The sequence below is a fragment of the Ranitomeya variabilis genome, chromosome 1 (genome assembly GCF_051348905.1).
Source record: "Ranitomeya variabilis isolate aRanVar5 chromosome 1, aRanVar5.hap1, whole genome shotgun sequence".
Taxonomy (NCBI): Eukaryota; Metazoa; Chordata; class Amphibia; order Anura; family Dendrobatidae; genus Ranitomeya; species Ranitomeya variabilis.
Window position 1 is genome coordinate 360,540,711 of NC_135232.1, and position 121,896 is coordinate 360,662,606.

The 121,896-nt window shown below is 44.1% G+C and overlaps 1 protein-coding gene across 4 annotated transcripts; it reads right to left on the bottom strand.

Annotated features, from left to right (window-relative positions):
- Positions 1–20,478: 20,478 nt before the first annotated feature.
- CDC42SE2 (CDC42 small effector 2) lies at positions 20,479–118,908 on the bottom strand. 4 transcript variants are annotated; one of them, XM_077299931.1, is made up of 5 exons: positions 118,597–118,908; positions 45,855–46,099; positions 27,240–27,341; positions 25,925–26,038; positions 20,479–23,752 (listed from the first exon to the last, which is right to left on the bottom strand). In XM_077299931.1, the coding sequence occupies exons 2-4, from the start codon at positions 45,906–45,908 to the stop codon at positions 25,940–25,942; spliced, it is 255 nt and encodes an 84-aa protein (XP_077156046.1). In that variant the 5' UTR covers positions 45,909–46,099; positions 118,597–118,908; the 3' UTR covers positions 20,479–23,752; positions 25,925–25,939. The 4 variants fall into 4 exon arrangements, with proteins under 4 accessions (XP_077156046.1, XP_077156044.1, XP_077156043.1 ...); XM_077299929.1 differs by lacking the exon at positions 118,597–118,908 and adding an exon at positions 116,768–117,062 and having other exon boundaries at positions 25,898–26,038; XM_077299928.1 differs by lacking the exon at positions 118,597–118,908 and adding an exon at positions 116,768–117,047.
- Positions 118,909–121,896: the final 2,988 nt, after the last annotated feature.

Here is a 121,896-nt window from a genome sequence, read left to right on the forward strand (position 1 = left end):
TCTCCTCAGAGCAATAACTTTTTAATTTTTTTAGTCAATATGGCCATGTGAGCGCTTGTTTTTTTTGTGGGACGAGTTGTAATTTTGAATAGCATAATTGATTTTACCATATAATGTACTGGAAAACGGGAAAAAATTCCAAGTGCGGGGAATTTGCAAAAAAAAAAAAAAGGGCAATTCCACAATTATTATTTTTTTTTACCATGTTCAACAAATGCTAAACCTGACCTGCCATAATGATTCTCCAGGTCATTACGAGTTCATAGACACCAAACAATGTCTAGGTTCTTTTTTAAGTGATGAAAAAAAATCCAAAGTTTGTTAAAAAATTTTGGGATAGATACGATGTTTTGATCCCGTTATTGCAATGTTGTGGCGACCAAAAAATGTAATTGTGTCGTAAATTTTTTTTCTCGTTACGTGGTTCACAGATCAGATTAACTTTTTATATTTTGATAAATCGGACGTTTAGGAATGCAGCAATATCAAATAAGTGCATTTTTTTTTATTTTGAATGGGGTAAAAGGGGAGTAATTAGATCTTTATTTATTTTTTTATATTTTTGGAAAAAAATGTCCCCCCACTTTCTACATGCTTCAATAGTCTCCATAGGAGACTTGAAGCTGAGATCTTCTGATCGCTTGTGCTACAAAGTACACAGCGTCCAATCCGCAGCATTTACTGATTGTGTGCACATACCCTTAGGGTATTTTTCCACGGTACGTAAACGCTGCTTGTTTGACGCTGCAGCGTCAAACAAGCAGCGTCCAGATGTTCCAGCATAGTGGAGGGGATTTTATGAAATCCCGTCTCCACTATGCGTGGAAACCCGCACGCGGCGGCCCTGCGACTCCGGACATGCTGCGCGTCTTTTCAGATCGCAGCATGTCCGTACACCTTGCGGGGACGCAGCGTCCCCGCAAGGCATATCACAGGGCTCTATGGGAGAGAGCGATCATCCCGGATGTGAAGAGTTAACACATCCGGCATGATCGCGTCCCAGAAAGGGGGCGGGGCTTAGCGCCGAGCGGCGATACCGCCGCCCCTCCGGACCGTGGAGCCATACCCTTATAGAAAAAAGAATTGTGTAATCGTTCTTATCCAAAGAATAAAACTGCTTTATCAATTTTACCACATTCAAATAGCATAAAAAAAAAACAAAACTATTCCTAAATTGCTGGTTTTGTTCAGTCTGCCTCCCAAAAATCAGAATAGAAAGCTGTAAAAAAAAAAAAAAAAAAGGTCAGGTGCCTGAAACATGTACTAACAAACACATTCACTCGTCCTGCAAAAAACAAGTTGTCACATGACTCTTTATAGGAGAATTATAGCTCTCAAAATATGACAATGCATAAATTAGTTTTTACAAAAATAAAAAGTCTTTCAGTGTGACCCAAAGAATGAAGTCTCTAATCACTTATACAACATGAGGAATGGCGTAAAATAAAAAATAAAAACCTATTCTTCACCTGCTGTTGATCTTTTAATTCTGCATCCCAAAGATCGCAGTAAGGCCGGCGTCACACTGGCGTATTACATCCGATGCGAGAGCATTGGATGCGATATGCTAATGACACTCGGCTCCTGTTCGCAGCAGAGCAGGAGCCGAGTGTCATGCGTCTGTGCTCCGATTCTTTCGCACAGGGAGGATCGGAGCACAGCTGCGGAGGAGGCGGAGAAATGAATTTCTCCATCTCCTCCATTGCTGGGGTCCGCTTATAACGCACATCACTCGGATGATATCCAAGTGATGTGCGTTGTCTCACTCGCACCCATAGGCTTATATGGATGCGAGGGAGCCCAGAGTTTTCCTCGGTCCGAGACAATCGCAGCATGCTGCGATTGTCTCGGACCGAAGAAAACGGCCTACAAAAAGTCAGCTGCTGGGAGCTGCCCCATAGCTGAACATTGGTCCGAGTGCAATGCGATTTTTTATCGCATTGCACTCGGCCGTTTAAAACGCCAGTGTGACGCCGGCCTTAGGCTTCGCTCACATACATCCTGCTCTCTGCGCTTACACCGGGGTTTCCATGTAAATCTCTGAGGTATGTTTCCACCTTCAGGATGGCCGGCGGTTTGGACGGAGCGGCAAACCCGCTCCGCCCCCTTCTGTGATGCGATGATGCCGGATGTGTTCATTGCACACATCCGGCATCATCGCACCCCACACATAGGGCCCTGTGATATACCTTGCGATGGCGCAGCGTTGCCGCAAGGTACACGGACATGCTGCGATCTTAAAAGACGCGCAGCATGTCCGGAATCGCAGGGCCGCCGGGTGCGTGTTACCACGCATAGTGGAGACGGGATTTGATAAAATCCCCTCCACTATGCTGTAACATCTGGACGCTGCGTGTTTGACGCTGCAGCTCTGCGCAGCGTCAAACACGCAGCGTTTCCTGCACGTGGACACATACCCTAAAATAAGTGGTTTATATAAAACCCCCAGCAGAAAATTCCTTATGAGGCAGGAGGCACTGTTGACGCCGGCAGTGTCCATCTTTTTAGGCGTGCATAAAAGTACCGTTGACCACAGTTTTGTGCACTACTGAAAAGAAGGACAACGCTAAACAGAGGCCAGACAGAGTCCAGAGTAAGGCCACGATCTCATTATCAGTATTTGGTCAGTATTTTACATCAGTATTTGTAACCAAAACCAGGAGTGGAAGAATCAGAGGAAAAGTATAATAGAAACACATCACCACTTCTGCATTTATCACCCACTCCTGGTTTTGGCTTACAAATACTGATGTAAAATGCTGGCCAAATACTGAATATGCGAACGTGGCCTAAATCTTCTGCCTCATTATAGTGAAACCCTCAGGGGTTTCATCTGAATCATGTCATTTGGAGATTTAGATGGAAACCTCAATGTAAGTGCCCAGCGTAGAGTGCAGGATAAAAGTGATCCCAAACGTTATGTAAAATGTTCTCAATAAAAGTTTCAACACAATCCACAAAAAAAGCAAGTCCCCACTTAAGTCTGTCAATGGAAATATAGGGTGCTTCCAAGTTAAAGGTAGTATAAAGCTAAAAAAAGCTATGGAAAAGCGCTATGGTTCCTAGACCTCCAAAAGAAATTCAGTAGATTTTGCGCTCCCAAATCCAAAAGCCCCAGTCCTTTCTGAGCCCCACAATGTGCCTAAACTACATTTAGCATCCACATATTTGGCAGGGGTATAATAAGGTCATTTGTGGGGAGTATTCTGCTCTTCTAGTACTTGGGGGCTCTGTATATGGCCGGCCTCACACTCAGCGTATCAAAATACGGTCCGTATTTTATGGCCGTAATACGCAGAAAAGTCCCCAAAATAGTGATCCATATGTCATCCGTAGGCAGGGTGTGTCAGCGTATTTTGCGCATGGCATCCTCCGTATGTAATCCGTATGGCATCCGTACTGCGATATTTTCGCGCAGGCTTGCAAAACCGACATCTAATGGATTTATGTGCTCAAATGCTCGTTAAAACATATATACAGTATATATATATATATGTCATTGAGACACACATATATATATATATATATATCCTGTATTTATATTTAATTCAGCGCGATGTATGTGAAAAGCCGGTAATTCAATTGCCGGCTTTTCATTTCTCCTTCCCAAACCCGACATGATATGAGACATGGTTTACATACAGTAAACCATCTCATATCCCTTTTTTTTTTTGTATATTCCACACTACTAATGTTAGTAGTGTGTATGTGCAAAATTTGGGCGCTGTAGCTGCTAAAATAAAGGGTTAAATGACGGAAAAAATTGGCGTGGGCTCCCGTGCAATTTTCTCCGCCAGAGTGGTAAAGCCAGTGACTCAGTGTCACGGGGATACAAGGAGGGTGAGAGCTAATAACCCGGGCCCCTGCAATTTCCCTCAGACTAGGGAAACCCTGTCTGACCCTCTACCTGAAGTTTACACTGAAGGTGTGCATGTTCAGGCCTCCACCCTCACCCTGACTCCTGATTCAGCCCTAGACTGAACACCATCGCCCACCACCCAGTGAATGCAATACACCAATACCCACAGTTATAACAAACAAGGATAAAGGAAAATATACACCACGCCGCAGTCAATCAGGAATACACTATAAAGGTGCAGGGCAAAATAAATACAAATATAGGAAGGAGTAAATAAGACAAAGGAAAATACACCACCAGCAACGATTCTCCAACAACCAGCTCTCCACTCCGGACCGAGATAACTACGGATAAGACAGAAGCTATAATCGGCGACGCCCAAAGATCAGGAGAACCATTTAAAGGAAATGGGCATGGCCCAGCTTCCAATCCGAGGATCAGATAAATTAACCCCGGAGCAGCCAGACGAAAACTAGCCGACGCCAATGAGCAAACAGTGGTTAAATGCGGAATTACCGCTGTCTGTCAGACGACCTGGTCTGAACAGTGTCCGACATGACAGTACCCCGCCTTCTACGAGGGACCCCAGGGCCCTCACGGCTTATAGGACCCGGCTTCTCCGGATGGCGATGATGAAAACACCTGACCAGCCGATCCGCATGAATGTCCGAGGCTGGTACCCAGGACCTCTCCTCAGGCCCATAACCACGCCAGTGTACCAAATATTGTAAAGTGCGGCGCACCACACGAGAGTCAACCACCCTGGAGACTTCAAATTCTAGGTTACCATCCACCAAGACTGGAGGTGGCATAGGCGCCGCGTCCACAGAACCCACCACCTTCTTAAGAAGAGACCTGTGGAACACGTTGTGTATTTTATACACCGTAGGGAGCTCCAGTCGGTACGCTACTGGGTTAATGATGGCGGTGACCCTAAATGGACCAATAAACCGCGGACCCAATTTAAGGGATGGTATCTTGAGTCTTATGTTTTTTGTGGATAACCACACCCAGTCATCCACCCTCAGGTCCGGACCTGGCACACGCCTGCTGTCAGCCACACGTTTGTACCTAGCACCCACACTCAACAGGCGCTGTTTCACTCTCCTCCAGACTGATGACAATTGTGTTCCTAACTGGTCTTCCACCGGAACGCCGGAAGAGCCTCTTTGACTCAATATACAAAACGGAGGATGTAGCCCGTAAACACAAAAAAACGGAGACTCCCCAGACGACTCCTGGCGGTGATTATTGATGGCAAACTCAGCCAAAGGAAGAAAAGTAGACCACTCCTCCTGGTTATCAGAGACAAAGCAGCGCAAGTACTGCTCCAAATTTTGGTTCATACGCTCGGTCTGACCATTTGACTGGGGATGAAACGCAGACGAATGAGACAACTTGATCCCCAGCCGTGAGCAAAATGCTTTCCAAAATTTTGCTACAAACTGAGTACCCCTATCTGACACGATGTCAGACGGAACTCCATGAAGCCTGACCACCTCCTGCACAAACACCTGAGCAAGAGTCTTAGCGTTAGGTAAATGTTATGGACCTGGTGGTTAGGAGCACCCGAAATGACCTGATGGTTAAAACAGAAAACCTGGGACAAGCTCTGAGGAGGTGGTAACTCTACTGACCGCAATCCCTAATCCTATCACACACACTAGAAATAGCCGTGGAGCGTACCTAACTCTCCCTAGACGCCTCTTCACAGCCTAAGAGCTAACTACCCCTAAAGATAGAAATAGCAGCCTACCTTGCCTCAGAGAAATTCCCCAAAGTAAAGGTAGCCCCCCACAAATATTAACTGTGAGTTAAGAGGGAAGTGACAAACACAGGAATGAAACAGATTTTAGCAAAGGAGGCCGAATCTTCTCTAGATAGACAGAGGATAGGAAAGGGAACTATGCGGTCAGTATTAAAAACTACAAAAACCACGCAGAGTGTGCAAAAAGACCTCCACACCGACTCATGGTGTGGAGGTGCAGCTCTGCACCCCCAGAGCTTCCAGCTAGCAAGGAAATATCATAATAGCAAGCTGGACTAGAAACATAGCATGTACTGAAAAATATATTCAAAAACCGATGAACAGCAAATGACTAGCGAGGACTTAGCTTCTGCTGGAGTAGACAGGTCATCTGAGAAATCCAAGAGAGATCTGAACCAGTACTGAGACATTGACAGCTGGCATGAACTAACGACCTGGGCAGAGTTAAATAGGGAAGCCAGCAGAAGCAATAAACGAGGGCAGCTGAGAAAGCCAACCTCAAAGATCAGCAGTTCCACTCAAAGCCACCAGAGGGTGTCCAAGGACAGAACTCACCAAAGTACCATTCACGACCACAGGAGGGAGCCCGAGAACGGAATTCACAACAGGTAAAGAAGGCAAAGACACAAAGTGCGACATTTTTGAAAACCGATCCACAATCACCAAAATGACCGTGTTCCCAGCTGAGGGAGGAAAATCAGTGATGAAATCCATGGAGATTTCCGTCCATGGCTTACTAGGTACCTCAAGAGGAAGTAGTGTGCCAACAGGACGGGAGCGGGGCGTCTTCGCCCTAGCGCACGTGGTGCAAGCTGACACATATGAGACCACGTCCTGTCGGATCTTGGGCCACCAAAACCGACGTGACACCAACTCCAAAGTACCTATAACCCCTGGGTGGCCAGCCAGGACAGTATCATGATGCTCCGCCAACACCTTTAGGCGGAGATGAAGCAGTACAAAAGATTTGTTGATGGGAAGCTCAGATGGTACCTCCTCCTGAGCCTCGGCAATCTCATCCTCAACCTCGGTAGTGAGGGCTGAAACCACAACACCCTTTTGGAGAATGGGTACTGGGTCTTCCCAAGGTTCTCCCCCCGGAAAACACCTGAACAGAGCATCCGCCTTAGTGTTTTTAGACCCTGGTCTGTAAGTGACAACAAAGTTGAACCGCGTGAAAAACAATGCCCAGCGCGCCTGCCTGGGAGACAGACGCTTGGCAGACTCCAAATACAGCAGATTCTTATGGTCGGTAATAACAGTGACCTGATGTACCGACCCCTCCAAGAAGTGTCGCCATTCCTCAAAGGCCAACTTAATAGCCAACAACTCCCTGTTGCCGATATCGTAGTTACGTTCAGCGGACGACAGTTTTTTGGAGAAATAGGCGCACGGATGCAAACCACTCAAGGATGAGCCTTGAGATAGTACCGCCCCCACACCAACCTCAGACGCATCGACTTCCACGACAAAGGGTTTAGATACGTCTGGCTGCACAAGAATGGGGGCTGAAACAAAACTGTTCTTGAGAAATTCAAATGCGCGAACAGCAGCCTCAGGCCAAACGGAGAAATTGGTACCCTTTTTAGTCATGTCAGTTAGCGGTTTAGCAATGATAGAAAAATCCTTGATAAATTTCCTATAGTAGTTAGAAAACCCAAGGAACCGCTGAAGTGCTTTCAGGTTATCAGGACGTTCCCAATGCAGCACCGCTTGCACCTTAGCGGCGTCCATTTTAAAACCAGAAGCAGACACAATATAACCCAAGAACTACAACTCTTGAGCAAAAAATACACATTTCTCGTTTAGCATACAGCTTATTCTCTCTGAGAAGCTGTAACACCTGCCTGACATGATCTAAATGAGTATCACGGTCGCAAGAATATATGAGGATGTCATCTAGGTACACGATAACGAATTTCCCCAAAACATGCGAGAACACATCATTGATGAAATGTTGGAACACTGCAGGTGCGTTAGTTAACCCAAAAGGCATCACCAAATTTTCAAACTGACCTTCAGGGGTATTAAAAGCCGTCTTCCACTCATCACCTTGACAGACTTTTATGAGGTTGTACGCCCCCCTGAGGTCAAGCTTGGTAAACCACTTAGCACCTCCCACCTGGTTGAACAAGTCAGGTATCAGTGGCATAGGGTATGGATCACAAACCGTAATCTGGTTCAACTCCCTGAAATCCAAACACGGGCGTAATCCGCCATCTTTCTTCTTCGCCATCTTTCTTCTTCACGAAGAAGAACCCTGCTGCCACCGGCGAGGATGGCGGCCTGATGTGCTCTTTGCTCAAGCTTTCAGCAATATAATCTTTTAACGCTTGTCTCTCCGGACCGGAGATGTTAAACATCCTTGATTTAGGCAACTTGGCCCCTGGTTTAAACCTGATAGAACAGTCATAGGGACGATGTGGCGGCAACTCTGAACAACCCTTTTCAGAGAACACATCCGCATAATCCTGAAGTGACTCAGGAACGCTTGAAGTCACAGCGGACACACATGTGGCCAGGCAATTCTCCTGACAGAAATCACTCCACTGGATTATGTCCTGAGTTTTCCAGTCAATCACCGGGTTGTGTGTAGACAACCATGGAAAACCCAGAACCAATTGTGCCGGAAGACTCTTGAGCACCTTACATGTGACCTGCTCGAAATGAAGAACCCCAATGTGGAGTTTAACCTCAGCCACGAACTCAGTAATCTCCCCCTGTGGAAGAGGAGCAGAATTGATGGTGACCACACGGATAGGATGAGGCAGTTTTTCAATCTTAAAACCAGCAGTGCGCGCAAACTCCTCATCAATGAGATTTGTGGCGGAACCACTATCCACAAAAATAGTGATTGGTATCTATCTGCCAGCGACAACAACTTTGGCAGGGAGCATGCACTGAGAAATCATCATGGAGGATATACATAAGCTCAGATTGGACTCCTCCACACCCTCTGAGCTCAGAAGTTTTCCGCCGTTGCGTTTTTCTTTAACAGCAGAGGACAGATATTAATAAAATGACCAGTTTTACCGCAGAAAAAACAGGCTCCCTGCTTCCTGAGTACAGGGGTACGATTCTTAACATGTGACACCCCTGCGATTTGCATAGATTCCGTGGGCTCACCTGCAGCAACCTCACGTGAACCTAAACCTTCACCCACAGGCGGGTCATTCCATATCAAGTGATCCAAATATGAATATTTTTTTTACCTTACGTCTTTAGATGTTTTTTATTTTTTGTTTTTATGAAGTACAACGTTAGTTAATTACAAATTAAAAGTTTAGAATTTTTTTCTTCATCGGTTAATTTTTTACAGATTTTTAAAGTTTTGAAAAAGAGCAGATTTTGGCCTGGTATGGCTTTACATTTTTTATCGTATCTCAGGTTAGAATTAAGATATAAAGGTGGGAGAGGCATCATTTTTCTCAGAACGGTACCGGCTTTCATTTGATATGTCACAAGACTAGGTTTCTTTATATTTTGTTTTGGAGAAATCAAATTAAAAATTTTGATGCGCAATTCTGAAAAAAACGTATGTTTTAAAATTGTGAAAACATGCATGTGTGTTACTTGTGTCCTTGTTTATATTTGTACAGGGATTCAACTTGGGATCTATCAAATTTGTATTTTTTTTTTAAGCCTTGAATCATCTGATTTTATGTTTGTGCGAGTTTCTTCCTTTTTTCTTTTCAAATTACAACTTATTGCATTCAACATTTATATGTAACAATAAAGAAACACAAAAAACAAATACCGAAGTGCCAGAATAAGGCCTCTTTCACACTAGCGTCGTGCACTGCATGTCGCTATGCGTCGTTTTACAGAAAAAACGCATCCTGCAAAATTGCTTGCAGGATACGTTTTTTCTCCATAGACTTTTATTAGCGACGCAGTGCCACACGTCACAACCGTCGTGCGACGGTTGTGTCGGTCCGTCGCCACCAAAAAACATTGCATGTAACGTTTTTTGGTGTGTCTTCTGCAGCATTTCCGACCGCTCATGCGCGACCGGAACTCCGCCCACGCCTCCCCGCACCTCACAATGGGGCAGCGGATGCGTTGAAAAACAGCATCCGCTGCCCCCGTTGTGCGGCGCTTCATTATGCGTCGGTGCGCCGCAACGTCGCATTGCGACGTGCAGTGCACAACCCTAATGTGAAAGTGGCCTAAATACATCTTAATATGAATTCTTTGAACAAGCCAAAAGATAAAAGGTGATAACATCCTCAAGTGTGGTTTTGTAAATTCAGTCTGATCCTAATTATATGTTAAAAACAAGATTAAAAGAACCAATATTTCTACCACCTATTTATACATGGAACAATTTTTTTTCTACTATATCACTAAACGTAATTTCTGAAGTGTTTAAGAAGAATAGTCCAGCAGTTAAATCCTCGTTCTATAAAATATGAACTAATCAAACAATTAATAGTAGGTTTTTACACTGGCCTGTTATCACCAATGTGTCCCTTCTAGTGGGTGAAATGTCATCTTGCCCATAAGCGCTCACTAGCAATGGCCGTTTCCTTCTGTGTCAGAGTATGTGCGGCTGTCATGGTGCTCGGCTCCACCTGAGTTATATCTGATTTTTGTTCACTTTTACAATGTCTGGTTTTCTTGGATACACAAAAGACGGCGCTGGACCAGAAGGTGCAGAAAAGTCACTTCTACGTCTTCATTTTCACAATCTTTGGAGAGTCCAGTAGCCGCCAGCGCCGATCATATTCACAGGTCACATAGCCAGTTGTGTCATCCATGGCCGATCTTGTGCCGCCTTCTACCACGTCATGGACGTCACTGTCTTTATTTCCACTACATGGGATGACAGTCCGGTATTGCTGAGTCCCTGCGATGGGTTCTGCTTCCTGTAACCGATATAACAAACTCTCCTCCTCTTCGTAGTCCTGGTTTGTACAATACATGAACTGGATGTTAAGAGTATTTTTCTCCCTCCATTTGAGGAGTTGCCTCTCCTGGGTGATAAGATTTGGTGTGAATACGGCCTCTGGAGGCAGGAGCTGCCGGCCTGTCATCTGCTCTGTAGTCACCGTCTACCCCTGGTCATCCTCAGCCCTAACAAAGCTTCTCCTCTGTCCTCTCCTGCTTCTATGTGGTAACATAATAAAATAATACAGGAATATCTAACAATCATGGATTATTTGGTAAATATGGACCCCACACTGTTAGACCACAGGCTGAACAGATCTGAAATCAAGTTTTTTGAACTGACACTGTAATAGTTTTATTTTTTAAAATATGATCCCTTCACGATCCCAGCTTGTATTTTGGTACAGAAGTGGCTAGGAGCATAACAGGCACATGTGCAGGTTTTGAAATTTTTAAATTAAATTTTTTTTTCGGAAATGCGTTTTAAAGTTTTGCGCTTGCGTTCGCATAGGTAAAATATTATTAAAGGTACTCTTGTGACATATCTGGTGAAAGCCTGCACAGTTCTGAGTAGAATGGTGTTAATTTGGTTTCTCTATCTCTTTTCTAGCCTGAGTTATGGGGAGAAATGTAAAGGCAGGCAACACCGAAATTCGCACTTTTTACGAACTTTGAAAATCAATAAAAAATAAAACAAAAATTTCTAGAATTTTTTCTTCTTCACATTTTGCATTCTCTGACACACTATTACCAAATAACAAAATCTCAAAAGAATTAAAAATATAGTGGTAAAAATCATTGGTTCACTTGACATGGAATGACCCAGGCAGAGTCTCATGATTCCCCTGACGCAAACGGCGATCAATGCGGACAACAAGACTCATAGCGGAATCTAGTGAAGCAGGAGTCTCGTACATCAGGAGGGCTTTTTTAACCCTATTAGAAACTCCATGAATAAAGTGACTCCGCAATGCTGGCTCATTCCACTGAGTGTCAACCGCCCAGCGGCGAAATTCAGAACAGTAATCCTCTGCAACACGCTCCCCCTGGCAAATAGTGCGTAACTTAGATTCTGCTAGAGCCATTCTGTCTGGATCGTCGTAAATGTGTCCTAGAGCAGAAAAGAAACTCTCCACTGAGTTAAATGCAGCAGAATCAGACGGCAACGAAAATGCCCATGCTTGGGGATCCCCGCTTAATAATGACAACACCAGGCCCACACGTTGAGCCTCATTACCAGAGGAGATCGGGCGCATACGGAAATACAGTTTGCAAGCTTCACGAAAAGAAACAAATTTACTGTGTTCCCCAGCAAATTTTTCAGGCAAAGGAAACTTGGGCTCATTAACTCCTCCTGTCACTCCAGCCTGTATATTATATACTGCTAGTCCCTGTTGCTGCACTGCTCCCCTCAACTCAGTGACCTGTGGGGACAGCGCCTCCAACTGGCGGGTTATGGAAGTCATGGGATCCATGACAAAACACAGAGAATTAAAAAAAAAAAAAAAAAAAAAAAAAAAGGAACCCCTTTTTTTTTTTTTGTTAGGCCGATTATAATGTCACGGGGATACAAGGAGGGTGAGAGCTAATAACCCGGGCCCCTGCAATTTCCCTCAGACTAGGGAAACCCTGTCTGACCCTCTACCTGAAGTTTACACTGAAGGTGTGCATGTTGAGGCCTCCACCCTCACCCTGACTCCTGATTCAGCCCTAGACTGAACACCACCGCCCACCACCCAGTGAATGCAATACACCAATACCCACAGTTATAACAAATAAGGATAAAGGAAAATATACACCACGCCGCAGTCAACAGGAATACACTATAAAGGTGCAGGGCAAAATAAATACAAATATAGGAAGGAGTAAATAAGACAAAGGAAAATACACCACCAGCAACGATTCTCCAACAACCAGCTCTCCACTCCAGACCGAGATAACTACGGATAAGACAGAAGCTATAATCGGCGACGCCCAAAGATCAGGAGAACCATTTAAAGGAAATGGGCATGGCCCAGCTTCCAATCCGAGGATCAGATAAATTAACCCCGGAGCAGCCAGACGAAAACTAGCCGACGCCAATGAGCAGTGGTCAAATGCGGAATTACCGCTGTCTGCCAGACGACCTGGTCTGAACAGTGTCCGACATGACACTGAGGGCAGATATTAATAGCCTAGAGAGGGTCCATGGTTATTGGCCCCCCTGGCTAAAAACATCTGCCCCCAGCCACCCCAGAAAAGGCACATCTGGAAGATGCGCCTATTCTGGCACTTGGCCACTCTCTTCCCACTCCTGTGTAGAGGTGGGATATGGGGTAATGAAGGGTTAATGTCACCTTGCTATTGTAAGGTGACATTAAGCCAGGTTAATAATGGAGAGGCGTCAGTTATGACACCTATCCATTATTAATCCAATAGTACTAAATGGTTAATAAAACACACACACATAATTACAAAGTCCTTTAATGAAATAAAGACACAGGGTGTTGTAATATTTTATTAGACTCTTAATCCACCTGAAGACCATCGTCCTGAAACAAAGTTAACAAAACAAACAATATAATATCACTTAGGCCGGTTTCACACGTCAGTGATTCCGGTACGTGAGGTGTCAGTTTTCTCACGTACCGGAGACACTGACACACCTAGACACATTAAAATCAATGTGTCTCTGCACATGTCAGCGTGTTTTCGCGGACCGTGTGTCCGCGTGCAAAACACAGAGACATGTCAGTGTTCGTGGGAGCGCACGGATCACACGGGCCCATTAAAGTCAATGGGTCCATGTAAAACATGTACTGCACACGGATGCTGTCCGTGTGCCGTGCAGGAGACAGCGCTACAGTAAGCGCTGTCCCCCCAGCATGGTGCTGAAGCCGCCATTCATTTCTTCTCTCCAGCAGCGTGCGCTGGAGAGAAGAAATGAAAAATCATTGTATTTTGTTTTTTTTGCGGTAGAAATAAAGATCTTTGTTCCCCTCCCACCCCCTGTGCGCCCCCCCCGCTGGAAAGAAAATACTCACCCAGCTCCCTCGAAGCGTCCTCTCCGCGCCGCAGCTTCTCCTGTATGAGCGGTCACGTGGTGCCGCCCATTACAGTGATGAATATGCGGCTCCACCCCTTTTTCATTTCTTCTCTCCAGCGAACGCTGCTGGAGAGAAGAAATGAATGGCGGCTTCAGCACCCAAAGCAGGGGACAGCGCTTACTGTAGTGCTGTCTCCTGCACGGTCCGTGTGGTACCCGGGCGGCACACGGCTGCCACACGTGTGCCACACTGATGTGCCACGTGAGCTCACGGACACGGATAACTCCGGTACAGGAATTATCTGGACGTGTGGGACAGGCCTTATAGAGGATTTCTGAACTTCTAGCACCTCAGGGGCTCTGCCAATGTGACATGGCCCCCTCAAACCATTCCATCAATCCGAACTCTAATATGGTTCTTCTTCCCTTCTGAGCCGTACCACATACTGCACATATGGGGTATTGGCACACTCAGGAGAAATTGCAGAACAAATTGTGCATGGCTTTTGCTCATGGTTGTAGCCATTTTTGCATTCTAATAGCAAGCCCTGCCATGAATCCAAATAGTAGTTTCCCCCCCCCCACATATGTGGTATGGGCATACTCAGGAGAAAATGAACTCCAAAATTTGTTGTGCAATTTCTCCTGTAACCCTTGTGAAAAAAAAAATTGGAGCTAAAAAAATATATTTGCGGGACAAATGTTTTTTTTTGTGTTAATTTTCACAGCTCAACTTCATAAACTTCTGTAAAGCACCTTGGGTTCAAGGTGCTCACCACACATTTAGATACAGTAGTTGATGGTTCTGATTTCCAAAGTGGGGTCACTTGTGGGGGGGGGGTGTCACTGTTTAAGAACATTAGTTGCTCTCCAAACGCAAATGGTGTTCTCCATTCCAGCTATTTTTGCGTTCAAAAAGTCAAACTGTGCTCCTTCCCTTCTGAACACTGCTGTGCGCCTAAACAATAGTCTATCTCCACATATGGGGTATCGGCGTACTCAGGAGAAATTGCCCAACAAATTTTGAGCTAAATTCAACTTTGTGGAAAAGTAAAATATAAATTTTTTCCTTCCATATTGCTTTAATTCCTGTGAAGCACTAGAAGGGTTAATACATTTCTTAAGAGTGGATTTGAGGACTTTGAGGGGTGCAGTTTTTAGAATGGTATCACTTTTGGCTATTTTCCATCATAGAAGTCCTCCAAAGTCACTTCAAATGAAATGTGGTCCCTAAAAAAAATGGTTTTGTAAATTTTGTTGGAAAAATGAGAAATCACTGGTCAACTTTTAACCCTTATAACGTCCTAGCAAAAAAAAAAAAAAGTTTCAAAAATTGTTCTGATGTAAAGTAGACATGTGGAAAATGTTTTAACTACTTTGTGTGACATAACTTCCTGGTTTAAGTGTATAAAAATTAGGTTTTGAAAATTGTGACATGTTCTCTAAATTTTTGATATTTTCACAAATAAGCAAGTTATGTCGAATAAATTTTACCACTACCATGAAGTACAACATGTCATGAAAAAAAACCAGTCTCAGAACCACTACGATTTGTTGAAGCGTTCCGAATTATTACCACATAAAGTGACACTGGTCAGATTTAAAAAAATGAGGCCCGATCATTAACTTAAGGTACCGTTACACTAAACGACTTACCAACGATCACGACCAGCGATACGACCTGGTCGTGATCGTTGGTAAGTCGTTGTGTGGTCGCTGGGGAGCTGTCACACAGACAGCTCTCTCCAGCGACCAACGATCAGGGGAACGACTTCGGTATCGTTGAAACGGTCTTCAACGATGCCGAAGTCCCCCTGCAGCACCCGGGTAACCAGGGTAAACATCGGGTTACTAAGCGCAGGGCCGCGCTTAGTAACCCGATATTTACCCTGGTTACCATTGTAAAAGTAAAAAAAAAACACTACTCACCTTCTGATGTCTGTCACGTCCCCCGGCGTCCACAGGGTTACGCGCTGCTGCCGAGAGCTTCCTGCACTGACTGAATGTGTCAGCGCCGGCAGCATCGGTGACGTCACCGCTGTGCTCTGCTTTACGGCCGGCCGGCGCTGACACATTCAGTGCAGGGAAGCCGCCGGCGGGGGACGTGACAGGCATCAGAAGGTGAGTATGTAGTGTTTTTTTTTACTTTTACAATGGTAACCAGGGTAAATATCGGGTTACTAAGCGCGGCCCTGCGCTTAGTAACCCGATATTTACCCTGGTTACAAGTGAACACATCGCTGGATCGGTGTCACACACCGATCTAGCGATGACAGCGGGTGATCAGCGACTAAATAAAGTTCTGGACTTCTAGCTCAGACCGGCGATATCACAGCGGGATCCAGATCGATGCTGCGTGTCAAACACAACGAGATCGCTATCCAGGACGCTGCAACGTCACGGATCGTCGTCGTTCTCGCTGCAAAGTCGCTTAGTGTGACGGTACCTTTTCAAAGTGGTTCAGTCATTGAATGGTTAACTAGGTACACAGGAGTATTTGTTTTACCTGTTTGTTTAACCCCTTAGTGACAGAGCCAATTTGGTACTTAATGACCGAGACAATTTTTACAATTCTGACCACTGTCACTTTATGAGGTTATAACTCTGGAACGCTTTAACGGATCCCGCTGATTCTGAAACTGTTTTTTCGTGACATATTGTACTTCATGTTAGTGGTAACATTTCTTCGATATTACTTGCGATTATTTATGAAAAAAATGGAAATATGGCAAAAAAATTTAAAATTTTGCAATTTTCAAACTTTGTATTTTTATGCCCTTAAATCAGAGAGATATGTCACAAAAAATAGTTAATAAATAACATTTCCCACATGTCTACTTTACATCAGCACAATTTTGGAAACAATTTTTTTTTTTGTTCGGGAGTTACAATGGTTAAAAGTTGACCAGCAATTTCTCATTTTTACAACACCATTTTTTTTTTTCGGGACCACATCACATTTCAAGTCATTTTGAGGGGTCTATATGATAGAAAATAACCAAGTGTGACACCATTCTAAAAACTGCACCCCTCAAGGTGCTCAAAACCACATTCAAGAAGTTTATTAACCCTTTACGTGCTTCACAGGAACTGAAACAATGTGGAAGAAAAAAATGAACATTTAACTTTTTTTTGCAAACATTTTAAATCAGAACCATTTTTTTTTATTTTCAGAAGTGTAAAAACAGAAATTTAACCATAAATTTTGTTGTGCAATTTCTCCTGAATACGCCGATACCCCATATGTGGGGGTAAACCACTGTTTGGGCGCACCGCAGAGCTTGGAAGAGGAGGAGTGCCGTTTTACTTTTTCAATGTAGAATTGGCTGGAATTGAGATCGGACACTATGTCGCATTTGGAGAGCCCCTGATGTGCCTAAACAGTGGAAACCCCCCACAAGTGACCCCATTTTGGAAACTAGACCCCTTAAGGAACTTATCTAGATGTGTGGTGAGCACTTTAAACCCCCAAGTGCTCACGGAAAATTTATAAAGTAGAGCCGTGAAAATTAAAAATCCTTTTTTTTTTACCTCAAAAATGATTTTTTAGCCTGCAATTTTTTATTTTCTCAAGGGTAACAGGAGACATTGGATCAAAAAATCTGTTTACCAGTTTCCTGAGTACGCTGATACCCCATATGTGGGGGGGGCACCCATCGGGGCTCGGAAGGGAAGGAGCGCCGCTTGGAATGCAGACTTTGATGGGATGGTCTGCAGGCGCCATGTTGCATTTGCAGAGCTCCTGATATACCTGAACAGTAGAAACCCCCCACAAGTGACCCCATTTTAGAAACTAGACCCCCCAAAGAGCTTATCTAGATGTGTGGTGAGCACTATGAACCCCCAACTGCTTCACAGAAGTTTATCATGTAGAGCCATGAAAATAAAAAATATTTTTTGTTTCCACAAAAATCTTTTCACCCCCAAATTTTTACTTTCACAAGGGTAACAGAAGAAATTGGACCCCAAACGTTGTTTTCCAATTTGTCCTGAGTACACTGATACCCCATGTGCGGGGGTAAACCACTGTTTGGGTGCACGGCAGAGCTCGGAAGGGAAGGAGCGCCGTTTTGGAATGCAGACTTTGATAGAATGGTCTGTGGGCGTTATGTTGCGTTTGCAGAGACCCTGATGTAACTAAACAGTAGAAACCCCCCACAAGTGACCACATTTTGGAAACTAGACCCCCCAAGGAACTTATCGAGATGTGTTTGAGAACTTTGAATGCCCAAGTGCTTCACAGAAGTTTATAATGCAGAGTTGTGAAAATAAAAAATATTTTTTTTCTTCCACAAAAAAGATTTTTTAGCCCCCAAGTTTTTATTTTCACAAGGGTAACAGGAGAAATTGGACCCCAAAAGTTGCTGTCCAATTTATCCCGAGTACGCTGATGCCCCATATGCGGGTGTAAACCACTGTTTGGGCGGACGGCAGAGCTCAGAAGGGAGGGAGCACCATTTGACTTTTTGAGCGCAAAACTGGCTGTGGCGTTTGGAGACCCCCTGATGTACCTAAACAGTGGAAACCCCCCAATTCTAACTCCACCCCTAACCCTAATCCCAACCCGATCCATAATCCTAATCACAACCTTAACGATAATCACAACCCTAACCCCAAAACAACCCTAATCCCAACCCTAACCATAACCCTAAATCCAACACACCCCTAATCTCAACCCTAACCTCAAACCTAACCCTAATCCCAATACACCCCTAACCCTAATCCCAACCCTAACACTAATCCCAAACCTAACCCTAATGCCAACCCTAATCCAAACCCTAATCCCAACTCTAACCCTAATTTTAGCCGCAACCCTAGCCCTAACTTTAGCCCCAACCCTAGCCCTAACTTTAGCCCCAACCCTAACCCTAACTTTAGCCCCAACTCTAACCCTAAATTTAGTCCCAACCCTAACCCTAATTTTAGCCCCAACTCCTCTAGCTGCCGGCCGGCAGATCATGGCGGGCGCACTGCGCATGCGCCCGCCATTTTCTTCCTGGATGAAGCCAGCAGGCAGGAGGGGACGCAGGAGGACCCAGGGACACCGGTAAGTATAACAGGGTCCCCGAATCCCCCTATTTCTCTGTCCTCTGATGTGCGATCACATCAGAGGACAGAGAATTACACATCGCTTTTTTTTTTTTGCGGTCGCCGGTAAACAGTTAATTACCGGCGATCGCAAAACAGGGGTCGGTAAAAACCGACCCCCATCATGTTCTTTGGGGTCTCGGCTAACCCCGGCAGCCAAGACCCCAAAGACCTTCCGGGTGTCGGCCAGCGGGCGCAGTGCGCCCGCCATTTTTTGGCCGGAACAAGATGGCGGCGCCCATCGGGAGCCACTAGGAGCACCCGGGGAGACAGGTGAGTATCGGGGGGCGATTGGGGACCCCATTTCTCTGTCCTCTGATGTGTGATCACATCGGAGGACAGAGAAATTAAATGGGAAATCGCGTTTTTTTGTTGTTTTTTTTTTGCGACATCCGGTAAACGGTTAATTACCGGCGATCGCAACCCAGGGGTCGGTAAAAAAAAACCCTGAATCATGTTCTCTGGGGTCCCGGCTACCCCCGGTAACCGAGACCCCAGAGAAAATCCGATTCTGGGGGGCGCTATTCACTTTTTCCACAGCGCCGTTAATTAACGGCGCTGTGGTTTAAGTACCCCTAAACGAAATAGGCAAAATAATAAAGCAGGCCGTTAAAAGGCGTATCGGCGGTCGTTAAGGGGTTAAAAAAAAGTTTGCTACCGATTTATTTTGGTGTTCCATTTTTGTGTGTGAATATCTCAAGAACGGTAGGTTCTAGAGAGCTGAAATAAGGTTTAAGACCTTCAGAGACACCCAATTTACCTATCTGCCAAATTTAGGTAAATTATTTGTTGTTGTGATCCTTTTTAGGGAAGTATCTTGACATCGCTTTTGTATTACGTTTTCAGTGAGCAGGTCTTAGACAGCTGAAACTTGGTTTAGTACCTTCTGAAGTGCCCGATTTACCTACATGCGTAATTCAGGGCAGATTGGTCCAGTCATTTGGGAGTAAACTAGTATTTGTTTTTGTGTTCTTTTTTTTTTGGGTGGGGGCGAATATCTCGAGGACAGTAGGTCTGATATAAAATCTGGTGTATACCCTTCAGAAGTGCCCGATTTACCTGTATGCCAAATTTGGGGCAGATTGGTCCAGTCATGTGGCTGTGCATAAAGAACGGACATGAGAAATTCATATTTACCGTATTTTCCGGCGTATAAGACTTTTTAACCCCTGAAATTCATCTCAAAAGTTGGGGGGGTCGTGTTATACGCCGGGTACGGCGTGTGCAGGGAGCGGTCCTGTATAGTTCCCAGGGACTGGAGGAGAGGAGACTCTCCTTCAGGCCCTGGGATCCATATTCATGTAAAAAAAAAGAATAAAAATGAAAAATATGGGATATACTTACCCGACGGCCCCCGGCTCTCAGCGGAGCAAGCGGCGGCCTCCGTTCCTAAGAATGCATTGAGGATCAGAGATGACGTCACGGTCACAAGACCGCGAAATCATCGAAGGTCCTTTGCTCAATGCATCCTTAGGAACGGAGGCCGCCGCTTGCACCGCTGAGAGCCGGGGGCCGTCGGGTAAGTATATCCCATATTTTTATTCTATTTTTTACATGAATATGGATCCCAGGGACTGAAAGTCTCCTCTCCTCCAGACCCTGGGAACCATCCGCACCGCACACGCCGTATAAGATGACTGGGCGTATAAGATGACCCCCGTCTTAGACGGCGAGTATATCCCAAACTCCATATTTTATATGAAAAAGTTGGGGGTCGTCTTATACGTCCAGTTGTCTTATACACCAGAAAATATGGTATATACTATATAGAGAGAGATACGTGACCTACTGTCTTATTGTGGTACCATATACTAAGGGCAATTCCACAAGAAATACACTCACACATCATTCAGTTGCCATTTTTATTTGATAATGTTGAGAAAATGAAAAAATTTCCAACGCAGAGATGAAAGAAAACATTTATTGAATCAATGTCAATACTTCTCTGTAATATCTACAAGCCAACACTGAACTGACTTTATTCAAGAATGAACACAATGTACAAAAAGTATGCTTTGTTATAAAAATATGTCAATTATTTACTTCTTATTCTCTTGTTCAAAGAATGTGAAAATATTTTTTGATAAACCTGCTCTTCAGACAGATTGGTAGTAGGATGATAAAAAGCATGGCGAATAATCCTGGCACAGTCTGATGCCTTTCACAGAACAGTGTGTAATGCCGCACAATACTGAATGTATCACAACAGTTTATTAGGCTTTTGGATGGATCACAACAGTGTGAGCATTTTGGTCCGGTGAGGAGCAGATATCCGCCCATGAATCCCACCACTGCTTGCTCATGAGGAGCTTTGATCTAGCGGGTGTACTGTAATTATTTCTCATTTCCCCCACTCTGATAAGCCATCTGCTGTGACACTGTATGGAGAGGGTATGCTTGTCACACTAGACATTATACAGGACATTTTGGCGTCACGGTTCTTGACAGGCATTCAGTCAGTTACATTTAACATCCCATTTATTCAATACTGTGTTCAATGTGGTGCTGAACCTTGGCTGGCGTGATGGAGTCCTGCCAGCGCCAACACACACCGCTTACATGATCTGAACACGGGACCAAACAACATGTATATCTGTAAACAGTGCAATATCAAAATAGCTATTTTTACAATGTGTAAAAGACATACACGTTTCGGAACCTGAGCAAAAGACATTTTACAGACGCTGTCAATTCACCCTGTATTTTATAAGCCTTTTTACATTTTCCCTTGCCCTGGAATTTTCTCAACCACAGAGTAGCAGCCTACAATCATATACGCCTGTAAGAATGAATATGGTCTCATATAGTCCTAAAGGAGAACTCCCAAAAAGGAAATAAAAACAATATAAAAACTCCATTCAAATTGGAAAATGTGGAAAATCACTGGGACTGGGAAAATCTTGAAAATTCAAGCACCACTTCTCCACTGGTCCCAATGACACCACTTCAGATGCGATGAAAAGAACGGATGTGGCTCACCATCAAGATGCACTGTCCAAATCCGAACTTCTACCATCAGCTAAAATGTGGACCAAGGTCCTTTCCCCATTAGGGTCCCTAATGTAAGATGTGACTGGGGGGCGTAGAACTATTTGTATTGTCACCAGGAGCTAACTTGCCAGGCCACTGATAATGGTTTCAACTTTTTCCCATTTGGAATAAACTTTTAATGACCATTTTCCATTTTGAAAATTCTCCTTTGTAGAACTCCAACTATGTTTCTCTTCTTAAAAAGTAATCACCTTTTTCCCCATAAGAGACAGAAGCAAGTCACTTTTCGGTTCCAACGAGCTCTTACCAATTGCGGTAAGAGACATCCTTGGAAACTGAGCAATTCTACCAGATTATGTGTTCTACATGGATGAATCATAATCACTTCTAGCCACGCTACCCTGCCATCCAAAAGTCTTTAACCTTTTGTACCTTTGAAGGCAAATTTAAATTTGAGCCAAGGTCTGGAGCTAAACTCAACTCAGAAATGGAGACAGATGGCAGGACTTTGGCAAATGGCCATATTGCAGACTATTTCCAATCAGGGGGTCATGAGCTACTGTTTGGGGATCACTACCCTAATCCATAATAAAAGTCAGGGAGGAGCCAGGAGAGGGGACTATACCAGATGTTGTGGCGGCAAGCATTGTTAACCCAATTAAGAATTACTGGTGCCATTTACGGTACTTCTGAGTATTTTGAGTTTCCTAGTAGCCATCTTTTTAGCACAGGAGCTGGGTAAAATTGGCAGGCAAAATGAGTTTCTTGTTTCACTTGGTAGCGTGGGAGAGGGCATGTGCCCCAACTCTCCGAATATCATACTGTGCAATGTAAAACTCTAACCCGGATGGAAATGCTGTTGGCGTAACTCATCTGACCATGTCTCACATTAAGGACTTCTATTTCTGTCTTTTGTGGTTTTCAAAACCTTAAAGAACATTAGTTGGAATCCCTTTCTTCAGGTCATACAGTTGTAAATGATGGACTATGAGATCTATTGTAATCATAAATCTAGAAGTTATATTATATTCTCCTTTAATAAATTTCTCCATTTGAAAATAATTATCCTTATCTTCCATCTATAGCTGTTTGTGCCAATGTAGTGTCGATTATGATGCGTGTGATCACTCCTGGAAGGGCCTAATGTTAATATTGAGAAGCACATCGCAGATTTTCATGGCTAGAGCAAAATGTTTAGAATATCACTGGCTTTATTCAAAGGTCTGAACACTGGCCAGACAACTAATGTACTGTGCCATCAGATGCATAGCACGCCAGGAGTTTCAGCCTAGTCCAGAGGGATGGTTGCCTGTACATCATATGGTGGGATTATTGCAGGTAGTCTGACATGCACTATTGGCCACCTAACTTTAGGCAAGTAAATGGGTAAGAAAGCAGGAATGGTAATCCTAGTATTTCTTTAGAACAGACAAAAGCACCAACACAACACTTCATAAGTTACTACACTGGTTTACAATCTCGAGGTCAGAGCTTCCAAATAAATATAGAGAACATTTACAACAGAATTCCTTATGAGTGGAAGCGTTTTATTATTACGTCGTCTTATTATTATTATCATCCTTAGCAAGATCAGAATGGGGTAGACCTAAAGTGATATAGCTATACTCAGTCTTTACACGCATTTTCTCCTGTTGCTTTAGGAGGATATTTTGGCAGATATAAGTAGCATCATCTTCAGCAACAGGCAGTTTCCCCGTTTCTAGACCCAGCATTGGGCCACTGTACAAAGCAACATTACATAGCATGCAAGTCATCTACTTCACTGGCAGTCCAAATTTCAATAAGCATTGTGCTTGACGGTCCCAGGCCTTCTCAACATCCATGAGCAAAGGCCTGCATATAGCAATTATTAACTAAAGAAAAAAAGGAGTGAAAAATGAGCGGATCTGCAAAATAAGATGAATATGAAGATGTTGCTATTCATTTTGGCATGGACCCTTTGTGCCCTTTTGCGCTGGGTAAGACAGTCGGTACAAGCCATCATCTTTTTTCATGTGGGAGTACAAATGCATCATCTTGCACACAATGAAGAACACAGAAAGCAGTCACCGATGCAAAATGAGGGTGGTAAAGACAAAAGGAAGGAGAAGTAAGAACCATCCAGAGGATCCTAGAAAAAAAGAATGTAATAGATTAGTCATAAACATGGGACCTGACTGCTGGTGGTGTCTCTACTCTGTCACTAAGAGCAGAGCACCATTGCAGGCTGTACAACGGAAGAGCACATTAAAGAGGTCACTATGAGCCAGTGCTTGTGTATACAGATTAGAAAGCGCTGGCGGTGCTTCGTCATCTAGACCCAGTGATTGTTGATGTAGTGTGGACACAGGTGCTGCTGGTTTCTAAAATCTACAGTCAGCTGTACTATGTAGGCAGGAGACTGAATTTCCACTGTAACTGGGGCTAAATACCAGCACCAGTTACAGGGAAAAATCAGCACTAAAGAGAAAATATAAATATGTTATCAGGAACCTGTCACTAGTTTTGTCCCATGTGAGATAAGGCCACCACCTTTCAGCCCTCATATACAGCATTCTAATACGTTGTATATCTGCCCCCAATCCAGCATGCAAGACAAGAGAAAGACCTTTTATTAAACTCACCTGCGGGGCGGTCTGGTCCGATTGGCATTGCTGTCTTAGTCCCAAGTCTCACCTCTTCTTGCGATGTCATCCTACTGTGCTTCGCGTGGATGATGCGTCCCAAGTCATCCACACAGTCTCTCCGGTATAGCGCTCCTGCAAAGACACACTTCTCTGCCCTGGCCAGAGCAGAGTAAAGTACTGCATTGTGTATTCACCAGGGCTCTTTGACCTTTCCTGGCGTATGTGCACTGCAGTACTTTGCTCTGCCCTCGACAGGGTAGACAAAGTACACCTGCCCAGGAGCGCAATGCCGGGGAACAGTGTGGATGATATAGGATGCGTCTTCCACACAAAGAAGAGAAGGAGGACAGCACTGCAAGAAGAAAGGAGGTGCCGGACCAAGGCAGCAACGCCCACCGGACCCGACCGCGCCACAGGTGAGTATAATAAAAGGTGTTTTTCTTGTCTTAAAGGCCAAATTGGGGGCATATATAGACCATATTAGAATGCTGTATACGAGGGCTGAAAAGTGGTGGCCTTACCTCAAGTGGGACAAACCTGAGGACAGGTTCTCTTTAAAATGATTCCCGTCCCCCTAGAGGTGGGAGGGCACAGTGCGCAATACAAATGAAAACAATCATTAAAACAAAAAGGAATAAAATTAAAGTAAGCAAAACAAGACACTTAAAGTCTGAATTGTCCAACAGTCTGAATTGAATCTCCAACATTGGAAAAAAAGGTGTCCGATATATAAAAATAATTTCTACAGAAAAGGGAACGAAGCTAAAATATATATATATATATATATATATATATATATATATATATATATATATATATATATATATATATATATATATATCTATCAAATAAGGCAGTTTTTAATCAAAACCAGAGTGCTCAGTAAAGAAAATGACTCATTGCTGCAATCTTGGTCTCTGCCCCTGCACCATGATACTCTCAGATGGGGTAGAGTAAAACTTAGTGACAGATTCCCTTTAAAAGTGTGTGTACGAAAACGAAGAAGTGTCTGATCAGGAGCGGGATGAAATGGTCATGTCCTGAAGTGGTTAAAAACAGAGAAAAAAACAAAAGGTACTTTAAAAGCCAATCAAGGACCAAGCTGCAAGAGTGACTAGTTGACAAGGCCAGCCCCATCATCTTCTCACTTCCTACTCCCCATGAGTGACAGGTCTCTCCCTGCATGCATGTATAGGTAGAAGCCTTTTCAACTAGTCCCCGGTCGGCTATTAAAGCGCCACAGCATTACAGAGTAAAACCTACATGGCTGAAATCATACAGGCAGTTTTCCAACCCCTATGGTCAGATGCCACACTAATAGGAAGCACGGGCCTTGCTCCCTGATGGCAAATAAGCCATGTTGTTCTCTGAAATGACTCAGCATTCAGGGACATATGGCTGAAATCCTGCAGCCGGTGTCTGATGCATGCTGCTCGTGGATCGGGCAGGTTGTAGCAGCTGTCAGGCTACCTTTTATACTGGCATAATGAGCACCAATCGACGCTCGTTTAAAGAGCTTTTTCCAAAGACCAATAATTGTGATCTTGGGTAAAAAGAGCTTACAAACACTTCCTTGGCCGATTACTGATCCATGTAAAAGCCCTCTAGAGTACATGTTTTAGGATAAGTGGGAGATTATTGAAACTCACATTTACTGATATGCGTCATATACTGACCAGGTAATACTAAGGTTATCCCGCTTTTGTGTCTACCAGCTGCATCTGGACATTCGTAGACATGTTGCCACCATAGCCGCCCTTTGACTGCATTTGGTTTTGGATAGAACTCACCTGCAATATGAGAAAGACAAGCATTACAGAGACCAATAATCTCCGCACTTACTGCAGGATCATTCCCCAGCCCACTGTACAGTCTAATCTACAACCAATTTGAAATGGGTCCTAGCTTCCGACCCGGGAAACACTACCAATGCTGCCATTTTGTGCCGTATGTACACGGAGGATACCGGGTTAGTAAGCACAGGCTTGCACCCATTTGCTAGATCAGTTTTGGATAGTGGAGCCAGGAATTTATGAAGTAGGCAAGTATTATAATGTCAACGGGTTTCAAAATTACACCAAAACTACTACTTCAGGACAAACTACAGAAGTCTGTCCTGAATAAGTCGTTTTGGTGTAACTTCAAAATGCCTTGACAAACTACTTGACTACTTCATCAAGTCCCCAGGCACAGATGTGTCCAGAACCTCTACATCCATTTGATGTCAAATATAGAAGCTCAGTATAAAATTAAAAAAAAGATGCTTTGCACTTACCGTAAATTATTTCACCATCCTAGCTACTAAGTTATGAATGCATTTGTCCCAGTTTTTAATTGGAAATGCTACGTTTTAAAAAATGTGCACAATTTCTGGCATAATCTACTCTTCTTACTCTGCCAACAGAAAAAAGTGGACAAGGGCTCTAAGCAGACATAGTTTAGGCCAACTTTATTACCTGGAGTAAGGAGAAGTGATGCAAATTTATGCAAATTACCCATAAAGTGTCATGATGGTGGTGCTGCTTGTCTGCAGAGTCACCCACCCTGGCTAGTCCCCAACTGAGGCCAGTATACTGCAACCTTTAGCCATATATGTATCGCTAGATGCCAAAAATAAAATCAATGGCTGACAATTTAATGCCAGGTCCACCAGAGCAGGAGCTGGTTTGTAAAGGTGTTTCTCTGATGTATAGGGTGGTCCTAAGCAGAAGGCTTTCCCCCGTAAGACATCCATACATATGACATATGGAAAGGGGTTGTCATTCATCTCTACTAATAGGTGGTGGTCCCAGATGTGTGAACCCACCATAAAGTTCTAAGGTAACTGGAGTGTCATGATGATTAATGATGGACGCTATCCGGTACAGAAATCACACAAGGAGTGGAATGAGTTACAATATCCAAATTTAAAGCCTAGACCCATAATCCAGCTCAGAAAGATCCCGATGTCTACAAAGCACACACACCCTTCTTTTAATGTTTGATACTTACAGAATTCATTCCGCTAAATACATCCCCTGATCCTACATGTGCCGTATGAACGAAGTTTGTGGGTTCGCCTATCATACTTCTGTCGATACGCCGCCTCCTTTTCTGTAAAGAAAGAAAGAAAAATGCAATGATATATTCTGGTCCAGTCACATGGCGCTCCTCGCCTATGAAAAGGAATGGTATCATACAAACGTTACACGCGTTGTAGGCAGCACCGCAGTTTACGGTGACAGCATGGGCGAGTGTGCTCATTACGTGTTATGTTCACCAAGTGGTTTTGTTTATTTTGTTTTTTCTTTTGCAAACTGTCCATCCACAAAACTGGAATTTCTCAGATTCCGTCCCCAAGACTCTACACTCCTGGGATCTTTGCTGGAAGAAGCATTAGTTTGTAATGCTCGGCGCTACTAAGTGCAGATGGGATCCGGAAGCAGATGGGTTTTTTGCGGGTCACAATGCGACCGCATTCATTTGCGCTAGGCTATGATGTAGGAGCGGCATACAGGGATTTTTGGCCATGCAACCTGTGTCGCCAAGTAGCACCAGCCTAAGGCTATATGCACACGTTCAGGATTTCTTGCAGAAATTTCCTGAGCAAAACCGGACATTTTCTGCAAGAAATCCGCATGCGTTTTTTGAGTGTTTTTCTCGCGTTTTTACCGCGTTTTTGGGGCTTTTTTTTGCGGATTTTTACGGAGGTTCTCAATGCAATAATATAGTCGGAAATCCGCACAATTAATGAACATGCTGCGTTTTTTACCGCGATGCGTTTTATTCGCAGAAAAAAACGCATCATGTGCACAAAAATTGCGGAATGCATTCTAAATGATGAGATGCATAATGTATGCGCTTTTTTCACGTTTTTATAACGAAAAAACGCGAAAAATCTGCAACGTGTGCACACAGCCTAAAGGGCTTTTCCAACACTTTGATATTGATGGGTTACCCATTTGGGGAGGTTTCGAACACCGAGGAAAGCAGCAGTAACTGAGAAAAGCCACTACACAGTGTATGGGGTTGTTCTGACTGTGTATACTCAGCCATTACAGGAGCTGCAGACAGCTGAACAAGGGGGTGATGGGCATCAGACTTATCCTTAGGGCTCGTCCACACCTCCGTAGTTTTCGTCCAATTGCGATCTGACAAAACACTGGATCGCACTCAGACCAATGATATTCTATGGGGCTGCGAACAAGAACAATTCTTTCATCAGAGTCTCAGTCCGAGGGGGGGAAAAAAAATAATCACAGCATCTCTAAGTTTGATCCGATTATCGGATTGCACTTAGCCATTAAGTCAATGACTACGTGGAAATCATCAGACTGCACTTGAATAACATCTGAGTGCAGTCAGATTTGTGTGCACTGACAACATAGAAGAAGGAGAAATGTTGCTCTCCATCTTCTCCTCAGTGGGCTCTGATTCTCTCAGCCTGGTGAATTGGATCACGCTATGCTGACATTCTGATCAAAATGCAATTACCCCAATTCACTCAGTTGAGAGAATCTACGGTCATCTGAGCCTAGCCTAAGAATAGGCCATCAATATAAAGTCCAGGGCAACTACTTTAAGGGCAGCATAACTGTTGTCAATCAGGAAAACTCATTTTTATTCTCTTGTACAGAGTACCTCTATTTTATGGACAGTGTCTGCTGTGTAATAAATCCATATTCTGTACCACTCTCTTAAAGCGAATGTTCACTACTAGGACAACCCCTTCTTATTCCCCATGCGATCCGATAGAGGCTACTTCATAGACGACGCCATCTTGGAGGAGACTTTTTTTCCTCTACCAAGAGGCACCTGCGCAGTACCATTTATTGGAGTGCTGACAACTGCTACTGTGGATGCGCGGCCAGCACAGTATCATATATATATATATATATATATATATATATATATATATATATATATATATATATATATATATATATATATATATATATATATACACACACACACACAGTGGGGCAAAAAAGTATTTAGTCATTCAGCAATAGTGCAAGTTCCACCACTTAAAAAGATGAGAGGCGTCTGTAATTTACATCATAGGTAGACCTCAACTATGGGAGACAATCTGAGAAAAAAAAATCCAGAAAAATCACATTGTCTGTTTTTTTAACATTTTATTTGCATATTATGGTGGAAAATAAGTATTTGGTCAGAAACAAAATTTCATCTCAATACTTTGTAATATATCCTTTGTTGGCAATGACAGAGGTCAAACGTTTTCTGTAAGTCTTCACAAGGTTGCCACACACTGTTGTTGGTATGTTGGCCCATTCCTCCATGCAGATCTCCTCTAGAGCAGTGATGTTTTTGGCTTTTCGCTTGGCAACACGGACTTTCAACTCCCTCCAAAGGTTTTCTGTAGGGTTGAGATCTGGAGACTGGCTAGGCCACTCCAGGACCTTGAAATGCTTCTTAGGAAGCCACTCCTTCGTTGCCCTGGCGGTGTGCTTTGGATCGTTGTCATGTTGAAAGACCCAGCCACGTTTCATCTTTAATGCCCTTGCTGATGGAAGGAGGTTTGCACTCAAAATCTCACGATACATGGCCCCATTCATTCTTTCATGTACCCGGATCAGTCGTCCTGGCCCCTTTGCAGAGAAACAGCCCCAAAGCATGATGTTTCCACCACCATGCTTTACAGTAGGTATGATGTTTGATGGATGCAACTCAGTATTCTTTTTCCTCCAAACACGACAAGTTGTGTTTCTACCAAACAGTTCCAGTTTGGTTTCATCAGACCATAAGACATTCTCCCAAAACTCCTCTGGATCATCCAAATGCTCTCTAGCAAACTTCCGACGGGCCCGGACATGTACTGGCTTAAGCAGTGGGACACGTCTGGCACTGCAGGATCTGAGTCCATGGTGGCGTAGTGTGTTACTTATGGTAGGCCTTGTTACATTGGTCCCAGCTCTCTGCAGTTCATTCACTAGGTCCCCCCGCGTGGTTCTGGGATTTTTGCTCACCGTTCTTGTGATCATTCTGACCCCACGGGGTGGGATTTTGCGTGGAGCCCCAGATCGAGGGAGATTATCAGTGGTCTTGAATGTCTTCCATTTTCTAATTATTGCTCCCACTGTTGATTTCTTCACTCCAAGCTGGTTGGCTATTGCAGATTCAGTCTTCCCAGCCTGGTGCAGGGCTACAATTTTGTTTCTGGTGTCCTTTGACAGCTCTTTGGTCTTCACCATAGTGGAGTTTGGAGTCAGACTGTTTGAGGGTGTGCACAGGTGTCTTTTTATACTGATAACAAGTTTAAACAGGTGCCATTACTACAGGTAATGAGTGGAGGAAAGAGGAGACTATTAAAGAAGAAGTTACAGGTCTGTGAGAGCCAGAAATCTTGATTGTTTGTTTCTGACCAAATACTTATTTTCCACCATAATATGCAAATAAAATTATAAAAAAACAGACACTGTGATTTTCTGGATTTTTTTTTCTCAGTTTGTCTCCCATAGTTGAGGTCTACCTATGATGTAAATTAGGCTACGTTCACACTAGCGTTGTGCGCCGCTGCGTCGGCGACGCAACGCACAACGCACGCAAAAACGCGGCAAAACGCACGCAAAAACGCTGCGTTTTGCGACGCATGCGTCGGTTTTTGCCGAAAATCGGACGCAAGAAAAATGCAACTTGTTGCGTTTTCTTGGTCCGACGCTTGCGGCAAAAAAGACGCATGTGTGGCACAACGCAACAAAAAAAAACGCATACGTCCCCCATGTTAAGTATAGGGGGCGCATGACGCATGCGTCGCCGCTGCGTCGCCGACGCAAATCCGACGCACATTAGCTTAACGCTAATGTGAACGTAGCCTTACAGACGCCTCTCATCTTTTTAAGTGGTGGAACTTGCACTATTGCTGACTGACTAAATACTTTTTTGCCCCACTGTATATATACACATATATATATACACACACACATACATATACACATATAAATATTGTGTGTGTGTGTGTGTATATATATTATATATATATATGTATATGTATATATATATATACACACATATATACACACACACACACACAATATTTATATGTATATATATATATATATTATTCATTATGTAAACTAGGGGTCCGGTCAGTGAGGGGTGGTCACTGACCTGTCAGAAGGCATACTGGTGAATACCTAATCAGAGCACCACATGAAGACCCCCCACAGGCCGCTGCGCAGCACGAGCATATCATTAACTAAAAACTGAAAATAAAGGTTACACAACAACCAAAAGACGGATTTCATCAACCAAGGAATCATTGTAATTAGTATAACAGCTCAGACCTGACACTGTCTGTAGGTTACTTAGCACAATCCTGCTGACATGTTCCCTTTAAAGAGTAGGGATCTGATAATAGCAAATGGCTACATACAGTACCATTGCTCTATTCTGTTTCATCAACACTTTCTCACATGACCGGCAATGTGTACACACTAGATAGATTCATGTGATTAAGGAAAGCGAGAATAAGGATGTCCTGTTACATAAGATTAAACAAACTAGCCGAGGTCATGGAAAGATACAGACTCCTGCATGGCAGAAGATAACATAACCATGGTGCAAAGCCGAGAACTGCACCTAAATATAGTGTATACACTTTACACAAAAATGAATGTGGAATTCTTAAGAAAATACTAATGAGAAAAAAAAATCCACTCTGCGATGATCAGAGTAATCAGGAAGGACTGGCTGCTATAGAGGCTACATTGCAGATCTTGTCCGATGCAAGCTGCGCTATTTTTCACATAAAAGCAATATCACAATGATATATGAAAGACCCCTTTATAACTCAATGTGATCTGTAGGGTATAGACACACTTCCACGACTAATCAGTACAACACCGAGCTGGTACTGTCCCTGGAATGAAGTCTAGAACTGACCGGCTACAGCACATTATGTCACCCCAAACCATGATCCCAGGAGGAGGACCAGTGAGCCAATCCCTTGTGAAGGCCACTATATGGTATCATTGCATTTAAGACAAAAGCGGGATTTGTCGTTGAAGAGGACAGACCTCCATTCCAGCCTCCATTACTACATTCGGGCTTCCGGCCTCCATCTGGGAACTACTCTGACAACAAAGAGGCCTTCACATGGGAACGTCACTGCGATCCCACTCCGGAGTTATGGTTTGGGGTTGTATAATATGCGGCATTCAGTTTAGCGGAACACAACCGTTAAGACCCTCATTGGTAGCAGCTAAGATGTGTACGTGTCTCTGCACGTGTTGCTACTGAGCAAATTGAAAGGTTTCCAAAATAGTTTCCATTCCTCCATCAATTGCATATCCGTAACAGGTCTATTGATTTCTAGCATTTTTAGGATTTCTATAATTCCACAATTTGGCCTTGTTGTTGCAATTTCAATGTTGAGGACTGCATATAAGGAGGGCAGTGGTGGTAAAGCTGTTTTTTTTATTAGATTTTACATACTGAAGCCGTGGAGAGAAATGAGGGGCCAGCAGCTTCACCCTTCTATAACCTAACCATGGTCTTCCATGTTTTTGTAATTATGTTATAAAAACAATAAGGACATCTTAGTAAGACTTACCGTATATTTCCAAAAGAAGAAATCCATAGCTTTCAAGTATGACCAATAATAAACATATGTAAATAAAATGCTGTGCCTGTAATAGAATATGACAAGCCCCCCAGGACCGGAGACATCCATAGTAATGTGCTTATGTCATAGCGGCACTTCATACCAGAGCTCAACATCACTCCAGAATAAATCAACTCAACAATAAGAAGTCCAATAAAGAAGTCATCAAAATATGGGGCGCGTTCTCCTGCTACCCCCCACCATATCTCAATCATGGTTTGCACGTAACGGCTTTTATTAGGACATTTAATCTTCTCAGTGGGAGACCACTGTCTAATATATAAGAGTGACAACAGGGGAATAAGTAAAAACAGCATTACTGAGTAAGATATGGAGACGTGGAAAAGTAACATGATGGCTCATGCATTAATGTACAGAATTTACCACTGGGTTATACAAAAGTAATGGCCCTTTCACATGATCCATTCCAGGACATTAAACTGCAATTAATCAGCTATACCAAGCTGTTCATCGGTCATTTCTAGATTTATTAGCCAGTTTAGACTGGCTGACGAACATAGAACTATCTTTAATATGATGGTTCTGTGCCCATAGAACATCATGTTATCAGCAGCACATCACCTATTTACATGGGTAAAACAGCTGACAAGCCCTGTGATATACTCTCTAATAACAAGCAGCATATCGCAGGGCTTGTCAGCTAAAAGGACAGCACTTCTAAGCAGGATTAAGCAGAGAGTGAAGTCTGATCTGAGCATGCATGCCGACTCACCAAAACGTAACCCTATCCCCACCAGTGATGTGATCTACTCTGTTCGTCCGATTCCGGTCCCCAGATCTAAAATAGCAGAGGCAGAATCAAAACAGAAGGATATGTGACCCAGAGAAAGATGGACTCACAGGAGCAGGGCAGGTAATAAAAGTGTGTTAGAGAAGTGTTCATTAAGAAGAGTTAAAACAAATAAAAGGGGAGTTAAATTAGTAGTGGAAAATCTCTAAGGTCATCTGTTTTCACACCATCCCCCAAGGCTACTACCATTTTATATTTTGAGTACAGATCACATAAGGTCACATCAGATGATGATACCAGCCTCCGGGTAACTCTGAATCAATAGTAATAGCTGGCTAATGGATATGTAGTCCAGGCAGAAGGCATACGGTAGTCTACAGAAAGAATTATATAATATCTGTAATGTATCTCTATAGTGGTCCTTTTCTGTTACAGAGCTCCAAGTCCCATACATAGGCATCAACGCAAAATGTGGCTACAACCAGGGGGAGAACGTTGCATACTGGAATACTCTGAAGACAATAATAACACAGGAACTTCAATACCCCCCCAGTTGAGGCGAAATGTTACAGTTTACCCAATTTATCCTGCAGCAGAACAACCCCAAACATACAGCCCAAGTCACAAGAACTAACTTTTTGAGTTAAAAAGAACAAGGAGTCCAGGAATTGATGATTTGGCCCCTGCAGAGTACTCTTCTCAACATCATCCAGTCTGTCTGGGATTACATGAAGAGACTAAGGATTTGCACAAGCTACATCCATAGAAGGTCTGTGGTTAGTTCTCCAAGATGTTTGAAACACTCCATGTCGAGCACCTTCAAGAACTGTGTACACATGTACCTGGAAGAATTGATGCTTTGATGCGGATTTGAAGGAAAAGTGTGGTCACATCAAATATTGGTATGATTTAGATTTCTCTTTTGGATTATTCACTTTGTATTTTGTTCATTACTAAAATTAAAACGGAACAATTACTTTTGAAAGCATCCTTACTTTGCAGCATTTTTCACAACTGTTTAAAACTCTTGCACCGTATAGTATATTATTCAGGTACATGGGAGCTGTGACTCGCCCTGCGGTCCCAACAGGGCCGGACTGGCCATCGGGCAGTTCTGAAAATTGCCAGAAGGGCCAGTGGCAGTAGTGGACCGCTCGAGCGTGTCGCTGTCGGCGCACTCCCCGCCCCGCATTCAACTATACTGGCGTCATAGATGCTGGTACAGTTGAATGCAATGATGGAGGAGAGAGCGTCTGCTGATGCTCCCTCTCCCATCATTCCCCGCTCTGCCTGCCACTGACACTGCGGGTGCGCGATGACGTCATATCATCGTGCACCTGCTGTGTGACCGGGCAGGCAGACTGCGACTGCTGAGACCAGAGCCAGGAGCAGCGCGGGGCACGAGGAGAGGCGAGTAGTGTTTTTGTTATTTTTATTATATACTCGTATATATCAATGATTGATAACTAGATTGTGGGGCTATTGGGGGGGCTGCATTACATTCTATGGGGCTGTGCTGCATTACATTCTATGGGGCTGTGCTGCATTACATTCTATGGGGGCTGTGCTGCATTGCATTCTATGGGGGCTGTGCTGCATTACATTCTATGGGGGCTGGCTGCATTACATTCTATGGGGGCTGGCTGCATTACATTCTATGGGGGCTGTGCTGCATTACATTCTATGGGGCTGTGCTGCATTACATTCTATGGGGGGCTGTGCTGTATTACATTCTATGGGGGGCTGTGCTGCATTACATTCTATGGGGGCTGTGCTGCATTGCATTCTATGGGGGCTGTGCTGCATTACATTCTATGGGGCTGTGCTGCATTACATTCTATGGGGCTGTGCTGTATTACATTCTATGGGGGCTGTGCTGTATTACATTCTATGGGGGCTGTGCTGTATTACATTCTATGGGGGCTGTGCTGCATTACATTCTATGGGGCTGTGCTGCATTACATTCTATGGGGCTGTGATGTATTACATTCTATGGGGGCTGTGCTGTATTACATTCTATGGGGGCTGTGCTGTATTACATTCTATGGGGGCTGTGCTGTATTACATTCTATCGGGGCTGTGCTGTATTACATTCTATGGGGGACTGTGCTGTATTACATTTTATGGGGGCTGTGCTGTATTACATTCTATGGGGGCTGTGCTGCATTTCCTTCTATGGGGGCTGTGCTGTATTACATTCTATGGGGGCTGTGCTGTATTACATTCTATGGGGGCTGTGCTATATTACACTCTATGGGGGCTGGCTGTATTACATTCTATGGGGGCTGTGCTGCATTACATTCTATGGGGGCTGGCTGCATTACATTCTATGGAGCTGTGCTGTATTACATTCTATGGGGGCTGGCAGCATTACATTCTATGGGGGCTGGCTGCATTACATTCTATGGGGGCTGTGCTGCATTACATTCTATAGGGGTGTGCTGTATTACATTCTATGGAGGCTGGCTGCATTACATTCTATGGGGGCTGTGCTGTATTACATTCTATGGGGGCTGTGCTGCATTTCCTTCTATGGGGGCTGTGCTGTATTACACTCTATGGGGGCTGGCTGTATTACATTCTATGGGGGCTGTGCTGTATTACATTCTATGGGGACTGAGCTGTAATGCTGGATACAGCTGTAATTATATGTTATATAGTCGTGTTGCACTCCCCTCACTTCTTGTACCCTACAAGTGTACAAAGATATTATACAGTCACCATGTGACAAGTGGGCCTGTGTAACTTCAAATGCCAGGGCTGACCCAACTTTTATAAAAAAAAAAAAAAAAAAAAAAAAACAGCCACAAACCTTGCTCAGGTGCCGCCCCCTGCATTGTCCCCACCCTAGGCACGTAGTGCGGGACAACTAATGTCCCGCCCGGGATCGCGGGGCTGACTGTCAAAATCAGGACAGTCCCGCGGGATCCGGGACGGTTTGGGAGGTCTGGTTTTATCAGCAGGAGATTATCACTACAAGACAAGCTGTCCTTGTGCCTCCTAGTCCAACCATGCCCCTCTCACTGATCAGCAGCTTTCTCTCAATAAACAGTGTAGACAAATCAGTGGTGTGGGCGGGATTATACAGGGATCAGCATTCTGAGCTCTGCAGCAGAAAAAAACTGTGATTCTCTCACAACTGCTGCACCCACTAATCTAAGTGATACATCTGCATACCTCCCAACTTTTGAGGAAGGGAAAGAGGGATAGAGTCAATATGCGCGCCGCGGCAAATTTTAGGCCACACCTCTGACCACACCCATTTCACAACTAGCCACGCCCCAACCAAACCCATTTAGCACTTCTGATCACAATGTTTCGTAAACAATAATTATGAACAAAAAAATATGGCCACACACGACGCTCCATACTGTACAATGGCCACACACGACGCTCCATACTGTACAATGGCCCCACACGACGCTCCATAGTGTACAATGGCCACACACGGCGCTCCATACTGTACAGTGGCCACACACGGCGCTCCATACTGTACAATGGCCACACGGCGCTCTATACTGTACAATGGCCACACACGACGCTCCATACTGTACAATGGCCACACACGATGCTCCATACTGTACAATGGCCACACACGACGCTCCACAGTGTACAATGGCCACACACGACGAACCATACTGTACAATGGCCACACACGACGCTCCATACTGTACAATAGCCACACATGACGCTCCATACTGTACAATGGCCACATGACGCTCCATACTGTATAATAGCCACACATGACGCTCCATACTGTACAATGGCCATTGGCCACATTATGCTCCATACTGTATAATGGCCCCACATGATGCTGCGTACAGTATACTTGCCCCACGTGATGGTCCATACAGTATAATGGCGCCACATGATGCTTTGTACAGTATAATGGCCCCACACGATGCTGGGTATAGTATAATGGCCACACAATGCTGGGTACAGTATAATGGCTCCTCACGATGCTCCATACAGTATAATGGCCCCACACAATGCTGGGTGCAGTATAATGGCCACACATGGTTACCCCACCCCCATCATTGCCTTCTCCATCACTACACACAGACACCTTTCACCGCGCTCCCTCGCAGCAGCCGGCAGATTCCACTCCCACGGCGCTGAATGGTGTCATCCAGCTGCGCCGCTGACTGCTCAGGTCGCTGCAGCTGTGATACGCCACTGATAAAGACCTCCGTGTCTCCTGTGCCAGTCAGTGTCAGAGCGAGGAGCAATATCTGCTCCGATCTGACACAGCCAGTCTCCGCTCCATACACCTCGTACACACACGACTCCGCTCCATACACTTTGCACTTGCAGCTCGGCTCCGTAAACACACGGCTCCGCTCCGTACACCTCATACACACACGGCTCCTCCCCATACACCTTGTACACACACGGCTCCACTCCATACACTTCGTACACACACGGCTCCGCTCCATACACCTTATACACACACACGACTCCGCTCAGTACACCTCGTACACACACGGCTCCTCTCCATACATCTCGTACACACACGGCTCCACTCCGTACACCTCGTACACACATGGCTCCGCTCCATACACGTCGTACACATACGACTGCGCTCCATACACCTTGCACATGCGGCTCCGCTTCGTACACCTCGTACACACAGCTCCGCTCCGTACACCTCGTACACACACGACTGCGCTCCATACACCTCGTACACACACGACTGTGCTCCATACACCTAGCACATGCGGCTCTGCTCCGTACACCTCATACACACACGGCTCCATTCTGTACACCTCATACACACACGGCTCCACTCCGTACACCTTGCACACACACGGCTCCACTCCGTACACCTCGTACACATTGCACACGCTGCTCCATATACCTTGCACACACACGGCTCCGCTCCGTACACCTCTATACACATACGGCTCCTCTCCATACACCTTGTACACACACGGCTCCACTCCGTACACACACGGCTCCACTCCGTACACCTCGTACACACAAGACTCCGCTCCATACACCTTGCACATGCGGCTCTGCTCCGTACACCTCATACACACATGGCTCCTCCCCATAACCTCGTACACATACGGCTCCACTCCGTACACACACGGCTCTGCTCCATACACCTTATACACACACGGCTCTGCTCCGTACACCTCATACACACAAGGCTCCGCTCTATACACATTGCACACGCTGCTCCACTCCGTATACCTTGTACACACGGCTCTGCTCGCACACCTCGTACACACGGCTCCGTACACGTCTTACACACATGACTCTGCTCCATACACCTTTCACACGCTGCTCCGATCCATACACCTTGTACACACACGGCTCTGCTACATCCACACTGTAAACACCTCCTGACCTCACACATATGCTTACCTTCCAGCGTCATGACAACCAGCAGAGTCCTGTACATGGAGGTCCTCCCGATCATGTGACCCCCTGACTCCTCCCATCCTGTGACTTCATCACAGGTCCTGAGCCTGTGCGCACAGAGCAGCCAATATGCTGCAGTTGTCTGCGGGACGGGTGCAGGGGCTCAGGGAGCTGCCCAGGTGATACACACCTCCCATCCAGTGCGGGACAACTAATGTCCCGCTGGGATCGCGGGGCTGACTGTCAAAATCGGGACAGTCCCGCTGGATCTGGGATGGTTGGGAGGTATGCATCTGTCCCTACGTCATGGTGCTGTCAGATTACAGAGCAAAGACCTGCTGACAGATTCCCTTTAAATGACTATATATGAAAAGTTCTACAAAAAGTAGAGCTACACTTCAATATATGCTGGAAAAAAGCGAGTTCACAGCAGAATGAGGCCTGAAAAATGTGCCAGGAGCAAGCTGTCTGCACACTTGTAAATGCTCCCTGGTATTTTATAAAATGACAGGTTTTGGCACTTTCACTAGATCTGTTGGCGTTCAGTATTGCACAGCCCTATACTTAAAGGAAACTCGCTGACAGAAGCCCGTTGTATGAAGAGGCTGATGCTTTTCCATTTCTGGTACTTGTCATTTCAGAGCCAACGCCAAAATACAACATCCCCTTCCTTTATATTACAGTGCTGGTCTATACAGCTGACCATGTAACTGGTCCAAACCAAGCAATGGCATCTCCAGCAGGTACGTATACATACCCTGCTACACGACATGAAATTAGAGGTAAGAAGAATGCTGTATCCATCAGGTGGACAGCATGGAGCAGGACCGTTACTGTCTGACTCCAGGAGAGGTAGTCACATATTCTTGCCAGGCACAGAGGGAATAAAGCAGGATGTCTCGATGTCCAGGCCTCTGGCACAGATCTCTCGGTGGAGGCTTCCTGCAGCAGCCACTAACAGGCTTCTCTCATGGGCTTCCTGTTAGCGGAAGACACACCACAAGACTGCACAGGCAGCAAGCACCTTGAACCAGGTGGGCCAGGTGTGTCTGCTGCGGGACAGGGGGTTGCTAATGTGACTACTGAAGGGCAGAATGGAGTCAAGTATAGGGAGGCAATGTACTGGCTAGTAAGCAAAGGGGGTGAATTGAAACTACGAGAGAAGGTGCTGCTGTGACTACTGGAAAATGTATGGGGCTATGCTGTGACTACAGGGGGAGACAGCCTGAGAGATGGTGCTGCTGTGACTACTGCAAAAAAAAAGTATACGGCTATGCTGTGACTACAGGGGGAGACAGCCTGAGAGATGGTGCTGCTGTGACTACTGGAATAAATATGGGGCTATGCTGTCACTACAGGGGGAGACAGCCTGAGAGATGGTGCTGCTGTTACTAGTGGAATAAATATGGGGCTATGCTGTGACTAAAAGGAGACATCCTGAGAGAAAGTGCTGCTGTGACTACTGGAAAATGTATGGGGCTATGTTGTGACTACAGGGAGACATCCGGAGATAAAGTGTTGCGGTCACTACTGGAATAAATATGAGGCTACGCTGTGACTACAGGGGGAGACAGCCTGAGAGATGATGCTGCTGTGACTACTAGAATAAATATGGAGCTATGCTGTGACTACAGGGGGAGACAGTCTGAGAGATGGTGCTGCTGTTACTAGTGGAATAAATATGGGGCTATGCTGTGACTAAAAGGAGACATCCTGAGAGAAAGTGCTGCTGTGACTACTGGAAAATGTATGGTGCTATGCTGTAACTACAGGGAGACTTCCTGAGAGAAGGTGCTGCTGTGACTACAGGAAAATGTATGGGGATATGCTGTGACTACGGGGAGACACCCTGACAGATGGTGCTGCTGTGACTACTGGAAAACCTATGGGGCTACGCTGTGTCTACAGGGAGACACAACTAGAGAGAAAGTGCTGTTGTGACTACTGGAAAATGTATGGGGCTATGCTGTAACTACAGAGAGACACGGCCCAAGAGAAATTGCTGCTGTGATTACTGGAATAAATTTGAGGCTATGCTGTGACTACAGGGGTAGACAGCCTGAGAGATGGTGAAGTTGTGACTACTGGAATAAATATGGGGCTATACTGTGACTACAGGGAAACATCTTGAGAGAATGTGCTGATATGACTACTAAAATAAATATGGGGCTATGCTGTAACTACAGTGAGACCCACCTGAGAGAAAGTGCTGCTGTGACTACTGGAAAAAGTATGGGGCTACGTTGTGGCTATTATTGGGCAGACACTGCTGCGACTACTGCCTAATGGTCTGAAAATAGTGCACTTTATTCAGATTTTGTTTTCAGCCATGTTTCAGCTGGGAATTAAATAAATCTGTAGTGAGAAACCATATTTTAGACCAAGATGCCGTTTTAAAAGCACAATTAGCAGGAAAAAGAGGCACATCTTTTAGGCTAGGTGCACAAGATCTAGAACTGCAACCAGCATATGTTTGCTGCGTCCAAAGAGCTGCCAGCTACTGAAACCAGGTGAATCCCCATGTATTCACTGAACCAAGCGGATTTACCGCATCCAATACATTCTATTGATGAAATTTCTCTTTTGGAGGCTAGCGTCTCCGCAAGATAGCCATGCTGCAGTCTGGAAAGATGCACCGCATGTTCGTCTCCGCAGGTGATCCACGGGCGCCTGTGGACACATAGTGGATGGGATTTCTAGAAATCTTATCCACTATGCTGGAATATCTGGACGCTGCATATTTATGTTATATATAGTTTCTGATCATGGAAACGTACCCTTAATGTTTTATACCTGAAAACCAATGTAATTCTTTTGAAAAAGACATCCTGCCAGATGAAGTCAGGTGAATGAAAGATGAGGCCATTGGAATTTTACAATCCTTCTGTTTTCAGAGAAGCAGTGGCTTTCTCCTCTTTCCCCATTGAAAACACACAGATACGTGACCACCAATTATCTCACATGTATGGTCAGAGAATAAGAATGATAACACCAAAACTTTTTCACCACTCATGATCAGTGGTTGGGTGAAGCCATTCATTGTCAAACTACTGTGTTTTCTCTTTTTAAATCATAAAGACAACCCAAAATATCCAAATGACCCTGATCAAAACTTTACATACACTGGTGATTTTGGCCTGATAACATCCACAGAAGTTGACACAAATGGGTTTGAATGGGTAGTAAAGGTAACATCCTCACCTGTAACCTGTTTGCTTGTAATCAGTGTATGTGCATATAAGCTGAGTGAGTTTCTGGGATCCAGACAGACTCTTGCATCTTGCATCCAGCCACTGATGTTTCTGGATTGTGAGTCATGGGGAAAGCAAAAGAATTGACAACGGATCTACAGGAAAAGATAGTTGAACTGTGTAAAACAGGAAAGGGATACAAAAAGATATCCAAGGAATTGATAATGCCAGTCAGCAGCGTTCAAACTGTGATTAACAAGTGGAAAATCAGGGTCGCTGTAAAAACAAAACCACGGTCAGGCAGACCAACAGAAATGTCGCCCACAACTGCCAGGAAAATTGTTCAGGATGAAGAAAAACCCACATATAACATCAGCTGAAACACAGGACTCTCTGAAAACTAGTGGTGTGGCTGTTTCAAGATGCACAATAAGGAGGCACTTGAAGAAAAATTGGGTGCATGGTCGAGTCGCCAGAAGAAAGCCATTACTGTGCAAATGCCACAAAGTATCTCGCCTACAATATGAAAAACAGCATAGAGACAAGCCTCAAAGGTAATTTGGAGTGATGAGACCAAAATTGAACTTTTTGGCCACAACCATGAATGTTACATTTGGAGAGAGGTCAATAAGGCCTTTGATGAAAGGAACACCATTCCTACTGTGAAGCACAGAGGTGGATCGCTAATGTTTTGGGATGTGTGAGCTACAAAAGGCACAGGAAACTTGGTCAAAGTTGAAGGAAAGATGAATGCAGCACGTTATCAGCAAATACTGGAGGCAAATTTGCACTCATCAGCCTGGAAGCTGCGCATCGGACATACTTAAATGTTCCAACATGACAACGATCTATAACACAAGGCCAAGTCGACCTGACATTGGCTACAGCAGAACAAAGTGAAGGTTCTGGAGTGGCCATCTCAGTCTCCTGATCTCAATATCATTGAAGCCACTCTGGGGAGATCTCAAGCACGCAGTTCATGCTAGACAGCCCAGGAAATTTCAGGAACTGGAGGCTTTTTGCCAAGAAGAGTGGGCAGCTTTACCATCTGAGAAAATGAAGAATCTCATCCACAACTACCACAAAAGACTTCAAGCTGTCATTGATGTTAGAGGGGGCAATACACGGTATTAACAAATGGGGTATGTGAACTTTTGATCAGGGTCATTTGGATGTTTTGAGTTGTCATGATGATTTAAAAAGCGAAAACACAGTAGTTTGACAATAAATGGCGTCACTCATCCACTAACCATGAGTGGAGAAAAAGTTTTGGTGTTATCATTCATTCTCTCTGAAAAAAGGCCAAGAAAGCAAAAATTCTGCCAGGGTATGTATACTTTTAAGCACAACTGTACATATTAAACCAACATCGGCCGAACCAACCAGTATCGGCAGGATAGACCAACAGTAATGTGTGTGTGTGGGCCTCCTGATTCTCCCCTGACAGATGATGTTGGAAAAGTTAAGGATCTGACATGTCAGATTTTGAACTTGCGATCTGATTGTTCTCAGTGAGACCAGTCAGGAGTCTGACAACTCTCATAACACCCCTGTATATGGAGGAGTCAGGAGAAATCACTGCTGGATGAACGATTTGCTGAACATAGCTCAACCTAAAGCCACCTATTGTGTATGGAGGGCTTAAAGGGAACCTGTCACCTGAATTTGGCGGGACCAGTTTTGGGTCATATGGGCGGGGTTTTCGGGTGTTTGATTCACCCTTTCCTTACCCGCTGGCTGCATGCTGGCCGCAATATTGGATTGAAGTTCATTCTCTGTCCTCCGGAGTACACGCCAGCGCAATCCAATATTGCGGCCAGCATGCAGCCAGCGGGTAAGGAAAGGGTGAATCAAACACCCGAAAACCCCGCCCATATGACCCAAAACCGGTCCCGCCAAATTCAGGTGACAGGTTCCCTTTAAGACCCCATGGCAGTAGTTAAATTAACAACAGTAAGCCAATAGCAGTTTCTTTATATTTTTTACACACAAAGTCCTACTGCAAAACACTGATACTGCTTTACTGATTAATTTATCTACAAATGAATATCTCTGTAGCAATAAGAAGTCAGCAACAGGGAAGCACTGTCTGTTCAGCGCAGAAGAGAGGAATATGGCCGCTCAGTAGGTGAACAACCCAGACCTGCTCAGCCATCTGCTATGGGTATCATGCCAGAACAATGCCATCATCCTCGACAAAACCATGTAGAATAGTCAGAAGGTGACAGCACAATTGTTCCCCTGAATTATCAGAGGGTGCAGTTGTGGACCAAAACAAAACAATACAAATCTAAAGTACCTACGGTATATGTTCCCAGTCAGGCTAATGCTTTATGGCACAGATATACCGTAATCAGGGCTACGTTGCATTAGTCGTCTATGGTAACAGTACTTTCTGGCTAATCACAGGCGCAGGGTAACAATAATGCTCAGCTTCATTTGGTATCTTGTACAAAGCGCAGCAAAGGCAAGGAAAATGGATGAGAGTACAGATACATGGCTGCTGGCCCATGGACAATAGCCACTGCTTCTCACAGGTTCCCATTCTAATACATTAGCAACATAGAAGTTACTGCCACAGGAAAGGATGGGCATTGAAGATCAGCATGCCCCGTCCTCATCCCCCCCCATCTGCTATTGAGGGACAGTTGGGAGGAATTTATCATGAGGGAAATATTGGGACATTTTAGCAGCGGGGTGTTTAACCTTAATTTGTTCCAAATTCATCAAGGTTTTGCACAAGTGTTGATAAATTTAGCTCATGTTTAGCTCCATCCCTTATATTTGTTCCTTCCAGTTATACTTTTCTGTGTTGTTTTTGATTTTGAGTGTCCCAGTCATAATTCTGGTGTAGACTTTTTTACATGCCCACTTTCCAAATCACATTCGAAAAGTAGTAAGAGGGGCAAGAAATTGCAAACAAAATGAGGAAAAAACAGTGCAACAAGGTTTATGACTTGATTAATTGCCTTCAATGTCCAGTACTAAGGCCAATGATATGGGCAGAATTAGAAGAATCCAATGCACACCATTATTTGATGGCCTGGTATGGGGAGTAAAGTTCCCAAGCTCCCTAATACCTTTTGCCGCATGTTCCTTCTATCATTTCTGCCCAGACCATGTCTCCATACCACTCATCGCTCAGAGCATGCTGCAGCCAGGTCATCAGCCACCACTTGTAGGACTGCAAACATTTTGCCGGAGGTTCACCCGTTGGCCTTTATATGCCACCGGTCAGGGATGTCCAGGAGACATGATACAGAACGTGCGCATAGGATGTTCTTTCGTACACTGAAAAACATGGAATGGGCCAGCAGATACAACGTGAGAAAAGGAGATGTGTCAATGACCTTGTGCAGAGGTGTTTCCTCCTACAGAGGTTTTCCTAGAAGAGACCACTGCTGCCAAAGATAAGAGGATATACTTCTGCAGAGGCATTTCTATTACCAAATGACACTGTTTTTCCAAGATAAATAGCAGAACATAACTGACCATGCGTTGCCAGACAGCTGTCACATGGAGGCCGAGAACCACATGGACGGCGTTATTTCCTCCAGCTGTGGTATACTGTTGGCATAGCCTTACGAAATCTACCGTAAATGTATTCTGTCCAAGGCATACATTGTGTACAATTAGAAACTAGGAAATGCGTCTGCCGCTATCCTGAGAAATACAAGGTGGTAACTACTTACAGGTTGCGGTTGTTCTGCAATGCAGCAGTTGAAACACAACCAGAATTCACTCATTGCTAAAAGTCCAAAAGTTACAGTGCAGGGAAATGGCGAGAGTCACGCTCCAGAACCCAGCGGCCAGGACAGCAAAAAGGAGTCCGGGAGGTAAATATCCAAACGAAACGTCAAGTGCTCAGCAAAGCTGTATCCTCAGCGAGTTGCGCCTGCATCGAGGAGAGTCCACTGTTCACGGCGTAGATGGAAACCTAAGAAAAAGAGAGATATTATTATTATAGCGCCATTTATTCCATGGTGCTTTACATGTGAAAAGAGGTACACATAATAATATATAATTTTCGTGAATACCATTTTTTATTTGGAGATGTAATTAGATAAATAAGCAAAGTGGCCAGCTCAAAAGCTCAGAAACCTAAGAAAAATATATTATTATTATTTATTATTATAGCGCCATTTATTCCATGGCTCTTTACATGTCAAAAGGGGTGTACATAATAATATACCGGTATATAATTTTCGCCAATCACATTTTTTATTTGGAAATATAATCGAGATGAATAAGCAATGTGGCCAGCTCAAAAGCTCGAAAAAATGCAAAGGCAAAATTGATAATAGTACCTAATGGGACACACAATCCAATCAAGTATTGGTCATAATTAGGTATTTATGAGGGATTATAAAGCAGATTAAGCAAGACCTCGTAAAGTACTAGTACTCAAAAATAATCCTTGCATCGAGCAATGGTGGGCCTCTACACATCTGGGACACCACATGCCCATGTGGGCCACCGTGCTGGATCAGAAGACCGAGTAGATACAACTATTAACCCAGTTGCAGTACTGATATCTAAAGTAATGCTTGTAGAAATTATTCTTTAGAGTCTAGAGGATTTCCTAATGTAAAAACGGACATCTTCTCGAGGTGGCGCAGTTTTAGAATAGAAGCCAATAGTCTTACCATACAATGCAGTGTCTTCTCATTACTGCAGGACTGATTGCCGGCTGACGGACTCCTAGCGGGCGGCATGGCTCCGCTATAAAGGAGCTGCGGTGACCTGATCTAACCTCACTTCTGCAGCCAACGTTTTATGTAATAACAGCCGAATGTGCTCAGAAATACCAAGGTGAAAATCAATTGATTGTTCCCAAGGACAAATCATCTTTCATTCTTACACTTGTCGCTCCTGTGCACATAATAACCCTTCAGATTCCAGGGGGCAAACTAGACAGTCAAGCCAAGGCCAAGCCAACGGAGGTATTCGGCGGAGGAGCTGGACATATTCACGGCTGGAGTTCCCTGCACTAAACAACTTCTGTGCAGACATTCATCCCGCAAGGAAATGTGGGAGAACGCAGCTATGGACAGAAGCCATCATTAAAAAAAGTATACAGAGAAGCGAAATGTATCCATTTCTAGGGTTTATACATATGGTACATGTATATGGATTCCTGCTCCACTCAGGAGAGCTTTCCTTTGTGGAGGGGGCTGGCTGAATGGCTCATTTCAGTAACTGAGACAGCTCCTTATTCTGTCACAGCAGAGGAGTAGACAAAAGAGAATGGGCTTAGCTACTGAGATAAACCAGTCAGGCCTCCTTCACTTACATCACTGGCCACATCCAGATGTAGCAAGAATTCTCCTGTGTCCTGCGCAAACCAGCCCCCTTCTCTGTCACAACAGAGGAGTCGAGAAAGGAGAGTTTGCTTTGCTAACAAAATATGCTAGTCAGCCAGTCCCCCTTCAGTAACATTACTGGCCGCATTCTTATATGCCGTGCTCAAGCCAGCCCCCTTCACATACATCATTGGTCACATCCAGACACAGGAAACATTCTCACAACCCAGAAGTGAAGCTATCGGAATTGGTGGCAATATCTGGAGATGGGGTGGACAACCGCTTTGACATGTTAGAAGGCTAACCTTGTTCTGCACAATTCCACGATGGGAGGCGAGCGGAGCAGGTGACCTCACGTCTATGTGCGGTGAGTGAGCTGCAGGTGTTGTGCCATGCACACCTGTCCTGTTAGGATACCTGCTTCTCGCACACGAGCTGACAAATATTGGTAGACGTGATGTCACCTAATGTTGGGAAAGTGAGCGGACCAAGGTTACCACTGTAGGACTAGAAGCCTATATACCGTCACATTTCAGCAATGTGCGTGGCCTATACTCAGAAGTGGTAATCCTATGGGACAAACCATTGCCCTGGAAGCTAAAGTGGGAACTGTTCATAAAAGGAAGCACAAGGGAATCTGTCTGCAAGAGAAAAACCATATGTAGGTTTTTGTAAAAGAAAATCCATCTATACCTTTAAATGCATTATCTGCTGCTACATTACCAAGTAATTAGCATTTTCATCCATACGCAAGTTAGGCATGCTTCAACGAGCCATCGTCTATGCTGTATCAGCCTCAGTTGCACCATGCTCACCCCCATCATGTGCCGCTCACAGCTGATGGAGGAGCCTGGCTAGGCACTAAGCTACAATTTCCCTCTTAGCGGTGAGAGGAGGTCAGCTACCAACCAGTTCTCTTTGCTGAAAAAAAGATACTGCAGGTGCAACTTCTTCCAGCGGTTAGAAAAGGTAGATAATAGTGCAATACCAAGCTGCCCAACCTGTTTTCACTGCCGCTGTCATTGCACCGGTGTTCAGAGCTCAGAGTGAAGTCATCATGCTGCAGCTCTCTGAACACTGAGCTCTGCTATCAGTGTAAAGATTCATTCTGACGTCCATGATACCCAGACATCTGAATAAGGGATCTGCTGCAGCCTGTCCAAAGTCAATCAGAGAAGATGAATGTCCCTGGCACAGCGCCCCGCAGATTCAATAGCAACGTACAGAGCCCTGAAACCAGTGGAAGTCATCCCTTCTGGTGCGCTATGCATAGGCAGCAGCAAAGCCTCATTCAGAGGTCTGTGGATCAAGAATATCTGAATGAGGCTTTACACAGAGCAAGGCACAGTGTTCAGAGTTCAGCAGCTGTTTAGATTTGGCTAGGAATAAAAAAAAATAAATGTAAAAAAAAAAAAAATTGAATCACACCCACCTCCTCCCTCCATTGAAAATTAAAAAAAACAAAAACGGTGAGGTGCGTCGTTCCAACTTTCTCCTCTCGCAGCAGGGAAGCTGCAGTCGGCTCTGCCAGAGGAGACCCGTCACACCGCCCACAGGTCAGTGTCACTCAAGTTGTAGGTGTGGAAAGTAGGCTTTAATGCAAGTATTACTGTGCAGCTGTTACAGACGTTTCGCTCCACAAGGACCTTCATCAGAGTACTAAAAATACATTTTAAGACAAGGAAAGTGTAAGAAAAACAGAAGTATATACAGCCATTATCATAAGAAATACGCGTTCTATTCCTGGAATAGGACCAAGAGTCACCGTGACATTATGTATAGGTCCATCAAACCCAAGGGTGGGAGTAGATTGATAGAAGGTACATAGTATAGAATATAGATAAAAGGACTATTTAATGTGCACTGTTAGGATGAATTACCGCATGAAGATTGCCTTCTTTGTAACCATGCCTCCACAGGTGTCTTTTGTTTATTACGTCATATATCTAATAGCTTCTTTCTTTCCTTATAGATTACCAGTCTCCAATCCCACTTTTCACCTATGCCCTCTACCATTGCATTTGCACTCTTAGCCATGGCAGATCCTTACCAGGTACTGCACTCTTCCTACTGAAATACGCGGTGGAACGCATCCTGTACATGCTGACACGCAAACACCGCAATCTGGTAACTACACAGCCGCACAGGACCTCGCGACATCACTTACGGTCATGTGCTCACGTTCTGAATGGTCGAAATGAAGTCTTTTTAGTCTAGGTTGTCACTGCCATTCACTAGCGTGCCTCAGAAAAAGCGGTGGACTCCGCATTAATGCCACTAGCACTGCACTGTGCTCTCCAGGATCACCAATCTTACGGGTAATAACCTCTATTATATAGAAAGAGGTCTCCTTATTCCTAGTGACTTCTTTCCATAGCTTTCGCTTCTTTGGACACTGTGCGCCTCATCCAAAATTACTGCAGGGTAGTATGAGATTCTATACTATCTAACTTCTATCAATCTACTCCTACCCTTGTGTTTGATGGACCTATACATAATGTCACGGTGACTCTTGGTCCTATTCCAGGAATAGAACGCGTATTTCTTATGATAATGGCTGTATATACTTCTGTTTTTCTTATACTTTCCTTGTCTTAATTTTTTTTTTTAGTACTCTGATGAAGGTCCTTGTGGAGCGAAACGTCTGTAACACCTGCACTGTAATACTTGCATTAAAGCATACTTTTCACATCTACAACTTGAGTGCCAAGTTCATCTTGACGGTATGTGTACACGTTGCGGATTTGGCTGCGGATCCGCAGCAGTTTTCCATGCGTTGTACAGTACCAGCTCCAGCATGTGAGAAATGATGGCAAGAACACACCATGGATCTTCTTGTCTGGTTAGTACATTAACAGAGAAAGAATAAATCATTCAGGATCTTGTTAGGTTCGACCCTAAATATTAATATTGAGACCTGAAGGCCCCCCCCCCCCAAAAAAAAAAAAAACCTCTTGAAACACTCTCTCCAGGTCGATTGTAAAACCACTTTTCTGTTAATATGTTCAGTCTTTTGAGTGTTTTTTGCTCCAAGTTTTGAGAAACAATAAGGCTATATGCACACGTCCGGAAATCCGCAACTGTGCCGCGGGTAAAATGCATGCGGAATTGGCATGAGTTTTCCCGCTAAACATTAGCGTTTTACAAGTGTAATTAGCTTGCAGAATGCTAGAGTTTTCCAAGCGATCTGTAGCATCGCTTGGAAAACTGATTGACAGGTTGGTCACACTTGTCAAACATAGTGTTTGACAAGTGTGACCAACTTTTTACTATGGATGCTGCCTATGCAGCATCAATAGTTAAAGATAGAATGTTAAAAATAATAATAAAAATAATAATAATTTTAAAAAAAATTGTGATATTCTCACTTTCCGGGGGCCCTCACAGCGTTCCCGCTCCTCGCGATGCTACGGTCCCAATAATGCCTCGTGGCAATGACCCCAGATGACGTAGTGGTCTCGCGAGACCGCTACATCATCACAGGTCATTGTCGCCATGCATTACTTTGAACGGAACCATCGCAAGGAGCGGGAAGGCTGCAGGGGACGCCGGAAAGTGAGTGTATCATGATTTTTTATTTATTTATTTTTTTTTATTTTTTAACAATTATATAGCTCCCAGGGCCTGGAGGAGAGACTGTGTACCAACCGAACATGATCCGCTTACTTCCCGCATGGTGAGCATAGCCACATGCGGAAAGTAAGCGGATCAATGCATTCCTATGTGTGCGGAATCCCCACGATTCCGCACAAAGAATGAACATGCTGCGGTTTTTTTTCGAAATGCGATTCCACCGCGGAAAAAAATGCAACATGTGCACAAAAATTGCAGATTGCACTCTAATAATAGGATGCTTAATGTATGCGTTTTTTTCGCAGTTTTATAGCGAAAAACAGCGAAAAATCCTGAACGTGTGCACACAGCCTTAATGAGAAAAAAGAAAGGGCTTGTCACTACTTTGAAGCAGGTCTTCGAATGGAAAGCCCTCCACACTATGCAGTGTTCAATCAGAAAGCTGCAAAAAAAACTTTTTCGGAAAAGAAAACTCTAAAAGAAGCTTCAAAAACGCTCCAAAGCTGCTTCAGGTTAGGTGACACAATAGATTTCTCAGGCGGATTCTGCCTGGAATCCACCCAATAAAATGGGCATAATGCACACCAATGTCAAAGTGACACTGCTATGCACATGTTCCGTCTCCTGTCACGTCTTTTAAAGGGAACCTGCCGTGTCCTTTGCAGCATGTAAACTGTCCCCAGTGCATTGTTAGTGATGCAATGTGCATCGCCAACACGTTTTATTCTTTAAAAATGACGTCTAATCACGTGGATAAAGCACTTTATATACAAGTGCTTCTCACTAAATTAGAATATCATGAAAAAGTTAATTGATTTCAGTTCTTCAATAGAAAAAGTGAAGCTCATACATTACATAGAGTCATTACAAACAGAGTGATGTATTTCAAGTGTTTATTTCTGTTAATGTTGATGATTATGGCTTACAGCCAATGAAAAAAATCCCAAAAGTCATTATCTCAGTAAATTAGAATACTTTATAACACCAGCTTGAAAAAGGATTTTAAAATCTGACAAGTTGGCCTACTGAAATGTATGTTCAGTAAATCCACTCAATACTTTGTCGGGGCTCCTTTGGCATCAATTACTGTGTGGCATAGAGGTGATCAGTCTGTGGCACTGCTGAGGTGTTATGGAAGCCCAGGTTGCTTTGATAGCAGCCTTCAGCTCATCTGCATTGTTGGGTCTGGTGTCTCATCGTCCTCTTGACAATAACCCACAGATGCAAAACAAATAACAACCCTATCCTTTGTAAATCTGCCCAAATATTTTGGCATGTGACATATTTTAAGTATAGAGAAGATTGGACATTTCACAAGATTGTTTGACACCAAACAAAATCAACCATTTTACATCTTTAAAAAGAAAAGCATATTCTCCTCCGGCAGCTGAAAACAAACAGAGAATATATACAGAGTGATGCACACACCCTGGACACTACAAGGCTCCTCACTACTGCATCACCCAGGGCCACGTTAGTGAGAACCGGCCCAACCAGAGACTGAAGAGCAGATCTAAGGTCTGTACCCCAAACTGGAGAAACACAAAGGAAAAGCAACTAAATGAAACTTCCCGTAGAGTGAAAAGTCCCTAGATTTACCCTTCAGGGGCTTCTCGGAAGCGTGAGGAGCTCCTGGGATTTCACCTTGTCTGCAGGTTATTTCTTGTTAAGAATTCTCAGCCACTTACAATTAACAAGACGGAGATGAATGACCCTGAATACATAGTTACATAGTTACATAGTTATTAAGGTTGAAGGAAGACTGTAAGTCCATCTAGTTCAACCCATAGCCTAACCTAACATGCCCTAACATGTTGATCCAGGGGAAGGCAAAAAAACCCCATGTGGTAAGAGTAAGCTCCACCATGGGGAAAAAAATTCCTTCCCGACTCCACATACGGCAATCAGACTAGTTCCCTGGATCAACGCCTTATCAAGGAATCTAGTGTATATACCCTGTAACATTATACTTTTCCAGAAAGGTATCCAGTCCCCTCTTAAATTTAATTAATGAATCACTCATTACAACATCATACGGCAGAGAGTTCCATAGTCTCACTGCTCTTACAGTAAAGAATCCGCGTCTGTTATTATGCTTAAACCTTCTTTCCTCCAGACGTAGAGGATGCCCCCTTGTCCCTGTCTCAGGTCTATGATTAAAAAGATCATCAGAAAGGTCTTTGTACTGTCCCCTCATATATTTATACATTAACATAAGATCACCCCTTAGTCTTCGTTTTTCCAAACTAAATAGCCCCAAGTGTAATAGCCTATCTTGGTATTGCAGACCCCTCAGTCCTCTAATAACCTTGGTCGCTCTTCTCTGCACCCGCTCCAGTTCAGCTATGTCTTTCTTATACACCGGAGACCAGAACTGTGCACAGTATTCTAAGTGTGGTCGAACTAGTGACTTGTATAGAGGTAAAATTATGTTCTCCTCATGAGCATCTATGCCTCTTTTAATACATCCCATTATTTTATTTGCCTTTGTAGCAGCTGCCTGACACTGGCCACTGAATATGAGTTTGTCATCCACCCATACACCCAGGTCTTTTTCATTGACGGTTTTGCCCAGAGTTTTAGAATTAAGCACATAGTTATACATCTTATTACTTCTACCCAAGTGCATGACCTTACCTTTATCCCCATTAAAGCTCATTTGCCATTTATCAGCCCAAGCTTCTAGTTTACATAAATCATCCTGTAATATAAAATTGTCCTCCCCTGTATTGATTACCCTGCAGAGTTTAGTGTCATCTGCAAATATTGAAATTCTACTCTGAATGCCCCCTACAAGGTCATTAATAAATATGTTAAAAAGAAGAGGGCCCAATACTGACCCCTGTGGTACCCCACTGCTAACCGTGACCCAGTCCGAGTGTGCTCCATTAATAACCACCCTTTGTTTCCTATCCCTGAGCCAGCTCTCAACCCACTTACACATATTTTCCCCTATCCCCATTACTCTCATTTTATGTAACAACCTTTTGTGTGGCACCGTATCAAAAGCTTTGGAAAAGTCCATATATACTATGTCCACTGGGTTCCCTTGGTCCAGTCCGGAACTTACCTCTTCATAGAAGCTGATCAAATTAGTCTGACATGAACGGTCCCTAGTAAACCCGTGCTGATACTGGGTCATGAGGTTATTCCTCTTCAGATACTCCAGCATAGCATCCCTTAGAATGCCCTCCAGGATTTTACCCACAGTAGAGGTTAAACTTACTGGCCTATAATTACCGAGTTCAGTTTTTGCCCCTTTTTTGAATATTGGCACCACATTTGCTATACGCCAGTCCTGTGGTACAGACCCTGTTATTATGGAGTCTTTAAAGATTAAAAATAATGGTCTATCAATGACTGTACTTAGTTCCTGCAGTACTCGGGGGTGTATCCCATCCGGGCCCGGAGATTTGTCAATTTTAGTTATTTTTAGACGCCGCTGTACTTCCTGCTGGGTTAAGCAGGTGACATTTAATGGGGAATTATTATCACTAGTCATATTGGCTGCCATGGGATTTTCTTTTGTAAATACTGATGAAAAAAAGTCATTTAGCATATTGGCTTTTTCCTCATCCTCATCCACCATTTCACCCAGACTATTTTTAAGGGGGCCAACACTGTCATTTTTTAGTTTCTTACTATTTATATAGTTAAAGAATATTTTGGGATTATTTTTACTCTCTCTGGCAATGAGTCTCTCTGTCTCAATCTTTGCTGCCTTGATTTGCTTTTTACAGAATGTATTTAATTTTCTGTATTTATTTAATGCCTCCTCACTACCTACTTCCTTTAATTCTCTAAATGCTTTCTTTTTGTCCCTTATTGCGCCCCTTACAGCTCTATTTAGCCATATTGGTTTCCTCCTATTTCTAGTATGTTTATTCCCATACGGTATATACTGTGCACAGGTCCTATCCAGGATGCTAATAAATGTCTCCCATTTTCTTTGTGTATTTTTGTGTCTCAGGATATCGTCCCAGTTAATTGCACCAAGATCCTCTCTCATCCGTTGGAAATTTGCCCTCCTGAAGTTTAGTGTCCTTGTCACCCCCCTACTACCCATCTTATTAAAGGTTACATGAAAACTTATTATTTTGTGATCACTATTCCCCAAGTGACCCCCAACCCTTATATTTGATATGCGGTCTGGACTTCTGGTTAATATTAGGTCTAGCAGTGCCCCCCTCCTTGTTGGGTCCTGAACCAGTTGTGAAAGGTAATTGTCTCTCATAGTTGTCAAAAACCGATTACCTTTGCTGGAACTGCAGGTTTCTGTTCCCCAATCTATTTCAGGATAGTTGAAGTCCCCCATAATAATGACTTCTCCTTGAGTCGCAGCTTCATCTATTTGCTTTACGAGGATATTCTCCATTGCTTCCATTAGTTTTGGAGATTTATAACAAACCCCTATCAGTAATTTATTATTTTTTCCCCCTCCCCTTATCTCCACCCACAGAGACTCTACATTTTCATTAGATTCACCTATATTATCACGCAGGATGGGTTTTAAGGAAGATTTTACATACAGACACACCCCACCCCCTCGCTTATCTGTACGGTCATTTCTGAACAGGCTATAGCCCTGCAAGTTAACAGCCCAGTCATGGCTCTCATCCAGCCACGTCTCAGATATCCCCACCATGTCATAATTATGCTCCAACAACATTAGTTCTAATTCATCCATTTTGTTGGCGAGGCTTCTGGCATTAGTATACATGCACTTGATGTTACTCTCTGTACCTCTATTCTTTCTTAAATTACTAACTGTTCTAACCCCACCCCCCATGCCACCACCACCCCCAACTTCCTTATTTGTGCCCAGGTCTCTATCTGCACTATCTTCCCCTCCTATAAAATGAATACCCTCCCCCCCAATCCCTAGTTTAAACACTCCTCCAACCTTCTAACCATTTTCTCCCCCAGCACAGCTGCCCCTTCCCCATTGAGGTGCAGCCCGTCCCTAGCGTAGAGCCTGTAGCCAACTGAGAAGTCGGCCCAGTTCTGCAGGAACCCAAACCCCTCCTTCCTACACCAATTCTTGAGCCACTTATTAACCTCCCTACAGCATAGTATACACGTGCATACACGGGACACTAACGGGGCGAGAGGTTCCTGGGCATGGGTGCCAGTCAGACTGCGATGCAGACCATAGGAAGAAATGTAGAAAATAGGATAATGTCTGCCTGATGTGCCTCTATGTTGTGCACTGACCTGGCAGCATTATGCAGTATTTAGTAAGGCCTCATTCACACCTCATCGATGTGATTCTAAGCAGAACAAGTGGTCTGTCCAAAATCACGTAGACATGTGCTATCATTGATGTGCTATCAATTTTTCACTGACAGATAGGAGAAGCTGGAGAAACTTTTTTTCTCATCAGTGAAAAAATTGACGAAAACTGACAAAAATCACAGATGAAACTCCGTTTATGTACGAGAAAACCAGACACATGTCTGAATGAGGCCTAAGGCGTTATGTACCACTATTAGACAACACCTCGCAAATGTCGCAGTGTGCTCAACAGGAGATAAGTACTTTTCTATCATCAGGACCAGCACCGCTCATCCACGCCCAGCCCTGTGCCCCCGGCGATCTGTAACATTGTTTGTCATGTGACCGCTGCAGTCCATCAAAGCCTTCATCATTGCAGAAAAGTAGTTTTTTATTATTATTATTCCGCAGCACCTGAATTTGTCCCTGATTTGTCCTCTGGAACAGACAATTCAGCATTTCGGATTTCTGTCTGTAGCTGGGTGACAACGCATAGGACCACCAGATTGGAGGGAGGAACAGCACGGCATAAATATGTAGGGAGACAAGCTTGGTAATGGCTGTATTGGCAGTCATCCCCGATATAAGAAATCACAAAATGGAATCTTTAATGACTCCACTGAAGAGGACAACTCAAAGACTGTCCATTTTATGAGAAAATTATTTATAAGAAGTATCTCAATGCATGTTACAGCACTACTATTGCTTCTATGCATCAGCCCAAAGTTGGGGGTAGACAGGAAATTCATCAACTTCGTACACGAGGTGAATATCAGACGCTGACGCCTCGAGCTCTGTGTAATGAATATGCGCTTATGGAAAGTGCTGACATGTAGGTTCACATCACTGAAATGTTGGAGAACCTATGCGGGCGAATTGCTTATACTGGAAAATATAGGTCTTCTCGGCAAAGGAAGAGAAGACCTGCAGGATCTTATAAGGTCTATGATCTTCTCGTTATGAAGTAGCACCTCCTAAAGTAGGCGACAGCCCAGATAGAGCAGACATCCTCCAAACCCACACACTTGAAAACCTGTGACAGGGCATAACCGCAACCTAAGTTGTCTGCAGAACTATAGTCCTGCAGAGCAGCAGCTCCTAAAGCCTCATCATTGCAGACCAGGCGCAGATCTAGGGAAAATGGTGTAATACAAAGGCCTAAGTGATAGTGAGAGGGGCTTACATAGAACGTAGACACCAAAATATAATATTACATATATATTTATTTAAAGAGTTCTATATAAGCTATGGCTGCAATAACAGTGTATATCTGTAATAAATCCCGTCTCACAATTAGCTGTGCAGGTAGTACCAATCTACCAATATCAGGTGGTGACAGTACAGAAACATGAGCGCTCCTATTACAAGCCACCTAAGCTTACCACTGTCCAGTTCTGGGAACCTCTGGGTTGTGCAGAGCACACAAGTGCTTTATTAAACGATTACTATAATTTCAACAAACTGCGGAAATCAATAGTTCAAGTGACTATAAGAAACTTAGTAATCTATCTTATCGGGAAACTATGCCTTGTTCTGTACTTCTTCCCCTCCCCCTGCCTCCTGAATTCACCATCCTCAATGATTTGCCAGCTCACTGAGGATCAGATTACAGCTGCCTTAATGGTAGTCTGTCACTTCCAAAATGCAATATAAACTACCTATAGAGTCCTATAGGGGAACCTAGGCCCTAGAAAATCGTAGCTCCATGGATTAGCATCCTGCATATTTCTTCTTAGCCTGAGAGTCAGAGCAAGTGCTGCCTGAGCTGAATTCCTAGTCCTGCAGGTACACACTGACACTGGAGGAGCCCAGCGAGCGCACGCACAGCGTCAGTGCGATAAGGCTCTCATTAGCGGGCAATATGATCCAGTGTGCAGCGAGCGGCTGCTGCAGATAGGGGAGACCGCGAGTGCACCGACACTACATGAATGCACTCGCTTCTGCAGTATCGGTGTAGAGCCAATAATTCAGTTCAGGCAGTGCTCGCTCCGGGCAAGTGAGTGATGTGACCATACCGGCAGTAAGTGAGGGGGCGGAATGGGCACTGAGCCCTTCGGCACATCAAGAATGCACCTAGGAACCCTCGATTGCATGTGAAATCTATCTATACTGCAGGTAAGCTTTTTCATATAGTTTGCAAGCCCCCAATAGGACTGTATAAGTGGTTAAAGCGAACCTGTCAGCAGGATTGTGCACAGTAAACCTACAGACAGTGTCAGGTCAGCGCCTGTTATGATCCGGTGACCTTGGAGCCACATGAGACTTTCTCTGGAGTAGGTGGTATCTGTACTGACCGCAAACCCTAAACTGACACCACAACTAGAAGTAGCCGTGGGGTGTACCTAACACGTCCTAGACACCTCGACACAGCCGGAGGACTAAATACCCCTATAGATGGAAAGGGGAATTTCTATCTTGCCTCAGAGCAGAACCCCAAAGGATAGGCAGCCCCCCACAAATATTGACTGTGAGTATAAGAGGAAAGACACACGCAGGCAGAAAACAGGATTTAGCAAAAGAGGCACTTCTAGCTAAATAGAAAAGGATAGGACAGAATTCTAAGCGGTCAGTATTAAAACCCTAAAAATATCCACAGCAGATAATACAAATATTCTACATCTAACTAAAGACATAGAATGTATATCTGCATCTCCAGAGAATCCAGCATGACTGAAAAATCCAAACAAAGTCTAAGCTGGACAAAACACAATGAATTGCACTGAAATGTAAAGCACACTGCATGTGTGCTGCAGAGACAAAAACCAGACACTTATCTTAGTTGAATTGACAGCAGGGCATGAGGAGCCAGACAGAGATGCAATCCCTCCAAGAACAATGGACAACTGGCAAGGACTAATGGATCCTGCACACCTAAATACCTAGTAGAGCTGCAATCAGCAGAAACACCTGCCCTGGATTACAACCCAGAGACAACTGCACTACCACCAACAACCACCGGAGGGAGCCCAAGAGCAGAATTCACAACAAGCGCCGTTATACTGAATAAAATGATACCTGGGGTGCTGAAATCCGTCTTGTGGTTGTTGTTTAATCTGTATTTGTAGTTTTTGAGTTAATCAGATTCTCATGCCTGTGGGGGGTCTTCATGTGGTGCACTGCTGACATATACATCCTTATGGGCTTATGACAGGTCACTGCGAGACAGGCCATGGAGGAGATGGAGAAATTACTTTGCCTCCTCCGCTCCTGTGCTGCGACTCTCTGATGTGAGAGGCTCGGAGCACTGACACTCGGATCACACTGGCAGCAGAGCAGGAGCCGCGTGTCATTAGCATATAGCATCCAATGTTATACACTCGTGTGTGTCCGGCCTAAAAGTCACACACAGACAAAGCTGCTGCTTTCTATTAAGTTTTTTATCTCACCCCCATTGCTGTTTTTACATCTATACAATGCTAGATACAGCTTTATGGTGTCTTCCATGCTACTATTGCTTGTGACCATGTGCTACTTAGAAACAGGAGAGCAGAAATCCATCTCTCTGTGCATGTATGGGAGACACCCTAGCAGCTAATCTCTACCCACTAGCTCAGAGAGAACTGAGCATAGAAGCCATTTATTGTAGTGTTATCCCTCATGTACACATGACAGCTTATTCGGAAAAGTTACCTAGTATTAAGAGTAGACTTTAAAAACGGAAAAATAGAAGTAAAAGTACAAAATATCAGTAATACTATGAATTCAAGAAACATGAAAAATGATTATGAGTGTTCCAGGCAAGAAACAGGAGATTGAATATTAGTGGCGAGGGTAGAAAGGAAAAGTGGAAACAACCTGGCACAAAATCCTGCCGTTCATTCAGCCTTAACGAGCCCAGCAGATGGTCAGGTTGTAATGTAAATGTATATACGTATTACACATACAGGCGGTAGAATGTAACAGGCTGGGTGCAGGAGTTTCGCTCTATTCTTACCATGTACTGTTCCCCTGCTAGTTTCCTCTGTAAAGGAAGCAGATTATGAAATGTTGATGGTATCAGGTATATCACCCCAAGCTCAAGACGTCAGTACCACAAGTAACAGCTCGCCGGGGAATCTGTTACAGCGAGCCGCGCTCTGACGCTGCAGACACTTGCCTCATTTATTCTAGGACCATAGAAGAGAAAACACTAGAGTTCTTTATGTCCTCTCTCCATGAGATGAGGGGACAAGGTACGTGTGGTGTCAGGGCAGCTACAACCAGCACATGTAATGGCCAAGGTGCAGTATCTCAGCGGTCAGCGCAACGTCCATCTCATCTTCTACTGTACAAGGCAATGCAATCTGTTATCAGTCGCTGCACTGTGGGGAGATCCCAACAGCAGCTCTCCCTCCATGGCATTACTAAAAGCCTGTCCACAATGACAAGTTACAGTCACATTTCATTCATTCCTGAGTGATGGTAACGACAATCATCCTCATCAGCGGCCACATCTAAATGCCACTTGGGCACAGCGCTGTGAAGAATGATGGCAGGAACAAGAATGTTATCAAGTTTAGGACTGCAATCTAGCTGCAATTTAGCTGCATCAAACAACATAAGCCCCGATTCACCAGTGTTTGGTATAAAACACTGTGATAAGTTGCAAAAATGTGTAACTTTTGGCATCTTCATGCCAGTTTTGTCCAGCTCCACCAAAGTGGGCATAGCTGGGGTGGGACGGGGGTGTGACGAAACTTCTCATCTAACGATTGACGAGGCGTAACGTACCTTACGCCAGAAATCTTACTGCTGTCCCTCACTGGAGTAGGATTTGTGGTGAGCTGCACGGAGGTATCCGCCACTTTTCAGACTTCTGATTCATTAAAGGGAACAGAAAAAACACTATAGATATGCAGTTAGTTTGCAGATTAATAGTGTTATTAACCTGCCCGGCGCCCACACTTAGCCAAAGACTGCGGGCTGAAATTGAACATTATTCCCCCCCAGCAGCGTTCCAGTTTCAGTCACGGGGGTGGCGCTGGTTCAGTCACCGCTCTGAGTATAGAGAGGCGGCTGTAACCGTGCCCCCAGTGCAGAGCCAGTGTCAGTCAGTGCTGGGGAGCGGTTACAGCTGCTGCACTCTATACTCAGATCGGTGACTGAACCCGGAACACTACTGGGGAAAAGAAGATCATTTTCTCCCCACAGCGTTTGGCGGGGGCCGGGCAGGTAATAACACTACTAACCTGCTGATTAATAGCATATTTTCTGGTAACAGGTTCCCTTTAAGAGGTGTGTGTCTAACTCCAACATGCCCTCTCATCAAGACTGGTGTGAACAACGCTGCTCTTGATGAATTGGGGCCCTTAGTATGCCTTGAGGGCTTCACAAAATAAAGGATAATAACTAGATCAGTGTTTCTTTGTGATTTGTTTAAACATTGAAGTCTATGGGAAACGGATCAATAACGAACGGTCATCTGTTAGGTCATCTGTTGATGGTTCTTTTTTTTTTTTTTTTTTAAACACATTGCCTCCACAGCCAACTTTTGTTTTTATACTTTAGGGGAGTAAAAAAATTATTTTTTCAGTATTAATCTACAAAAAAAAACACAAAAAAAACCATGGACTGTAAATCCAAAAATCAAACAACGATCTACTATGGTGGAGCAAAAATTCACAAAGCTAAAAAGGAGGATGAGCTTCACAGGAGAATAAAGCTAGCAGTGACAGGGTCTTCAGTTGGCACCGGGCGGCCATGCAAACCTATTGTGGGAGGGGAGGTAGGGTGATGGGAACTGGCACATGCTACATTAAATATTGCGGTCAGATTGACAGTGGCATTTAAAGGGTTACTGACAGTGATCTGAGCTCAGCTCCGACTGCTGCCGTTAGGTAATATAGCCGGCATCTGTTGCATGCGGACAGCGCTCATCTCCTGAGATCCCCACAATTATGCACAGGTACATCAAATAGCGTTAAGGCTTGTGCATGCCCCAAAGGCTGGAGGTGTTCAGAGACCTCTAGTAACACCGGATCTGGTATCAAATGAACCCAAAACAAATGCACAACAGAAACCAAAGCGTGTATTCATTTTTGCTCCATTTGCAAAGAATCTTTTTTCTTCCTTATATTGGATCCGTTACAAAAGGATGACAACTGGACATGTGAACAAAGCTCAAAAAAACAACAACGGACGATCATAAACCACTAAAGAAATGCTTCTCGCATTCTGATGAGATAGGGCTCATTCAGACATCAATCATTTTGACGTATGCATTTTCATTAGAGTTTCATCAGTTTTTTTTTTAAAAAAAGAAAAAGTTTCTCCACCTTCTATCTATCAGTGAAAAACAAACTCCACAGATGGCATCAGAATGCTGCAGGTTTTTTCACTGACCCATAGCATTGCTGATTTTGATCCAGGCTCAGTTGTAGGGCAAAAAACAAAACACAACAGTGCACCGAGCTGCGCGGTGCTGACTCCAAACCTTCTTTACATTTGTCCACCGCCAGAGCTGCAAACAGGAGTGGTGGGGATGTCGACCCCCCACCAATCTGATACTGATGGCCTACTCTAACAACTGCTATGACAAAATCCATTCCTGGTTTCTATCAGTGTTTTTTCCCCTCTGAAGTCAATGGGGACAAACCACTACTAATCTGCAACAGATGCGGAACGCTGCAGTTTAACTATTAAAATAAACAAATACGTTTTTATTGCATTATTTTATACTTGTGAGCGGGCTTCACACAAACACTAAGTAAGATCAAAACAACTATATTGGACTATGAAAGAAATAAAATCCCTAATGAATAGTCACAATTTCCCCTTAAGAAAGGCTCTAGAAATAATTGGAATTTGGGAAGTACACGGAGACCTGAGGATTCTCCTAAGACTCACCAAGTCCTTGCAAACCACAAATCTTCATGTGATCGAAGAGAAGAAAGAAGCGTCTGTTCCTTTGATATTTCACTGACACAAGGGCCCGTCCTCCTGTGACGTAGCTCTGCTTTTATCATGGAATACCTCAATATTAAGACACTTGGTTTATTACACTATTACAAAATAAAGGAATGTGATAACACTTCGCAAAGACCTAGTAACTGGAAGTGACCCACAATAGAGTAGGAACCGCCAGGATATTTCTGGACCAACACAGGTGAGTCACGAAATGCAGCAGCCAAGAAGGGTTCAGAAGTTCCCACTGTTCTCCACAGGACTGTAAGCACAGCATTACTCAGCCTTCCCGACACTGGGGTACTGAGGCTGAACACAAATCCTCACTGATAACTGGCTTCATAGGATAGAGATTGTTATCTATCCCAAAGGCCCCATCAAGAACACTCATCCTTCTGCTCTAAAGACCCATTTACCTGGGCCGATGATTAACCCCACACATGCTTAAGTGAGAAATGGGGCTCGAGTCACTAGAAGCTGCTACTTTTGTCCATTAGCTTTGCCCCACTACACTCTCAGTAGACTTCTATATGCAGCAGGTGTAACTTGATCCCTCAGTGAAGACAGATTTGAGCTGTAGTGCAGAAGACAGGATGAAGTGAAGGGGTAGTGACTGATAAGTGGGAAAGGAGGCATATTTTTAACAATCTTTTTTCTGGGCATTTGAATCAATGTGGCCACCGGGACATCCAGCTATGTAAACAGTTACGTGCTGCCGACCATAACAGAATCTATATGGAGATGAACGGCTTCTCCTGCACGTTCTGCAGATGATCGCTCCATGTCTACAAACGCAAATGTGCCCTGATCAACTTGTTACATTATCTGATCGTGATGAGAGGCGATCGACAATCTGCCGTGTAACGGGATCTTAGATTTGATGGATTTCACTAACACCACAGAAATCACTGCATGAACGATGGAGCCCAAAAAGATCCCCATATGGAAGGACAACATTTGTCAAGTCTTTCAAAAGTCTGAAACCATGCGGGGTACATAATCAGGGCAATTATTTAATTTATGAGCTGAGAACATGACAATAGTGTGGAGGCATTTCTGCTTGTAACAGAATTGTATTACATCTCTGGTAAAAGGGGCTTTTCTCCAGAAGGAAGAGGTTTGGACCAAATACGTCATGGTGGCAACTTTTTGTCTAGTCAGGTCCAGCTCCAACTATACGTCCTGCTCACTGTAATCCAGAATAGCTTGGGGGAGGAAATGTAGGACTTTGTAAATTGGTGGATGAGGTTGTACAAAAATGGATTTTAACTCTAATTTTTCAGTATACTTTGCAGCTCTTTAAATAAAAGTATCATTCATATTACTGGACATACAGTATGCAACTGCATCAAATTATGATAACTCTGTAAGACAATCTGTCCAAGTTCCTTATGTTGGAGCAGGTCTCTTATAATGCCACATCTACAAGAGAAGACAAATCAAGACCTAGAATGACACTTTTGAGTTGTACTTTTAATATACAACTCAAAGTGAAACATTCAGTGCCCCAAAGTGTTCATACGACTGCTGCAAAGACTACACACAAACAATAGGCCCCGTCCTGTGCTTCTGGAAGTTGAGAGAGCAACAGGCTGGAAACCGCCAATATAAAAGAGAATAACACAACTGTCCCCATAGAGAAATACTAAATTTTTTACAGGTAACTATAGGTTTTATGCTTACACATGGCACCTCCGCTAGGACCATGACTTGTTTAAGAGTCTATAAATGGCTCCTCCGCTAGAACCGTGGCTTGTTTAAGAGTCTATAAATGGCTCCTCCGCTAGACCCGTGACTTGTTTAGGAGTCTATAAATGGCTAATCCACCAGAACCGTGACTTGTTTAGGAGTCTATAAATGGCTCCTCTGCCAGAACCGTGACTTGCTTAGGAGTCTATAAATGGCTCCTCCGCTAGGCCCGTGACTTGTTTAGGAGTCTATAAATGGCTCCTCCGCTAGACCCGTGACTTGTTTAGGAGTCTATAAATGGCTAATCCACCAGAACCGTGACTTGTTTAGGAGTCTATAAATGGCTCCTCTGCCAGAACCGTGACTTGTTTAGGAGTCTATAAATGGCTCCTCTGCCAGAACCGTGACTTGTTTAAGAGTCTATAAATGGCTCCTCCGCTAGAACCGTGGCTTGTTTAGGAGTCTATAAATGGCTCCTCTGCTAAGCCCGTGACTTGTTTAGGAGTCTAAAAATGGTACCTCTGCTAGGCCCATCATCATAAATTGACATTTTCCTTTAAAGGGAATCTGTCATCCCCAAAATCGTATATGAGCTGCGGCCACCGGCATCAGGGGCTTATCTACAGCATTCTGGAATGCTGTAGATAAGCCCCCGATGTATCCTGAAAGATGAGAAATAAAGGTTATATTATACTCCCCCGGGGGCGGTCCCGGTGCGGTCCGGGTCCAGTGGGCGTCGGGGTCCGGTCCGAGGCCTCCTATCTTCATACAATGACGTCCTCTTCTTGTCGCAGCTCCGGCGCAGGCGTACTTTGTATACCCTGTTGAGGGCAGAGCAAAGTACTGCAGTGCGCAGGCGCCAGGCCTCTCTGACCTTTCCCGACGCCTGCGCACTGCAGTACTTTGCTCTGCCCTCAACAGGGCAGACAAAGTATGCCTGCGCAGGAGCCACGGCAAGAAGACAAGAAGAAGACGTCATCTATGAAGATAGGAGGCCCCGGACCGCGACATCCATCGGACCCGGACCTCAGCGGGACCACCCCGGGTGAGTATAATATAACCTTTATTTCTCATCTTTCAGGTTACATCGGGGGGCTTATCTACAGCATTACAGGATGCTGTAGATAAGCCCCTGATGCCGGTGGCCGCAGCTCATATACGATTTTGGGGGTGACAGACTCCCTTTAAGAAAACAAACCTAAAACGCTGGTGTAAATGCGTTATCCCAGATACCCAGTTTCGTTCTCACATGATTGTCTATATTAAAGAAGGTGACAATAGATACTGCGACCAAAGTTCAACCAGATGGTTGTGTTTATTGCAGGAAGGTAAGGCTGCGGCTGGTAAATATGCAAGTAGTAATGAATAATTCCCGTAACAGAACTGAAGCAAAACATTAATCTCTCTGTATCTGTTAAGTTAGTAAATGTCAGTTACTAATTAGTAAATCTCACTCATTTTGTCTAGGGAGGTAACTAGTATAGTCACTATATGTTATACTGACACTGTGCAGTAGGGGCTACACCGCCGTGACCTGGGGATAACCAATAACACATACAGGTATAGCAGGAAAGTTGATGCCAGGTTGCTCATCCTGAATTATGCAAGATTAGGCTTAAAGGGAATCTATCAGAAGGAGTTCACACACCAAACTATGCAAGTAACTCTTTCAAAGACAAGACCAGCAATACCGTTAACATGGCCAGTCCGTTCCTCTGTTACTGAGAAATCAGCGATTGAATTGATAAGCAAATGGTTACTGTAGATCTGAGGCCTCTGTCACTCCAGCTCTATTCCCTACCCAGTGCCGCCTCCTCCAGCTTGACTGACAACTCCTTTGCCTTAAGTTACACAGGATAAAGGCCGTCAGTCAAGCAGGAGGCAGCAGTGCAGTGCCGGAAAGGGAATAGAGCTGGAGTTACAGAGTAGAATCTGTCAATTTATGGCACTAAATTATGGCTAATTTGCTACCTGCCCTTGTCCATGCCCCGGCTGCAAAAATCTTCTCAAATAGTAAGTGGAGCTGGCTGAATTTACTCAAAAATAATGCAATATTTCAAGTCTATTTCATGTCTTTTTTTCCCCGGAAATCTTGTGAAAACATTTAATGCATCAGGATCCAACTTTTTTCAGGGATTCAGAAGGACATCCAGGACACATGGGATAACACTAATACAAGTAGGAATTGGGTGCATAATGTAAATGTTATGCTCTTAGGATCTCTAATTAAATTTTTTGACTTTTTATTGGGGGGAGGCTAATTTGTGCCTAATTTTTAATTTAATTTGCACCTTTTTTTAAAACCTATTTGATGTGTTCACTTATATAAATTTATTTTTTACGTTCACAGTTATAGGCAAAGTTTTTACGTTTTGCAAAATATGTGCAAAAGTACTCCCGCCCCAAGGTGATACTATGCATGGCAGTTATTTTGCACGATTTAGTGGCACTTTTTGACTTAATGACTTGCAAAACATGCCAACTACACATATAAAGATCATTTTGTTGTGTAAAATTCATAAACTATGTCCATCATTTTGAAGAGAGGCAATGAAAATCACAAGGCAAAAAAAAAAAAAAAGGAAAGTGACAAAAAATATTCTAAATTGGGGCTTATATCACTGATTTATCTGTCCTTGTATAAAGAATAGGTTTATATAAAATATAGAAATGAACGCCATGTATTGATTATTACCCGGAATATGGGGTAGATACCATCCAATGCTCTAACATAAGCTATGCACTGAAGGAAGAGGCATGCGTTTGAGCATCTCCTCTCTATCTTTTAGCTGCAAGCAGGGTCTGGCATGTCATTGTCACGATGTGTCCCCTGAATTAATCTGACGGATTAATGTGCCTGTTTGTAGGCGGGGCCATGCTTTGTGTTGGGAAGCGTGCCCTACTTCTTTCTCCCATGGTCTTGTTGCCAGGGATGCAGCTGCACGGTCACCATCTACTAGAATGCACGTTGTGATTGGCACAAAGACACTCATTATGTGCGTGCACACAACACACTGCGGACGCCATGGCATCCCCCCCCATCTCTGTGCTACACGTAACTCTGCCAGAGGTTGTGAAAAATGCTCACATTACAGCAATACATAAAACCTGCTGTCTTGTTAGCTACTTATTGACACCATTTCTTTACTCAGCGGTAGGACACATTACGTAACAAAGGGAAGGGTAGCCATTCTTTACATAAGATGGCTAGTAACATTTTCACTTCGCAATTGATATCACAGGATGACAAGATTAGTTTGTCATAATCCTGTCAGAAGGAAGTTCTAAATATGACAACTTCCACAGCAGACCTTCTTGGTGACACATTAAAAAAAAATGGCGGTCAAAATGTTATTAAACTTATGGTGTGTTTAGAAAAGTAAATAAATGCTAGTTGCCAATTATCCGCCAGTGAAACAAGCGTGCCGGCATTCGTCTGATGATCGAGTGACGTTTATAGTCTTTCTGCCTGTATAAGAAAGCAAATGAATGAGCACCAAACAACCTGTGTATAGTCTAATGGCGCTCGTTAATGGTATGTTCATTGATGGGCAAGTCTAAATGCACCACTAGGCCACGCTCAGTATTTGGTCAGTATTTTACCTCAGTATCTGTAAGCCAAAACCAGGAGTGGGTGATAATACAGAAGTGGTGACATGTTTCTATTATACTTTTCCTCTGATTGTTCCACTCCTGGTTTTCTTTAAGGGTATGTGCACACGTTGCGGATTCTCTGCAGATCCGCAGCGTTTTTTGCAGTGCAGAAATGCTGCAGATCCGCAATTGATTTACAGTACAATGTAAATCAATGAGAAAAAAAAATGCTGTGCACACTTTGCGGAAAATCCGCTGCGGAAACGCTGCGGTTTAAAAGAAGTAGCATGTCACTTCTTTTTTGTGAATCTGCAGCGTTTTTGTACCCATTCCATTATAGAAAACCGCAGGGGTAAAAAACACAGCAAACACGCAAGAAAACCGCAGCAAAAACGCACAAAAAAACGCTGCGGAACCGCACAAAAAACCGCAGGTGCGTTTTCTGCCAGGAGAGGCAGAATCCGCACCAGAAATTCCTAAGCCTAATCCGCAACGTGTGCACATAGCCTTACAGATACTGAGGTAAAATACTGACCAAATACTGATTGTGTGAGCGTAGCCTTAGGCCACAGGCACACGTTCAGTATTTGGTGAATTTTTTACCTCAGTATTTGTAAGCCAAAACCAGGAATGGGTGATAAATGCAAAGGTGGTGACGTGTTTCTAGTATACTTTTCCTCTGATTGTCCCAGTCATGGTTTTGGCACGTGGCCTTAGGCTACTGCTATTCCATAATATAAGCAGAGGTCCTCTTTAACCTGATCAGTGATCTCAATTAATCTGTATTAACTGGTTTTAATGAACGCCAGAGGTTCTGTGTTATGGCCTTTTATTAGCTAATCCTCTTTACGCAATAAATCTTACGAAAATTTAACGAAAAGGAAGAAAACTTCCTAAATGAGACTGATCTTACAATGTGAATACAGGTTGTCTCGTTTGTTGAAAAACATTATTTTCTTCAATGCTTCATATAATAATGAAAAAAAAAATCACATCAGTGTTAAATACTTGCCTAAGGATGGCTATAGCTAGCCATACGGACAACTATCCTCCAGTGATGAGCGAACGTTCTCGGATAAGGTGCTATCCGACCATGCTCGTGTGCTAACCGAGTGTCTTCGACATGCTCGAACACTACAGTATGTTCGGGTCCCTGCGGCTGATGTCTCACATCACCTTATCCAAGCACGTTTGCTCTTCAATACTATCCTCCAAAACAAGTTCATGATCGGCTCTTCCAAGCAGGCTTGTGTTGGCCTTGAGTGTACTTGGGCCGAGCACTCCGATTCCCATGTAAACATGGCAGTAATGAGCTGATCACATTGCTTACGTGGGCCTAAATATCATTGTTGTGAGCTAGAGGATTGAATAATTATAGGTCTCCTTGTGGAGAGTGACATACCAGCTCTGGCATGCCAAGGTAAGGAGGCTTATTCGCCGTGCAATGCTCTAGGCAAATTCCCTATTCAGAGAGGAAGAGGATTTGAACTCCATAGCGCCACCTGTTGGAAGTAGCAATCCTACAAGTCACTATTGACCCTTTAACAAGCCTTAAAATGTGACTTGGGATAAAAGCCAAATCAGAATCATATCTATCTATATAATGGTCTAAGGGGTACTTCCGTCTGTTTGTCTGTTACGGAAATCCCACGTCGCTGATTGGTTGCGGCCGGCCGCGACCAATCAGCGACGGGCACAGTCCGGCCGCGAATTCGCCCTTCCCTACTCCCCAGTTAGTGTCCCTATAGCAGTTTAGCAGTCCGTTAAATGGACTGCGTTATACCGCGGCATATCGCAGTCTGTTAACGCTGCTATTAACCCTGTGTGACCAACTTTTTACTATTGATGCTGCCTATGCAGCAATGGTAAAAAGATCAAATATTAAAAAAATAAAAAATCATTATATTCTCACCTTCCGGTGCCATTCCCGCTCCTCACCACGCTCCAGGTCCCAAGAATGCATTGCGGCAATGACCGGAAATGACATAGCGGTCTCACGAGATGATGACGCAGTGGTCTCGCGAGACCGCTACATCACGTTATTGCCGCAATGCATTCTTGGGAGTGTCGCGAGGAGCATCGCTAAACACCTGGGCTGGATACGGGGGCCGCCGGAAGGGGAGTATATAACTTTTTTATTTTCATTCTTTTTTTTAACAGGGATATGGTGCCCACATTGCTATATACTACGTGGCCTGTGTTATATACTGCGTGGCCTGTTATATACTGCGTGGTGTGTGCTATATACTGTGTGGGCTGTGTTATATACTGCATGGGCTGTGTTATATACAGGTCCTTCTCAAAAAATTAGCATATAGTGTTAAATTTCATTATTTACCATAATGTAATGATTACAATTAAACTTTCATATATTATAGATTCATTATCCACCAACTGAAATTTGTCAGGTCTTTTATTGTTTTAATACTGATGATTTTGGCATACAACTCCTGATAACCCAAAAAACCTGTCTCAATAAATTAGCATATTTCACCCGTCCAATCAAATAAAAGTGTTTTTTAATAACAAACAAAAAAACCATCAAATAATAATGTTCAGTTATGCACTCAATACTTGGTCGGGAATCCTTTGGCAGAAATGACTGCTTCAATGCGGCGTGGCATGGAGGCAATCAGCCTGTGACACTGCTGAGATGTTATGGAGGCCCAGGATGCTTCAATAGCGGCCTTAAGCTCATCCAGAGTGTTGGGTCTTGCGTCTCTCAACTTTCTCTTCACAATATCCCACAGATTCTCTATGGGGTTCAGGTCAGGAGAGTTGGCAGGCCAATTGAGCACAGTAATACCATGGTCAGTAAACCATTTACCAGTGGTTTTGGCACTGTGAGCAGGTGCCAGGTCGTGCTGAAAAATTAAATCTTCATCTCCATAAAGCATTTCAGCCGATGGAAGCATGAAGTGCTCCAAAATCTCCTGATAGCTAGCTGCATTGACCCTGCCCTTGATGAAACACAGTGGACCAACACCAGCAGCTGACATGGCACCCCACACCATCACTGACTGTGGGTACTTGACACTGGACTTCAGGCATTTTGGCATTTCCTTCTCCCCAGTCTTCCTCCAGACTCTGGCACCTTGATTTCCGAATGACATGCAAAATTTGCTTTCATCAGAAAAAAGTACTTGGGACCACTTAGCAACAGTCCAGTGCTGCTTCTCTGTAGCCCAGGTGAGGCGCTTCTGCCGCTGTTTATGGTTCAAAAGTGGCTTTACCTGGGGAATGCGGCACCTGTAGCCCATTTCCTCCACACCAGACTCAGTCCACTGCTTCCTCAGGTTCCCCAAGGTCTGGAATCGGTCCTTCTCCACAATCTTCCTCAGGGTCCGGTCACCTCTTCTTGTTGTACAGCGTTTTCTGCCACATTGTTTCCTTCCAACAGACTTACCATTGAGGTGCCTTGATACAGCACTCTGGGAACAGCCTATTTGTTGAGAAATTTCTTTCTGGGTCTTACCCTCTTGCTTGAGGGTGTCAATGATGGCCTTCTTGACATCTGTCAGGTCGCTAGTCTTACCCATGATGGGGGTTTTGAGTAATGAACCAGGCAGGGAGTTTTTAAAAGCCTCAGGTATCTTTTGCATGTGTTTAGAGTTAATTAGTTGATTCAGAAGATTAGGGTAATAGGTCGTTTAGAGAACCTTTTCTTGATATGCTAATTTATTGAGACAGGTTTTTTGGGTTATCAGGAGTTGTATGCCAAAATCATCAGTATTAAAACAATAAAAGACCTGACAAATTTCAGTTGGTGGATAATGAATCTATAATATATGAAAGTTTAATTGTAATCATTACATTATGGTAAATAATGAAATTTAACACTATATGCTAATTCTTTGAGAAGGACCTGTACTGCGTGGGCTGTGTTATATACTACGTGGCTGTGGAATATACTACGTGGCTGGGCAATATTCTACGTGTGCTGTGCTTTATACTACGTGGCTGTGCTATATACTACGTGGCTGTGTTATATACTACGTGGGCTGTGCTATATACTGCGTGGGTTGTGCTATATACAACGTGGCTGTGCAATATACTACGTGGCTGTGCAATATACTACGTGGCTGTGCAATATACTACGTGGCTGTGCAATATACTACGTGGCTGTGGAATATACTACGTGGCTGGGCAATATTCTACGTGTGCTGTGCTTTATACTACGTGGCTGTGCTATATACTACGTGGCTGTGTTATATACTACGTGGGCTGTGCTATATACTGCGTGGGTTGTGCTATATACAACGTGGCTGTGCAATATACTACGTGGCTGTGCAATATACTACGTGGCTGTGCAATATACTACGTGGCTGTGCAATATACTACGTGGCTATGCAATATACTACGTGGGCAGTGTTATATACTACGTGCCTGTGTTATATACTACGTGGGCTGTGCTATATACTACTATACATATTCTAGAATACCCGATGCGTTAGAATCAGGCCACCATCTAGTTAATGAATATTCGTCTCCATACAGTTGGCATCAGTACATGTAAAAAGGGCCTTCAACTGAGCGAAATCAACTGGTTATTGTGTATAAAAAAAAAAGAAATGTGCCCATGAGAACCTGCTGATTCACCTGTGGCAGCAGCTCACCTTCCCTGAGAAAAGAAGGATTGGGCATGTTGAAAGCCTACATGCCCAATCCTCACCCCCAACAGAGGCCAAGCAAACATCTGCTAATCTTCTCATGTAAATTAAATGACAGTCTGGTCCTGCTGCTTTCGCTGGATTTGGCTGACCTAAATCTAATGTTCACAGCCACCATAAAGAGTGATCGTTTGCTGACAATTCTGCCAGTCAAACACATACAACAGTATTATCCAAGGAATGTTGTGGGGGGAGTTGTGAGATAGAGGACTGGAGATTGACAGCTCTCATGTGTACAACAGTTTTCGCCACATCTGAGAAAAATGGTGATCAGACTGGCATCAGTTTTTCTCTGATGTGGAAAGAAAAAACAACATTTTCTCTACATTCTCCATTCTGTCAGTCCGTGAATATTGGACCGCACTCAGATGCTATGTAACTTTTTTTTCCCTGACCCATACACTTGCATAGCTAATTTTGATCCGCTAAGGCGGCTCTGTCTATCCTCCAGCAGTGTATTCACGGCTATCTGCATCCTGAAGAAGCAGATAGTGATGATACCGGGACGCGGGCATGATGCGGCCTGTGGGCCACTGCTTTCAGGCCCTTGGCTGTCTTGGTCCATGGGCTAGGCTGAAACACCCAGTGGGCCGGAAGTGGCTCGAGGGCTGCACTTTGCCCAGGTCTGATATAGGCTATGCTACCTATACTACAGTAGTACATAGCATCTGTCTGGTTAGGCTGGGATACCACTTCACAGGTCTTTGCTATCCATTTCCTTTATGCGTATTAATTCCCATAATGACACTGCCCTACTGCTGAAAGCTTCACCTTTCTCACAAGGAAACACTATACTTTCTAAATGCAAAGGGATCAGTGAAACAATGAAAATATAACTTCTCTTCAAAGCTCTTAAATCGCATTTATCTTCTTTCAGCCCTGTATTTTCCCTACCTTCCAGCCATTCCTATTGGGTGATATTTGAGTGTCCATTTACAGCATTTTACATTGCCAGTTAACGACCTTTGTGCTGATGAGGCATAAAAGGCCTAAACAGGTCATGGAGCAGATGTGCTCAACATTTTTTGGTCCGAGTGCCACATTTTTATTATTTTGTGATTGTACCACTCCTGAAGGTTGCATAAAATTTGAAGCAGTATTCTGATCCGAGGTATACGGTATCTTTATTTTTTTATATAGCGCTAACATATTCCGCAGCGCTTTACAGTTTGCACACATTATCATCACTGTCCCCGATGGGGCCCACAATCTAGATTCCCTATCAGTATGTTTTTGGAATGTGGGAGGAAACTGGAGAACCCGGAGGAAACCCACGCAAACACAGAGAGAACATACAAACTCCTTGCAGATGTTGTCCAAGGTGGGGTTTGAACCCAGGACTTCAGCGCAAGGCTGCAGTGCTATATCGACAGTACCATAATTCAATAAGTGGGGTTCCATTTCGGGAACTTTCACTATAGCAGACAAAAATGGTCCTCTGCATCTCTATTTAGGATTTCAGAAAAAAGGAGTGAAGATGACCGTACAATGAGCACAGCTATCCCCATACTTTATGAGTGGTACTGAACAAAGAGGAGTCAGAGATTAATGGAGGCCAAACAGGCCAGGACACAGGTTGTGTACTTCTGATCTAGAGCGCCACAATGAAGGCAATCTACGTATTCTGTTTAGGGAACTGAAGACCTCTCAAGGAGAATCAATGTGTGCAACTTTACATATTCACCAGTGATCTTTTTTGTTTTATCAATACCAAAAAAAAAATTACAAGATTTGCCGGATATCTGAGATCTCGGGCAGAACGTGGACACATACATTGTTCCACCTCAATACACAGATGAAAGTCATTTAGGTAAGGAACGTGTCAGAGATGCTAAGCTTCATTTCCAGTCTACTGCCTCTCAGCATTTCACACGTTTGTGTCACAGATGCAATTTCTCCAGCCCTATGAGCCTGACACAAGGGGCCAATCACTCCATTGATACTGACAGCTCTATCTCAGGTGCCAGGGAGGTAGCAGAACCAGGCGGCCTCATCAGTGACACCTGCTATTCTTGTGACTGCCATATACACATCACACATGCTGGAACCATACACAGTAATAAATACATGTGTCCTTCTGATCTATAAAAATAACAATGCTATAGCTCATCTAATATTCATGTAGGCTTTATATGACACGGTTAGTAAGAACACTTGGAGAGCCTGTATATAGGTCTTATAAAGTATTCTTTACTAGCTAGACAGAATATCATAGGAAACAAATGATGCGCTTCCACGTCTACTAATCACAATTGGATTGAAACTGCTCAGACCTTGGAATATTATTAAGGAGAATATGCGTCCAGAACGCTAGTGTTAATAATCGTGGGCACGCAGCCTTAAAGTTTCACACTTTACTCCCATTGGGAGGTTCTATTCCTCCTGCTCCCAAGATGGCCACCTCAGTGGCATGGGGGAGTAGTGTTAAACGAACGTGCTCGGATAAGGTCTCATCCAAGCAGAATATCTTTGGCGTGCTCCAATACTATGTTGGAGTCGCCGCGGCTGCATGTCCCGCAGCTGTTCAACAGCCGCAACACATGCAGAGTGCCTAACGAACAAGCAATCCTTGAGTGTAGCAGTTGTCGCACAGCTGCGGGACATGGAGTGGCGGCAACTCAACCAGAGTATCTTCGGCGTGCTCCAATACAGCATGCTCGGATTGTACCTTATCCGAGCACATTCGCTCATCATTAATGGGGAGTCACAACCACGTCTTCCCTGCGTTTCCACAGCACACAGAAGACATGGGTTAAGCTTGCCACTTCACTCCCCACATCAAAAAGGCAGCGATCCTGAAAGCGGAAGAAAGGGAACCCTGATCTAGGTAGAGGAGTGCCTAGACATGACAAATGCTGTCTGTGAAGTGTCCTCAGTGTGAACATGGTCTTTCACTCTGCATGTATACCAGCTTATAGTTCGGCTATCTTGTGTGGTTTTGCAGCAATTTCTAGCAATTCCTATGGACGGATGTCTCAATCTGGCCCTGACCTGCTCTTCTAGAAAATGGATCCATCTGTCCTGCTTGAATACAAATGCAATCAAATGTTACTCCCCCAAAATAAAACAAGATAACTTCATGACAACTTGGTGTCCAACCACTGGGACTAATGCGGTGAACAAAAAACGTGAGCACTGCTACGGGGGTGCACGGGTAGGTTCCCACACCTTAGTACCATAAATATAATGAACCCGGCACTCAACTTGAATGCAATTTGAGATTTATTGCGTAGTACATACGCAATAAATCTCAAGTTGCATTGAAGTTGAGTGCCGGGTTCATCAACCACTGGGACTGTCAGTGATCGACAGATTGGGACTCTCTTACCCTGAGAACCGGGCTCTGCAGCCCCTTCTGCATTGAGCAGAGGTGAGCTCAGTATCCCCCATTCATTGTCTAAGGAACTGCCAGATATTCCCATAGACAATGATGGTTGTAGGCAAAACCATGGTCTGGCAGCTATCTCGCTCATACACAGGAGCATATGCAGCCATGCATGGCTACAGATTAACTCAGGATCAACAATCCAAAATCAAACATAACCAGATCCATAGCTTCCCCCACAATTACCTGTCCTGGGCCCTTATACATATTGGACTGTAAGCCAAACATGTTAATATTGTATAAACATGCAAGTCAGACCGATCCAAACATCCATGTATATAGTGAAGCTGGCCAACAGCTATCCGATAACGAGATAGGAATGGATATCAGAACAAAAGGGGAAGCAAAGCTTTCCCACACATTAAAAGAAATTATCCACTTCTGGACAATCCCTTATAAATGGCTGCAGCTGATCAATGACTGCTGATGGCCTGCCCAGGTCACGTGACATTGTGCGAGTCATGAGACAGACGGCGGACACAGGGCTCAGAGCAGAGCATCAGTGACAGTCCTAGAGATTGTGCACCAGTCCGGGCATACAGAATGGGTAGACCAGCAGAGGACAATCCCCTTTAAGACATAGTAACTGCTCCCCCCATAAGAGGGTAAACCAAGCAACAGCATAGGCTGCAGCTCCAAAATCTGCCAGAAATACTAATATTAATGCTAAGAAAAAGCACATTGCCAACATCCCTGCTACCAAATGAATGAAGAGACCCTTCTATTAGGCCTAGGAGGTGAAATGTATAGAGTTCCCTCATTTATCTAGTAGGAGTCAAAACCTCCGTACAGATGGAAAAGTAAATATCACCCTGGAAGCACATTCATTTTACACATTTTCCAAAGACAAGAAATCCAGTTATTTTTTTTACCTTCTCCTCGTCCACAGTAACATTGCTTGTGTTCATGTCGCATGTGTGTGCCATTTACATTTGTAGGTTTTCAGTCCAAGAGAGGCATGTTTGCTAAAAATTTGGTTTAGGGTCCCATCAAAGAAAGATATCCCTTCTCATGACTGGTGGGCGCACATAAATTGGCCAATTTAAATGCCTTTATTTTATAATTATCTGTATAGCAATAATGTGGCTGAAAATATACGGTATATATCAGGTAGGGCTGTGGAGTCGGAGTCATGGAAATTGATGAGTCGGAGGTTTGGCTTTCCGACCCCACAGCCCTAGTGTCAGAGACACCCCTATTGACAAGGGTGAGAGTAGCGCCCAGTTGTCATTTTAAATATACAGTTCCAGAGAAATGTTATTGTGCAAAATTTTCTTATGGAAAAACAAGAATCTACTAAATCTGATACATCCATAGTGGTGCAGAAAAAAGCTGGGGAACACAAAGCACAATAGGGTCTTATCTGATACAGGAAGCAAGAATAAAACATGGAGTTGCTCACCTGGTACAGTAAATGAGGCGTGAGTCATCACCTGCCGCAGATCCACAGCTTGTAACACCATAGACAGACAGAAATACAAAGAATATACCGGTATGTGGTTTATCCTGATGAAGTTGGATGACTTTGAGAAGTGTTGATAATATAACCGCACCAAGTTTATCATGTCTCCTGGATTTCGCTTTTGGATCATAATCAGCAGCGCAGAGGAACCACATATTCTTTATATTTCTGTATATCTATAATGGTGACAAGTGATCCCCTATGGCCGGGGATTGGCTGCAGTGGTCATGTCATGTCACTGCAGCGGACCAGTAAAAATAATGTTTAGATTACTCATTTAATGATCTGCACTGTCACCTATAATAGTGAGACTATTACAAGTGCACATTAGAGTGACTGGGAGCAGCTCTGCATTTACTCCATTTCCTCAGCACTAGTAATGCAGGGAGCCAGCTTGTTGGACGGCAGCATTATCTGCACTACTACCCTACAATCAGACGGTTCCAGGGTGACATTTGTTGCATAAGCGGATGTACCTTGCGATGCGGTAAGCTGCAGGCTGATTTACAGCAGGTAATGCCGGCAGGAACATTAGGCCATTGATATCGGGCTTTGGGATTAGGCAGAACATTACAGCAATCACAACACGTGGCTTATGGAATGGTTTACTCTCGCACTGGTTGTGCCCATCTACACATTATATGCATTTTGGAGGAAATTTTAATGTTTCACTACTAAAAAAAAAATATCTAAAAGGATAAAAAAATAATTTTTCAAAGGGGTTTAAAAAGAAACAAATACCATCACAATCCATTCACAGTTACATTCCAGATTTTACCGGCTCATAGCTCAACATGGTAGAAAATGCCTGCTCAGCCAGTTACTGGCCAAAGTTGTTCCCTGGCTTTCTCTTCATGTTCAGTTTGTCCAAGGGCGGAGACAGTGGTGCCAGTACTGATTGGGCGCCGGGCATCACGTGTCACAACAACACAACCCCGGGACCACGAGTGCTGACACCACGGGAACGGCGCCGGCACAGGAGGAGTATAGGCTTTATTATTGTATCGGGGCTGAACATTTGGTTTCAGAAGGGTTTGTCCTAGTAGTGGATAACCCCTTTAAATAAAATTCTACTTCTGTAATAATGGCCAGTTCTTTTAAGAAACTCTGCCATTAGTCTCAAGTAAAAATGTAACATTTTTTCTGGACCTCCTAAAGAAACCTATGTATCTCCATGGTAACAGACCACAAACAAACTAGGTTTCATCCGGCAGTAATACTTCCATCTGTCCCACTTCTTGCTTGGATTCATACAGGGGGATACAAAATAAAGGGACAAATAAAAGAGTAAGGCTGCGGTCACACTAGCAGTATTTTACATCAGTATTTCTCATCAGTATTTGTAAGCCAAAACCAGGAGTGGAACATTCAGAGGAAAAGTATAATAGAAACACGTCACCACTTCTGTATTATCACCCACTCCTGGTTTTGGCTTACAGATACTGATGAGAAATACTGACCAAATACTGATAGTGTGACTGTAGCCTGAGGGTTCACACACGGCGTTTTTGCTGCTTTTTTAATGCTAATTTTCAGCTGCTTTTTACAGTACCAGCAAAGTCTATGAGATTTCAGAAATCTCATGCACACACATTGGTTTTTTGTTTGATCAGGATTTTGTGCTTAGCTGCGTTTTTTTTGACAAAGAGCATTTCACTTCTTTCAGCGTTTTTGCTGCGTTTTTTCACCCATTGACTTGAATGGGTGTTGAAAAAAACGCAGCAAAAACGCAGGTATCATTATTTGCTGCGTTTTTGCTGCTGAAAATCCAAGGACATTAGCATGGACAAATAAAAAAAACATACCAAAAACGCACCTAAACCTGCGTTTTTGACGCAGCTTCTTTACTGCCAAGATGATCGGGTTTTGCTGCAGAAAAAAAAGCAGAAAAAACGCCCTGTGTGAACTTACCCTTAGACTGCAAAATGATACTACATGGAGTATTTGTGATCCGCAGCCATAGTGGCACAAGCAGGAGGTCGGCATAAGAGCTGCACATACATTATGGTAGGTCCTTTTTCCCTAAAGTAAGATTTATTGAACAGCCACCTAATTTTCCCCATAAGTTGCCCTGATTCATTGAAGAAATGTTGGTAGAATTCTGGTATAAATTGCTCTGAGAAGTTGCAAGTTTTTGGCGTGACTTTTGACGTTTTCACACCAATTTCACTCAGCTGTGCCAAAAGGCGGAACTTGGGGGAGAAGGTGGTGCAAAGGGGGTGATACAAAAGCTCATCTTATTCATAAGCTAGAAATCTTACTCCAGCCAGGGACTAAAGTGAGAGTTCTGACATTTCTAGTGTCACACCTCTTCATGAATCAGGAGCATCAGAGGCCACCATGCCACCACACCAAGTTTGGCCTCAAATTCCCCGGTCTTGATGAATCGAGGCCCATGTTTTTGACAGTATAACATTAATAGTAGTGAAAAGTGCTTTAAACATACATAAAAAATGCGAGGAGAAAAAAAAGATATAGTAAAATAAGGCAGGATGTACTTCAGTTTTTGGCACAAATTATTGAGGTATATGCACGTTGGCCATGAGAAAGGCTTGCTTCGAGAGTTGTACCATTTGCACCATCAATCACTGAATACATCCTGTAAAGGACCCAAATGTATAATACTAAATGAAAGCATGATTGTGGATTCAGCCTCTCCCTCCTAATGCCGGGTATACAGAAACGGCTTGAAGGTCGCATGTATAAGTTTGCATTAAACTATCAATCTTTATTTCCATGAAATAAAAAAACCCTTTAAAAAAGCAATTCGAGGAAATCTATGCAGATCGTCTCTGGTGGAACCAGGTTCTGTGCCAATCACTGATGGTCAGATACTGATGCAGCGGAAGACATCTGTTCCAGCATCTTTGGTTCAAAGGCATAAAGTGGCTTTTTTCCCTCTTATAAATGCAGAAAACTAATACAAAACAGGACAATTTAGAGAAAAAGAAGCAGACGCCTAGCAGATGGCTATACTAGAAAAGAGATAGCGAAGGGCGGTGGGAATCGAGCAGAGAGGAAAACAGCTCCTCCTGATGAGAGGAAAATAAAAATACACCAAAATCAATGTTTTGTCATTATGGGACAATTACTGCTCCTCAAGTGCGTGACAGTGTCTCTACAAGAGCAATTTCAGCGGCTGCAAGAAGAGACAACCTGCTCCAAAAGTACAATCCGATTCTGTGTGACAATCCCGTGGTGGGACATCTCACAAGAACACATATACAAACAAACAGAGCCTTGTCTGTCCCTGGAAACAGCTAAAGGCCTAAACGTTGTACAAATGTTTTCTGGGTCAATGTCCTGGCCATGAGTACACACACAACTGTAGATATTGGCAGAACACATCACTTGTGGAGAACCCCAGTTTGGTTGATTATCGAGTCATCTGGACCTCTGAATTGCATCCAGGATGTAAAGTAGTGTTGCCCAACTCCAATCCTTAAAGCCCCCAACAGAGTTTTCAGAATTTAGTATTGGATGGTAGTACCACCTGTGCGATACCAAGGAAATCCTGAAACATGACCTATTGGTGGGCTTTGTGGATTGTAGTTGGGCAACACTGCTATAAAGCCCGCCTATGTTGGATAAAGGTGGGACATTAATGGAGTTGTCCATGAACAAAGAATGGTTTTGCAAAAGCGCTTGAAGGACACAAATGGAACTTGTGGTTGTTGGAAATAAATGATAACAAGGCAAGGATGTAAGGTCGCTTTCACAAGAACATATTTTCTTTAGTATTCCATTTGTTTTTTTGTCCATAGTATACAGCTAATGATGCACCACTTTTATTCACTTTAGGAAAGAAAAATGCCCATTGAAGTCTATGTAGAGTGACTTAATTTCAATCTGTCATTAAGGTTAACACCCCAAACTATTTATATGGGCATGTAGCTCTTTTAAAGGCCAGCAATACCTTTACATGGCCGGTCTGTTCAGTTTCTGAGAAATCAATGTTTGAATTGATATGTAAATCAGGCTGTAGATCTGAAGCTCTATTCACTGGTCAGGGCTACCTCCTCCTGCTTGACTGACTACTCCTTTGCGTAAAGTCACACAGTATAGAGGCAATCAGTTGGGAAGGAAAATCAGGGAACAGACCTAGAGTGACAGAAGCTTAAAATCTACCATAGTCATTTATATATATACTAGATGGTAGCCCGATTCCAACGCATCGGGTATTCTAGAATATGTATGTAGTTTATTTATGAAGATTTTAGAATAATACATTGAATACACAGGACTGCGCCTGTCGCTGATTGTTCGCGGCCGGCCACGTAGTATATAGCACAGCCACGTAGTATATTGCCCAGCTACGTAGTATATTGCCCAGCCACGTAGTATAGTGCACAGCCCGCATAGTATATTGCACAGCCCGCGTAGTATATTGCACCGCCCGCTTAGTATATTGCACAGCCCGCGTAGTATATTGCACCGCCCGCGTAGTATATTGCACCGCCCGCGTAGTATATTGCACCGCCCGCGTAGTATATTGCACCGCCCGCGTAGTATATTGCACAGCCCACGTAGTATATAGCACAGCCCACGTAGGATATAGCACAGCAGGATATAGCACAGCCACGTAGTATATTGCCCAACCCATGTAGTATATTGCACAGTCCACGTAGTATATTGCCCAGCCCACGTAGTATATTGCCCAGCCCACGTAGTATATTGCCCAGCCCACGTAGTATATTGCCCAGCCCACGTAGTATATTGCACAGCTCACGTAGTATATTGCACAGCTCACGTAGTATATTGCACAGCCCACGTAGTATATTGCACAGCCCACGTAGTATATTGCACAGCCCACGTAGTATATTGCACAGCCCACGTAGTATATTGCACAGCCCACGTAGTATATTGCACAGCCCATGTAGTATATAGCACAGCCACGCAGTATATTGCACAGCCCATGTAGTATATAGCAATGTGGGCATCATATCCCTGTTAGAAAAAAAAAATTAAAATAAAAAATAGTTCTATACTCACCCTCCGACGTCCCCCCGGATCCAAGCGAGGCCTTTACCGATGCTCCTCGTGACGCTCCGGTCTCGCGAGATGATGACATAGCGGTCTCGCAAGACCGCTACGTCATCATCTTGCGAGATCGCAATGCATGGAGAGGTCACCAGAGCGTCGCGAGGAGCGGGAAAGGCCTGGGCTGGATCCAGGGGGCCGACGGACGGTGAGTATATAACTATTTTTATTTTTTTAAAATTATTTTTAACATTAGATCTTTTTACTACTGATGCTGCATAGGCAGCATCAATAGTAAAAAGTTGGTCACAGAGGGTTAATTGCAGCGTTAACGGAGTGCGTTACACCACGGCCCGTTAACGCTGCCATTAACCCTGTGTGAGCGCTGACTGGAGGGGAGTATGGAGCGGGCACTGACTGCGGGGAGTAGGGAGGGACTAATTCTCGGCCGGACTGTGCCCGTCGCTGATTGGTCAGCGAGCGGGATTTCCGGGACAGACTGACGGAAGTGACCCTTAGACAATTATATAGTAGATAGAGATATATATATATATATATATATTTTTTTTTTTTTTTTTTTTTTTTTTTTCAAAAGCCGATTTCTCAGTAACAGAGGAAGCGACTGGCCATACGACGGTATTGTTAGACTTGTCTTTGAAAAAACTACATGCACATATAAATAATTCTTGGATCAGGACACAATTAGTATTTCATCTTTATCACACCCATATTCCCAAGATGGCTGTCTCATGTAGTAAAAGAAAACAAGTCATATCCCCAAACGCTATTAACCTGTTAATAACAGTCCACTGCTGTCCGGCCTACTTACTGGAAGAGTGGCTACTGGGAGAAAATGAACTTTAATCTTCAGAGGAAATACCAGCTATCATTCATAGAGGCATGGCAGTGCAGCTACAGTCATAGCTTAGTACTTATTAAGCAGCGGCTGTAATCACACCCAGCCCTTTGACTGATGGCTCGCTCTGCAGCACATCTGTGCAGCATAAGCTGTTAAAGTGGCAGGGCATGCTTATAACCAATAATCACTGTAGCCACACCAGCAAGCATGCATGACTGAAAGCCGGCAGCTCCTGGGAAGAATAAAGTACATTTTCTCCCAGTTGCCGCACTTTCAGTAAGTTGGCTGGAAAGTACTGTAGCAATATTAACCTTATATCTATAGGTTTATTGCATTTGTGGACATGAAGATTCCCTTTAAATGTTCCTACCTAGAAGATAAAGCTACGTTCACATTTGCGTTGTGCGCCGCAGCGTCGGGCGCCGCAGCGTCGCTGCATGCGTCATGCGCCCCTATATTTAACATGGGGGCGCATGGACATGCGTTGCGTTTTGGGACGCATGCATCCTGTTTGGCGCAAGCGTCATGGCGCAGAGGACGCAGCATGATGCATTTTTTTTGCGTTAAAAAATAGAACGCATGCGTCGCAAAACGCAGCTTTGTGCATGCGTTGTGCATGCATTGTTCCTGCGTTGTGCGTTGTGTCGCCGACGCTGCGGCGCACAACGCAAATGTGAACGTTGCTTAACCCTTCAGTATTACGGATTTCATTCACAATCTGTCTGCATGCTTACTCTTACACAAGCGTATTCTTAGTTTTAGAAATTTCAAAAGGAAATATAAATAACCAAATCACATATTTTCAGATTTCCTTTATAAAATAACTCATATTATGACCTCTATAAAAGTCTGCAGATATTCTTCAGCTGGAGATTACAGAAGGCTCAGCTCAGAGTGGCTTTAATACATGTGCGGAACAGACATGGAGTATGATTACCATTCTGACAATAAGCCATGAATGCAAAAATACAAAATACATTTTTATCAGTCCCCATTTGTACAATCTGCAGCAAAAGTGGCATTGCTCAAGAGAAATGACTCATGTAAACCAACCTCGAAGCGCTAATGAAAAATTAAACTTGGAATCTTGGTTGTTGCAGGCACTTTTGGACTCTTGCGCTATCTCAGTAATGGAAGTTTAGAGAGCTTCTGATCTAGCGCTATCTGTTATACCGGATGTCATGGAGAGTGATGTCGGCTAATGCAGGTCAGCTTATTAGAAAAGTCTACCCATCTGTGTGTTGTGTGACAACCTTCATGTATCCTCCTCTCTGAAGCAGGCTGGACTGGAAATAACGGACTGCTGGGTGGAAAGGTGTGCAGTGCCTTCATTAGTAGCCAAGGGTCTTACTCCTGAAGAACCCAGTTTTACAATCCAAATGGTTGTCTAGAAGCTTTATAATCAGGGCCTTTATTTCTACTTTGGGCCTAAGCATTAAGCAGGAGGTAGTTGCCAACACTTCTGCCATGTGCCAATCTCTCAAATTTCCCATTTCCTGTGACGGGACGGTAACACAGCAGCTCCTTCTCTTCCGCTCTGCTGCAAACATGGCTACTTGGACTGCAGATGTCATGTTGATTGGCAGCAGCTCATGCAATGTAAGGCGTGCGGAGTTAGGCAGCATGGAGCTAGCTATCAATCAACATAGTGATGTGCCATCAACTAAGCAGGGCAGAAGAGAAGAAACTGCTGTGCTAACGTGACACTGCAGGAAGTGGGAGAATCGCCGCCAGGAGGACTCGGAACGAACAGGTAGCTATCGATATGAGCTTAGCCCCAGAAGAAAAAAATAGTAGGCTGATATGTAGATATATTGGGGTATCGTAGGAGGTACATGCTCACTAAATATAGACTGAAGAAGCACATTGTGCTGGTCCTTCACTTTGGCCACCTACACCTAAATCTAGGCAATATACTGCAAGTCAATACAGTCACATACACAGTGTCAAAGTCGAAGGCTATTCATATGGAAGACTATGAAAGAAGCATTATATATGTCACTGACAACGACGGCTCTGTTCTGTTCCTGGCAATAAAAGACAATTCATGTAGTAGGCAAAAGCGAGACAGAAGAATCTTATTACATGTCAGTGACATCATGAAGGCTGTTTATAATATGTAAATAGATTCTCTTGTTGTATTACCAAATTTTTTTCAGTATTATTATTTTTAGATGAATCAGGTTTTATACCTTGATTGGTTCTGACACAAACTGTATCAGATCAGCATACATCTCTCATAAAAAGGCTACAAACTGCACCGCCAAGCAAAAATCTGTCAAGTAGTGGAGCTATACACAACACTACAAAGAAATTCACTGACCACAGCGTATCTCAGGGGCCCCTTCTGGAGACAAGCAGGTTCCATTTGTGGGACCCCGATCTCCTAAATGTGTGGATATGCCATAAATGTTTGAGATGGGAATATTCCTTTAATTTTCTAAAGGACATTATAAAAAAGTCCAGCCAATGTATTTGATCACTTTGATGTCAGTGGCACAGCTTGCTCCTGGACACATGTGATACACATGAAGAATGGCATGACTGTAGTGCGGGCTAGTAATGTGGCCCCTCACATTACATATTGCTATGGATACATGACGTCCTGCTGATCTGAATTCAGAGCGCTATCTGGGCTCCTCATTTCTCTGACATGATGAGTGTAAAAATAGAACAATACTCCTAGTGCAATTCAGCTAATGCAAGCATACTAACTAGTGATGAGCCAGCGAAGAGCTGGGCCGCCGCGTGCAGCCTGCTTCTCACACCGGGCCGATATTAGGCCGCCGTACACATTAGCCTCTAGACTGTACAGCTCCATACCAATGTCAGTCTATTATCAGCCCCGCATCGGTCGTCTTCTACAGGCTGTGACCTGTCGGTTCGCTCCAGTGTTTGCTGGGTGAGCTGGAAGTCACTCCTCAATGTAAGTCTATGAGATGTAGACTGAGGCCAGAACAAGGCTTCATAGACTCACATACACAGAGCTTGTGACCTTTGCCTTTGACTTCTAATAAGTCCAAAATTATGTTACAAGATGGCACCGGGAAGAGCTGAAGACGGCAGGTGGCGAGTATAATATTAGGAGGAGGGACCCTACCGTTAGTAGCACCACTCCAGCACTGAAATAATAAAATTTAAAAAAAAAATCACTGGAGTGGTGCTTGAAATAAAACCGCCAGTAAGAACATAGGGTTATGTGCACAAAATGCTGAAAAAAGAGCATATATTGATCTAATGCCGCTTGGCAAAAATATATAACTGAACATGAGGTTCTTAGGTTAACATTCTGATCAGACTGTATGAAGCTCACTGCCACGTCACGGTGAACCTCTCAGTGAGTCCTAACTTTTATTACCTTAAAGAAGAGGTGTTGTGCGCTCACCACCGCCGCAGAGACAATGCACCAACAGGGCAGCCGGCCTGGTGCTTCACAACGCCCATGTGCAAGAATGAGTCCCCATGACTCCAGGCCGCACCGCCCCACAAGCACAAAACCACAGCAACAGTGGCCGCCACACAGCACCAACACCAAGGGAGACATGAACTCACCTTTCTCAAGCTCTCAAATGTGAGCAAAAATAAGCTTGACACCCTTTGCAGTCTCCTGCTAATTTAAAATCGCCTGTGCCAAAAGGGAGAAGTGCACGTCCGAAAAGACAGATCATGCAATATGCTGAAAAAGAATAGACAGTACCTCCAAAAATCATACACTGATCTAATGCCGCTAGGCATAAATATATATAACGGAACATGAGGTTCTTAGTTTAACATTCTGATCAGACTGTATGAAGCTCACTGCCACGTCACGGTGAACCTCTCAGTGAGTCCTAACTTTTATTACCTTAAAGAAGAGGTGTTGTGCGCTCACCACCGCCGCAGAGACAATGCACCAACAGGGCAGCCGGCCTGGTGCTTCACAACGCCCATGTGCAAGAATGAGTCCCCATGACTCCAGGCCGCACCGCCCCACAAGCACAAAACCACAGCAACAGTGGCCGCCACACAGCACCAACACCAAGGGAGACATGAACTCACCTTTCTCAAGCTCTCAAATGTGAGCAAAAATAAGCTTGACACCCTTTGCAGTCTCCTGCTAATTTAAAATCGCCTGTGCCAAAAGGGAGAAGTGCACGTCCGAAAAGACAGATCATGCAATATGCTGAAAAAGAATAGACAGTACCTCCAAAAATCATACACTGATCTAATGCCGCTAGGCATAAATATATATAACGGAACATGAGGTTCTTAGTTCAACATTCTGATCAGACTGTATGAAGCTCACTGCCACATCACGGTGAACCTCTAGATCAATGTATGATTTTTAGAGGTGTGGTCCATGCTCTTTTCAGCATATTGAACGATCTGTCCCCTTTCTTGGACTAGCACTCCTCCCACTTGGCACAAGTGATTTTAACCCCTTTCTGACCTCGGACGGGATAGTACGTCCGAGATCAGAAGCCCCGGTCAGAAGCCGGGACATGTCAGCTGTTTTGAACAGCTGACATGTGCCCGTAATAGGCACGGGCAGAATCGCGATCTGCCCGTGCCTATTAACTAGTTAAATGCCGCTGTCAAACGCAGACAGCGGCATTTAACTACCGCTTCCGGCCAGGCGGCAGGAAATGATTGCATCGCCGACCCCCGTCACATGATTGGAGGTCGGCGATGCTTCAGAATAGTAACCATAGAGGTCCTTGAGACCTCTATGGTTACTGTTCCCTGGCAGCTGTGAGCGCCACCCTGTGGTCGGCGCTCACAGCACACCTGCAATTCTGCTACATAGCAGTGAACATCAGATCGTTGCTATGTAGCAGAGTTGATCGCGTTGTGCCTGCTTCTAGCCTCCCATGGAGGCTATTGAAGCATGGCAAAAGTAAAAAAAAAAAAAAAAAACTTAAAAAAAAGTGAAAAAAATAAAAAAATATAAAAGTTTAAATCACCCCCCTTTCGCCCCAATCAAAATAAATCAATAAAAAAAAAAAAATCAAACCTACACATATTTGGTATCGCCGCGTTCAGAATCGCCCGATCTATCAATAAAAAAAAGCATTAACCTGATCGCTAAACGGCGTAGCGGGAAAAAAATTTGAAACGCCAGAATTACATTTTTTTGGTCGCCGCGACATTGCATTAAAATGCAATAACGGGCGATCAAAAGAACGTATCTGCACCAAAATGCTATCATTAAAAACGCCAGCTCGGCACGCAAAAAATAAGCCCTCAACCGACCCCAGATCATGAAAAATGGAGACGCTACGAGTATCGGAAAATGGCGCAATTTTTTTTTTTTTTTTATATAGCAAAGTTTGGAATTTTTTTTCACCACTTAGATAAAAAATAACCTAGTCATGTTAGGTGTCTATGAACTCGTACTGACCTGAAGAATCATAATGGCAGGTGAGTTTTAGCATTTATTGAACCTAGCAAAAAAGCCAAGCAAAAAACCAGTGTGGGATTGCACTTTGTTTGCAATTTCACCGCACTTGGAATTTTTTCCCTTTTTCTAGACACGACATGCTAAAACCAATGATGTCGTTCAAAAGTACAACTCGTCCCGCAAAATATAAGCCCTCACATGGCCAAATTGACGGAAAAATAAAAAAAGTTATGGCTCTGGGAAGGAGGGGAGCGAAAATCAAACATGGAAAAACGGAAAATCCCAGGGTCATGAAGGGGTTAAATTAGGGGACTGCAAAGGGGGTCCAGACTATTTTTCCTCTCATTTGAGAGCTTGAGGAAGCGGAATTTAATGTCTCCTTTCACTTTGTGTGGGTGCTGTGTGGCGGCTATTGTTGCTGTGGCTTTGTGCTTGTGTGGCAGTGCGTCCTGGAGTCATGGGGAGTCAGTCTTGCACATGGTCGCTGTGAGGCACCAGGCTGCCCACCCGCTGGTGCATTGCCGCTGTGACGGTGAATAGCGCACGATGCCACCCCTCTAAGGTAGTAACAGTTGTGACCCACTGAGAGGTTTGCCGTGACAGTGGGCATCTGATCAGAACGCTAAAGCAAGAACCTCATGTTCAGTAATATATATTTTTGCCTGGCAGCATTAGATCAATGTATGATTATTTGGAGGTGCAGTCCATGCTCCTCCTTTAGCGTATGTGCACAAAATGTCTTGTCAGACAGGTAAACCCACCAAGTCTTCAAAGGGAAGATACTTTAGGAAAAGCCAATGTTTTCTTTTCTTGAAGCATTTTTTGAGCACTTCTTCAACTATTTTGACCGCCAACATTTTTTTTTATTTTTTTTTTAATTCTTTTTATTTTTTTTACTCCATTCAACAATGAAGAAGAAGCAGCTAGAAGTTTTTGAAGCAAAAATACTGGTAAGACACTCAAAAAGATGCCCTTTTGAGTCTTCCCATTGACTTCTATTATAAAGTATAGAGGATCTTCAGAGCTGAAAAACGCTGAAGAATTGTCAGCTAACTAACAGCTTGGCATCGTTTGAAATCTGAAATGATTTTGCGCTCAAAAGACTGAACAGATGCACAGAAAGTCATTTCTACATACAAATGCTTTTGCTTTTGTTCATTCTTTTCAGCGTTCGTGCTTTTTCAGATGTTCAGAGAGGAGCCGCCTGAAAAAGACAACGTGTGCACATACCATACTTTATATATTTTCTTTTTAAAAACACAGCAGAAACCAGTCTTCTAGCCAAAACCAATTGCTGACCCAAACGGCGGAGGAATATCATTCATCCCTATATGAATTTCCTCCCTCAAGTATCAAATATGGCTCCTTCATTGAAAAACCAAGTGTATATAGTAAAGTGTTGGGTTCTTTTTTTGGAGTGGTTTAGATAGTAAATGTATGAAGTAAAAAACAAATTGTGAAAGTAAGAGTTTACAAGGATAATGTTAAGAAAATCCAAACCTGAATCATTACAAAGCTGGGCCCACACAACATGTGTCTACATTGACCAGTCTCATATATGGCTAGACTGACGCAACAGTATGCTTGTGCCGCCCTGCAAAGTCACAAATGTCTGTGAACTCTGATGGTGCGAGAAGCCAGCCCTTCAGCCATTTTTTCACACACACACACACACACACACACACACACACACACACACACACACACACACACACACTCAGTATAACGGCTATTGTGAAGTCTGGTGGGTGGCAGCCCCCACAGGAGAACTATCAAGCCCAGGAGAAGCAATCCTCCTCTCCTGGGATTGAGTGATGCTGGAGATTAAGGAGGCCAGCCAGTGCCTTTGCTGTGGTCGCTGTTGGGACTTTAGTGAAATCTGCGCAGCCCTGTAGTACATGGTGTCCTGCGCGGTTCAAGAAGTGTCCAACTGCTGGAACATCAGTTAGGGATCAGAGAAGAAGTTATACGATCCTTAGCTGCCAGCGGTGGGAAGAGCGCTGAGGTACTTTCCTGTAAGCCTGAGGTGCCATGGATGCCAAGGTCCAGGCTGAGGGGAGAAGTTTAGTGCACTTAAGTGCTATATGCAGCAGGAGTGAGGAGAGCTGCTACATACAATTGGTGGAGAAAGTTGAACTTGATGGACTCTTTTCAACCTACGTAACACTCGCCATGACTTACATTTTAAATATAAATTTTATATATATTACACCTACGTTGTCGATTGCAGTTTTTGGTGTCTAGTAGCCAAAGTATGCCAGATCAAACTATTAATACACAATCAGCATAGGATCTGTCCTACGTGGATGAATTACTCCAATATAACAAGATACAATATACAGTGCTGCAGCTTTGAACTCCTGTACCGTTAGTCAATCCTTAAAGAGGTTGTCCACTACTTTAGCAATGATGACCAATCCTTAAGATAGATAGGTCATCAATTTCTGATCAGTTGGGGATGCCAGGTGTCAGACCGCAACATATCATCCATTAATAACTGATCTATCCTAAGGATTGGTCATCATTGCTAAAGTAGTGCACAACCTCTTTAAAATTTGAAGGGAAGGGACGGAGGAGAAATGGCTGGAGGAAGAGACATCTGACTGGCCAGTACTGACATTTAACATCTCAGGAGTCAGTGCCATTGTCGGGCAGCATCCCGTAGATAGGTGGCAGATATACTGAAGTCACCGCAGCAGAGTGGAACATATATGGATCAATCTGGACTACACAGCGGCCACAATGCATTTTACAAATAGGTGCTGACACATTGATTCATATGTGCTGTGATTGCCTTCTTTGATCTAAATGGAATCAGATTGATGGGTATATGGAACGTGTCACAAAAGCGGACATTGAAGAGAGAGGAAAAAATGGTTTTCCATTTCCATCAGTCCTAGATGTATCTGACAGCATCTACCCATAACTCCACAATCTATTCATAGTGACCCAATAGGTTTCCAGCATAAGTTCCAGGTTGTGCATGTAGTGACTTTCCAGAAACAATGCCATTGTGCACTACGAGATCCCAACATTATGATGCAGCAGCTGAGAAAGCGGCAGGATTCTGACCTGAGTCACCAGACCAATATAGCTGGGAAATCCCAATACAGACAGCCCCTAAATCCAGAGTTTTAGGAAAGAGGGGAAAGAGACTTCTTATTACTGTACATAGGATGATATCACTCACTTTGTTACTGACCCCATGTGCTATCCGGAAATAACTGCCGTCAACAAATCAGCACTTTCTACATCCATCACGCATTATCTTACACAATACGTAGTATTCTCGTCTGCTGCACCTTATACAGTGGACTGTCATTTGGTAATGCCACCCCATAATAGCACTTCTACATATACTCAATCATATATACTAGCATGATCAGGACTGGACAATTCCCAAAATATGGACAGCTAACACACCTTAAAGGAAATCTGTCACCAGGTTTTTACTCCCCCATCTGAGAGTAGTATGATGCAGGGGCAGACACCCAGATTCTCGTGATGCATCACTTACTGGGTTGCTTGCGGCAGTTTTGATAGAATTGTTTTATTGGTTGCGGATCTTCCATTTCTCTTGCGTGCCGAGCTCTGTATAACCCCGCCAACATCACTGATTTACAACTCTGTGTGTACTCTGTGCATAGGCAAAAAGCCAACAATCAGTGATGGAGGCATGGTTATACAGAGCTCACGAATATGAAAAGACTACATGGCAGCAGGTTTACTAGTCTTCTAGTGATAATCTCCTGCTGATAAAACAGTAATTTTATGAGCCCAGTAAGTAACACATTGCTGGACTCAGGGTCTCAGGCTCTACATTAACCAGTAAGGTTCAGGGTCACTGTTGCTAGATCAAGCTGCGTTCAGATTAGTTGGCAAAAAGCTACTGGCAATAACATATACAGCCAGTTTTGTACCATTAATGTAGCCACCTGTCATATAAAATCAAAGTTTCGACGTGTTAGGGTGTGTGCATATGTTGCGTTTCTGCTGGGCAGATTGGTCACAAAACCTATATGCCAGCAAGTGAATGACAATCCTGAATTGTCTTGGAGACGTTTCTTATTTATCACTTACAGATTTGATGCAGATTCCAATCTGTAGCATGTCAGTTCTTTGCACAGTGTTTTTTTCACTCATTGACTTCAATGAAGTCAGTGAAAAATGCAGGTATAAAAACGATTGTGTATAGACAGTGGTCCACCGAATCTGAGGTATGGAAACCTGAAAAATAGAAACTGACAGAAATAAACACAAGACACTTTCCCTCATTGACCAATTAGAGAGAAAAATTCCCACGCAGGTCCACCGGATCAGACGTCAGATTTGGTGGGCTGCAACAGATCTGCATGGGAACTTTATTTTTTAATAAATTAAGGAAGGAGGGATAGTGTGGGGGAGTGTTTATTTCAATAAAGTGTTTTTGCGTGTTTTTCTTTTTTCTTACTCTCCATTACTAGCACCAGGGCTTGATGTCAGCTGTCCTTTTGGACACTACACAGCTGACATCAACCCCAAGCCATTACCCTGATTACCACTGCACCAGAACAATAGGGAACAGCTAAGGCAAAGAGCCAGAACTGAAGCTTCTCATGTGATGCTCCACTTCTGGGGCGGATGCAGGCCGGTATTTTTAGACTGGGGAGGGCCCATTAACCATGGAGCTTCCCTGCCTGATAGTATCAGCTCACAGCTGTTTGCTTTACCTTTACTGGTTACCAAAATGGGTAACATAGTTTTTTAAATTTACTTAATAAAAAAAGCTGTCCAATAAGATCCACAGAGTGGTAAGTGTATATCTTGAGGGAAGGGGGTATGCAATTATGTCCCATCAATAGATGCAGAAATGATGAAGAATTTGTGCATCCAAATATGTATTGCACATACCCTTATATTTATTAATATAAATATAATATTGATCTGAAAGTTGATCAATTGACCCAATATGCTTATAGTGGGGTCTAGCGCTGCACTATTCTTAACAGAACCCTCTATAGAGGCTGTGAATGAATTTGTGAAGGGAGTTTACAGTAAGTGATCACCACAAGTAATGCAGATCTGTCCGCAGTGCATCCTCCACTCACTTGTAAGGCTGGGTTCACGTGATCTGGAACTAGCAGCGCTTTGGACGCAGCGCATATTCACTGCATTGAAAGCGCTGCCGTATATTGAATGTGTATTGAACATTGCACTGATGTAATTTCACATGCTGTGGTCTGGAGAGACGCGCTGCAGATTCTCACGGACCGCATTCTTGGGCAGGGAGGTGTATTTTGATTACAACCAGCTCACTAATTTCTTCTTGCTCTGTTAGCACACACACGCAGTGTTCACTACTGGACACTGAAGGGCATGCAATGAAAGATTACATCCTGACACCAGTGCCAGAATCAGGATGTACTTTGTGGGCGGAGTTTGTACGGCCCCTGAAGGATGGTATGAATATCCAAATGGTCCTTGGCACAAAAAAAGATTCCCCACCTCTGCATTATACTGTAACATCTGGCAGCTGCGGGTTTGACGCTGCATAAGTACGCAGCGTCCAACCCGCAGCAATTACTGATCGTGTGCACCTACCCTAAGAAGCTAGCACGTCCTAGGCAGTACTGGAAACAAACATTTTCTAATTTTAGGTGAGCTCTGCAGCAGTAATTGTAAAACAGCCACAAGCTGGACCTCATGGACAATAGGGTTTCAGCCTTGCAAGTATGTTGCCATCTCCTTGGGAATACTTACCGTACATTGGAGGGCATGTATTATACATGTGATGGCATTGTCTTTATACAAAGGCAGTAAAGTACAGCTAAATGGTCAGAAGTAATATACAGCGGAATGGGGAGTGATAGCAAAAGCCGATTTTATGCAGGGATTAAATTATTAAAACATTATTTATTCATCATGGGGGAAAAACATGCAATTTCAGAAGAGTATGCCAATTTCAATGACACTTGCAATCTAAGGTTAAAGGGAATGTGTCACCCCCCAGATCATATGTGACCTACTAATATGGGCATACAGGTAATAGAAATGTTACACTAGTCCTACCTGTCTACCTCATATTAGCGGTCTTGTTGTGGAGATATCTTATATTCTTTCCTTATGCTAATGATTTCTTACAGGCTCTGGTACGTGCGGTGCTCTAAGAAATCCCTGCCCCTCTCCTCATTGTAATACATCCTCCCATTAGCGTCAGTTATGGCCCCAGAATCCTGCTCCCTGCACTCCCTCAGACATACATACTGTACCTCATCCTCCCTATGGCACTGTATTCTAAGATCTTCTGCACAGGCGAGTCACTGTGACCTCCAACATGTGCGCCGATAAAGTGCTCTCCCCACTTCCTCCCTGCATAGTCATCGCTAGGAACCATGTGTACATGGTGATGACTATGCAGGGAGGAAGTGAGGAGAGCACCTTATCGGCGTGCACACCGGAGGTCACTGGAGCAGAAGTCGCCATAGAAGGGAGATGAGGTACGTATGTCTGAGAGAGTACAGGGCGCAGGCACGGGATTCCGGGGCCATAACTGACATGCATGGGAGGTGGGTAGTATTACACTTAAGACAGAAGGCAGGGATTTCTTACAGCATCGCACGCCCAGAGCCTGGAAGAAACCATTAACATTAAGAAAAAATATAAGATATCTCCTCAACAAGACCATTAGCATACAGGGAGAACTAGTGTAACATTTCTATTGTCTGTATGCCCATATTAATGGGGGGGGGGCAGATTCCCTCTAAGTTCACACCTGCATAGGAGCCTCCGTTGCAAGCTCCATCATTTTCCCCAGAAGTAACAGCACGTTGCACAAGGAATGATTGGCGACTGCCTGGACCAGTTTGTATCCATCTCAGCACAGAGGGTTTTTTTGTTTTTTTTTTGCATTAATTTGTTTTTACTCCTCCTATAACGAATCATCAAAATAGAACAAGTAACAATACTACGAGCCATATCCTAATGGACCAATGACAAAACTCATGTCAACCAGTTGAGGCTGGTTTCATGCAACATTCATGGTCTGAGTGGAGACCCCCCCAATGTCCAGACCAGCCACGGGTCTCCTGCCCCGAAATAAAACATGCTGAGTGTATTGATTCAACGCAAATTGAATGTGTCAAATTTTTAGGATTTCACTGAACAATTTGCTACTCAATTTGTGTAAGATGACTAAAATGGCCTCAGCCAGAAGATTGCAACCACCAGAGAAGGTCCACATTCAGGCACGGTTAAGCAGGCTTCCCCATAATGCCTTGCAGCTATCACATTGGCTGTGCTATACCATATAATCAGGCGGGACTATCATAGTCTGCAGAGGCAGAGAGTGCCGCTGCCATTTTATGGTGAATCTGGATAGTGAGCGGATGCGACAGTTTACAGACTAGCTAAAGAGAAAGGGCTCATACTCGCCTGCGAGAAACTCGGATGAGTCTCGCATGGTAATACCAGGCACTCAGATCGGAGCGTGCGGCTTCATGTATTCCTATGCAGCTGCACGCTCCGATCTGAGTGCCGGGTATTAACATGCGAGACTCATCCGAGTTTCTCGCAGGCGAGTATGCGCCCAAAGCCATAATAACAGAATAAACATTACAGGTAGTGTGTGACATCACATCCATGAGAAACAGTTACCATTCATACACCCATAGCTCTGTATTTTGAGGTAACTTTAACATTACAAAGGCTGTATTTGTATTAAGGAACCTGGATATCACAGCCCTTGCTCAGACCATGAATTTGTGCACTGATGAGGCCTGCCATGTATTACACCATTAGGCTTTACTAATATATTTTTTTTGCTGTAAAGAAATATGATATGGATGATGACACATGAAGAGAATTTAGCACCTTATTACAAAAAGTGTCAAAAAATAAAAAACCCATAACAAATTAGGAGTGGATACAGAGCATGATGCTGACAGATTGGGCACATTGGGGACACCCGCTACTTTATCCAGGTGCTAGTGCTGATCGGTTTCCTGTGTGACTGGTCAGGCTGTGAATACAGGAGGATCCTGCAGTCAGACAATATGCCGTGTCAGAAACTACTCTGGACGCTCATAACCTTTACCCAAAATTAGAGACATCTAACATGAAAATGAATGAGCCGTCTGAAGAATGCTGCAGCGTCCAGCAGTGGAGCTGAAGGCAGACATTTTTCAGCATTATAGGGCATATTACGGGCATTTTTGGCAGAGACTAGTGTAAATGTGCTTGGCATTGGCAGAGCGTCAACAGCTGTTAACGTGTCTATGGAGGAGGAGGACAGACAAACCACTCGTGTAGTAAAAGACATTAGCTTGTCAGCCATTGGACTAGAGGGGAAGAAGTGATTCTATATCTGATGTGTCTACCAAGACAAGGATTGGTCAACTGGAAAAGATTCATGTGGATATTGACACTTTGCTCAATTCTGCTTCTTTGGGAAACCCCTTCCATAAAAATGTCGTATTGAGCCATTTCTTCATATATAATTATCAGAGTCGTAGACCGTGACGTATGACTGATAATTACTAGCATACTGTGCCCGCCTAATTACATACACCATAATTTAACGTGGTTACTAAAAGCATAAGAACGATATCAGTGGGGTGGCACGCACACCTTCATGGGCAATGTGTCACCTAGATATGTTTTTTCTACTAAGCTGTCCATTTTATTTCATAGTTTTATTCAGGTTTCTGTTCTATGGGAGGGCTTTCTAGGCATAATCTGTGCAGAGAGGGGGAGGAAGTGAGCTGTGATCACTGATTGTGAATGGTGGATCCTGTGTTTTTTGTGTTGCTTTTCATTGTAATCCTGTCTGTGATGATAATGACAACTAATGTGTGATCTCTAAATAACAAGAGGTGTCAGACTATTATAAGGCTCAGTGGTCTGACTGAAAATTGTAGGATTTGTAAAAATATGAATAGTGACTAGTGATCAGTGAATGTGCTCAGATAAGGTGTTATCTGAGCAGGCTCGGGTGCTAACCAAGTGACTTCGGCATGCTCGAAAAAAATGTTTGAGTCCCCGCTGTTGCATGTCTCACGGCTGTTTGACAGTCGCAACACATGCAGGGATTTGTTTTCTTTCCGAGCACGCCGAAGACACTATGTTAGCATGTGAGTATGATCGGATAATGCCTTATCTGACCACGCTCACTCATCACTAAGAGTGACCTGAAAATATAGAGGACCAAAAATGATGAAACATGTTCAACTCACACCTGATTCATACAACAGTTCATGTTTTCAAGACTTATTCCCGTTAAGGTTATGGTTTTGAACAATGTTTTGATGATGTTGGGTTTCCCAGTGCTGTGCAGTCGGAATCTAAAAAAATATACCAAATCCAGTTTAAAAAGAACATCTATTTACCGTAATTGTTATTAAACTGTTTTTTCCGATTTTGGAATACCCATACCCCAGCTGCAATTTGTTTAAAAAAAATAAAAATGAACCTTTCTCACTCTCCCCAGGTCCAGTGAAGAGTTTCTTCTGTTGCTCCTAGAGTCTGTTATTGTCTGCAGTGCTGGCGTCACATTAACAGCACTGCAGCCAATCAGCAGCTCTACGGTCAACTCAGGAAGAGCTGAGCTCAGTTATCGGATGCAGCACTGCCGATGTGACATCAGTGCTGTGGACAATAACAGACACTGGGAGCAGCAGAGACACAGGGCTGGACCTGGGGAGCAGAAGTAAAGGACGGCTGGTTGGTTTTTCAATATTGTATAATCAAACAAAGTTAATAAAAGATTGTATATCATTACTAGTTATTAGCCTGTTAAGGAGTCAGAGTTGGTGTGTGTGTAAGATCAGAACATGCCAATTTACAGAGGAACATTACAGAGACTACATAAGGAAAAAGCTGTGTGTAAGTCTACTGGGACATACGATAATTCCATAGTATTATCTCCAGCTCATCAGCACAGTAAATAGGTAAGAACATGTGGAATACACAGTATATCAGGCACCTATTGGGATTACACATGACCAATTACATTCCCTTTTCGGCCGTCTACTGTATTAATTGGTCTTTAGGGCCCTTTAAAGATCACACTTCCTATGGGGTATTATAAGAAAGTGAAAAGTAGGCCAAGAGCTAAATTTATACACCGCACAAGACGGAACAGACAGCAGTAGTCTGGAATAACTGAATACATGTGTGCCATGAAGACGCCCCCCAACGTCAGGACATTTCCCTCATGTGCAGCCATCTATGAGCATTTCAGTCACTGAACAGTACCATGAGATAAGGTCTGCCCCGAAGTTCTGCATGATCAGTAATGAAGACATGTGCCAATAAAATGCCCCCCCCCCGCGGTATGGCTCATCTTCTAACCGGGCACACAACTATCGTATTGGGTACAAAGTACAAAGGTCACTACAGACATCTGGATTACAACCTCTGGTAGTAGACCGAGGAGCCGTCTACATACAGGAGCCTAACCATCAGACGTGTGGCTCCTATAAGAAGATAAGAGTTCTGGCACACGGACCCCCAATGTACAGTCACAGAGGTGGTAAAATCTCTAGTACAAGGCACAATCCTGACAAAACGGAGATCTCAAATCTAGTGGCAAATAATCCAGATGGCAGAATTCATCTTCCAAAGGGTCTCGGAAATGTGAGACCTGGGATCTGTCAGGTTGTTATGGTGCTTCCCAGAAATGGCAGTACAACTTTCTCAATGTATTATGCCTAGGGCAGGGCCCAAGAGGGTGGTACATGATACAGTACATGGTTCACGGTTTCCAACACAAACTCTTCAGCCATGCACTGGACATAATGCACAATTCGTTTTATCCAGAATGTTCAAAAACATTGGCTAAATTCCCTCTATGGTAAAAGGGTACTCTAGTTCTTCAGAATTGTTCATCTAAACTGAAAGGTGTTATCCAGGACTTTTGATATATTTTTTTAAGAACTTACAAGTAGGCATTTCCAAACCAATATTGCTTCCTGTGATGTCACATCAACAGGGCAGCTTCTCTTCTGCTCTGTCGATTGGGCGTCTCTGCCGATGTCATGCTGACTGACAGCTGGCTCCCCGCTGGCTAACTGCAGGAAGCTAGCGGTCAATCAGGATGATGTCTGCAGCGACTACCTGCTTGTTAAGTTCTAAACCCCGTAAAAAAGAAAAATACAAAAGTCCCCGATAAGCCCTTTTAGCACCTCACACACTTTAAATAGCTGTCAGTTGAATGTTGGCTTGGCCGACAGCCATGTTGCCCAACTCTCCACACCTAGGAGTCCTTGCTCTGCCAAGCACTGGTGTGTTTTCTATGAGAGAGGCCCTGATTTGTGGTAGCTTATGTCTAGAGATCAGAAAGATTGGCAGTTCAGAATGGGACCTTACCTTCCCGGACGTCACCTGTCGAGTGTTCGGTCAGCGGTAGTCTAATATATGGGGGCCTTTAGCATAGACCAGGAGTACTTTGATTCCTATGGTTCCAACTCTGTATTCCCACCAATCAGCAGTTGGAAGGAGCTGCAGGATCCCAACAACTTCATCGTATGCTGTACTTTTAGTAGCGATTGTGCCAGATATTACAACTTCATCCCATTGAAGTGAAAGGAACTAAAACTACAAAACCAAGTACAGAAGCTTCTAAGAACTGCTCTAAACAAAGCAGATCGGTGGAGTAAAGCGCCAACGGATGGAATTTTGAAAGAAAGGGAAGGGGAGAACTAATTTTCCAGTTTCTTTTTCCTCATCTTATATCTCACCCCCATTGATTTCATCTCAGCTTTATTTTTTTGTTATGTTTGCGCAATTGTACTCCAGTATCCAAGTGTACTACTAAGTCTAACATGCACCATTTTAACCCATTAATGTTTTATGGCGGATATATACACATCACAGAGAGTGTCAGGGTGCGTGTGGGGGTTTGTGGGTTGGCTCTGAAGCTGAGCCCACTCCACACGGGTCAGATGCCCAGCATCTGCCTCTAGTAGCACCTGTTAACCTCTTAAATGCCCCTGTCAATCACTGACATGTAAGCGATGTGATCCAACCCAGGGTGCCGATGGGTTGCACAGCATCTTGAGAAGCCATAATATTTATTACACATTGCAATATTTAATGTGATCAGAGTGATCACAGGTGATCTAACAATTGCAGAATCAAGTCCCATATGAAGATTGAGAAAAAAAAATGTATTCTATAAATATATAAAATTGTTTAACCTCTATAGTAATTGTCCCGAAGAGAAAAAGTTTAAATGTTATTTTTGTTATTCCACCACCCATAAAAATGCAATAAGTGATAATGCTGCTGTGGATAGGCGATTGAGGGGTTAAAGCGTATGGAAAGGGCAATTTCCAGGCTGTTCAGAGATGGGGTGTGTTTTACAGGTACCTATAACTTTAGCTTGATGTGCAGCTCTCGCACATATTTCTCTCCAGCACTTTATAATCTAGAAGAAAATGAGGATGATGCTATGATGATTGTAAGCCACAGACGTATAATAATGATTTCATGGAGATTTACTAGGTATTTATCTTCACTTTAGTGCATTCTGCATTATGTAGCATTACACACTCCTAGAACGTGACGGCCGTTGGCATAGTTTATAGCTCCTCACATGTTGGCATACGATGGGTTTTGACAGACTAATATCCAAGAAATTTCTCTCTTTCTTGCTATAATTTACTGCATAAATACCAAGGACTCCATAATCTTTATTTCCCCAGACACTAACCACAATAGTCGTTTTGGAGTACGTGCCGTGGCCTCCCAGTCACAGATTTATTATTTCTTCCATTGTGGTGAACAGACTGGCATTGTTCAGTGGGACATACTAAGCTATATGGCTCAACCTTATATTAGAGGCTTGAGATCTAGGGTCTGGATTACAGCATCTATTTTAGTTTAGTTATTCTTGTTTTAATTCATTTTTCTAATCTGAATAGTCCGAGCGGTGGAGAACCCAAGCGATTCTACTGGCGACTGCGGTTGTTAAACGATCACTGATTGGTGGTTGGTTAATTGCCCGTTTAGACCAGTCGAACACACTGTGCACTCAGAACAATTACTAATATGAATGTCCTGTGCACACATTAGAATTTTATAGGCAGCACACTTGCTGTTTACAAAGTTTGATGTGCTGCCGAAATATTCATCCTTTAGCCTGAGGAACGATATGTCAGTTGTTTGCTTCCCCGTTAAAATGGACTGATAGTCTGGAACGAGCAGTCCTATAAACACTTATTTCCCAATCGTCAGCTCGTCAAAACAGAGCCTAACAATGAGCAGATCTGGCCCTAGTTTTTAGTGTGGAGGTGAATGTACCTTTAGGCTTCTTTTACACTTACCGGGTTTTTTGCAGGCCGTATTGCCATGATTTTCACGGTCTGCCGCAAAAATCTTGCGGATCGCCGTTTTCCTGGTTTCGAATACTAGGGAAAAAGTATTGAAAAAAAAAAGGTGTTCCGCAAATACGGTAACCACGGCGCACCGCAAAAACAAGCTTCCGTTGTTTTTGTGGCCCCATTGATTTTCAATGGGGGCCGTGTCCGTAAGTCGTGAAAAATATCGAGCTGGCTCGATATTTTTTCACGGCCATACGGCGCTCTGACAAATTTAGGGGCCCCATAGAAATCTATTGGGGTGGCAAAATCACAGCAAGTGTAAAAGAAGCCTTACTGAGAGTATAAGGTGCTCTTGCTTGTAGATTAACATGTCTAAAATATTTTTGGGAATAGTAAAATATAAGAAATTTGTTTTATCAATTTGGTGCAACATTCACCAGAACAAAAAACACAAGTAAAAAAAAAATGCTTTATAAAAAATGTGAATGTTGAATTAAGTCAAAAGTGATGATAGTTATAGTGGTAATGAATGACTTGCACCAATGACTGGAGTACAATTCTGACTGTGGCGCATGACAGCTGACAGAAGCGCCACGTTTCATGAAGGGCCATGTACCTCTTAAATTAAATTAGGTATATATTAATCCATAGGACTGGAAAAAATCTGGTATATTAAGGATATGGTGTAAACACTAAAAATATGGGTAAATACCATACTTCCAAGTCAGATCATGGACAACCTGAGGGCTTACTAAAGAACATTTACTAGTAATAATGAGCCATACACTTAAACTTCGCCCACTGGGCAATGCTAGGTTGTTTACGTCAATGAACTGGAAAAAAAATTAACCTGTAAAACAATTAACGTGGTTTACGTCTAGGGAAAAAAAAAGGCTGTGGGGTCTTTGATATTCATGCACAACCTTTTTCCAGGAAATTATGCAAAAAAATTGACTCGATAAGGATTAGACAACATATATGGCACAATAAAAAAATTGCAGTGTTGCATTTCACCTAATCAATTCTATGGTGTCGCGTTGCGACCTGTGACCTTCTGCGACAACATTGCAACTGTTAACCAATGTGTTGGATTTCCTGCTGCTGGTCACACAGATAGACTTCAATGGAAGGCCCATGAGACTGATGTGGGTACGTCTTCCCAGCAATTTACCCATTTCTGCAGAGTAAAGTCACAGCGCTAAAATAACTGCGCAACAGCTAGCCGTAGACAAGTTCTAGATAGTGCGACTGCTCTGAGAATTGCTGTCACGCGACATACGTTACCGTGCAGACCTAGCCCAAGTCTCCTCTATTATGTTTTCCCTTCTTGAATTTGATGAACTCATCACATGCCAATGCGTGAAGAGCTACAAACTATGCCAAGTCCTAGGAATGTGTAATGCTACATGATGCAGAATTTGTAGTCACTGAGATGAAGATTAATACCTAGGAGATCCATGTAAACCATTATTACGAGTTTACGTGGCTTACAACTATAGCATCACCCTCGTTTTCTTAGTTTATAAAGTGCTGCATACCAAGCGAACGTTAGAAGGCAGCTGTAAAACACACCTCATATCTACACAAAGCCGGGAAATAAAAAAAGCTGAATCACTGCTGAACTGCCTTATGATGCACGGTTGTCAGTTACAAGAATGTGATATACCATAAACAACTCGCTCTGCTCCCTTATGAGCTTTCTACTGTGCAGTGTTCACTCGTTTTCTTGCTTAGTTTAGGCTTTGGTCACATACGGTAGATTGCATCTATATGGTCGGGTTTATTAAGGGTATGTGCACACGTTCAGGAATTTTTGCGTTTTTTGCTCTTTTTTTGCGATAAAAACGCATAAAAAAACGCACACATATGCATCCTATCATTTAGAATGCATTTCGCAATTTTTGTGCACATGATGCGTTTTTTTTCCGCAAAAAAACGCATTGCCGGAAAAGAAGCATCATGTTCATTATTTTTGCGGATTTTATGCGGATTTCCCATTGTTTTGGAGTGTCCAGAAAAAAAAACGCAAAAAATCTGCATAAAATCCGCAAAAAAAAAACGCGCAAAATCCGCGCAAAAAACCTATGCAGAATTCCTGCGGAAAACCTCAGGTTTATCTCAGGAAAATGCATGCATTCTAGACGTGTGCACATACCCTAAAGAAACAGTCTCACAAATGCATTTAAAGAGACAGGAATGAACACACTTCATGCCCATCGATGCAATACAACGTGAGATTGTACAGTTCACAGAGGTGCTGTCGACAGACTAGAATTTTTAAGACAACAAAGATGGAAGTGTTGGCCATTTTATCAGTCAATTGCTGTGCCTAGGGTAACAGTACTTTAAAGCAGGGCTGTGAAGTCAGAGTCAGTGTCCATTTTGCTGGATTTGGAGTTAGTATAAAATAGACCAACTTCAAAAATGTATAATAAATTGGGTACAGTACAACACAGAATTTGATAAAATTAGGTCGTCATACTGAATGTCATATTTAAAAAAAAAAAAAAAAAAACTTTTGAAAAACCCCATTTCTAAGCCCAACTCTTAACCCCAATGCTAAAGTCAAAGTATGAAAGAAATAAAAATTCTAAAATAAAAAAATAAATAAATAATCTGACTGAGGGGATGACACGGGCTGATTTACTAATTATTGGACTTTTGATCACTGTGATTGTAAAGGAAAAATCAAAAAGGACCAAACCGACAAAAAGTGTAAAATTTAGTGTATATGATGTAATATTTTATTAATTTTATTATAAAATCAGAGACACAATAATGGGAGCAAAAGAGAGACAATGTATACAAAGCAGTCGATTAACACTAAGGACGCACATCCACCAAAAAATGAAACTAATGGCCAAAAGTAACGGATTAAAGATATAATAAGGCCAAGTTGCGATTCACAATGTAAAAAATAATTAATGATGAAGTGAACAGTAGAAAATGTATGAAAATTGGAGAAGAAAAAAAAATGTATTTAAAAAGTGTTATACATAAAATACACAGTAGTCAGCTGTAAAGTGCTTGGTGTAGATGTGTCATAGAAATGAAAAACTCAATGTAAAGGTGATGTCAATGCAAGCAAGAAGAGATAAAAACAAGAGTGAAAATAGTATATAAATAAATTGGAAAAAGCAAACATGGTGTATAAGTACATTAGAAAGGCAATGTTGCAAAAAATGGAGAAGGGAGACAACCAAAATAAAAATCTGGTCACAATGAAACTAATCAAAGAAGTGTAAGAATGCTTAGGAAAATAGTGAGGTCTCACTCTCCTGGGATGGCGTGCCTCCCCAACGTGCGTTTCGGCTTATTGCCTGACTAAGGCAGGCACTTCTTTGATTAGTTTCATTGTGACCAGATTTTTATTTATTTTGGTTGGGGACTGGAAAAAAATGGGACCTGATCATGTTCTCCAGATATTTTCTTAATCTGGGGTGGTGGTGGTGGTGGGCTTTACCCTTATTCCCGATCGATGTTTTAAAAACGGCAACGAGGGACTGTTAATGTGTATCAGTGGTCATTAAAGGGTTAAAAAAAATTATTTAATCAGGACTTTCATTTTTTTGTGCAAATGTTCCCTCACACACTTCCATGTAATTTTTTTCAGTGTGCATGTCCGTTTTGTATATCCATGTGCCATCTGGACAAAGTTTTTTTAGTTTTTTACATGAACAATTTTATAAAAGGACAAATACATGAATAAGACAAGTTGAAATGCCTTGGTTTTTACTATAGTACCTGTGCCAACCATGTGCCTATAAGTGGATTAAGCACTAAATGTTTCTTTTAAATGGCTCAATAAAAGCTTTATTTTACTTAAAAAGGGCCCCTATCCTACGTCGCTGGATCACCACTCCTTTTTTTCCTGTGGCCGCTCAGCCCTGATCTGCGCGAGGCTCGGACCTGTATTGGGAATTACACACTAGGAGAGGTGAGCTGGCAACATTTTGTTTTTTCATACTCCTGGCTTTGACTTACAAATACGGAGGTAAAAAAAAAATCACCTAATACTGAACGTGTGCACGTGGCCTAAAGCTACGGTCACATGATCAGTTTCAGATCAGTATTTTACCTCAGTATTTGTAAGGTAAAATCAGGAGAATAACAATCAGAAGAAAAGTATAATAGAAACACGTCACCACTTCTGTATTATCACCCACTCCTGTTTTAGCTTACAGATACTGAGGTAAAATACTGTCTAAATACTAAACGTGTGAACGTGGCCTAAGACTATGGTCACATGATCAGTTTTTGATCAGTATTTTACCTCAGTATCTGTAAGGTAAAATCAGGAGAGGAGCAACCAGAGGAAAAGTATAATAGAAACACGTCACCACTTCCGTATTTATCATCCACTCCTGGTTTTGGCTTAAGGTACCTTCACACTGAACAACTTAACAACGATATCGCTAGCGATCCGTGACGTTGCAGCGTCCTGGATAGCGATATCGTTGTGTTTGACACGCAGCAGCGATCAGGATCCTGCTGTGATATCGCTGGTCGGAGCTAAAAGGCCAGCACCTTATTTCGTCGCTGGATCTCCCGCAGACATCGCTGAGTCGGCGTGTGTGACGCTGATTCAGCGATGTCTTCACTGGTAACCAGGGTAACCATCGGGTTACTAAGCGCAGGGCCGCGCTTAGTAACCCGATATTTACCCTGGTTACCAGTGTAAATGTAAAAAAAAAACAAAAAACACTACATACTTACATTCCGGTGTCTGTCGCGTCCCCCGGCGTCCGCTTCCCTGCACTGTGTAAGCGCCGGCCGGCCGTAAAGCAGAGCACAGCGGTGACATCACCGCTCTGCTTTACGGCCGGCGCTTACAGTGCAGGGAAGCAGAACGCCGGGGGACGGAATGTGAGTATGTGGTTTTTTTTTTTACATTTACACTGGTAACCAGGGTAAACATCGGGTTACTAAGTGCGGCCCTGCGCTTAGTAACCCGATGTTTACCCTGGTTACCCGGGGACTTCGGCATCGTTGGTCGCTGGAGAGCTGTCTGTGTGACAGCTCTCCAGCGACCACACAGCGACGCTGCAGCGATCGGCATCGTTGTCTAGATCGCTGCAGCTTCGCTAAATGTGACGGAACCTTTACACACACTGAGGTAAAAAACTGACCAAATACAGAACATGTGAATGTGGTAAGGCTACGATCACACGATCGGTATTTGGTCAGTTTTTTACCTCAGTGTGTGTAAGCCAAAACCAGGAGAGGGACAATCAGAGGGAAAGTAAACACGTCACCACTTCTGTATTATCACCCACGCCTGGATTTTGCTTACAGATACTGATAGTGTGAACATAGCCAGACTGTGCCAGGTAAAGGAGGAGTCTGTACGCCGTCCACACTTGGTAATTACTGCTGCATTTCATTTGTTTCAGAAAGGGAATTCAGGATGGAGGAAGAGCGTTGTGCCAGACACCTGCACTCACATGGCACAGAGTACATGCCTTGTAGACCTTGTGACAAATACTTCTGTATTGTGGCCTAGTTGGATGCCCATAAACAACACTGCAGCAGCCACACCCTATGACAACACTTCCAGCAGGTTTCTGTTTGCACTTTTGACACTGCGCAGACACATGGGTTAGTGCCTACTCCACCAAAGGGAGTCACACGGCTCTTATAATGGCAGTATAAGTAATATGCCCAGGGGATCACCGCTGGTATGCTGCCTGATGTGGCACAATCTACTTACAGGCATGCTGGACACCCCAGAGCCACCTTCACATGCAGCAGCGAGAAGTGCCAACAGTAGGAGTGCGTATTCACACACTGCATTATTCATGTCTGACAGTCCGCAGAATGCTATTTCTGGAGACTGATGCAGTTATCAATTTTTTTTGTGATACACAAGCCCAGTCTAATGAACAGTCCTTCTTTACTCAAGTCAATGACATCTCACCCTTATGGAACATTTATATTATGTGACTAAACAGCCCAAAGTGTTATTTGTCCTTAGGTTCAATGAAATAGCACAATACGGAATTTTGCTTTTTCCGTTTTTTTTTTTGTAATTATTATTTAGTGCCATAGATGTGTGATTTTATTTAGTTATGTTATATTTTGTTTTAGTTATGTATTCTTTTATATTTTGTTGTATACATCTGTTATTTTATAATACTTTATATATATTTAGATATACGTGTGTTATATATGTCATTTTAATTGATATGTGCACATATTCTAAAGGATATGTTCCCACGATGAGGTTTTGGTGCGTTTTTTGATGTTGCAGATTTTCTGCTGCATTTCTGGAAAAAAGATTACTTGCATTACGCAGCTTAAGGCTACTTTCACACTAGCGTCGTACAGCGCACGTCGCAATGCGTCGTTTTGTAGAAAAACGCATCCTGCAAAGTTGTCCGCAGGATGCGTTTTTTCTCCATACACTTGCATTAGCGACACATTGCGACGGATTGCCACACGTCGCATCAGTCGTTCGGCGGATGCGGCGTGTTTTGGCGGACCGTCGGCACAAAAAAAGTTACATGTAACTTTTTTTGTGCGTTGTGTCCGCCATTTCCGACCGCGCATGCGTGGCCGGAACTCCGCCCCCTCCTCCCCGGACATTACAATGGGGCAGCGGATGCATTGTAAAACTGCATCCGCTGCCCCCGTTGTGCTTTTTTTTCACAGCATACGTCGGCACAACGCATTGCGATGTGCGACACTAGTGTGAAAGTAGCCTAAAAAACTCACCGTGGGAATGTAGCTCAAGGATATATGCACGCAGCGTCTTTTAGACGCTGGTGTACCCGATGAGTTTTTTTATGCCGAATTCGCCGCTGGACTGTGCCCATCGCTGATTGGTCGCAGGATTTCCGTGACAGACAGACAAACAGTGCCCCTTAGACGATTATATATAGATTCACGAAGGAACTTGCACCTTTTTTGCAGGGAATTTCTCTTTTTTTGCTGGTTTTTTCTGCACCTTAAAATATGTTTGCCATTTTTCTTTTTTGTTGGACAATGTCGGTGACTATTAAAAAATAAATAAATTAAAAAAAAAAAACAAGTGGCAAACAGCTTAAAGAGGTGAAAAAGAAATAATTAAATAAGGAGGGAAAAAACAGCAAAGGAAAAAATGGAAAGAGAAATTCACTACACAAAAAGGTGCAAATTCAATGAAGAAAGTGCAGTGCTATTGAGTTACTACTACCCCTAGTATATATTGTGATATCACGGTGTACACAGGTGAACACACAATCACACCATGTACTGCCACAGTCAATGCCCCCTTGATGGATCGCCCAACAGATTAGAGGTGACAGGGTCCTCAATAGACCCGAGACAAAAGCCCTACGCCATGTATTTGGACACTTGCTGCATTTACAGCTGTGCGCGCTCTTCAGGATAAATTGGCTGCATCAGCAAACTACAGAATGAGCTGGCGATAGGTGCGGGGATGAATCACACCGAGCATACAAGAGAAGTTGACCCTGTTAATGACACAGGAATGACAAACTATAGATTTTGCACCTTATGCTACATTATAGCAGATCAACATATCAGATAGCAGAGGACACTGATTTGACTCTCATGTACACACATTTTTTTTTTTATGAATTACAATTTTATGTAAGAAAAGAGAAGCAAAACATATGTCACCAAACTCATTCAGAGATTTTTTTTCATATGTTCATTTTTTTTTATCTCTGTGACAACAAATAAATTCACTGACATGTCCGTTTTTTTTTATCCCAGTCACGGATCAAGTCTATTTGTCCTGGACGGCACACGGATGACTATGGTGATTAACACTAATGTACAGGAGAAGCTGTGTCATTTGTTTTCCTTCTATATGTGAAAATCACTGAGGAAAGTGAGGCAAAAGCTGACAGTGCCCAAACACTGGTGACAGTCGGAGCGTTTCTTGTAGCCCCGGACCCCTGAATGAGGGGATGCATCTACAGCCCTATCATAAAGAATAAGACATTCGTTACAGACGCCAGGTTATAACAGCGGACTGCCGACAGCATGCTTACGTCAGGAAATAATCCTCATATTGAAGACTGAAATTCCTGGGAGGACAGGGAGACGCACAGAATTGTCAGTGCCATGCCATGTGAAAGCTGGCACTTATGGGCAGTGGGCTCACTAGACAGCCATCATAGAGTGTAAGCCCCCGGGGCATGACTGCCTCTCCAACTGTTTCTTTACATTCCCGGCAGTGTTTCGTGCAGTGTGGGCCATGTCATAAATAAAATCCAGTTACAATGCTTTTATGAAGGGGAGTCCAGTGTAGACCCCATAAAACAAGATCTCACTGATGAGAGACCCTAGTCATCTTTTAGCCGCGAGGGTCCAGTAATGCGAATGTTGGGCAGGCGATTCAGGCAGATCTAGACAATAGTCTCTATGCCCATAGGGCCTGTTGGGGTACCGGCCACGCTGCCATATGCAGATGATCTAATGTAAGGTGCCACGGCTTTTCTCTGCTCAATCATATCTGGCGTCACAGACGAGCACAGGGCTGTGTGTGCATTATTCGGGTACTAAGCACGGGATTAGCTTAATTGGGGATCACTTAGAGGTCTGAAAATGGTACCTACAGGCCATAATAAAATACTCATGTAGGTAACATACGTACTCTGACTTAGGGCACCTTCACATATATGTATTTTGACCACATGTGCAATGGATGGCACACGGACCAATGTTATTCTACAGGATAGGGCACATGGATGACATTCCACACGGACCTCAGGCCCACGTGGGGAAAAAAAATAATTGGGGCTCTACGCTAGTCTGATCCAACTTATGGACCATACTAGTGCATGCAAAAAAGTAGGCAGTCTGAGCACTGGCACAAGAAGTGGCACTGTGGACTGCAATGTTCAGAGCTCGTCTGATGGACAACCCGTGCTTAATCAATTTACGGCCCTGGTGGGTGATGTGACATTGTGTCACATGAGCGCTGCTGCCAGTCAATAGCCACGGATTGGTTGCTGTGCTCACGTGACAAAGCCACATGATTGCCAGTGTAGGAGGCGAGTACAAGTTTTTCTTATTTTATTTGGGGGACTTGGGCATTTAAGATGGTGCTATCAAAGCAGTGCCCCTTTAGCCATAAGCCGGGATCACACATGCGAGAAATACGGCCGAGTCTCGCATGTTAATACCCGGCATTGCCGCCATCACTCAGGAGCGGAGCGTGCGGCCACATAACAATACATGGAGCCCTACGCTCCGCTCCTGAGTGACGGCGGCAATGCCGGGTATTAACATGCAAGACTCAGCCGTATTTCTCGCATGTGTGACCCCGGCCTTACTCTGAGACACTATTACATGGGTCAATATGTGAGATTTTGCATGCTTCATCCTACCAAACACCAGAAGATCACCCCAGCTTTCTCCTACAGGGAGATATTACGACAGATATGTTACTGTGTATACAATACAAGGGCAACTCTGATACACCAGAACGTGAGCTGCTGTAACTGGGAGGCTGCTCATGCTGACTCCGTGTATTGTATGCAGCCATAGCGCTATATAACGCCTCTCCAGGCTCCTCCAGTAGTATCTGACCACAATAGCCTTGTACAGATGTCAGAGCCATAGGGAGACCATGTGGCTCAGTGCTGAGCAGCGGTGTGGCCTCTGTGCCGTGTGAATAAGCCCAGAGCCAGGTAAGATATTATTACGATGATGATGATTATACGCTGTCATTTTCGATAGGACATAAACAATTATTTTCATACCTCTGATCCCATTTCTAAACAGACAGGTGACCACATCGTTTGGTTATACACCACACTACGGCTTATCCGACGGCACAAACCAATTACAATGGAGGCCATTCTCAACAACTAGAATCAATCTGTAGGTCATTTACAGCCATGATTACCACTGTGGTCACGACAGGACAGGAGTAAAGGAAACCAGGGCGCATGGGCAATGCCAGCCTTATTCTGTGCCTTCTTGTGTTTATATATAGAGCCATCAATTACATGGAAAATAGCAGCTACCGGTAATTACGTGAGATTATCATGCCCACTACCAGGTGCGCACCACTGGAAAAATCTTCCACGAAAAGTATAATATATACAAATACACGAGGCACATCGCTGATGTATACTAGGCCTGCACAGGACACATGTATATACATACATACTGTATATATCTGGTTGGCATGGCGATGCCCCGTCTAACACCTCATTATGACTAGCTCTATGAGAATGGTATATGATGGACACAAACCCCCTTACCATGACATCTACCTGGCACCACCCTTTAATGCATCAGTATCATGGACTTCTGCAGACCCAGCCTGGAGCAGATCAAGACGTTCCAGAAGATTGTGTAGGATGCCAGAGAAAAAGGAGAAGCTGCTGCAGCTCACTGCCTTCACGGTTAGGCCGGGGTCACACTTGTGAGTGCAGCGCGAGTCTCTCGCATCAATATCCGACACTGCCGCCGGCACTCAGGACCGGAGCGTTCAGCTGCATAGAAATACATGTAGCCACACACTCCGGTCACGAGTGCCAGGTATTGATGCGCGAGTTTCTCGCATTGCACTCGCAAGTGTGACCCCGGTCTTACAGCCAGACTGGTACCCTATTGGCTTGCTATCTGGTAAAATCCAGGAAGATCACTAGAGAGGAAGCAATTCATGAAATCCGACAGCTCCGGAGTGGATCCATAGAGACAACTGAGCAGGAAAAGGCTGTGAGACAGCTCCACCGCCACCTTAAAGGGGTCGTCCACTACTACGACAACACCTTCTTAAACTAAATGTTCAGCCTTTATAAAATAAAGCCTATACTCCCCTCCCATGTGTACACGTTCCAGCGGTGTCGGCACTCGCGGTCCCAGGGCTGTGATGTGTTGTTGTGACACGTGATGTCCAGTGCCCAATCAGCGCTGCTGTCACGGTCCCCACCTTCAGACAAACTGAACATGAAGAGGAAGTATAGCATGACGTGTCACAACACCACATGACAGCACCGGGGAGAGCGAGTACCGAGACTGCGGGAACGGCCTCGGCAAAGGAGGCGAGTACAGACAAACTGAAAATGAAGAGGAAGTATGGCATCACGTGTCACAACACCACATGACAGCACAGGGGAGAGCGAGTACCGAGACTGCGGGAACGGTGCAGGCAAAGGAGGCGATTACAGACAAACTGAACATGAAGAGGAAGTATGGCATCACGTGTCACAACACCACATGACCGCACCGGGGAGAGCGCGTACCGAGACTGCGGGAACGGCCCCGGCAAAGAAGGCGAGTACAAACTGAACATGAAGAGGAAGTATGGCATCACGTGTCACAACACCACATGAGATCACAGGAGAGAGCGAGTACCGAGACTGCGGGAACGGCCCCGGCAAAGAAGGCGAGTACAAACTGAACATGAAGAGGAAGTATGGCATCACGTGTCACAACACCACATGACAGCACAGGGGAGAGCGAGTACCGAGACTGCGGGAACGGCGCAGGCAAAGGAGGCGAGTACAGACAAACTGAACATGAAGAGGAAGTATAGCATGACGTGTCACAACACCACATGACAGCACTGGGGAGAGCGAGTACCGAGACTGCGGGAACGGCGCAGGCAAAGGAGGCGAGTACAGAGTACAGACAAACTGAACATGAAGAGGAAGTATGGCATCACGTGTCACAACACCACATGACAGCACAGGGGAGAGCGAGTACCGAGACTGCGGGAACGGCGCAGGCAAAGGAGGCGAGTACAGACAAACTGAACATGAAGAGGAAGTATGGCATCACGTGTCACAACACCACATGAGAACACAGGGGAGAGCGAGTACCGAGACTGCGGGAACGGCGCAGGCAAAGGAGGCGAGTACAAACTGAACGTGAAGAGGAAGTATGGCATCACGTGTCACAACACCACATGACAGCACCGGGGAGAGCGAGTACCGAGACTGCGGGAACGGCCCCGGCAAAGGAGGCGAGTGCAGAATTATTTTATCGGGGCTGAACATTTAGTTTAAGAAGGGGTTGTCCTAGTAGTGGACAACCCCTTTAAGTGCCAAGAGGAAGCTTGGAGCTCTCAGAGGACTTTAGTATACAATGAAGGGACTCAGTGCTACATGTAGTATTTATATACAATGGCGGGCAGCATGGTGGCTCAGTGGTTAGCACTGTTTTGCAGAGCTGTGGTGCTGGGCTCAAACCCCACCAAGGACAACATCTTTAAGGAGTTTTTATGTTCTCCCCGTGTTTGTGTGGGTTTACTCCAGGTTCTCCGGTTTCCTCCCACACTCCAAAGACATACTGATAGGAAATCTAGATTGTGAGCCCCAATGGGGATAGTGCCAATGTATGTAAAGCACAGAGGAATTAATGGTCCTATATAAGTGAGTAAAATAAATTTATATAGCACCACTGATGCATAGGAGGCCTGCACAGGAAGCAGATGTGTGTGTTTGTGTATATACATACATACCAGAGGTGGACATACACCAAAAAGCAAGAGGGTCCACTTCTTCCTCCAAGGCAGGTGGGATTGTGCACTATGATGACCTATTGGACTGCAAAGGGCTCATATATTGTTCTTGCACAGGGGCCCTCTTCTGACTGTCCCCCAGTGATTTATATACACATTATATAGACAGATAGCATCCAGGTACATCAGCGGTGTATGCAAGGCCTGCACAGCACACAGGTGTGTATATATGTACACACACACACACCTCACCAGCCACATCACTAGTGTACAGGAGACCTGCACAGGACACAAGGGTGTATATATGTATACACACACCTCGCCAGCCAGATCACTGGTGTACAGGAGGCCTGCACAGGACACAAGGGTGTATATATGTATACACACACACCTCGCCAGCCACATCACTGGTTTACAGGAGGCCAACACAGGGGTGTATATAATGTAGTGATGAAAAATAATACGAGCGCTCTCAGCGATAAAGGAAAAGCACAAACTTATGGATACAGAGCAGCAGGCAAACTCAGGATCCTGTGTGTGAAATCCAGAGAATAAACCATATATTTTATCTTTGTGTTTGGTGTATATATAATATACACACACATATCACCGGTGTAAAGGAGGCCTACAAGGGACAAGGAGATAGATAGATAGATAGATAGATAGATAGATAGATAGATAGATAGATAGATAGATAGATACTCATCTCAAAGGCCATATCACTGGGGTGTATATAATGTACACACACACACACACACACACACACACACACACACACTACTAGTGTACAGGAGGCCGACACAGGAGTGTATATAATGTACACACACAATACTAGTGTACAGGAGGTCTGCACAGGAGTGTATATAATGTACACACACAATACTAGTGTACAGGAGGCCGACACAGGAGTGTATATAATGTACACACACATTAATAGTGTACAGGAGGTCTGCACAGGAGTGTATATAATGTACACACACAATACTAGTGTACAGGAGGTCTGCACAGGAGTGTATATAATGTACACACACAATACTAGTGTACAGGAGGCCGACACAGGAGTGTATATAATGTACACACACAATACTAGTGTACAGGAGGTCTGCACAGGAGTGTATATAATGTACACACACAATACTAGTGTACAGGAGGCCGACACAGGAGTGTATATAATGTACACACACTACTAGTGTACAGGAGGCCGACACAGGAGTGTATATAATGTACACACACTACTAGTGTACAGGAGGCCGACACAGGAGTGTATATAATGTACACACACTACTAGTGTACAGGAGGCCGACACAGGAGTGTATATAATGTACACACACACTACTAGTGTACAGGAGGTCTGCACAGGAGTGTATATAATGTACACACACACTACTAGTGTACAGGAGGCCGACACAGGAGTGTATATAATGTACACACACACTACTAGTGTACAGGAGGCCGACACAGGAGTGTATATAATGTACACACACAATACTAGTGTACAGGAGGTCTGCACAGGACAGAGCTGCAGCAGCTGGAGGCGGCACAGGTGGTAGATGTGCACAGAGTATAATGCACGGTAATGCCAGCACACTACCCTGGCGGGTGGGTACACATATACACAGGACACACACACAACCGTCTAGGAGCAATCGTCTGCTATGCAGCCATCTCCCCATGACTGGCCATGGAGCAGAGGTGATGCCCCAGCCTGCCAGCCCCCCACAGCTGCCCGGGTGACAGCCCACAGAGCAGGCCGGCAGTGATGAGCAGGCTGATGCTCCGCCGCCCCGGCACACACCGGTACGTTCCCTGCCGGCTGATGCACTCACCGGTCCGCTGTCCTCCCGTCACCCCGCTGTGCTGCTAGGATGGATGCCAGGGGACTTCCTGGGCTCCTCTGCCTCCACAGTCCCGGTCACCTCCCGCCCGCCGGTCAGCCCGGGGAATGAGGAGCGGAGCCGGGCAGATATTACTGATCTGTAGAGGGAGGAATGAGAAGGAAGTGAAGATGGCTGCTGGAGAGGAATTGAATGGCTTCACATCTCCCCCTCCCTCGGTGTGTGAGTGATCAGAGCTGCAGGGAGGAGGAGACAAAGCGCGGCCCGGGCACCTCACACCCAGCGGCCACAGGTGGTGGCACAGGGCAGCGCAGCCATGGGGACCACTGCCCGGCCCCGTGTTCTGAGGGGTACATGTGCCATGCATGCCATCCTGTGCCCATCTCATGGGGCTGTGCCGGGCGCCATGATGGCCTCCATCGGTTACTAACCATCGCCTAGGCTGCTTCTCCCTTTCCCTGTCCTATCCACAATAGATACACCATTGGCCCTGTGTAAGTAACAAACAAGGCAGATTTACCCTGGATCGGCCCCTATATGTACCACGCCAGGAGATGGCAGGATTCCTAGAGCATGAAATGCTCCTGGGGGGGCTAGTTCATTACCAGACTGTCCATGGCCGCCATGGTCCCCCAGAAGGTGCTGATGGGGACACCTCGTAGCTCCTGACAGGCTCCTGATGTGCAATGCCAGACTCAACCATCACTAGGTGTGGTGCTGTTTGTGAAAGCAGCTTTGTTTTTCTATTCCTGGACATCCCCTTTAAGCGCTAAAGAAAATACTTCTTTTGTAGGTCCATGAGCAGACAGATATCACAGAAATGGAGCATAGCTTCCTTCAGCATGTCCCTTCTTGAGGTCCATATGTGGAATCTGTAGGCCATGTGCACACGTGGAGTATTTGTGTTGGGGTACGTGCCCACGGTCAGTAATCGGCAGCGCTTTGGACGCAGCACATGTCCTCCGCTTCCATAGCGCTGCCGCTATTGAACACAGGTGATCGCTGAACTGTGCGGATTCACCGCATCCAGTACATTGTACGGATTTCTCTTTTGGAGGCTCGCATCTGCACAAGATAAATAGACATGCTCCGGTCTGGAGAGACGTGCCTGTCTGTCTCCGAGGGTGATCCGCGCGCAGCGGTGCACGTGTAAGAAGAGGCACCAGACCCGGGGGATTTCTTGGTCCAGAACTGTCGGGACTTTGTTGTCTGGGGGAAAGCTTAGAAACCCAGACCGACCTTTGCACTCAAGAGCAGGGGTCGTAGCTAGGTTAGGCTACGTTCACATTTGCGTTGTGCGCCGCAGCGTCGGCGCCGCAGCGCACAACGCAAACAAAAACGCAGCAAAACGCATGCACAACGCTGCGTTTTGCGCCGCATGCGTCGTTTTTTTCATTGAATTTGGACGCAGCAAAAATGCAACTTGCTGCGTCCTCTGCGCCCCGACGCGGGCGACGCATGCGGCGCAAAACGCAAGTGCGCCGCATGTCCATGCGCCCCCATGTTAAATATAGGGGCGCATGACGCATGCGGCGCCCGACGCTGCGGCGCTGGCCGCAAATGTGAACGTAGCCTTAAAAAGGGCAGAGTGCGCGAAAAGGCAGTCAGACTTGGTGGGAGCGCGCAGCAGGGGCAGTTTGGTGCTCCGTCCTCTGAGCACCGTGACAGCGCAGGCCCGCGCTATAGTATCCCCGCTGCCGCTTACAGAGACTGTGACCGCAGAACTGCATTTTGCCCGTTGGCTCCCGCTACTCAAGGTACCCAATGCTGTGAGCCAAATACCGCGTGCGTGCCGCCTAAGAAAAACCCGGGTGACTCACCGAGAACTGTTCCCTCTCTCACCCGCATTCTTCTGCCGAGCTTCGTTAAGCCCTGGCAGTGTTGGAGACTGCTCTTCACTCTGCAACCCGAATGCAGGACCCCGTGTAAGACGTCGAGGACTCATCTTCACCACCAGGAATCAGATCATGAACGCCTGCAGGACGACACCGGATTCATCACGTGCTGACCGCGTCGGCACCACCGTTAGAACCTAGCACTCTGCAGTCAGGAAGCCGTCAGACTGATGAACAGTTGCTATGCCTATTGCCCTCATTACCTCCCCCAGCACCTCTATTGTGCTCATATCACCTGCCATACCCCTGCCTGGAGTATTCCCCTGTTCAAGTAAAAGTTAACCCTTCCTCTGCCTCCTGTCCGTTACTGCAACCCGCAACCTGCTCACACACACAGTGGGCATGGGATTTCTTGAAATCTTATCCACTATGCTGGAACATCTGGACGCTGTGCAAGTACACAGTGTCCAGTCCGTAGCATTTACTGACCGCGTGCACCTACCATTAAGGCCACATTCAGTGTTTGGTCAGTATGTGTAAGCCCAAACCAGGAGTGGAACAATCAGAGGAAAAGTATAAGGCTATGTGCCCACACTGCGGAAACGCTTAAAAAACGCAACCCATCATTTTAATGGCATTCCGCAATTGTGCCCATGCTGCGTTTTTTTCCGCAGCGGAAACGCATCGTGGAAAAAAACGCAGCATGTTCATTAATTTTGGGCAATAGCAGCAATTTTACCGCTATAGAATTGTATTTGGACGCATGGCAAAAAACGCATGAAAAACATGACAAATACACGATAAAAACGCAAAAAAAGCAGAAAAACGCAAGCGGATTTTCTGGCAAGGGAGCACGGTTTTGATGAGGAAAATTCTGCTTAGGTTTTGCAACGTGGGCACATAGCCTAATAGAAACACGTCACCACTTCTGTATTATCACCCACTCCTGGTTTTGGCTTACAAATACTGAGGTAAAAAAAACCTCACCAAATGCTGAAGGTGTGAACATGGCCTTACGCGGACCCCCCGCTACCATGTGCCATTTTAGGTAAATCACTGGGAATAGACAATGGCAATATCAGAGGGATCAATAATGACAAGCTAAGTGTGCCATACAAGTTTAAAGGCAGCCTCTGAAATGGTGGATTGTCTCATAACCAAGTGTAAAGCCCAATACACATTAGATGGCTGTCAGCACATCATTAAGCTGGCAGCCATCTTGGCTGTCTCTCCAATATACAAGACGGCTCAATGTGCCGAGTGCTGCTGTGTTCTCTGTGACAGGACAACTGGCTGACATCTCTGCCTGCAGCTTATCTCCTGGAGAACAAAGTAATCACCAACACGAAAATGGACATGACCAATCAACATCTCAGACTCTCCCGACAATCAGTTGCATACCTCCCAACTTTTGAAGAAGGCAAAGAGGGTAAAAGTAGCGGCGCGCAGCGGCAAATTTTAGGCCATGCCCCTGACCACACCCATTTCACAACTAGTCACACCCATATCCACGCCTGTTGTGAATTAGACTTTTTTGGCTCCCTCTTGTGGTCACTAGTGGTATGACTCTGAGATTGTCTTTCCCTAGTTTGGCATCCACCTGGGTCGTTAGTCCAGGGGTGTTGCTATATGAACTTCCTGAATTCTTAGTCTGGTGCCTGGCATCGTTGTAATCAGTCCTTTCTGTTTGCTCCTGTCTGCTGGTCCTGGTTCATGCAAAATTAAGCTAAGTCCTGCTTCCTTGTTTTTTGGTTATTTGTATTGCTCTTATTTTTTGTCCAGCTTGTACTAAATGTGATTCCTGATTTTGCTGGAAGCTCTAGGGGACTGGTATTCTCCCCCCGGGCCATTAGACGGTTCGGGGGTTCTTGAATATCCAGCGTGGATATTTTTGATAGGGTTTTTGCTGACCGTATAAGTCATCTTACTATATTCTGCTATTAGTCAGTGGGCCTCTCTTTGCTAAATACCTAGTTCATTCTTACGTTTGTCTTTTCTTCTTACCTCACCGTTATTATTTGTTGGGGGCTTGTATCCAACTTTTGGGGTCTTTTCTCTGGAGGCAAGAAAGGTCTATCTTTTCCCTTCTAGGGTTAGTTAGTTCTCCGGCTGGCGCGAGACGTCTAGAACCAACGTAGGCACGTTCCCCGGCTGCTGCTATTTGTGGTGCTAGGATTAGATATACGGTCAGCCCAGTTACCACTGCCCTATGAGCTGGTTTTTTGTGTTTGCAGACTTGGTATTTATTGCAGAGACCCTCTGCCATTGGGGTCATAACAGTATGCCAGGCCTAAGTTGAATGTTTAATGCATTGCAGAAGTGGGATAATAAGAAAGGAAATTTTGAGTTTTGTTTTTTTTTTTGCTCTCTTTCTTCCTCCCCTTTACCTCTGAGTGGCTTAAGCTTGCTGCAGACACGAATGTCCAGACTCTGATTACAAGTGTGGATCAGCTTGCTGCTCGTGTGCAGGGCATACAAGATTTTGTTACCAGTAGTCCTATGTCTGAACCTAAAATACCTATTCCTGAACTGTTCTCTGGAGATCGATTTAAGTTTAGGAATTTCAGGAATAATTGTAAATTGTTTCTTTCTCTGAGACCCCGTTCGTCTGGAGACTCAGCTCAGCAAGTTAAAATTATTATCTCTTTCTTGCGGGGCGACCCTCAGGATTGGGCTTTCTCGCTAGCGCCAGGAGATCCGGCATTGGCGAATATTGATGTGTTTTTTCTGGCGCTCGGATTGCTTTACGAGGAACCCAATCTTGAAATTCAGGCAGAAAAAGCCTTGCTGGCTATTTCTCAGGGCCAGGATGAAGCTGAAGTGTATTGCCAAAAATTTCGGAAATGGTCCGTGCTTACTCAGTGGAATGAGTGTGCTCTGGCCGCAAATTTCAGAAATGGCCTTTCTGAAGCCATTAAGAATGTGATGGTGGGTTTCTCCATTCCTACAAGTCTGAATGATTCCATGGCGCTGGCTATTCAAGTTGACCGGCGTTTGCGGGAGCGCAAAACTGCTAATCCTCTGGTGGCGTTGTCTGAACAAACACCTGATTTAATGCAATGTGATAGAATTCAGACTAGAAATGAACGGAAAAATCATAGACGGCAGAATGGGTTGATTTGGTCGTTTTGGGTCTGCCATGGTTACAGACCCATAATCCAGTCTTGGATTGGAAGGCAATGTCTGTGTCAAGTTGGGGCTGTCAGGGAATTCATGGTGATTCCCCACCGGTGTCTATTGCTTCCTCTACTCCTTCGGAAGTTCCTGAGTATTTGTCTGATTATC

What these genes read in the sequence shown, in the direction of transcription:
- CDC42SE2 (XM_077299931.1), bottom strand. Translation starts at nt 45,908, where the DNA reads ATGAGTGAATTCTGGTTGTGTTTCAACTGCTGCATTGCAGAACAACCG. An exon ending in TTGCAGAACAACCGCAACCT is followed by an intron (nt 27,342 to 45,854) that starts GTAAGTAGTTAC and finishes CTTTCTTTACAG; the next exon opens with AAAAGGAGGCGGCGTATCGA. An exon ending in TATTTAGCGGAATGAATTCT is followed by an intron (nt 26,039 to 27,239) that starts GTAAGTATCAAA and finishes CTCATATTGCAG; the next exon opens with GTGAGTTCTATCCAAAACCA.